The sequence below is a fragment of the Amblyraja radiata genome, chromosome 9 (genome assembly GCF_010909765.2).
Source record: "Amblyraja radiata isolate CabotCenter1 chromosome 9, sAmbRad1.1.pri, whole genome shotgun sequence".
Taxonomy (NCBI): domain Eukaryota; kingdom Metazoa; phylum Chordata; class Chondrichthyes; order Rajiformes; family Rajidae; genus Amblyraja; species Amblyraja radiata.
Genome location: NC_045964.1, coordinates 44,378,323 through 44,508,139, shown reverse-complemented (window position 1 = coordinate 44,508,139; position 129,817 = coordinate 44,378,323). Strand labels below are relative to the sequence as shown.

The window sequence follows — 129,817 nt, the reverse complement described above, 5'->3', positions numbered from 1 at the left end:
TGACCTGAGGCACCGGGCAGGAGCATATAGGTGGAGCAGCTCAGAGAGGTAAGGCGGGGCGAGCCCATTCAACGATTTAAAAACAAATAAAATAATTTTGAAATGAACTCGAAAGTGCACTGGGAGCCAGTGTAGGGAGGCCAAAATTGGCGTAATGTGCTCCCTCTTTCGAGTTCCAGTCAAAAGGCGAGCGGCAGCATTTTGAACAAGCTGGAGACGAGCCAATGAAGCTCGTGCGACTCCAGAGTAGAGTGCGTTACAGTAATCCAGCCTAGATGTAATAAAGGCATGGATTACTGTTTCAAAATGCTCCCGCTCGAGAATGGGCTTCACCTTTGCCAGCTTCCTTAGGTGAAAGAAGCTGGACTTAACCACCGCGCCTATTTGTTTGTCTAGTTTAAAATCACCGTCCATCCTAAAACCCAGGTTCAAGACAGTTGGCTTTACAGACAATGCCAGTGGACCCAAGTCAACAAAGGGAGGTTCACGGCAGCCATTGGGGCCAAACAAAATCACCTCTGTCTTCTCTTCATTAAGTCCCAGAAAGTTTAAGGCCATCCAGGACTTAATGTCCTCAAGACAAGACAGAAGTGATTTTAAAGAATAGTCTTCCTCTTTCCTGAGTGGCATATATAACTGGCTATCATCCGCATAAAAGTGAAAGGAGATGCCATGCCTTCTTAAAATTGAGCCCAGAGGAAGTAGGTATAAGGAGAAGAGCAGGGGCCCTAAAATTGAGCCCTGTGGAACCCCATATACCAAGGGAGTGGAGGAGGATTCAAAGCCAGCAAGGCTTACCCGCATGGTTCTGTCTGCCAGATAGGACCTGAACCATCCCAGGGCACTGCCACAAATGCCCACTTGGTGCTGTAGTCTGGAAATTAAAATTCCATGGTCCACTGTATCGAAGGCGGCAGATAGGTCCAGCAAGACAAGAACCACATAATTACCTGAGTCGTTTGCCAGGAGGATGTCGTTGAAGACCCTTAGCAGAGCCGACTCTGTGCTATGCATAGCCTTGAATCCAGACTGGAAAACCTCCCGAATATTGTGCTCATCCAGGAAGAGTTTCAGCTGCGCATAAACTACCTTCTCCATGATCTTGGAGATAAAAGGCAACTTGGAGATCGGCCTAAAATTGGACAGATCAGTTTGAAGGCAGGAACGGGGTACTGATTGTCGATGAACAGCCATGATCATATTGAATGGCGGTGCTGGCTCAAAGGGCCGAATGGCCTACTCCTCCATCCATCCATCTATCTATATTTTTTTGTTTTAGTTAGTGATTATTTTGTAAATTAATATCTGTAAAAACTAACCAAAGAATGAAAACATAGATTTTCATAGTTATCCTGAGCCTTTGTTCTTCTATTTGAGAACTTGTTATAATATGCATCTCTACATTGTTATTGATTGGGACATTTTGGGGTGCATAGTGGAGTGCATTGAATAGAGTTGCTGACTCACAGCATCAGCTTTAATCTCGGGTCTTTGACATTTCAACCCTGCGAAGAAGGTTATGACTGTCTGCCCTCCCTATGCCTCTTATAATTTGAACTTCTATCAAGTTTCATCTCGGCATCCAGTGTTCCAGAGAAAGCAATGCAAGTTTGTTCAACTTTCCCTTCGAGTTAAAGCCTGTAGACAGCAATCTAGTCAGACAGCAATTGGTAGGTTAGTGACAAGCCTTGATAAAGTGAATGTGGAGAGGATGTTTCATGTGAGAGAGTCTAAGACCAGACCTTATGATCTTATGTTAATAGGCCAACAAAATGAAATGAAAACTATTTGGTTATTGTCAGGATTTTGTAGTAATAGAGTGAAACCTTATTAAGGTGTTCTGTTCTACTTTCACGGGGCTTTCAAAAACCACTGGGTTTTAAATAAATTTGTAATGCTTTTTGGTATAAATTGCAGTGATTATCTGGTGATTATTTACTCAATAATTTAAAGTTGGGAGCTAAAATAATGGATTATATAAAATGAACAATTCAAGATTGTAGTGAAGGGCAGAGTTTGGTGGCACAAAACTCTTACAAATGCAGTAAATGTAGCCACATCATTTGTGCTCTTGTTGCGTTAAAAAATAAATAATCGTACAAAATTGAGAAATTTGTATCTAGTGGAGTTTTAGTTTTTATGGATCCATTTCTGTGGGAAATTTGTCCTTGAAGCATGAAGGTTTCATCAGTCCTGTTAACACATACTACATTTACCTTATTTTAAGAAAGTATTTTCATTGGGCATATACAGTAATCTATATATTTTTTTTAACTAATTGTACATGACTAATCCAGAAAAATGAACACTAGCCAATGTGAAATGCAAATTATTTATTTTACCACAGCTGTTTTAATGAAACTATTGAGATGTGCCAAATTAAAATGTAAAATGTTCTATATGTTCGATGCATAAACTGTGCCCAAAATTGTGGTGCTGAATCTTGTAAATCATTTTTTTAACAAAGCACATGCTACATTCTAATAGCCTAAAGAAATAAGTTAAAGGTGTATCCCAAACTCCTTAAGTTAAAGAATGCAGCAGTGATAGACATTTATATAACAATTAAATACAATTAAAGTGGTGCGCCAGTGATATTAAAAGACGCTGAGGCATGAGGCGTTTTTGCAGTATAAATATGCGCCATGGTTTCATTCACTCTTTAAAAATGTCCCATTGGCAAGCCAATATTTATTACTGCAGTCTGTTCACAAAGTTATTTTACAAATGTACTAACATCATTATATTAATATCAGCAGAGTCTTGGACTGTATTTGCAGAATTCCCAGTGACAAATCCCAGTTGAAGAAACAGTTGGAAATGTACGCACCGGTAATTGTTTTGGAGGGGAGACTTGTTCTCTACTTGATATTACTAAGACAGACTGCACTTGGGGGAATCATTGGTGCAATTATTTTTCTCACAGTAGCATTCACTGTAGCTTTGTGGAGGGTCATTGCCGAAAATGTACTCGTTTTATCTTGGTTGACTTTTCTCAGATGGAATATGCACAGGAAATTTGTGCCTTGAGTGCATAATGGCATTATCTCGCTAGTCTAGGGTTGGTTCTAACTTAAACATCCTAAGTCGAAAAGGTATAATTAATTAACAAAGTTTTTTCTCTCTAACTCCACAGGTTATTGATGCCAAAATTACTAAGCACCAACCTGTGGTAAATGGGCAGTAGGACAACAGTGCTTTGTAAGTAACAGCTTTGAAAATCACTGCCCTGTTCAGATATTCAAAAGATGTAGGAGTTTACTCTGCCATTTGAACATGGCCCTCAACTACATTCTCCTGGAGTTGAGGGCCAAGTCTGAAGAAGGGTTTCGGCCCGAAACGTCGCCTATTTCCTTCGCTCCATAGATGCTGCTGCACCCGCTGAGTTTCTCCAGCAATTTTGTGTACCTCCATTCTCCTGTCTACTCCCCATTATCCTTGACACTCTTACTAATCACAAACCTATCAATCTCCACCTTAAAAATATCAATTGACTTGCCTCCACAACCTTCTGTGGCCATGAATTTCACATGAAATTCACCACCCTCTGACTAGAGAAATTCTCAAAGGTATGTCCTTTTATTCTGAGGCTTTGGCCTCTGATCCTGGAATCTCACACTAGTGGAACCATCTTCTCCACATCCACTCATAGAAACATAGAAAATAGGTGCAGGAGTAGGCCATTCGGCCCTTCGAGCCTGCACCACCATTCAATATGATCATGGCTGATCATCCAACTCAGTATCCTGTACCTGCCTTCTCTCCATACCCCTTGATCCCTTTAGCCACAAGGGCCACATCTAACTCCCTCTTAAATATAGCCAATGAACTGGCCTCAACTACCTATCCAGGCCTTTCACTATTCAGTAAGTTTCAATGAGGTCCCCCCTCGTCCTTCTGAATTCGAGTGAGTACAGGCCTAGTGTCGTCAAACGCTCATCATATGTTAACCCATCATTTCTGGGATAATTCTCGTAAACCCCCTCTGGACCCTTTCAAATGCCAGCACATCCTTCCTCAGATATGGAGCCCAAAACTGCGCACAATACTCCAAATGCGGTCTGACCAGTTAAAGCTTTTAAAGCTTCAGCTTTCCATCACTGTTTTTATATTCTAGCCCTCTCAAAATAAATGCTAGCATTGCATTTGCCTTTAATACTCCAATTCGACCTGCAAATTAATTTTTTGAGAAACTTATCTCTATGCACCTCAGATTTCTAAATTCTCTCCCGGTTTAGTAAATAGTTTACACCTTTATTCCTACTATCAAAATGCATGACTCCACACTTTGTTATGCTGTATTCCATCTGCCACTTCTCAGCCCACTCTCCCAACCTGTCCTTCTGCAGAGTCCCTGCTTTCTCTACACTACCTGCCCTTCCACCTATCTCGGTATCATCTGCAAACTTGGCCACAAAGCCTTCAATTCCCTCATCCAAATCATTGAGATACAATGTGAAGAGTAGCGGCCCCCATCACTGACCACAGAACACCGCTAGTCATCGGTCGCCAACCAGAAAAAGCCCCATTTGTTGCCTCTTTTCTAATTTCAAAATATTTCCTGTAGCTGCTAAGTCATTTAAATACCAGATAGGTGGGATCTAAATGCTACAGGCAATAATAGTAGTACACCTCTTTTCCCACTTGATTCCCAAGGAAGAAGCGTTTTGGTACAAACTTCAGTGTCCGCATTTGCTTCACCTGAGCAGTAAAAGCAACAAACTGCAGGGATTAAACTTTGTACTGAGGTGAATCAAATAATTCTTAATCTCCTGGCGCCAACATTTTATTTACTTTGCAGAGATTGTATTTAATAGTAGTTACAAGTATTGCAAATTTTCCATTACTTTTTGAAATGCAGAAATCCAGTTTTGTTTTAATCTGAATATTTTTTATTCCATCTTTGGTGTGTCTGCTGCATTTTGTATAGACAGGCGAAATACAGTCCACATACCAAAGCATGCAGATACACGTTGAATTGAATGCTATACATACTTGTCAGTGCAGAAAAATGGACCAGCGCCTAAATGAAAAATTAACCCAAGCAGCATTCTTGTAACAACATTACATAATCAAGGCTGTGACCAAAATTATTTGGATAGAATATTGCTAAAAGCATAAAGTGCTGGAGGAACTCAGCAGATTGGGCAGCATCTGGGGAAGGAATGGACAATCAGCTTTTCGGGTCATGCCCGATCTTCAGACTGAAGAAAGGTTCCAACCCAAAACGTTGCCTGTCCATTCCTTTTGCAGATGCTGCCTGACCTGCAGAGTTCCTCCAACACTTTGTGGGGGAGTAAGATTCCAGAATCTGCAGTTTCTTGTGTCTGGACAGGTGACATTTAGGTGTGGTCCCCTCTTCACAATGATGGGGATTGTGCTGAGCACTAATTGGCTGCTCTCTTTTTTTCACAATGGGGACTCTATCCTGAAGCATTTAATTGGCTGTGAAATATTTAGAATGTTTTGAAATAGGGTGAGGGACTATGAAAATGTAAGTATATTTTTTGTTTCTTGGGAACAAACCAATGTACATTCTAATTGGGTGTTAGAAACATAGAAACATAGAAAATAGGTGCAGGAGTAGGCCATTCGGCCCTTCGAGTCTGCACCGCCATTCAATATGATCATGGCTGATCATCCAACTCAGTATCCTGTACCTGCCTTCTCTCCATACCCCCTGATCCCTTTAGCCATAAGGGCCACATCTAACTCCCTCTTAAATATAGCCAATGAACTGGCCTCAACTACCTTCTGCGGGAGAGAATTCCAGAGATTCACCACTCTCTGTGTGAAAAAAGTTTTCCTCATCTCGGTCCTAAAAGATTTCCCCTTTATCCTTAAACTGTGACCCCTTGTTCTGGACTTCCCCAACATCGGGAACAATCTTCCTGCATCTAGCCTGTCCAACCCCTTAAGAATTTTGTAAGTTTCTATAAGATCCCCCCTCAATCTTCTAAATTCTAGCGAGTACAAACCGAGTCTATCCAGTCTTTCTTCATATGAAAGCCCTGACATCCCAGGAATCAGTCTGGTGAACCTTCTCTGTACTCCCTCTATGGCAAGAATGTCTTTCCTCAGATTAGGAGACCAAAACTGTACGCAATACTCCAGGTGTGGTCTCACCAAGACCCTGTACAACTGCAGTAGAACCTCCCTGCTCCTATACTCAAATCCTTTTGCTATGAATGCTAACATACCATTTGCCTTCTTCACTGCCTGTTGCACCTGCATGCCTACTTTTAATGACTGGTGTACCATGACACCCAGGTCTCGTTGCATCTCCCCCTTTCCTAATCGGCCACCATTCAGATAATAATCTACTTTCCTGTTTTTGCCACCAAAGTGGATAACCTCACATTTATCCACATTATACTGCATCTGCCATGCATTTGCCCACACACCCAGCCTATCCAAGTCACCTTGCAGCCTCCTAGCATCCTCCTCACAGCTAACACTGCCCCCCAGCTTCGTGTCATCCGCAAACTTGGAGATGTTGCATTCAATTCCCTCGTCCAAATCATTAATATATATCGTAAATAGCTGGGGTCCCAGAACTGAGCCTTGCGGTACCCCACTAGTCACTGCCTGCCATTGTGAAAAGGACCCGTTTACTCCTACTCTTTTGCTTATCTGGAAGGAAAAAGTCACCATGGAGAAATGCCACAGCAGTGAGATCCCAAAGAACAAAGTGTAGACAGGCCGAACGTAGGTGGCGAAAAACCAAACTACAGGTCCACTGCGACATCTACAAAGACAACCTCCGTATCTATAATCAGGAATTGAAAGGGGCAAGGCAGTCCTTTTTCTCAGAGGTTATCAACAAAAATAATAATTCCCACACCCTGTTTGCCATTGTCGATAGACTGACAAACCCATCATCATCAGTCCCTCCTGAGCTCCTGTCCAGCAAGTCGTGCAATGACTTTGCAGATTTCTTCACCGATAAAATTCTGAAGATAAGACAAACAATGTCTAGCTCCACCTCAGGGAACATGGCTTTGTCACCTATGCCTCCAGATTCACTAATGAATCTACAACATTTTAAACTTTTAGATTGTGCATCTCTGACTGAAACTGTTCAACAGCTAAAGTCCACTACCTGCTGTCTTGATCTGCTGCCCACAAGCTTCTTTAAAAATATTTTTAACAGTGTTGCACCAGAAGTACTGAACATAGTAAACACTTCCCTTCAATCGGGGCATTTTCATCCCTTAAAAACAGCAGTGATCAAGCCCCTATTGAAGAAGCCTAATTTGGATGCCTCAGCTATGAGCAACTACAGGCCCATATCTAATTTAGCATTTTTGGCAAAGATTATTGAAAGGGTAGTTTACCAACAAATTTACTGCTTTATGACCCAAAACAATATTTTTAATGTTTTCCAGTCGGGATTTCGGCCACATCACAGCACCGAGACTGCACTCACTAAGGTCCTAAACGACATACATCTAAACAGTGATGCATCAAAAGCTTCAGTTTTGGTACTGCTGGATCTCAGTGCTGCTTTTGATACGGTGGACCACAACATACTGCTTGACAGACTGGAGAAGTGGGTGGGACTCTCTGGTTCTGTGCTGGACTGGTTCAAATCTTACTTAAAAGATCGGGATTATTTTGTTTCCCTTGGTAATTTTGAATCAGAACGTACAAAACTCACATGCGGGGTTCCTCAGGGCTCCATTCTTGGACCCATTTTGTTCAACATTTATATGCTCCCCCTAGCTCAGATCATAGAGCATTTTAACATATCCTACCACACTTATGCCGATGACACACAACTATATATCGCAGTGTCACCACATGACCATAGTCCCCTACACTCACTAAGCCAGTGTGTCAAACATATCAATGAGTGGATGAACCAGAACTTCCTCCAGCTCAATGCAAATAAGACAGAAATTATTGTCTTTGGTCCCAAAAAATCAAGGCTAGAGGTGAGTGCTCAACTCGACTCAATTGCACTGAAAACCACAGACAAAGCCAGAAACCTTGGTGTAGTTATGGACTCGGATTTGAATTTTAACAGCCATATAAAGACCATTACCAGATCTGCCTATTGCCATCTAAAAATATTGCAAGAATCAAGGGATTACTGTCCAAAGACGACACTGAAAAACTTGTTCATGCATATATTTTTAGTAGGTTAGATTATTGTAATGGCATCTTTACAGGTCTCAATAAAAAATCAATTAAACAACGGCAGCTTATCCAAAATGCCGCTGCCAGAGTCTTGACCAACACCAAGAAAATGGACCACATTACACCTGTCCTTAAATCTTTGCACTGGCTCCCTGTGTGTAAGAGGATAGATTTTAAAATTCTGTTACTGACCTACAAGGCACTGAATGGTCTTGGTCCAAAATACATCTCTGACCTACTTGTTGTATATGAGGCGCCTAGACTCCTCAGGTCTTCAGGGACAGGTTTACTCTGTGTTCCCAGGGTCAGAACTAAAAAGGCTGAAGCAGCATTCGGTTTTTATGCTCCACACCTGTGGAACAAGCTCCCTGAACACCTGAGGTGTGCACAAACTGTAAGCGCATTTAAATCAGGCCTAAAAACACTGTTGTTTACTATAGCTTTTCCATAACCCGACATGCAGGTAATCTTAACCGTCTAATTTTAACCCTTTTATGTGCTTTTTAAAATCGTTTTATTGTTTCATTGACGTTGTTTTATTATTCATACATTTGTCGTATTGCTTATTTTGCAATTTTTAATTATTGACTATTTTATTTTTTCTTTCCTGTAAAGCACCTTGAATTGCAGTTTGCACGAATGGTGCTATACAAATAAATTTGCCTTGCCTTGCCTTGCCTTGCCTTCCTGTCTGCCAGCCAGTTCTCTATCCACATCAATACTGAACCCCCAATACCGTGTGCTTTAAGTTTGTATACTAATCTCTTATGTGGGACCTTGTTGAAAGCCTTCTGAAAGTCCAGATATAACACATCCACTGGTTCTCCCTTATCCACTCTACTAGTTACATCCTCGAAAAATTCTATAAGATTCGTCAGACATGATTTACCCTTCATAAATCCATGCTGACTTTGTCCAATGATTTCACCACTTTCCAAATGTGCTGCTATCCCATCTTTAATAACTGATTCTAGCAGTTTCCCCACTACCGACGTTAGACTAACTGGTCTGTAATTCCCCGTTTTCTCTCTCCCTCCCTTTTTAAAAAGTGGTGTTACATTAGCTACCCTCCAATCCTCAGGAACTACTCCAGAATCTAAAGAGCTTTGAAAAATTATCACTAATGCATCCACTATTTCTGGGGCTACTTCCTTAAGTACTCTGGGATGCAGCCTATCTGGCCCTGGGGATTTATCGGCCTTTAATCCATTCAATTTACCTAACACCACTTCCTGGCTAACCTGGATTTCTCTCAGTTCCTCCATCTCATTTGACCCCCGGTCCCCTGCTATTTCCGGCAGATTTTTTATGTCTTCCTTAGTGAAGACAGAACCAAAGTAGTTATACAATTGGTCTGCCATGTCCTTGTTCCCCATGATCAATTCACCCGTTTCTGACTGCAAGGGACCTACATTTGTTTTAACTAATCTTTTTCTCTTCACATATCTATAAAAGCTTTTGCAGTCAGTTTTTATGTTCCCTGCCAGTTTTCTTTCATAATCTATTTTCCCTTTCCTAATTAAACCCTTTGTCCTCCTCTGCTGGTCTCTGAATTTCTCCCAGTCCTCTGGTAGGCTGCTTTTTCTGGTTAATTTGTACGCTTCATCTTTTGTTTTGATACTATCCCTGATTTCCCTTGTTTTCCACGGATGCACTACCTTCCCTGATTTATTTTTTTGCCAAAGTGGGATGAACAATTGTTGTAGTTCATCCATGCAGTCTTTAAATGCCTTCCATTGCATATCCACCGTCAACCCATTAAGAATCAATCGCCAGTCTATCTTGGCCAATTCACGTCTCATACCCTCAAAGTTACCTTTCTTTAAGTTCAGGACCTTTGTTTCTGAATTAACGATGTCACTCTCCATCCTAATGAAGAACTCAACCATATTATGGTCACTCTTGCCCAAGGGGCCACGCACAACAAGACTGCTAACTAACCCTTCCTCATTACTCAATACCCAGTCTAGAATAGCCTGCTCTCTCGTTGGTTCCTCTACATGTTGGTTTAGAAAACTATCCCGCATACATTCCAAGAAATCCTCTTCCTCAGCACCCTTGCCAATTTGATTCACCCAATCTATATGTAGATTGAAGTCACCCATTATAACTGTTTTACCTTTGCTGCACGCATTTCTAATTTCCTGTTTGATGCCATCCCCAACTCCACTACTACTGTTAGGTGGCCTGTACACAACTCCCACTAGCGTTTTCTGCCCCTTAGTGTTTCGCAGCTCTACCCATATCGATTCCACATCCTCAAAGCTAATGTCCTTCCTTTCTATTGCGTTAATCTGCTCTCTAACCAGCAACGCTACCCCACCTCCTTTCCCTTTCTGTCTATCCCTCCTGAATATTGAATATCCCTGGATGTTCAGCTCCCAGCCTTGGTCACCCTGGAGCCATGTCTCCGTGATCCCAACTATATCATAGTCATTAATAGCTATCTGCACATTCAACTCATCCACCTTATTACGAATGCACCTTGCATTGAGACACAAAGCCTTCAGGCTTGTTTTTACAACACTCTTACCCCTTATACTATTATGCTGAAAAGTGGCTCTTTTTGATTTTTGCCCTGGATTTGCCGGCCTGCCACTTTTACTTTTCACCTTGCTACCTATTGCTTCTACCCTCATTTTACACCCCTCTGTCTCTACGCTCACACATTTAAGAAACCCTTTCCCTTTAACTCCATTTCCACTATCCCATTCGACACCCCACCCCCCTTATTCAGTTTAAAACCACCCGTGTAGCAGTGGCAAACCTGCCTGCCAGAATGCTGGTCCCACACCTGTTAAGATGCAATCCGTCCCTTTTGTACAGTTCCCCCTTACCCCAAAACAGATCCCAGTGATCTAAGAATCTAAATCCCTGCCCCGTGCACCAGTTCCTCAGCCACACGTTCAGGTCCCGTATCTCCCTGTTCCTGCTCTCGCCAGCACGAGGAACTGGAAGCAAACCAGAGATAACAACCCTGGAGGTCCTGCTTTTCAACATTTTTCTGAGCTCTCTAAAGTCACGCTGCAGAATATTCATCCCCTTCTTTCCGACATCGTTTGTGCCGACATGCACTACCACTTCCGGATGTTCACCTTCGCCCTTGAGGATTTTCTGCACTCTGTCCGTGACATCCTGGATCCTGGCACCAGGAAAGCAGCACACCATCCTCGTATCCCGTCTGTTGCCGCAGAAACCCCTGTCTGTACCTCTCACAATGGAGTCTCCCACTACAATGGCGTTGCCTGCCTTAGGCCTTTTTGGTTTTGGCTCAACAGCCCTATTTGCATCGCAAGCCAGTCCGCCGCTCAGTGTAAACACGTCTTCTGTCCCGACAGCTTCTAAGTGGGTGAACCTGTTCACAACAGGTACAATACCCGGGGACGTTGGCATTCCATGCTTCCCTCCCTTTCTCACTGTCTCCCACCTTCTCTCTTCCAGTACCTTAGGTGTAACAATTTTACTGTAGGACTTGTCGAGGAACGACTCCGTTTCTCGGACGAACCGGAGGTCATCCACTTGTTTCTCCAGTTCCCCAACACGGTCCTTCAGGAGCTCTACCTGGATGCACTTCTCGCATTTGTAGCAGCCAGACGCACCAGCGGTGTCCTTGACCTCCCACATACTGCAAGCATCGCACTGAATCAGCTTGCCTGACATCTCCTTTCGTCTCTACCTCTCAAACGTATTGCGTGGTCTCCTCTTCTCAGCCTCCTTGCCGAAGACTCTCGAGCCAAAGACTCACACTTTTCTCACAGGGCACTTCCCTCACAAGGCCACTCCCTCACTCGTGTTGTTCCATTGTTTATCTTAAATTGAGCTAAAACAATTTATAAAAGGCAATCTATTACAAATTCTTGCTATTGAGGGAGTGTAGTGTAGGTTTACAAGGTTAATTCCCGGGATGGCGGAACTGTTATATGCTGAGAGAATGGAGCTGCTGGGCTTGTACACTGGAGTAGAAGGATGAGAGGATATCTCATTGAAACATATAAGATTGTTAAGGGCTTGGAGGCAGGAAACATGTTCCCGATGTTGGGGGAGACCAGAACCAGGGGCCACTGTTTAAGAATAAGGAGTAAGCCATTTAGAACGGAGACGAGGAAACACTTTTTCTCACAGAGAGTGGTGAGTCTGTGGAATTCGCTGCCTCAGAGGGCGGTGGAGACAGGTTCTCTGGATGCTTTCAAGAGAGAGCTAGATAGGGCTCTTAAAAATAGCGGAGTCAGGGGATATGGGGAGAAAGCTGGCTCGAAGGACCGAATTTTTCAACCAAGTATTTCAACTTGGTCTTTTTCTCGATAACATCTTCTGTCTTTGTACTCATTCACCGCACCCCTGTACTTTATCACTGAAATTATTAAATTACATTTTGGATGGCCTACTCCTGCACCCATTGTCTATTGTCTACTGTCTATTACAATCATTGATTCTTGAACTAGGACTGCCAGTTATCAAGTTTTTCCACCAAAGTGGATAACCTCACCGTTTTCCCTCTAAGGTTCCATCTGCTATGTCCTTGCCCATTCACAGCTTGTTAATAATCCTTGAAGTCACTTTGCATCCTCCTTTCAGACCACATTTCAACCCAGCTGTGTATTATCAGTAAACTTCAATATTTAACCTTGACCCCCTCATCAAAATCATAGATTGTGAACAGCTGGAGCCCCGATGCCAATTCCTGTGACAACCCAAATGTCACACCTTTATATCCCAAAGATGACCCTTTCTATCTACTTCATTTTCTGTCTGTTAACCAATCTTCATTCCAAGCCATTAACCTTGGAACCTGCACCCACAAAGCTTGATTGAAGATCTCCTCAAAGCCAAATTCACACCACATCCATTGGTTCTCCCTTATCTATCCTACTCGACACAAACTCCAAAGATTCCAACAGGCATGTCAAACATGATTTCTATTTCACAAATCCATAAAGGCACAAATTGTTTAATTTTTCTGCCATTTCCTTATTCCCCAATGTAATTTCTGTTTTCTAGATTTGATAGGGATAATTAGCAAATGTGTTGCTTCATTTTAATCTCTGAAGATGCTCTTGTAATTTGGTTTTATGTTTTGCGTAAGGCATCTGCATATTTTGCTTTACTTTTTCTGAGCAAGGGAGTACCACAGTATTAATGAATTTTGAAATTTTTGCACAAACACTTTTTATGGCCTTTTCCTTTGATTCAATACCGTCTTTATTTTGATCTTAACGTGAAGGGATATATATTAAAATATATTTTGTATTGATTGTTTAAATATTGGCCCTGGTATGATTACTGCCATACTTTTTAATGTAGTTCACCAATCAACCACAGGATGTTTTTAATGTTCCATGAGAATATGACATTCGGCAAAATAAAAGTGGTAAATTTATTATTATCTTTCGGAAAAACCTGTATCTTTTCATTATATTTCAACTTGGTCTTTTTCTCGATAACATCTTCTGTCTTTGTACTCATTCACCGCACCCCTGTACTTTATCACTGAAATTATTAAATTACATTTTGGATGGTCAATTTAAAAATAGCATTGTGTACTCTGGCTTTTAAATTGGTCATACTTTGTACTCAGATACTGTATACTCATTTATATTTTGGGTTATAACTGGAAATATCTAACGAAGTACCTCTTTACTATCTCTAACCTTAATTGTTAAATTTTGGAGCTGAAGCTTTAAGTAGAAAGTATGCAGAAAAGATTTATGATAATATTGCCAAGACAAGAGGGACCAAATTATAAGGAGAGGTTGGGTAGCCCAAGACTTTATCTTTTGCAGCATAAGTGACAGAGTGGAGATTTTACAAAGGTCTATAAAGTCATGGGGCATAGATAAAATGAATGCACCCAGTCTTTCCCCGGATAGGGGAATCAAGAACTAGCAGGCATAAGTTTAACAAGAGAGGGGAAGGACCCAGCAGTTTCCCTTGCCGTGTTCACTGGTCCTAGAAGTATCAGTGGGCTTGATGAACTCTGGTTCTGCTTCTCCAGACTCGCCCACACACAAAGACCCAGCAGACCACAAGACCTGGCGGATCCCGGCCTAGAAGGGGGAGCCCGTTGAGCTGCCACTGCTCGTCTCCTGAAGACCGAAGGCTGGGAGGATGGATCCAGCGACGATGACAGACATGACGGGAGAGGAGTCGGGCCGGCTGGAGAGGGAACTGGGATCTGGCCTACCGCGTCCTCGAGGTCAGCTGTGGGAGGCGCCCCTGGGGCATAAAGGTGGATGAGCTCAGGAACATCGGTATCTGGTCAACCAAGGAAGGCGATGGTTGGAGGCCTACAGCAGCCTGGTGCTTGTCTAAATTGGGCACTGCTCTTAACATCTGGAGCGTGGACTGGACTTGGAACATTGTGCCAAAGCATGGTGCCTCTTGCATGCGGGATCTGTAAACTATTTCTGTACACTTGTTAATCGGGGGTGGTATGGCACTACTGCACTGGAATGTTTGTAAGAAAATAATTTCACTGTTTGTTTGCACTTCGTACATGTGACAATAAAGCACCATTGAACCATCCAATAGGAACCTGAGAGGCAACTTTCTCCACCAGAGGATGGTGGAAAAATGGAATGAGCTGCCAGAGGAAGTAGTTGGCAGATTGAAAAAAAAAAACATTTAAAAGATATTTTGACAGGGGGCACGGATACGAAAGATTTAGAGAGATATGGAGCCTGCTTTGATGGGCAACATGGTCGGCATGGATAAGCTGGGCAAAAAAGCATGTTTTCATGCTGTTTGACTATGAGCCTAATGGTTTCATCATAATGTCAGTGGACATCTGTATAGGAAAATAAGTTAGACACAAAAAGCTGGAGTAACTCAGCGGGACAGGCAGCATCTCTGGAGATACGGAATGGGTGATGTTTCGGGTCAAAACCCTTCCTCAGACTAGGAAAATCTGATTACAGGAGGAGGGAGTAAGTGAGAATTTTAAATGGAGACACAAACTGCAGATGCTGGAATCTTGAGCAAAACACAGTGCTGGAGGAACTCAGTGGGTCAGGCAGCCTCTGTGGAAGGAATGGACATATGATGCCGAGCCCCTCCAGCACTTTGTGTTGTGCTCAATAATTTTTAATGGTTTAGGTGTACGTTTATTATTGTCTCGTGTAGTGAGGAACTGTGAAAAGGTTTGTTTTGTATGCTATCCAGTTGTCGTCGTCGTCTTCTTCTTGCGTATGGCGTGCACAGCCTAAAGTTGTAGGTCAACTTCTTCTATTTGATCTATTTGTTTGTGCACGTCAGGTTGATTGGATTAGTCTAAACAGGGTGGACCACGTGAAGGTTGCAATCTCGCACCCCCTATCCAGTCAAATTGGATAATATTATGCATAAATACAATCAAGCCCAACACGGGTAAAATAGGTGGAGCGAAGAGAAAGTTAGGGTGCAGAATGTAGTTCTCGGCCTTGGAGCGTAACAGTTCCAGAGAGAAAGTCCAATGTCTGCAATGAGGTGAGTTATAGAATCAAATCTGTACCATAGCTTATGCAGGACCGTTCTGAAGCCTGATAACAGAGTGGAAGAACAATGTTCCTTATTGTTTTTTTAAATAATACTTCAAATTTTACAAATAAACTTAATTAAGAATACAAAATATGCTAAACATAAACTCTTCAGACATTCTTGGTGTCGATACATCCAATAGTGTGATCCTCAGTAGTGCTTGTATCTCTCTTTACACAAACCGCTCTTGCCTCTCAGTGTGAAATTCCTTGCCAGTTTGAGTGGTGTCCCACCAGACTTTGCTCCACAATGAACGTCTTGAAGAGAGGTGAACTGGAAAGAAGGCAAAAGGAAATGCAGATGCTGGTTTACACAAAAAAGTGCTGGAGTAACTCAGCTGGAGGATAATGACATTTTGGGTCGGGACCTTTCTTTAGACTGATTGTAGTAGGCAGGAGAAAGCTGGAAGAGAGGTGGGAGCAAGATAATGCTGGTCAAGCAGGGCCGGATTTACGTTTAAGCTAGACAAGCTTAAGCTTGGGGCCTCGAGATCTAGGGGGGCCTACTCACCTCGCTGCCTCACCGACCATCTGCCCACCGGGACCGCCTACTCTTTGCCCGCTGACCCTCGCCACTCCACTGCCCTCCAGCAGCCCGCAGCCGTTGCCTTACCTGCAGTCTGAACTCAGCACCGGGCCTGAAGCTTCCACGCTGTAGATTCCCACTCCCCTGGGTTTGACTGGACTGGGTCCTAGTGGTAGGCGCTCCCAACCCTGGTAATCTCAGTGGCTGTTCCACTGGGTCTTCCCCATTCCCCTCAACCATGTGACCCCAGCTCTTCCCCACCCACACTACAGTCTTCATACCCCCTGACCACCCACCACCCCTCCACCAGACGTCGCCTTGGCCTCAGTCCACTCACCTGCCTTCCTCTGGCCCCAACCCCCATCCCTGCCGTGTGTTCACCATCTCCACCCCCCCCCCCCCCGACCTCCCCCTCTCAGATACCAAACGGTCGGTCCTCACCTTTGTCCCCCTCCGTCCCCACCTCAATGAGTTCCGCGCACACCGCGATTTGGAGCTCTTCCGTCGCCTCCGCCTCACACCGTTCTTCCATGGGAAGGAGTCATCGCCCCCATTGATGATCTCTTTTCCTGTCTTCAACGGACCCCCTCCTCTTGCACCCCCCTCATGGCCATTGGTACAATTAAATTTGGGTGTCACCATCTGACATCGGTACGGGAGAACATTCTCAGCGGCTTGGACTTCCGAATTGACCACTTCCTACCGGAGACCGCGGCTCCTGAAGTCCACAGGCTGAGCTGGGTGGAGATTCACGCTGGCAGCCCTCGGCAAAGGGTTCCCAGGACTCCGCGATATTAAAATCAGCGCGGCCCAAGGCTGGGAGCTCCGCAGACCACAGCTCCATGATGTTGAAGCAGCAGGCCCAACACTCCAGAGCTTCAAACGGCGATCCACGTCAGGCATCGCCCGTTCCGCGATGAATCCAATATGTATTTTAAAACCAACTGTTTAATGACAACATACTATAGGATCTAAAAGTGTCACACTGTCACTGTCGGTTAGTCATGGTCCTCTAGTCGTGGGGGTGGGGGCCTCACAAGTGAAATAACTTAGGGCCTCTCTTCATCTAAATCCGGCCCTGCTGTCAAGTGTAAGTGATACAGGTGAGAGTTTAAAAAAAATTAACAAATGGGTGGACAAAGGTCAGAGATGGGAAGAGTTTTTTTTAAACGAGGATGGTACGTGCTAGGAAACTCCTACTGGGAGTGGTGGTGGAAGAAGATACTGTAGTGGTATTTAAGAGACTTTTGGATAGGTACATAAGTATGGTGGGATATCATTATGCAGGCAGATAAGAGTTTGTCTTGGCATCATGTTTGGCACAGACATTGTGGAATGAAAGACCTGTTCCTGTGCTGTACTATTCAAGACAAAAGGTTGTGAGATAAGGAAAGAGGACAAAATGTGGACGAGGGAATATAGTTGGAAGGGGACAGCCGAAAGGGACATTGTTGTTTGGTTATTTAAAATTGGAGAACTCAGTGTTCGTATCGTTGGGGTGTTTGCTACCAGAGCGGAATATGAGGCGTTGTTCCTCCAATTTGCGAAAACAGAAAAGAAGGGTTGGAGGTGGGGACCATGCGGGAGTGGTGTGCATTCCCCTTTAAGGAGTGGGGATGAACTGCGGCGGGATTGGCTGCAGCCCGGGACGGGCCGCTTTGGCAATAAAGTGAACGTCAGCGAGGCGACCGCAACCGCGCGCCGACACTGAGCCGGAGACAGGCGGAGAAACGGTGACAGCAGCCGGGCCCGGAGCCGCACCGTCCCCTCAGCCGACAGGGGAGAGGTAAGCCCAGGCCCAGGCCGCAAGCCCAATCAATCCGCGGGGCCGTTTGAGGAACCGATCGCCCATCCTCACCCGCGAGGGAAGTGGCCATGATTGAGCGCGGGGGTAGCAGGAGGCCGCGGCCTGGCCTGCGCTCTCCCTCGCTCCTGTGGGAGAGGCCGCTTGGTCTGAGGGGCAGCGAGGGGGAAGGGGGACTTTCCCCGAGGATCGGATGCCTGAGAGGCCGGGACAATGTCAGCCTTGATGAGACGATGGTGTTTCCAGAGCGTGACCTCCTGCGCCCCATCCACCACTCTGGGGTTTCCTGCACTCTCAGCAGTGTTGCCCTGCAGTGTGGGACAGTTGTCACCTGTCTTGTCTATCTCTGCTTTCCCTTTCTCGCCCAATTATGCTCAGGCATGCAGTAGACTGTTTTCTGGCGTAGCTCTGATCTGCATTCTCGCAATATCAGAGCACAAACTTCAGTTATCTTAGTCTACAACGCCCATTAATTGTTGGCGAATATTATATTGACTTGAGCACATCAACTGAAAACCGGATTGCATTGCCGTGATTTCTCATGAATACACCTTTTGGCTGGAAGGTGGGCGGGTCAATTAGGCTATTTTTTTCCATACCAGACACGCCCTTGAATTAAAACGTTGCGAGTGCTCGAATTTTATGGATGGTTCCTTTCCCAATTAATAGCATGACGTCGTACAAAATAATATTTGGGAAATGTTAAACCAAAGAACATTCCTACTCAATTATGTTTTTCGTTTTATGAGTTACCAATAAAAAAATAATGGTGACCTTCATTTGATAGTGATTGTTTAAATCCTTTATGAGAAGTTTTGCCAATGGTATTAGTAAGAAGTATTGATTAGAATAACTTGTATACAATGCAGTTTTAGTGCATGTAATGTATGTATTTATTATTTTGACGAATATGTTTCTCCAATTGTGTTCTACATTAGTGTTACCTCCAAACTCAATTCCATGACTGAAATAGGGATTAATAAAGACAGCTGCTCAGTCTCCTTAATCCGTTGAAATATGTCTAGTTAGAACCAAAGATCTTATAGCGGAGCATATAGAAGATCTTTGGTTAGAACAAGGTGACCTTCTTGCAGTTTAATTTGCTGTAGTTATAATTCTTGCAGGAAATTGCATCCCCTAAAATGGCTTGATCTATTGATCACCTCATCTTCCATAGTCTTTTAGACATTTAGTAATTACACAAATTTATATGGAAAAAAATCCATGATAGATGTCAACATAACACTTTAAAAATGTATTAAAAATTGTTCAGGACATAAATGAGAATTGAATTGTGTGTGCAATCCTTAGCCCATTTATCTCCCATTTTGAAATCTAACAGCTCTGCAGATTACACATGTCATCCCGAAGAGTGTGTAAACTAGAGAAACCCTAAAAGTGTTAAATTCCACAATTGTGATTAATTCTAGGCTAAAAATACTTCTGTTGCCAGTAGCTTTGGTGATGTTGACGTAAGAGGAGGTTAAGTGCCAATTCATGTTTGTGGAAGAAAAGCAAAATGTGCTTATGGAAATATCATATTCATTAATGTTGTTACAGCAACACTTTCCCTTTCAAAATGGAACATGCTTAAGCTTGCCTGTCACTGCAGAGCAGTACTCAGCTATCAACTGATATTGTTATTATTGCTGATCTAACAATTAAGAGGCCTAGTGTAATAATGCAACACATTAAGAGTTGAAACTCCACAATGCGGCTTGAATAATTTGAAGTCAGTTGAAGAAACTTGGAAGGAAAGAGATGGTATCTTTAATAAAAAGGAAGGGAAAACTGAGTTTCTGAGACCAGAGATACAGTTGACCATGTTGAATTGTGAACTGTTGCATCAAACATTCAATTGTATCAAAAGTTTACAATCATCTTCAGTTTGATCACCTTGATTTCTCAGTTTTTTTTGTATTTATATAAAGAACCTTTTAATTTTTCAGTCAAAAATTTAACGTGTGGTAGTGCACTGTTATTGGACTAGTAATTGTCTATCCAGAGTCTTGAGTTTAAAGTAGGAAATAGAAGCAGGAGTAGGATATTCAACACCTCATCAATACTTTTGAGGTTTTAGATGCTCTTGATTCTAGAAATTCCAGCATGGGGAAATATCACCTCCACATCTATGTATGAGTCTATGATCTTCTGTGATTTGATTCTGTATAAATGGAGTGAAGGGTATCTACTCTTGGAACCAAATCCTGTTGCCCAGGAAATGCCAATTTAGCATTTACCTACCAAATTAATTGTATCTACACATTAATGTTGATTCATCTTGGAATTGACGGGTCCCTTTGAACACCAGCACCTGTCAATCCCTTGCCATTTAAAAACAGTTTTGCCGTTTCATTTTTTTGCTCCCAAACTGGATAGCCTTGTGTTCCCAGATTATATTTAATCGTCCATTTAGTTAGTCTATATTCCAAGAATCGTTTCTATTCACTTTACAGGCAATACAACCATTTATTTCTTCCACATCTGTTTTCTGCACCTTTAACCAATCCTCAATGTGTGTAGTTTATTACTCCCAATGTCCTGTGTGCTGATATTGTGCCGCTATTAAAGACCTCTGATAATCTAAACACATCATACGAGTTGTTTTCTTCTCTTTTCTTGATGCAGTCTTAGAAAAAAATCAATAGATGAATGAAAGATGATCTTCCTTCCATAAGTCCATGTTGACTCTGCCAAATCCTGATTTAAAAAAAATGTCCTATTACCATTTCCTCCTTAACAGCATTTACCTTTATGCTGTAATCATGCTAACTGATCTGTATACTCTATTTTCTCTTTCCCTCTTAAATGTTGGAGTTATATTTATCATCTTCCAATCTGTAGGAACCATTTTCGAATCTATGGAAGAATGTAGGAACAAAGTACTGCAGGTTAATACACAAAAGGACACAAAATGCTGGAGTAACTTAGGGCATCAGCACTGGAGAATGTGGATAAGTGACAATTCGGGTCAAGACCCAAAACAGCACCTAGCCCTGTTCACCAAGAATGTTGCCTACCCACTGAGTTATTCCAGCACTTTGTGTCCTTTCGAATGTATAGAATCTTGGAAAATAACAACCAGTGCATCTACAAAACTCACAGCTATTTCCTTTGAACCCCAAGATGCTGATCATCAGGTCCTGGCAACTTATTGGCCTATTTTTCCTTCTACTTCAAGTTTTTATTTATTATTGCTAGTTTTTTAAAGCTTTTTCTAGACAACTAGACCAAGTGGGACCCGTTGGGTCCTGTCCCCTCAACGCGCGGCCTGCGGCGTCACACACACACACACACACACACACACACACACCCTTGATATTATATTAATATTCATTCGCTCCTTTTACCCCATCTCTACCCTATCCACTTACGCATAGCCCCAACTCGCAGGCGCGTCTGGAGAGGGAGGGGGGTAGAGAGAGAGAGGTGCAGAGTGAGGGAGGGGAAGAGACTGAGAGATAGGGGCAGAGGGGGTGGAGATGGGGGGAGAGAGAGGGGGGGGGGGCAGAGAGGGGACAGAGAGGAGGAGGAGGGGGGTGAGAGGAAGAGGGGGGTGAGAGGAAGAGGGGAGAGAGGCCGGGGGGAGGGGGGGAGAGAGAGGCTGGGGGGAGGCGGTGGGGGTCGGGGGAGGAGAAGGGGGGGGGGAGAGAGGCCCGGTGAGGGGGGGGATGGGGGAAAGGCCGGGGGGAGGGGGAGAGAGGCCGGGGTGAGTGGGAGAGAGGCCGGGGTGAGTGGGAGAGAGGGCAGAGGCACAGAGAGATGGCGCGCGGCGTCACAGGGCAGGGCTGGTTCCCGAACGCAATACTCACTCCAGCTCCAGGATCTGATCCAGCCCAGGTTTAATCTGTAGCAGCCACCTCCCCACCATGCGTCAACCCGAGGACCCTGAGCGAGGGGGGCGCGGCCGGCGACCAAAGGACTGCGAGTTCGGCGGCTTCAATGCAGGGCCCGACTTGCTCGTTCTTTCTGTGTCTTTTGAATAGCGGTGGGGGTGGGGGTGGGGGTAACGTCACTCACAGCACGAGGAAGACGGCAGCAAGCAGACCCATTGTGACGTCATCAGCGAAAGGCAGTCATTTTTCATTCAAAGTTTTGTCCGATTTTTGAACATTTTCAGTAATGTCGAGAAATAAAGCATGATATTTTCAGTTAAGGCGATTTCGGACTCCATGGGAAAAATCTCTACCGGAATATGTAAAAAATTTACCGTTAGCATGTCGTTTTTTCGAGAAGATGTGATTATACACAAACAAATAAACACACAAACAAATACACACACATCCAAGATCAGACTTTTAAGTATATAGATAGGTGCAGGAGTAGGCCTCGTTCCTGCCTTCTCCCCATAATCCCCTGACTCCACTGTCTTTAAGAGCCCTATCTAGCTCTCATTTGAAAGTATCCAGAGAACCGGCCTCCACCGCCATCTGAGGCAGAGAATTCCACAGACTCACAACTCTCTGTGTGAAAAAGTGTTTCCTCATCTCCGTTCCAAATGGCTTACCCCTTATTCTTAAACTGTGGCCCCTGGTTCTGGACCCCCAACATCGGGAACATGTTTCTTGCCTCTAGTGTGCCCAAACCCTTAATAATCATATGTTTCAATAAGAAAACCTTTCATGCTTCTAAATTCCAGAGTATACAAGCCCAGCCGCTCCATTCTCTCAGCATATGACAGTCCCGCCATCCCTGGAATTAACCTTGTGAACCTACGCTGCACTCCCTCAATAGCAAGAATGTCCTTCCTCAAATTAGGGGACCAAAACTGCACACAATACTCCAGGTGTGGTCTCACTAGGGCTCTGTACAACTGCAGAAGGAGCTCTTTGCCCCTATACTCAACTCCTCTTGTTATGAAGGCCAACATGCCATTCGCTTTCTTCACTGCCTGCTGTACCTGCATGCTTACTTTCATTGACTGATGAACAAGGGCCCCCAGATCCTGTTGTACTTCCCCTTTTCCCAACTTGACACCATTTAGATAGTAATCTGCCGTCCTGATTTTGCAACCAAAGTGGATAACCTCACATTTATCCATATTAAACTGCATCTGCCCACTCACCCAGCCTGTCCAAGTTACCCTGCATTCTCATAAGCATCCTCCTCACAGTTCATTCTGCCACCCAGCTTTGTGTCATCTGCAAATTTGCTAATGTTACTTTGAATCCCTTCATCTAAATCATTGATGTATATTGTAAATAGCTGCGGTACCGAGCCTTGCGGTACCCCACTAGTCACTGCCTGCCATTCTGAAAGGGACCTATTAATCCCTACTCTTTGTTTCCTGTCTGCCAACCAATTTTCTATCCATGTCAGCACTCTACCCCCAATACCTTGTGCCCTAATTTTGCCCACTAATCTCCCATGTGGGACCTTATCAAATGCTTTCTGAAAGTCCAGGTACACTATATCCACTGGCTCTCCCTTGTCCATTTTCCTAGTTGCATCCTCAAAAAATTCTAGAAGATTAGTCAGGCATGATTTCCCCTTCGTAAATCCATGCTGACTCGGACCGATCCTGTTATTATTTTACTATGACCTGCAGTTTTGCACAACTTCCATAAGGTAAATTGGATGATAGGGAGAACAACTCCAGGACTGATTGGAGTCTGTAGACTGGGCATTGTTCAAGGACTCGGCAACGGACCTGAATGAGTAAGCCACAGTGGTTACAGGCTTCATGTAGGTCTTGGTGAGACCACACCTGGAGTATTGCGTACAGTTTTGGTCTCCAAATCTGAGGAAGGACATTATTGCCATAGAGGGAGTGCAGAGAAGGTTCACCAGACTGATTCCTGGGATGTCAGGACTGTCTTATGAAGAAAGACTGGATAGACTTGGTTTATACTCTCTAGAATTTAGGAGATTGAGAGGGGATCTTATAGAAACTTACAAAATTCTTAAGGGGTTGGACAGCTAGATGCAGGAAGATTGCTCCCGATGTTGGGGAAGTCCAGGACAAGGGGTCACAGCTTAAGGATAAGGGGGAAATCCTTTAAAACCGAGATGAGAAGAACTTTTTTCATACAGAGAGTGGTGAATCTCTGGAACTCCCTGCCACAGAGGGTAGTCGAGGCCAGTTCATTGGCTATATTTAAGAGGGAGTTAGATGTGGCCCTTGTGGCTAAGGGGATCAGAGGGTATGGAGAGAAGGCAGGTACGGGATACTGAGTTGGATGATCAGCCATGATTATATTGAATGGCGGTGCAGGCTCGAAGGGCCGAATGGCCTACTCCTGCACCTAATTTCTATGTTTCTATGTTTCATAAGGAAATGTGTGAAGGACTGTGTTCCAACAAAAACCTTCCGAGTGTTTCCTAACCAGAAGCCTTGGATGAACCATGAGATCCACATTCTTCTAAAGACCAGATCCCGGGCATTCAGGTCTGGCGATGCAGAGGTCTATATGAAGTCCAGATATGACCTTGGTAAGGCCATCAAAAAGGCCAAAAGGGACTTCCGCTCTAAGCTGGAGGATCAGACGGATGTTCGGCAACTGGCAGGGCTTGAATGCCATCACGTCCTACAATGCAAAATTAGGAGGCAGCTCAAACGACATTGAAGCATCGCTGGCTGTGTACCACGTGTATATGGAGTGTGTGAGGCTGAAGCCACTGTTCCAATACCTAAAGGGGCTGCTCCTTGCCTTCTGGCTGCATTTTTCACCCACCAGCCTCATCCTTGGACACCCTGTGTGTAGGGGAGAGGGTAGGGCTGAAGATGTCCTGGTAGGGTTGCTCCTGAGCCTGGCCAAGCTGGCTATCCGCGAGTCACGGCGCCAGGCGGAAGAGGGCTCTGCCCGAACCAGCTGCCTGCCCCTTTTCCGGGGTTACGTCCGTGCCCGGATAGTACTAGAAAGGGACTACGCGCTGGCCACGGGCATCCTGAGGGATTTCCGGGACCGCTGGGCACCGAGGGGGTTGAATGTATGCTGGACAAGGATTGTAATATAGTTGTTTAGCAGTTTACTTAGTATATTTGTTTGTCTTGTATTATGGTGGTGGGTTCTGTTTTGTTTTATTGTGTTGTAAATACTATTTTAATATTTGAATAAATATTTTTGATTAAAAATAAGAAGCTGGTTACCAAGCTCACGGAACTGGGTCTCTGCACATCCCTCTGCAATTGGATCCTCGACTTCCTCATCCACAGACCACAGTCTGTTCGAATTGGCGGAAACACTTCATCCACAGTAACAATTACTCAAGGCTGTGTGCTCAGCCCCCTGATTTACTCCTTCTATATCCATGACTGCATAGCCGGACATAGTGCGAACTCCATCACCAAGTTCGTCGACGACACCACTGTTGTTGGACGTATCAAAGATGGGGACGAGTCAGAGTATGGAAGTGAGATCGACCGACGTACCAAATGGTGCCAGCACAACAACCTGGCTCTTAACATCAGTAAGACCAAGGAACTGATTGTGGACTTTGGAAGGGGAAGGATGAGGACCCACAATCCTGTTCACATCAATGGGACGATGGTGGAGAGTCAAAAACTTCAAATTCCTGGGCGTGCATATTTCTGAAGATCTTTCCTTGACCCAGCACCCCGATGCAATTATAAAGAAGGCACATCAGCGACTCTGCTTCCTGAGAAGATTACGGAGATTCAACATGTCGAAGAGGATTCTCCTAAATTTCTACAGGTGCACGGTAGAGAGCATTCTGACTGGTTGCATCGTGGCCTGGTTTGGCAACTTGGTTTTTTTCTTGGTTCTTGGTTTCTTGGTCCTCCAAAATATTCCAAATGGAATTTAAACTGGAGGTGGTGAAGGGAGGGCTTAAGCCAGAAAGGGTTATTGGGAAGAAAGAGCAACTTTAAATTTAGTTGCATCTGGTTGGGTAACTATAGTTGGGTGGAGATTATTCCATGCTTTAATTGTGCGGGGGAAGAACAAATTGCTGTACACATCTGTCTTTGTAGCTGGGATCACAAACTGGATCGAATGCCCTTGTCTGCTCCTAATTGGTTTGGGTTTGGTGTAGGTCTTGTAGTCTATGTCGAGCTGACCATTTAACATTTTGTAAAAACAGGTCAAATGATGAGCTTCACGTCTGTCTTGGAGAGGGTTCCACCCCAGAGAATTCAGAAGTTTGGTGACACTCGCTTCTCTCTCATAGGTGTTAGTAACAAATCGAGCTGCCTGTCTTTGGACACGTTCGATGGAAGAAATGTTTTTATTTGTGTATGGGTCCCATGCTGCAACTGCGTAGTCCAAATGAGGTCTAACGAGGGTGAAGGATAGCTTCCCCTTGACAAAAGTTGAACAATGATGAAAGATGTGCCTCAGAAAGTTTAGGACACCTGTTGCTTTCACCATTGCATGATGAGTCTGACCATTCCAACGCAGATCATTCTGCAATTTGATGCCAAGATACTTGGTTTGTTTGGATTCTTCAAGGGTGATACCAAGTATATTGTAAGATGTTTTGCCTGGATTCCTCTTTCTGGTGACATGCATAGTTTCACATTTGGAAGGGTTGAACTGCATGCCCCATTGTTGTGACCACTCGACCATAGTATCGAGATCCTTTTGGAGAGCATCTTCATCATCAGCTGACTTAATTGGACGGTACAGCAAACAATCATCAGCGAAAAGTCTGGTCATACTTGCGACTTTTTCATGGATGTCATTTATGTGAAGCAAAAATAGGTGTGGGCCAAGTACTGTGCCCTGTGGTGTACCACTCAACACTGGATGCCAATTGGAGCTCTTTCCGTTCACACACACACGCTGAAGACGTTTTGTCAAGAAACTGGAGATCCATCGTTTCGTGTTGGAACGAATACCATAGAAGTCAAGCTTCCGAAGCAGTCTCTGGTGTGGGATGACATCAAATGCTTTAGAAAAGTCCAGCACAACTAAATCCGTGATGACGTTACTATCAATGTGCTTGGCCAGGTAATTTGTCGTCAGGATAAGCTGAGACTCGCATGATCTATGCCTCCTAAATGCATGTTGGTTGTCAGCAGGATTGTTATGTTTGCTTGCGTGTCGCATCAGAACGTACAGGAGCGAAAAAGACTACAAAAAGTTGTGACCACTGACCAGTCCATCACCGGCTTTGACCTCCCCACCTTCGAAGGGATCTATCGTAGTCGCTGCCTCAAAAAGTCAGCCAAAATCATCAAAGACCCACACCATCCTGGCCACACACTCATTTCACCATTGCCATCAGGAAGAAGGTACAGGAGCCTAAAAACTGTAACGTCCAGTTTCAGGAACAGCTTCTTCCCTTCAGCAATCAGGCTATTAAACACAACAACGAATAAGCTCTGAGCTCTGAACTGCAAAAGACATTATTATTGCACTATATTTGTTACTTATTGAACCATTCCTTTTTTTTTCTCTTCCCCCGTTATGTATTATGTTTGCATATTCACATATTTTGTTGAGCTGTAGCAAGTAAGAATTTCATTTTCCCATCTGGCACATATGACAATAAAATACTCTTGACGAGGTTCTCTCAGTCTTTCATGAAAATGGATGCAAGATATGTTTAATTTTGATGGCTGTTCCTTATTCCCCATTATAACTTCAATGTCACCCTGTACTGGACACAGTGGACTTTGGTCATTTATTTCTTTGGTGTCTGTAGAAAGTCATGGTCTGTTTCTGTTTTCTCGTTAGCCTGCTGTTGTATTTTACTTTCCCTTTCCTTATTAGTGCAATGGTCCTCTTTTAGCTAAATTCTGACAATTCTTTGATCTTTGGGCTTGCTCTAATTGTGTTGACGTCATTGTAAGCCCTTTCCTTGGTTCTAATACTATTGTTAGGCAGGAACTGCAGATACTGTTTTAAACCAAAGATAGACACAAAATGCTGGAGTAACTCAGCAGGACAGGCAGCATCTTTGGAGAGAAGGAATGGGTGATGTTTCGGGGCGATAACACTTCTTCAGGCTGGAAGTCACGGGAAGGGGAAACGAGAGATAGAGATGGTGATGCAGAGAGATATAGAACAAATGAATGAAAGATAGGCAAAAATGTAACGATGATAAAGGAAACAGGCCATTGTTAGCTGTTTACCAGGTGGGAACGAAAAGCTTCTGTGACTTGGGTGGGGGGGGGGGGGGGGGGGGGGGGGGGAGGAGGAGGATGAAGAGAGACGCTATGCTGGGGTTACTTGAAGTTGGAGAAATCAATAGTCATAAGTTGTAAGGCTGCCCAAGCAAAATATGAGATACTGCTCTTCCAATTTGTGTTTAACCTCACTCTGACAATGGAGGAGGCCAAGGTCAGTGTGGGAATGGGAAGGGGAATTAAAGTTTTCAACAACCGGGAGATCAGATAGGTCCAGGTGGACTAAGCGAAGGTGTTCAGCAAAACGATCGCCCAGTCTACGTTTGTATGTGACGGCTGATGGGGTGAAAGATGAAGAGCAGGGAACAGTAACCATGCCAGTTAAACTGATTCCTTCTGCTTCCACGTGATTTCCTGCCTGCACATGAGTGTCTAAATTCCTGTTAACCATTGCTATTGTATTTGCTTTGATCAGTGAAGAGTTTCTCCTTGATTTGCATTCACCTCCACTTTACTGACATTCCAGAATTGCCATGTGGTGTCTTAGTGTTAAAGGCAATCATTCTCATCTTGCCTCCTTGAATTTGATCCATGCTTCCAGATGATTGAGTAATGAGTTAAATGATCCTGATAGAACCCTGCAGATCATCAGTGTGCTGGTTAAAGAGGTCCACAATATCTGTGCCAAACATGATACCAAATTAAACTAAACTTTGCCTGCATGAGATCCATATTCCTCCATTCCCTGCATATCCATGTGCCTATCCAAAAGCCTCTAACACCACTATCATATCTGCCTTCACCATCACCCCTGACAGCGAGTTCCAGGCATGCACCACAGTGTATTAAAAATAAGCTTGACCAGCCACTCCTTTAAACTCCACTCGGCAGCTTGAGAGCCCATTGTGATTGGTGCACTGTGTGGCATTGTGACATCATCAGTGGAAAGTCCAGGAAAAAGGCTGTGAGAACTGTTTTTTGCTGTTTTTTAAAACTTGAATAGTCAATAACTTGTGAAATATAGGATGAAATCTTAAGTGAACCTGATTACTGCGTGGAGGGGGAAAATATGAGTCCGAATATGTAAAAATTCAAGCACTAGCGTGAGGCGTTTTGATGAAGGTGGAAAAACACACACACACACACACACACACACACACACACACACACACACACACACACACACACACACACACACACACACACACACACACACAAGATGAGACTTTTATAGGTATATGTATGTAGATGTAGTGGCATTCATTTCGGGGATTCCAACAGGAATGATAGTTTTAGGTCTGGTGGAAGGCCAAGCTGGGGTTCATTTGGTCAGATTCACTGTACCCATATATGGGTGTGTTTATTGAACATTAGCCTAGTAATGAGTTTATGAGTAAGATACGTGTCTAATGAAGAGTGAAATAATTTTTGTGGTTAGAAATGCTCAGTCATACCTTGCTCTAAAGCAAGACGATGGACAATTAAAGCCTGAATTAACAGTTTGCCTCTTCTGCTATTCTGACCACGTGCCATGATTTTAATTTTTCGGGGCCTCCCAATGTCTGCTAGTTTATGGCCTCTCCAAATCTGTTGGTACGTCACTCGTGCTGTAAATTGACTACTTGTCATTTTTTAAATAGTGTAAAGTAGAAATGTGTTGAGAATAATTAATAAATTGAGTTTTCTCCTGTTCTTTTTCTCCCTCTACCCACAGTTTGTTTTGTCAAAATAAAATGCGTGGAAATGAAATAGTCATATATTGAGACTGACTCATTTGGACCATCTCCTGGTGCTGCTATTGATTTCTCATTTCTAGTCATTCTCACTTCCTTCTGTTTATACCCATTTTGCTCATACCCCATCAAATAAAGAATGAAAATAAACTGTGTAAAGAAACTTTTTGCATCTAATGCCTTGAACAGTGAAATCAAAATTGTGGCGTTTTGCCATCTCAAATTATTTGTAATATGAATTCTAATTTGTATAATCCAAATCAAGGTGTCATTTTAAATCCGTTTAGAACAGATCCAAGAATTATTTAAAATCCCAAATCGCTTTGTGTTTCATCTCACAGAGTACTCAAAACCATGAAAAAGTTTAAGTGCAAAAGCCTTCATACCAGGTGAACTGAGTGTAATGGGTGAAGCAATTTTAGTATTGTTTTTCAGATTTCCTCCAACACTGTTTTGTTTGGTTTCAGAATACCATGCAACGTGTGGAAACAAACAAAAAACGCTGGGGGATCCCCAATTGATCAGGCAGCATCTATGGAGAGAAACGGTACAATGGCATTTGGGTCCCAACCCAAAATGTTATCTGTCCATTTCGCTCTACAGATGCTGCCGACCATTAAGTTCATCCAGCTTTGTTTTCCTTAAGCTTCTGCATCAACAGTCTTTTACGTATCTTGTAGTCCTTTGTAGTGCATGAGACAAGTTGCTAAAAAATTCTGTCCCCAATTACTTGAGTTAGCATGCCTCTAGTTTGGAAAGACCAACCACCCTGGAAGAGAGATTTTCATAACCTTTTCTGGAAGCTGTCATAAAACATGGTAACTAGTATGAGAGGTGTAGATAGGGTAGACAGTCAAAACATTTTTCCCAGTGTAGAAATGTCAAAGACCAAAGGGCATAGCTTTGAGGTGAGAGGGGCTAAGTTTTAAAGAAATATAAGTGGCAAGTGGTTGCCTGGAACACAATGTCAGGGGTGGTGGTGGTGGTGGTAGAGACAGAGACAGATACAGAAATGGCATTTAAGAGGCTTTTAGATAGGAACATGGATATGCAGGGAATTGGGGGATATGGAGGGATCCCTCCAGATCCCTGAATATGGCAGACGAGATGAGGTTATCTTAGCATTATGTTTGGCACGGACAAAGTGGGCCGAAGGGCCTGTTCCAGTGCTGTACTGTTCTTTTTTCCAGCAACTATTTCACCTGTGGCTGCAGATCTCTAAAGCAAGACATTTTGATACCGAACTTATTAGTTGTACTTCAGATATAATGAACAAAGCAGCCCTACCCTGGTCGATCATTAAACAATATCAGCAGTTCTTGTCTTTGCGTCTTTAATGGACTATCACTTTTCTCTAGCCTATTATCTTGAAATTATAATTCTATTGTTTGTATTAATTTTGTGGTATAAACACATAGTGGCTCATGTTTGCATAATCTTTGTATATCGTCACTGTTGAAAGCATCTGTATAAGCAGGAATAGGATATGTTCAATGGGTAGCCATTGACATTTGACAGTTGTGAATTCACACTTTCTATTTGAGATCAACTTTCATTGTTTAATCTGCACATTGGAGAAAAAAAGTTAGTGTAATTCACTCTAATCAATCTCTCATTTCAATGAGTGGATTTAGAAAAAAAAGAGGCATTGACTTAAAACATTTTAAAAGCTCTGATTACTGTATTCAAAAAATAGATTTGTTGAAGTAAATAGCCAGGTTAATTCTATTTTTAAAACTTTTTCTTTTAAAGTTTTAGTTGACTGGTCACTTGTCAAGCTTATTGCAGAGAGGATTGTTTGCCTATTGCACAATCATTTCTATTAAAGCAGTGTTTGGATTTGTATAATTCTTTCAAGGTCACAGCTGTCTAAACCAATTGAGAAATCAAAGTAAAGCACACTAATCAGTTAATTAGTTTCATTTGAATAATGATGCACCTGTTGCAAAGAAACATAGGACTTCCATAATCTTTCTAGATGTTTGAAACTGTTAGTTCTTATTTTGTCCTCTGTGTTAGAAAATAAAACAGAACAGCATAGGAACAGGCCATTCAGCCCACAATGTCTGTGTTGAATTGATACCAAGGTTAACAAATCTCTGCCTGCACGTGATCTATGTCCCTCCATTCCCTGTTTATCCACGTGCCTACACAAAAGCCTCTTAAATAGCACTATTGTATCTCCACCACCACCCCCAGGCACACACCACATCTGTGTGGAAAAGAAAACTTGCCCCACATACCTTGTTTAAACATTGCCCCAGCTCACCTTAAAGCAATACCCTCTTATCCTGGACATTTCCATGTGGGGGGGGGAGGGAGGTGTGATGAATTCTGACTGTCTATCCTGTCTATGCCTCTCATAATTTTATATACTTCTATCAGGTCTCGCCTCAACTTCCAGCACTCCAGATAAAACAATCTGTCCAACTTCTTCTTGTAGCTAATCCGGGCAGTATTCTGGAAAAGTTTCTGGTAAGTTTTTGTACGGGAATTCTTAAAATTTGTTGCATGTAATATTTAGTGCTGAGATGGTAAGGTTGTTAACTAAGCTTTTAATCACCATGCCACCGTATAAAGGCTACCTCAATCTGATCTTTCCTTGACAGATTGGGAGGAAAATAATGGCTGCTACCTTTGGATTTGAATATTCCAATAGATTTACAACCAGCATTTGTTTTTAAATCATCTGAAACTCGACTTAGCATTAAGTTCCATTCATCTAACTCACTCCTCTCATACATATTGGATTCTAGGTAGATAAACATTTGATTTTTTTCATTTTTAATTTCCAAATCTTTTCACATGCTCTCCCCTTTATCTCTTCTGGCCCACAATGCTCCAAATTAACTGTAGTTCTCTAATTCTGGTGCCCATTTAATCTCCCAAACATTGGTGGTGAGCCTTGAGGGATCAAGGTCCTGAGCTCTAGAATTCCTTCCCTAAACCATGTTTTCTATCCAGCTATTTAGGCACTGTTATATAAATAAAACTTCCCTTTGATCAAATGTTTGGTTACCTATTTTAGTATCTCCAGGAATGACAGATGCTTACAGCCCAAACTCTGTTTATAATCAAACATGTATTCTGTTTTTTGCTCATGTAAATTTAAAGCATAGCATTCTGTAAAAATTGTCAGTCATCTTTATAGCTTTTCTCTTTTGGATTACACTTTGTATTGCTTAGTTCAGTTAAACATCTGTACAACTGCCATGAAATCAAAAGCAAATATTTCCAATTTAAGTACCTCTCTTAATCAGGAACGGTCATAACTTCTGGCTGTTTGAAATTCTTGAAGATTGATTTATCAATTACATTTGGAAAAGTGCATCTATAAATTATTGAACAGTCTTTCTCTGGGGAGTTGTACTTACATTTTATTGAAATAGATAACCCAACCTGGGGTCTTGAGAAAGGTTGTCTTACTGAAGCATCATCGGTGCGTCCCTCTCAACAAATGCTTCCTAACCCACTGAATATTTCCAGCATTTTCTGTTTTATTACAGTTCTCAAATATTGACCTCACTGCAGCATAACCGCATGGTGCAATTATGTGGAGGACCTCAGCAATGTTGCGAGTCAGAAGTTGTATGTCAAATTGTTTCGGAGCTCTATAAATCCAGAAATAACAGATTTTTTTTTTCTCTTTTATTGACATTTCTTTTTTCCTTTGTTTCAGATATTGCAATAGACATAGCAATCAGACATGGAATTTTATGAGTCTCAGTATCTCCTCCTTATTATCCCAGCTGTGGTCATTGCCATAATATTTCTATTCTTCTGGCTGTTTATGAAGGAAACTTCATACGACGAAATACTTGCTAAACAAAAACGTGATGCAAAACCTGTTTCAGCAAAAATTGACAAGAAGAAAAATGAAAAGAAAAAGAATAAGAAGAAAGACAACGCAAATGGTAACATGCACGAATCTGATTCGGAGAGTGCAATACGAGACTCTGAATTGGTGGAGGCGTTGATACCTGATGAAGAGACGCCTGTTGATATTACGCCACCTCTTGCTGAAATTCCACCTGGACTCAAAGAAAGAAAGAAGAAAGATAAGAAATCATCAAGACCCATATCTGAGGATCCTTTGGGGAGGGATTTTGAAGGATCAAAACATGTTGCAAAGAAAAATGAACCTCTCACAGTTACTAAACAACCTACTCCTCCAGAAGCTTCAAGTTTTAAGAAAAAATCTGGACAGAAAAAGCATAAGAATGAAGCGGGTAAGTTGTTGTTATTGTCTCCCGCCACACTTTTGCAATCTTATCTTATATCCTTACAACCAATCACTTATCTATTGTAAGCTTCACTAAATTGAGAAATGTGATTAGGATGATTCAACAAATAATTTGCATTTTGTGTTGCCACCACATATGAATGAATCTCTTTGCTATTTTAGTCAAGTCAAGTCACATTTATTTATATAGCACATTTAAAAAAACAATTCTCGTTGGCCAAAGTGCTTTACATTTGCTATAAGAATAGTATAAACAAACAAACTGCTTACATATATACATATAGCCCTCGCTCAGTAGAGGTCAGGAAAGGCTTGGGAGTATAGATAAGATTTTAGTCTTGACTTAAAGGAGTCGATGGAGGGGGCAGTTCTGATGGGAAGGGGAATGCTGTTCCACAGTCTAGGAGCTGCAACCGCAAAGGCGCCGTCGCCCCCAAGCTTATGCCTAGACCGCGGGATATTCAGCAGTCCCAAGTCGGCCGATCTGAGGGACCTGGAGGTGGAGTGGTGGGTGAGAAGACTTTTAATGTAGGAGGGGGAAAGCCCATTGAGGGCTTTGTAGACATAGAGGAGGGTCTTGAAATGTATACGGAACCGCACAGGGATAATCTATAATATTATTTGCCTCGGTACTCCTGTTTCATCCCATCAAAGTAATAAAAAGCATAGTATGACATGATAGATTCGATGTTAAATTATTCAATGTTTCCATCTGCTGTTGTTATTGATTAATAACCAGGTTATGGTACTTAAAAAATAATTTGGATTTTGAATTTGAATAAATTTTTTATTAGCCAAGTATGTATGTATACATACAAGGAATTTGCCTTGGTGCTTTACTCGCAAATATTAAAACACGATATACAGTAGACAATTAAAAATAAAATATCATTTAAACATATGAAAATATAATGCCAGAGCAAAAAGAGCCTACAGTGGGAAGGGGAAACTCTCCTAAAGTCTACAATCAATTCCTCTGTATTAAGAGCATTGAGCTCCAGGTAGTTGCGATGACATCAGGACGCCAGTGGTGTCACTTCCTGTTTGTAGACAAATTCCTCCTCATCCGGGATCAGTCCAATCAGGGTTGTGTTGTTCGAAAACTTGAGAAGCTTGACAGAGGAGTCTGTGGAGGTGCAGTCGTTAGTGTAGAGTGAGTAAAGGTGAGGGGAGAGAACGCAGCCTTGCGGTGCTCCTATGCTGAAGGTCAGTGGGTCCGAGATGTACTTTCCCAGCCTCACATGCTGCTTCCTGTCTGTCAGGAAGTCGGTGATCCACTGACAGAGGGGTTCAGGCACAGTCAGCTGGGAGAGTTTGGAGTGTTGTAGCTCTGGCACAATGGTGTTGAATGCAGAGCTAAAATCAACAAACCAAATCCTTGCAAAGATCCCCTGGCGGTCTAGGTGCTGGAGGATGAAGTGCAGGCCTGGGTTGACTACGTCATCCACTGATCTATTGGCCCGGTATGCAAACTGCAGGGGGTCCAGCAGAGGGTTTGTGATACTTTTCAGGTGGGCCAGCACAAGTCTTTCAAGGGTTTTCATTATAACCGAGGCAAGTGCGACAGGCCTGTAGTCACTAAGACCAGTAATCCTTGGCTTTTTGGGTACAGAAACTATAGTGGAGACTTTGGAGCAGGCAGGGACAGTGCAGGTTTGCAGGGACTGATTGAAAATGTCTGTGTAGACTGGTCCCACTTGTTCGGCACAGAGCTTGAGAGTAGAGGGGGAAACATTGTCCTGTCCTGGAGATTTCTGGCTATTCTGTCTCCTAAGTAGCTTTTCCACCTCCTCACTTTCTATTGTTAGTGGTGGAGAAGTGGCCAGACTGATGTTGGGCAGGAGTGGAGGAGGGCCCATTCTTTGCAAACTGGAGTCAGGCTGTGTGAAGTGGTGATTGGGGAGCAGTGGGTGGGGGTGGGGGTGGGGGAAGGGGTACCTGGGTTATGTTTCTGTCTTTCAAACCTGCAGTAGAACTCATTCAGGTTGTTGGTCAGCTGATGATTGTCCACCGAGTGGGGGATTTCCCCCTTGTAGTTGATGATTTCTTGCAAGCCCTTGCACACTGAAGATGAGTCATTAGCTGAGAACTTGCTCCTCAACTTCTGTGAGTACGTCTGTGAGTACCTTTCCTTGGCAGCTCTGATTCCTCTTCTCAGCTTGTACTTGGGCTGCCTGTGGAGGTCTGCATGCCCGCTCCTGTAGGCGTAATCTTTAGACTGGCACAGCTGTTTGATTTCTGCTGTAATCAGAAACAACAAGCCTTCTACCAAGGCTTGTTGTTGCTGAACAAATAATTCACAACAATAAATTAACTATTTGGCTCTTGTGTAGAAATTGGTTTGACATTTAAAGCAGAGCAATATGAATATGCCTGGACCTCTATATCATTTATGGTGATTACGTGTGTATGAAGTGTGGAAAAGTTACCCTCCTTGAATAGATTGCAGTTCAATACTACATTCAGGAGGAAGGAAATATTCTGGATCTGATCTTTTCTAGTGGCAAAGGTGGTAATGGATGATGGATAATAACAGGCAAGCTCAGAGGAAAGAACAAATGAGAGTAGCAAGTGAAATGCAAGGCACTGCAGATGCTGGAAACGACAAAGTACTGGAGGATTCAGTGGGTTGGGCAGTAACGGTAGAGGGAATGGAGAGACGATGTTTAGACCGTCTTCAGGCTGATTGTAGAAAGCTGCAAAAAGGAGGCGGGTGGGGGGTGTGGGGAGGGGGAAACAAAGACTGGCAAGTGATAGATGGATACGTGAAGAGAGTTGAATTGGTTGTTGAGTTGAGTAACCGACAAAGACGAAAGGTGTCATATAAGGAGAGGAGCAAAATGGGATTAGGGGAGGGAGGGGGAGTCAAAGAAGGGAAATGAGAGACTCTGTGATAGAAGATAACTTACGAAGATACGAAGGAGTGGAAAGGAGCAGGGTGATGGGAGGGTGGGAGAAATAGTTGCACACTGGGGGGATGAATGTTGTTTTGCATGCTATCCAGATAGATCGGGAGTACAACGCGTGGTGCAGGAATAAAAATAAACAGGAGGCAGAATACAGTGTTATAGCTACAGTGAAAGTGCACGTTAAAAAAAAGTGCAAGGTCTGCAACGAGGTAGTTCTCTATTTTGCATCAGTAGAAATTGGTAAGTGTCATTGGAAAAATGCAGAATTTCCATGGTCTTCTGAGGAAGTAAAGACATTGGTGTGCTTTCTTGCATGTATTGTCGATGTGATTGGGTCAGGTCAAATTGCTGGTGATATTTATATCTAGGATCTTGAAGCTTTTGACTAATTTTGTGCAGTAAACCGCAGGATATGTGCAGTTGATTTGCAATGTTTTTGGCAGTTTTACTGGAACAATAATTATATTTAATTGAGGACCAGGTATGTAAATTTGATTTGCATTCCATTGAGTTTAGGTGGAAGATTGAGTGTTCATCTAAAGGGCCTGTCCCACTTTCCCGAGTTTTCCCCTTGATTCAAACTATGAGAATGTCCGTAGCGAGTTCGTGGATGTTTCGTGGTGGCTCGTTATGCTAACCGTAGGTACTCGGGGCATCGGGTAAGTCGGGACGTTTTTTCATCCCGATGAAAAATGTCATGAGTAATAAAATAGTCAGGATGACTCGTACAGTGGGACAGGCCCTTAACTGAGCATTTGTAAATGAGATAGAGGGTTGGATTTTCAAGAACATATAAAAAAAACAAAATCACTCAAGTGAGATTTGACCATCTTCCATTTCTGTGGGACTGAATGCAACCATTCAAATAACCAATTTTCTTTCCACAATGATTATTCTTAAGGGAGTGCAGCGTATTCCTTCAAATTCCCCAAGTGTTCAGAATGTTTTTCTGCAAGCTATAATAGATTTAGTAATGAATAATCAGTCAGATTTAGTTTGTAATCTAATTGTGTGTGACAATTTATCTAATAACAGTCCTAACATTTAAGTTCAATGCTGTGCTTGAATGTAAGAAACTGCAGCTACTATGATTCCATATTTGGATAAGGTTGACCTCAAAATTATGCTGAATGGTATCCAAAGGAATTGTGGTACAGACTACTTTAAATGCACAGATGCTAGAGCTGCATTTGTCAAAAAAAAAAAATACAACTGCAGATGACTTGCATATAGTTATCTAGAAAAAATGTCTAGGAACATTGCAAACCTCTGGAAATGGATGTTGACTGTAAATGAAAATAAGAACTAACGCATAAGTTGAATCATTAATGTATCATTTACAATAGAGGAAAAAGATTACATACTTTATATCTGAAGGAAATTAGCATTATTAAACTTAAGGTGGTGACTCAAAGTTAACAGTAAACGAGAAAAACATGCCTTTGGAAGTACAGACATCCAAGTAGTTTCAATCCCATTGTTTTTAAAGAAATATATATAAATATGATAAATCAGAATATGTTCCAGTGATCTGCATTTGGAAGCTTCCTACGCATTATACATTCCATTCCTTTCAGGAAAATAAGGGAGGGAACTGAAGAATTATACACCAAGAAGCTTAACTTGCATCTTGAAGATAATGGTCTGTAATTAAGCACCAAGGCATAATACCTTAAATTTTCCACTGGTATCCGACCAGCTAATTTTAGTTTTGTTGCATTTAAAATCTTGCATCATCTCTCTTAAAACTTTTTATAATGTGTAGTGATGTTCTTGACCTAGTTATTTTGTCATGAATTCTTCTCAGCAATCTCTCGAGGTTTAATCTTAAACATGGTTCATTGATGGATCCAATCATATAATCTCAACCAGACGCATCCATCTGTTGAAAGTGGAGATATTTTCATGTGGGAGAGCTGCTCCCTGGCGTCTCCCTTTAAATCCAAAAAAGCAGACCACAAAATGTAGTCCAAGGTTTCTCTTTGAAGCAGGCACCTTGGTTTACACTGGCTGTTGTGGTCGTGGGAAATATGGATAGGTATTGCTAAAAACCTAGGTTCCTAATTAAATATGGATAATAAAGACTTGTAATTGTGGCGACGCAGCATGATGGAGTGTTGATCGTGCCTTTCATTCAGTGTCCGTAAAGCATCCAGCTGAGTAAAAGCCTTTATAAAAATTAAAAATAAACCCTTGATGAGGATTGATTGAATTAACTGAATTGCTAGCTTAGCAAAATGACTGTTACAAGACTCTTTTTCTTTATATTTAGCCACTAGTGTCTCTGAGCAATTTGATAGCTACCACATTTCCCCAGAGAGATTGGAAACTGCTACTCAGTTTGCAGAGCCAAGAGAGGATGCATCCTTGTTATGGAGACAGGACAGTAAGTTTATTTTAGAACCAGGATGCTGCATTAAGATCAAAAAAGTGTATTTTGGATATACTGATTTAGCAGTACTTTTCTTTTAAAATAAATGACTGATGAAAAGTAGTATAATATTTCTGTTTGTGTAATGTTAGTTGGGCCTAAATGTGCTTCTTAAAATTGTAATGAACTCGGTATTTTATTGTTGCACTGCTGGTATAGAAAGTTGCTTCTCTCTGTACAGTCAGTGATGTGATGATAATTATTGTGAGTCACCATTTAGTCGGACTGACAAACTCAGCGGGTTCAGAAGAAGGGTTTCGGCCCGAGACGTTGCCTATTTCCTTCGCTCCATAGATACTGCCGCACCTGCTGAGTTTCTCCAGCACTTTTGTCTACCTTCGATTTTCCAGCATCTGCAGTTCCTTCTTGAACATTTAGTAGGACTGGATGTTTATAGGTCATCATGCATTCTAGGGTTTCCATTCCTGATAGCCTTTTCAAAATGCCAGTTGGTGCATTTTTAATAGAAGATAATTTTACATGAAAATCAGCTTTTTCGGTTAATGCAATACTTTTAATCTCTCTGATTTCATGTATATTTGAAGATTCATTATAATTCTCTTGATATACTTCACATTGAATTGTGATGTATCTGACGCTGTTCCTCTCTGGAATGCTGGTTTCAGAGCAAGATGAATGTATTTAGTGTTCAATTCCATGTTAACTGATTAGTTAATATAGTTTGTGTTTGCTTTTTAAAAGTGATTGATCGCATGATTGATGCATTTTGAATGGTTATTGTTAAAAGGTCCCTGGAATCAAAACCATATTTGAAACTTCATATGTTTCCCATATGGATATTACGTTATCAGCGTTAGTGAGATAAATTTGGTACTTGGTGCCTTACCTCTGTCAGGGATAAGTATAGGGACTTGGTAATTATCACTCGGTATAGTGTTGCAAGATAATTATGGATGGAAAAGTAATTTGCTCCATAAGTCCGATTATTTGCTTACCCCAACACCCCTCCTGAATAGCAATAAAAACAGAAAATGGTTGAAAACATAATGAAGGTAGGTAGGATCTCTGGAAATAGAAATGTTGTTAATGTTTTAGAATAAAGACTCTTCATCAGAACTGAAAACAAATGCCTTTGTTTCTCATTCTTTTGATGCTGTCTAGTCTTCAGCATTTTGTTTTCTATTCCTGATTTCCACTGTCTGCTTTTTTTTTTTTGGATCCTCCTGAATAGCAGCCAGTTTTATTTTAGTTTGTCCTTTTATTTCCTCCCATCAGTATTTCTATTCCATGTATTTGTAGCTTTGACCCACCAGTAGCAGTTTCCTCCAGCTAAATGGAGGAAATAGGGGTTGCACAACTGGTAGAGCTGCTGTCTTAGAGTGCCAGAGATCCTGATTTGATCCTGACCGTGAGTGCTTTCTGTGTGGAATTTGCAGATTCTCCCTGTAACCATGTGGGTTTCCTCCCACATGTCAAAGACATGTGCACCTGTAGTTTAATTGGTCTCTAAATTGCTCCTTGTGTGAAAGGAGTGGTTACAAAAGTGTCAAAAAGGCCAAAAGGGACTTCTGCTCCAAACTGGAGGACGAGACAGATGTTCGGCAGCTGTGGCAGGGTCTGAATGCAATCACCTCCTACAAGGCAAAACCAGGAGGCAGCTCGAATGCCGGTGTAACATCATTCCCTGACGAGCTCAATGCGTTTTACGCACGCTTTGACAGGGAGAATACTGATGTGCCTTCCCGATCCCCCATTCGCTGTGATGGCATTTCAGTCTCAGTCACAGAGGCCGATGTCAGGAAATCCTTCAGAGGGGTGAACCCCCGAAAAGCACCTGGACCTGATGGTATACCCGGCCGTGTTCTAAAAACCTGTGCGGACCAACTGGCGGGAGTTTTTACGGACATTTTCAACCTCTCACTTCTGAGGTCTGAGGTCCCCACCTGCTTTAAAAGGACATCAATTATACCGGTGCCCAAGAAGAGTAAGGTGACGTGCCTCAATGACTATCGACCAGTGGCACTAACGCCGGTGGTGATGAAGTGCTTTGAGAGGTTGATCATGGAGCAAATCAACTCCTACATCGACAAAAACCTGGACCCACTGCAGTTCGCATACCGCCACAACAGATCAACGGTGGATGCGATCTCGCTGGCCCTCCACTCCGCACTGGACCACTTGGACAACAAAAACTCATATGTCAGGCTGTTATTCATTGATTACAGCTCGGCATTTAACACAATCATCCCCTCCAAACTGGTTACCAAACTCGCAGAACTGGGTCTCTGCGCATCCCTCTGCAACTGGATCCTCGACTTCCTCGTCCACAGACCACAGTCTGTTCGTATTGGTGGAAATGTGTCAGCCTCAATAACAATCAGCACGGGAGCACCTCAAGGCTGCGTGCTCAGCCCCCTGCTGTACTCACTCTATACCCATGACTGCGTAGCGAACCACAGTGCGAACTCCATCATCAAGTTCGCTGATGACACCACTATTGTGGGGCGTATCACTGATGGGGATGAGTCAGAGTACAGAAGAGAGATCGAGCAACTGTCCATATGGTGCCAGCGCAATAACCTGGCCCTGAACACCAGCAAAACCAAGGAACTGATTGTGGACTTTGGAAGGAGTAGGAGGGGGACCCACAGCCCCATTTATATCAACGGGTCGATGGTTGAAAGGGTCAAGAACTTCAAATTCCTGGGGGTGCACATCTCTGAAGATCTTTCCTGGTCCGAGAACACGAACGCAATTATCAAAAAAGCTCATCAGCGCCTCTACTTCCTGAGAAGATTACGGAGAGTCGGATTGTCAAGGAAGACTCTCTCTAACTTCTACAGGTGCACAGTCGAGAGCATACTGACCGGTTGCATCGTGGCTTGGTTCGGAAATTTGAGCGCCCTGGAGAGGAAAAGATTACAAAAAGTAGTAAACACTGCCCAGTCCATCATCGGCTCTGACCTTCCTTCCATCGAGGGGATTTATCGCAGTCGCTGCCTCAAAAAGGCTGGCAGTATCATCAAAGACCCACACCATCCTGGCCACACACTGATCTCCCTGCTACCTTCAGGTAGAAGGTACAGGAGCCTGAAGACTGCAACAACCAGGTTCAGGAATAGCTACTTCCCCTCAGCCATCAGGTTATTAAACCTGGCTCGGACAAAACTCTGATTATTAGCAACCACTTTCTGTTATTTGCACTACCAGTTTATTTATTCATGTGTGTATATATTTATATCATGGTATATGGACACATTTATCTGTTTTGTAGTAAATGCCTACTATTTTCTGTGTGCTTAAGCAAAGCAAGAATTTCATTGTCCTATACAGGGACACATGACAATAAACTCACTTGAACTTGAACTTGAACTTGATAACATGGACCAGTGTGTATGTTAGTCGGCATGGACTCAGTGGGCAAAAGGACCTGTTTCCATGCTGTATCTCTAAACTCTTTGAACTAAAATGCTAGGGAGACCAACGCCATTTTCTTCAGTCGCTGCCGTACACTAAGCAACCAGTTTGTTCATTTTCCAACCATGTACGAGTCTGAGTTGGACCTTTTTGGTTAAGTACTTGACTGCTGAGCTTGCTTTCATTGATAAAATTTACACCTGCCTCTACAAATGCCCAGCTCCACCCTGTCTTGGCTCAGATGCTGAAACGCGCATCCTACTTGAATAGTACATCATGTTTTTCAGTTATCTATCGTTTTTCCTCTTCGGGTATGTATGATGCTCCTGTTTTGGACTTTTTGCGACCCAGGTTTTAATCACTACCTTTAGCTTCCAGAGTATAAATTTTAGAATTCCCTCTGTAAACACTTTAGCATCATCTTCTTCTTCATCTTTTGTGATAAAGCTGATCGTGTTTCCTTATTACTCGTTCCTCCAACACTTTGTTTTGCTCCAGATTCCAATATCTGCAGTTCCTTCTATATTTTTGATACTTTCTCAGGTTGATATGATTATTTGTTATGTTCCTGTGGCATAACGCTCTGCCTCCAACATCTCGCTCTGAAGTTGGAGTTTCTAAAAGGACAGAGTAGTTGGAGGCAGAAGTTTATAGACAAAATCCCAGAATTTAGGCTCTTTATCATAGTTAGTCCTGATTTCCATTTATTGTTGCTTTGGCATAATGGTGGACATGATTAGTGTTGAGGTGCTCGCAGTTGTGTGCAGTGAAGGTTCATTACTGCTTTTCCAGTTTGATCTGTTGCTTCATTGACAAGACAAGGCAGATATCTTTTTGTTTCTGCAGGCGAGTTAATTTGGCACAAGTCAGTATTCTGGTCCTAAAGTTCTTGCTTTACACACTGGTACTTCCTCCTTGAGTCATGGTGATCCATTAAATCACAGAAGTGAAAATTCAATTATAATGACCAGTAATATATTTTAGATCAAGTATGAATATTTTCGGTTTTGATAAAGTCTGCATTAAACATAAAATCTGATAGAATAGACCGTTATTACTTATTTTACAATGCTTAGGGTTATAACTGAGAAATATAATTGAATAAAACATTGAGGTCAACTTGCTACTGTTTTTTCTAACTTTTCCATTGTTTTGAAATGCAACGCAAAACAGTACAGCACAGGATCTGGCCCTTCAGCCTGATGTGTGTGTCGAACTTGATGCCAAATTAAACTGCCACAATATGCTCCATATCCCTCTATTCCCTGTATATTCATGTGCCTTTCTAAAAACCCTGTAAATGGCACTGTTGTATGTGCTTCCACCACTGGCAGTGTGCTCCAGGCACCTATTATTTTTTGCCTCCCTTTCTATCATATCTGAAGCATCAAAACCCTGCAAGTTTGAGCTGCCAGTCCTGTCCTCTTGTAACCAAGTCTCCAATGGCCACATATCATAGTTCCATTCACTGATCCAGGCTCTAAGCTCATATGCTTTACCCATACTGCTTGCATTGAAAAAACACACATCAGCTCATCAGTCTGACCATGTTCATTAACCTGTCCCTGCTTATCCATCCTTTGAGATTTATTTGTTAAAAACTCGCTATTGGTCCCTCCACTTGCTGGCCTGTTGTTCTATTTTCCACACCGCTGCCACTCTAGTTTAAAACCTCCCAAATAGCATTTGTGAACCTCTTTGTGAAGATAATTTTTCCCCTCCAATTCAGATGCAACCTGTTCCTCTTGTACCAGCCCCACCAGCCCTAGGAGAAAGTCCAATGATTCATATGAAGCCCTCCCTGTGCACCAGTTCTTTAGCCATGTATTGAACTGCACTACCTTTCTATTCCTTGCTTCTCTAGCATATAGCACGCATGGTAGTTTGATATTTAGAATTTGCATCTAGTTATAATGTATTTGTTGGGACGTCCAGCACCAGATTGAACAATTATTTGTGCAATGCTTGTTCTGTTTTATATTAAATATTTTCTTTCAATGGAAAATTTGCAGATGATCCGGGTCAGGATATGCGCAGTACTTACATAAAGGAGCACTCTGACACTGTTCAAACAATTGGCAAAAAGCAAGAGCCAGTACATCTCCCGATAGAGACTAAACCAAATGAAAGTGGGCTTGCAAAAAGAAAAAATGTGTTGAAGAAGCAAAGAATAGAGGCTGGTTGGTATTTTTTTCTGTTTTTAAAAACACAGATTATGCAATTTCTGGGAAGTGTATTTTAACTGCAAATGTTCTTTGACAGTTTCGGCTTCGGCTGATAATCTTCCGATGAAGTCCGCTATCTACATTCCTTTGGATAATGCTCAGGCTTGTGGTCATGCTGAAAAGAAGGAAGCTGTGGCTGATGACAAAAGCCATGTGATCAGTAGTGGTATGCAGAAAAACATTTCCAAGAAACAGAGGAATGAATGTGATAAAGGTAATTTGTTGTTTATGCTTATTTGGAGACATTCAGTACTTTTTGTATGAAGTGTTTTTGATAGATGAATGCTCTAAAGTTTAGAACTGTACCTATTGGATTGTGTTAGCATTAAGATAATTGCTTATTATCTGGAGAAACCTGGCAGGTCAGACAGCATCTGTGGAGGAAATGGACAGGAGATGTTTCAGTCTGAAGAATAGTCCCAACCTGAAACATCTCCTGTCCATTCCTTCCACAGATGCTGCCTGATCCACTGAGTTCCTCCAGCACCTTCTGTCATTCAAGATTCAAGCATCTTCAGTTCCTTGTGTCTTCTCTTTGCTTGTTATCTGCTGATGGAACCAGTTATAAACTTATTAACGGTGATATTGTATGTTTAATAATTGAGTAATGTAATTAGCCCTGATATATTCCTTCCATGTGTCCTGTGTTCAGCATGTGTCCTGTTATCTTAGTGAGAATTAAAGGCTGTTTAGCTGTTATGTGCAAGTATGTTGGGCAGGCTAGAGTTTTATTACTTGTAGCATAAGAAGCTGAATGCATTGGTGATTTTATAGAGATGTGTAAAATCATGAGGGGCACGGACAGGCTGAATGCACAGTTTTTTTTCCCAAGGTTGGGGAATCAAGAACTGGAGGGCTTGGGATGAAGGAGAAAGAATTAATAGGAGCAACTTTTCCACACGGTGGTATGTATAACGAGCTGCCAAAGGAAGTAGTTGAGGCAGGCGCAATAACAACACTTGAGCAACTAAATGGATAGGAAAGGTTCAGAGAGATGTGGGTAAAACACAGGCAAATGGGACTAGCTTAGATGAGCATCTTGGACATATGGACAAATTAAGCTGAAGGGCCTGTTTCCCTGCTGTACGACTACGTACTTTGGATGGAGGCCTTAAGGCTACAAGTCGCATTTCCATTTTTATAATACCCAGCTTCAGCAGATGGAGTGTTTGTCTCCTGTATGCATGTAATATCATTAATATTTAGACAATAGACAGTAGGTTCAGGGATAGGCCATTTGGCCCTTCAAGCCAGCACCGCCATTCAATGTGATCATGGCTGATCATCCCCAATCAGTACCCAGTTCCTGCCTTCTCCCCATATCTCCTAACTCCGCTATCTTCAAGAGCAAGCAAGAAGACAGATTAGGCTTTATTTAGCAGCAAAGCTCTGGAATTACACAACATCTGGGTGTTTGCACAATCTGATTTAAATGGAAAATTATTAGTTTCCCCATGAGTGGGCCAGGTGTTGACTGGATGTAATGTGAACACTGATCCATTGCTGATCATGGTTCTGCCTGGACCCATCTAATATTGTTCATCGTTATATAAGACACAAAGTCTCACCAAACATGCTACTGAAGGCAATGAACTCTGACTGTTCACTTCATTCAGCAAGGCCTTTGGTAAAGTTCCGCATGGTAGGCTCCCCTGGAAGGTTAGATCGCCTGGGATCCAGGGGGAACTAGTTGAGTGGATAGAGAATTGGCTTCATGTAAGGAAGCGTAGGGTTATTGGAAGGTTGTTTGTTGGGCTAGAGACCTTTGACTCGTGGTGTGCCTCGGATTGTGTTTGTAGTTTATACCAACGATTTAGATGAGAATGTACAAGACATAACTCGTAAATTTCCAGATGACACTAAAGCGGTGGGATTAATGATAATGAAGATAATTATCCAATATGACAACAGGCTCTTGATCAGCTGCGCAAGTTGGTGGAGGAATGGCGGTGGAGTTTAATGCAGATAAGTGCAAGATGTCGCATTTAGGGAAGTCAATCCAGAGCATAACCTTTACAATGAATGTTAGGGCCCTGGAGAGTGTTGAGAACAGAAAGATCTCGGAGTACAGGTATATAATTCACTGAAAGTGGCATCTCAGGTAGATAGGATGGTCAAGAAGCCTTTTGGTACATTGGCCTTCATCGGTTAGAATATTGAGTATAGAAGTTGGGATGTTATGCAACAGTTGTACAACATGTTGGTGAGGCGGCATTTGGAGCATTGTGTTCAGTTTTAGTCATTCTGCTTTAGGAAAAATATTAAGCTAGAAAGAGTGCAGAGATGATTTGAAGGAATGCTAGGACTTAAAGCCCTGAGCTGTATGAAGAGGTTGAGTAGACTAGGACTTTATTTCTTGGAGCGCAGGAGGCTAGGGTAAATGCGCAGTCTTTTACCCATGGAGGGGAATCAAGAACCAGAAGACAAAACTTTAAGGTGAGAGGGGAAACATTTAATAGGATCCTGAGGGACAACTTTTTCTACACGGGTGTGGTGGGTATATGGAATGAGCTGGAAGAGGAGGTAGTTGAGGCAGGACAAGGTCATAATTGATAGGAGTAGAATTAGACTATTTGTCCCATCAAGTCTATTCCATCATTCAATCATGGCTGATCTATCTCTCCCTCCTAACCCCTATAACAACATTGAAAAAAAAAACACATTTGGACAGGTACATGATAGAAAGGTTTAGAGGAATATGAGGCAAATGCAGGCAGGTGGGACTCATCTCGATGGGGCATTTTAGTTGACATGGACGAGTTGGACCGAAGAGTCTGTTTCTGTGCTGTATGACTGCCTCTATAACTCATCCAAGCTTATGGATAATTTGCATTGATTATTGTCCTTTGTGCTGCTGTGATGTTGGATAGATAATCTTTGGTGAAAGAAATTGACATTAAGGTCACCAGATTCCTTGTTGTTGATCCCACCTATTGAACTGTCAATGAGCTTGACGGATGGGTCTGGACAAGGCAGGGTCTGTAGCTCCTGGTACAACTTGCTGTGTACCCGCCAGTGAATTACTTGCACAAAGTGCGTTGAGATGCAACTTGTATAATTAGTTTACTGTGAAATATTCCCTGACACATTTATTAATTTAACAAGTGGATTTTTCTGCATCAGTGGAGGAATCTAGTTGTGAAGAATGATTTTTTTTACTCTTCCGTGCTCAGTCCTAAAGTTGTTAATCTGGCTCTGGCTGTTGGCTTGCGGGTGAAAGCTGATCATGCTGACAATGAGTTGGCATTCTGTTGAGAAGTGCAGGACAGCTGTGCACTGCAGTGTGGGCGTACAGAATGTGCTGGAGATCTCTTAATTTCTGTTCCTGAATCTTGAAGTTGTTCTTGATTGCTCCGAGCTGAGGGGCAGTGCTCATTTCTCAGCTTTATGCCTGCTGCTGAAAGTCCATCAAATGTGACCACATTCTTTAACATGTGGCTACCAATTCACTGAAAAGGCAAATCTTTCACCTTCAATTTGTGTAAGCATTTAATTGTATGTTAAGTGAATTATTGCTAAATTATTTTCTGTTCATGTTTTTTTTTTCAACTGTTTCTAAAATTCTCCGATCATCTGGGTGTTTAGGAACCGAGCACAGTACCATAAATAATTATGTCTTGTGTTTTATAAACGGCAGCACGGTTGCTACAACTGCTGCCTCACAGTGCCAGAGACCCAGGTTCAATCCTGATCCGTGGGTGCTGTTTGTGTGGAGTTTGGACTCCTGTGGCCATGTGTGTTTACTCCAGGTGCTCTGATTTCCTCCCACATCCCAAAGACAAGTATTGGCCTCTGTAAATTGCCCGTAGGGAGTGGATATGAAGGAGGGACAACGTAGAGCTGGTGTAATGGTTCAGCGATGTTCGGCATAGGTTGGGTCGACAAACCTGTTTCCATGTTGTATATTTCAAAATCAATGTCAAAATATGTCAAAATGCACTAACAAGAGATGCATAATTATGTCATATCTCAAACTACTTTGTGGGGAAGGCCCATGGTATCTGGAGCCCAGGTCTTCTTGACTTGTAATCCATTCTGTTTCACCGAACTGTTGCAGCACTAAGCATGACAAAATCAATGTAACGATATTATCTTACTCTCATGCTTTCCAAATTTTGGTACTCTTGCGCATAATCTGTAGATTCTGATTCTTAGCTGTTTTGTGGAAGTATGTTGTTAAAGTTATATTACTTCCCCTGTATTTAATGAACTGAAAGTTAAATTTGATATTTTGCCTAGTGACCATTCACAAATGGTGTTGCTGAAATGAGTTTCCTGGTTATTTTTTGGCCTGGGTTACTTGTATATTTGGCTGTGTTGCAGATGTTAGGTACTAAGTTTATTGCCATGCTCAAAGATAAAATAAACATAATGCTGTTTGCTTACACAATTTTTGGGGGGTTCAGTGGTACATATTCAAACTTTCTATTTCACCCCAAAATATCACTTTTTAGCTCATTAGTAAAATGTTCATGAAAGGTTAGTAAATGGAAAAATTGTTTTTTCCCCCCAAAGCTGATCAGATACTCATCTGACTTTTTGGAAGTTAACAGTTAAATGATGCTTCAGTATATTTGGCTGTAATCCACAAATTCCAGAGGTAATTCCGGTTTCCTCTTGCATCCCTATTATTACATCTGTGCAGACAAGTTTGTCTCGTTTTGCACGTACATCAGTTTGTAAGGAAGTTAATGACAAAATGTGCTGCCAATTTAACCCGTCTGTTTACACTTCTACCGTTTTACCAGCAGACAGCAGGTGTACTTGTACAGTTATTATTGAAAATCCATGCCTGTCTGATTATATGCTCTTTCTGTCCCATTGATTGCACTTGTATTTTAATTGTTCCAAGGACAATTACAGACTGCCCTTTAGAATTTCAGCTGATTTCTGCTTCTAATGGGAATTGTGCATGCTGAATAACAGTGGTTTACATTTTGCTTGGGATTTTTTAAAATCTTGTTTTTACTAAATGCAATCACCTTGCAGGAATGTCCTGGATCAAAGACAAAAAATGTAATTAACTTACCACTCAGTAAAAACATGCTGGATGACATTCCAACGCTGTGACTGTTGTATGAATAAATAATTAATAGCTGTTTATTATAATGTTGTTCAGTAGAATGTATATTACAGTTTTAATTTCATGTGATCTCCCAGAAGAATACAATTTAATGTTTGCAGAGAAGGAAGTTAATCTGCTGAATAAATTTTTAATTGCGTGGTTCTGATTATATTACTTTCTTTCCAGAAAATGCAGATATAAAATTCAAAGATTTTCTCTCTTCTTTGAAAAATATGACATTCACTGAGGAGGAGGCAATCTATGTTGCAGAGATTCTGAAAGATAAGGCTATGCTAATTCAAGATATCTGGCAGAAAGTAAGTTGATTTTTTTAGTATAATAATTATGAAGTAAATAATCTTGCCAAACTTAATTCATCTACCAACAGAACTCAATCGAGTGTTTAAACCATACATAAAAACATTTTTTTTGTATTTTTTTGTATTTTGCTTGTATGTTTTTTTACACGTCAGGTGGATGCTGCTTTTTATTTAATAAGTGTCCAGGAAGATGGTTTACAGATCTACATGAGTGATCCCACAAATAAAGGTTTTTTTCTAAAGTGAAAGATTACAGAAATAAACTTCTGTAACCTTTCACTTAATAAAAAGCCTTTATTCTTGGGATGAGTTATGCTGCTGGTCTTCACCTTCTTTCAAGTGCATCTGTGGTGCATGATTTCCAATGCTGAACACAGTATGAAATTTATTACAGATCCTCCTTTACTTCTGTAAACCTGCATTCTACAATTCTGATTGCAGGAAATCCTTAAGGATTGTGTACCAAATTCTTGTCAGTATTAAGCTCTGTCCTAAAAGTATACTTCTGTCTATAAGTTATAGTTCACTTCTCCAGTCATTGGTTCACAATGAGTTTAAATAGCAGGGATTATCTTCATTCTTTGGATTGTATGTTCAAAAATTATTCCACAACTCATTTTGATTTAAATGACTTTGCTAATATTTAACAATGAAAATATTTGTAAGTACAATGAATAGTTGCAAAAGTGGCTTCCTTGAAGATTTAAAGACTTCATTTATTTTGAACGTTTTTATGTCATTTGTTCAGTCATGATTTTATTGTAAAAGCATTTATTTCATTGTGAAAGAATGAAGCACTCATCTAATATTATTCATGCTCTCCTCTAGCCTGGAGTTAAATGTGACCCAGTCCCCGGTTTACAACAGCAATTACAAGATAAAGAAAAGTTACTTAGAGCTATTCAAGATGAAGTTACGCTTGCAAATGACAAGTGCAAACAGTTAAACCAGGTAATACCTATTTTCATAAAATATCATTGCACTATGATTTATAAATGGTATTGCGACGGGCAAATTTGTTTTGATTAGATTAGTATTGTGAGACAAATGAAACTTTACGCTACTCGTAATTTACTTAACTTTATTTAAGCTTTAAGCAACTTATTTCTTTAATACATAAACTCAGAAACGTCTGGCAAACATGGCTGATTCCGCAGGCCTTTCCCGCCCGTAATCTCAGTACATGCGCACACTCTGGAAAAGCCCCCGCACATGCACACTCTCTAGAAGAGCCCCGCACATGCGCCCACTTCATTCTCCCCTCATATTTATAAGTTCAGACGGTCAGGAGGTTTAATATACGTCTTGATGACCGTCGCAGCACTGGAGCTTCAGGAGATAATGGTGTTTCAATAGCTGGTGGTACATATATTGCTTGGTCATCAACTTCACTCATATTGTTATTTAGATTTACAATTTTAGAATTTCTTATAGAAGTGTCCATAGGATGGGAGTGTTGGAAGTTCTCGATTAATGTTATCAAGAAGTGACGGAGCTGATGGAGAAGACGGACATGGTGCAAGGTCACGAAGTGAGACAGTTGACTGACGTCCATCCTGATACTTGATAGTTGCTTAAGAAGGGTTGACATCAGTCAGTTCAACTTCATCAACAAAAGGCTCATTCTTATTTGATCTGACATAACGACAAAGCAACACAGGCCCAGGGCTAGTCAACCATGATGGCAAAGAAGTACCACTAGAAGAACGCTGTTTGAAGTTAAAGAATCGCTCATGTGGAGTAGTATTGGTAGCAGTTGACAGTAGAGATCTGACGGAGTGTAATGCATCTGGTAGAACACAATCCCACTGCTGATCTGGTCTTCATTTGACTTTAAAGCCAGTTTCACTGCTTTCCAAATGATTCCGTTATATCTCTCAACCTGACCAGTTCCAATAGGATGATATGGTGTTGTTTTACTTGTTGCAATTCCTCTATTAGAAAGGTAGTCTTTTAAATCTTTTCACATGAATGACGTGCCCCTATCAGAATGTACGTAACTTGGAAATCCACAGAATGAAAACAGTTGATCTATTTTTGGGATAGTATTTGAGCAGTGAGTTTGTAAGAACTACTGTGCAAGATTTTGAATTCCAATAATTATAACTTGTGCTCTTGCTGCTTTTCACCAGCATTTTGAGGAAATACAGTGATATAATTGACAGTACCAGGACAGATTTTTCTTTTAACTGTGATTTTGGTAATCTAGGATTTGGTGGCAGAAAAACAGAAAGCTAATGTGGTTGAGTCCAAACTAAGGGAGCAACGCAGTGCACTTGAAAAGGAACTGGGAGCTCTGCAAAATAAGCTGCAGGTCAGCTACCAAGATCATGTGAATGAAACACAGATGCAGGTAAGTTAAAATTATCTAATTATTCTCATTTAGAATCTCTAACAAATTGGTCTTGCAAATAAAGTGAATCTGAGTTTCTTACAAAAACTAAATATTTGGTTTAGATTTATTATTGTCACATGTACTGAGGTAGAGTGAAAAGTTTTGCTATCCAGACAGATCATATACCATTCAGATACAATTAGATCAAATTCAAGTGCAATAGATAGACTAAAGGGGAAGATACAGAGTGCAGAATATAGTTCTCAGAATTGCAGTGTAGCAGTTCCTTACACAAAGTCCAATGTCCTCAACAGGGTGGAGGTAAATCGAACTGTACCCTAACATATGAAAGGACCATTCAGAAACCTGATAAGAGGGGAAAAAGCGGTTCCCGAGGCTAGCGATGTGCCCTTTCAAGCTTCTGCACCTTCTGCCAGACGGGGGAATTGAGAAGAAGGGATGATTGGGGTGTAACAAGTCTTTGATTATGTTGACTTATTTTCCGAGGCAGTGTGGTGTGATGGAGTCGATGCCACAGAATGTAGTTGAGGCCAGTTCATTGGCTATATTTAAGAGGGAGTTAGATGTGGCCCTTGTGGCTAAAGGGATCAGGGGGTATGGAGAGAAGGCAGGTACAGGATACTGAGTTGGATGATCAGCCATGATCATATTGAATGGTGGTGCAGGCTTGAAGGGCCAAATGGCCTACTCCTGCACCTATTTTCTATGTTTAGACCATGTTCTTCAATTTTGGTGGCTAATCTTATTGTGCAATCTCAACATGACCCTATCTGTAAATTTGCAATGATTCATTATTTCTACAATTGTCACTGAAAAAATGTTTCATTCAGTTTCGCCAGCTTCAAGAACAAACAGATGCATTGAAACAGGAAAATAGAATCCTGAGGGATGCTGTAAGCAAAGCACCCAGTCAGCTGGAGAGCAAGTGAGTATCCTGAATCTTGGAACTTGTATGGTAAATACAAATTATTAGTTAAATACTATGTTGTTGTTTATCTCCCTAATAGCAACAGTGCCAAAGTGATTCAAACCCATGATTGTAATAGACCCTGGGCCACAATATCCAGAACAGCCTTTCTTCCAGAAGATTTATGTGGAAACAGTGTGGCTTCTGTCCATCTGTGGCGTTGTGTAGGGGGAGGTGGGAGGAAAACAAATGCCAGGAATAAAAGTGATAACTGTTCTCTGCATTCATTGACCTAACCAAGGTGCTTGATTCCTTAAATTGTCATGCTCTGTCGATCAATACTCCAATGCCTTGGGTATCTGTTGAAGTTTGTCATTGTGCTAAAATTCTACACAGTGATATAGTAGCCATTGTTCTTAAATATAAGGACCCAACAGGCTTGTATGCATGCTTCTACCTTGTTCACTGTCCACCCCATCCTGAAGCCCGAACATCCACCTCGCTCTGCACAGGCATTGCAAGTAACACTAGATCTCTGCTAAGGGGGCTTGACCATGGCATGCAAGGGCAATGCAGAGTGAGCCACAGTTATCCTTTGTGATGCGTTCTGGCTTACGACTGAGATCGAAAAGTCTCCCATCTATGGATGCCGATGCTTAAATTTGTCCTCGTACCAATATATTGACATTGGTAACATGGAGGAGTATGCTGTTGATTGCTGTAAGTGGCTCTGTCTTGTCCAACAAGGCACATATTTTGAGGCCCATTGACCTGTTGCTGAGGTGGAATGATGGGATAAGGGAACAGCCTGGGACTTCAATGCAATTACATTATGCAGCACCATACCACTACAAATAGTAGACATTATATGCTTAGAATCCTCTTTCGTATGAAGATGCATCAGACCTAATGGATATTATCATCCAGATCAACAGATCATTCATCATAAAATATTGCTCGTTTCTTCTTTAAAATGTCATTCCAACTAGCTAAAAATGCAATTTGGGTTTGTACAGTGCTGCATAAATTTATTTCTAAATGTTATATGCAGGCAATCTACAGAACTAAACAAATTGCGCCAAGACTATGCTAGATTAATGAATGAATTTACAGAGAAAACAAATCGCCTTCAGCAGGAAGAGCTGCAGAAAAAAAACTTGGAAGTTTCCTATGAGCAGACAGTTCAACAACTCAAGGTATAATAGTCCAACATATTAATAGGAAAATTGAATAAGAATTTGTTAGGGTGGACTTGCTAAAATATTCCCTGGTGCTTTGTACTTTCAACATTGTGTATTTGGGTAACATACGTCTGTAAACTGCAACAAAAACATGTTTTAACGCTCATGTTTATCTTGTTCTGACCCTAATGATATTAATTGAATTCTGCCTGTTTTTTTAATTATCTGTAAACATTCTAAATTCATATCTTTTGATCTCATCTGATGAATGTTTCTTACTTTTTTTTAGTTCAGTTAAATCAATTTTGTCCTTTGCATTTTTGAGTTTTATGTTAAATCCCATGTGGCAAGATGACCAGATGCTATAGTTAATAAAGGTTCCAGTTTGCCTCAACATTTTTATAGGAATCTTCTTCAGTAGCACCCTTAAATTGGCTCTTGTGTTAGATGTATAAATCTTATTTGTCTTAATGGTATCATCCCATGTTGAGTATCTCATTAAATCTCTGCTTAATCTGAATGTATAAAGCTTGGATCTCTCTACAGAAGTGTCTTCAAAGGACACCATGAATTAAATACTCTTTGAAAGAGCTGTCACATTTTCCTACCCTTTCCATGTCCATTTTTAAATGTTCTTACCTTTTTTATGGTGCTGGTTACAAATTTTAGTGATCCTCTATTCTACCTAATAATTTATTAAAGATACTGATTTATTTCCTTCCATACATGGCCCAATTAAATGTACTTCCCTGTACACTGAAAAGAATAAAGCTATTTTGCGCCCCAAATGACATATCGCCTAATGCTCATTCTTGTTTTATGGAATGAGATGAATATCATGAGATATATGTCACAATAGGTCCACAGAAGATGCGATCTCACTGGCTCTCCACTCCACACTGGACAATAAAAACACTTACGTCAGGCTGTTGTTTATAGACTACAGCTCGGTGTTCCATACCATCATCCCCTCCAAGCTGGTTACGAAACTCACGGAACTGGGTCTCTGCGCATCCCTCTGCAATTAGATCCTCGACTTCCTCATCCACAGACCACAGTCTGTTCGAATTGGCCAAAACACTTCATCCTTAGTGATAATTAGTACGGGAGAACCTCAAAGCTGCATGCTCAGCCCCCTGCTCTATTCACTCTATACTCATGACTGTGTAGCCGGACATAGTGCGAACTCCATTTTCAAGTTCGCTGACGACACCACCGTTGTGGGACGAATTACAGATAGTGATGAGTCAGAGTATAGAAGTGAGATCGACCGACTGATCATATGGTGCCAGCACAACAACCTGGCTCTCAATATCAGCAAAACCAAAGTTGGACTTTGGAAGAGGAAGGTTGAGGACCCACAATCCTGTTTACATCAGTGGGACGATGGTGGCAAAAACTTCAAATTCCTGGGCGTGCATATTTCCGGCGATCTTTCCTGGACACAGCACACTGATGCAATCATAAAGAAATCACATCAGCGCCTCTACTTCCTGAGAAGATTACTGAGATTCAGTATGTCAAAGAGGATTCTCTTGAACTTCTACAGGTGCACAGTAGAGAGCATACTGACTGGTTGCATCGTGGTCTGGTTCGGCCACTTGAACGTGCAGGAGCGGAAAAGACTGCTCAAAGTTGTAAATTCTGCTCAGGCCATCACCGGCTCTGACCTCCCCACTATCAAAAGGATCTATCGTAGTCGCTTCCTCAAAGACAGCCAACATCACCAAAGACCCACACCATCCTGGCTTCACACTTATCTCGCCACTACCATCGGGAAGAAGGCACAGGAGCCTGAGAACTGTAATGTTCAGGAACAACTTCTTCCATGCAGCCATCAGGCTATTAAACGCTACAACCTCATAAACTATGAACTACAATAGATTATTATTATCATTATTATTATTGCACTGTTATTGTTCTTTTTTCTGATTTTCTTTGTTATATCATTATGATTAAATATTCTGTTGTGCTGCAGCAAGTAAGAATTTTATTGTTCTATCTGGGACATATGACAATAAAACATATGGTGACATAATAGTGACAATAAAACACTATTGACTCTTGACTTGAGAAATATATATAAACTAAAGGGCCTGTCCCACTTACATGTCCTTGGCATGCTAATTACGCGACGGTCCCGCGAAGGTAGCGTGCGACGTCACCCGCACAGCCGTCTGGAGCGGGTGACGTCATTTGAAGATGGACACAAAATGCTGGAGTAACTCAGCGGGACTGGCAGCATCTCTGGAGAGAAGGAATGGATGACGTTTCGTGTCGAGACTCTTCTTCAGTCTGAAAGAAGGGTCTTGACACGAAACGTCACCCATTGCTTCTCTCCAGAGATGCTGCTGGTCCCGGTGAGTTACTCCAGCATTTTGTGTCTATCTTCAATTTTCTTGGCCCGCTCCGGGAGTAGTTGTGGGGGCGGATCTGAACCACTACGGCCATGAGCCCCAGGCCGAACTCGGTGATCGTTTGCCTGCTTTAGCTGCTGTTGGAGTTGAGACGTTGCGTCGCGCCAGGGTCTTGGGCCTGTCCCACTTTGGCCGTCAGTTACGCGACAGGCCGTTGGCGCGCAAAGGTTTCGTTCGCTACAAATATTCGGAGCCCTGCGCGATGTCGCGCACAACTACATACCCCTCCACGCTTCTCGGTGGGACCGGCCCCGCGCGGCCCGATGCCCGTGCTCCTCAATGCGACGACGCGGTCGCGTAATTTGCGTGCCAAGGACACGTAAGTTGGACAGGCCCTTAACAGTTTAGCTTTGAATTGGGATGTGTAATTTGAACTGGACATTTTTCAATTATTTATGGACTATAATATTTTTTTGTGCCAGGAAACTGAACATTTGCATTTATTGTGCACAACCTTAAACAGGCTTTTAGATTATATATTCTGTTTGCATCTGAAAATAAGCTGTATTAATTCATATTGTTTTTCTCAAAGACCAAGCTGCAGGAAGAAGAAAGAAGGAAGGAAGAAGTACAAAAATATCTCAGGAACATAACTGCAGAGCATGAGAAAAGACTAACAGAAATTCAGAATGCAAAACAAGGTATTTGTTTGCTGCGACAGATCGGCCCGAAACGTTGCCTATTCCCGTTGCTCCATAGATGCTGCCGCACCCGCTGGGTTTCTCCAGCATTTTTGGCTACCTTCGATTTTCCAGCATCTGCAGTTCCTTCTTGAACGATCTATATTAATCCTTTGACTATTGGAAGCTGCTATCTCTTTCAAGTTTTATTGTGCCCTGTGCTGGTTGTCTGGAACCAAGTAATAATGCTATAAAATATCTATTCACATGAATGTCTCAATAAACATTAATTCCGAAGTGGACTTGAATACCATTTGATGTCTAATATCTGGCAATTGTTGGGATGTGAGTCCATAAACTGCTGACATCTCTACACATGGTCTGTCAGCAATCACAAGCCTTTGTGTTATTTGGTACATAGTTCCTGGACTGTGGACTATTCTGTTCCATAGAAACATAGAAAATAGGTGCAGGAGTAGGCCATTCGGCCCTTTGAGCCAGCACCGCCATTCAATATGATCATGGCTGATCATCCAAAATCAGTTCCCCGTTCTAGATTTTCCTCCATATACCTTGATTCCCTTAGCCCTAAGAGCTAAATCTAACTCTTGAAACGATGGAAATATAAAAAGAAGCAATTGGCAGACACGTGAAATAAAATGAGAGAATAGTGGAAACTGGGCAGGGCAAGAGACACCTGTGGAATGAGAAATGTTGTTAACATTTCAGAACTGAATTTTGGACTTGGACTTTTTTTGAGGGGGTTAAGTGCAGGAATTCCATCTCAATTCATTGCTTCGAAATCGGTAAACATTTTTTATTGTGCAGCTGATCCCCTTGGTGTTTCAAGAGATTGTTTGGGTATTGGGAAACTCGTGTTTATTGTCAATGTCGTTTTGTATCTCCGACCACTGCTATAACTTTGAATTGTTTATGTCATTGGAGCAAAAGGAATGCATTTGTCAACTGGTATACTTAAGTTGAAAAGCATATGTTTAGCTGCAGAGAAATTAAACTGGGGATCCAGTGAAATGGTATGATAATGTTGTAAACCCGAATAGACTGTTTAAGATAGGGCTCTTGCACAAGTCTTTTAATTTATTAATTATACTTGCTTTTGTATCTTTATTGTAGATTTACAAAATAAATTTAGGGTTGTTGAAAATGAAATTGGCAACAAAAGCGAAGAGGTGCAGAGTTTGCACAGTAAGCTCACTGATACCATGCTATCCAAACAACAGCTAGAACAAAAGATGGTGCAGCTGGTAAACGCAGAACAAAAGCGAGCTAATGCAGATGATGCTCTGAAGATTCAACTGCAGGTATGACAAAACTATATATTTTCTCCTTGTTTTATTTTTTTTAAATGTTCCCCTAGTCTGCTTCTTTGTCTGAAACACTCTCGACCAAAAAGTATATAAAGTAGAACAAATGTAACTTTTTCTTACCATTTTCTCAGCTGATTGGTTCTTACCTGGTCATCTTTAGCCCAAAATATTTTTTTAAATGTCAAGTCGATGTAATGGTGACATTTTTTAAAAGAAAAACTGTATTTAAAAAAACAAAAAAAAAAACCAAGTCATTAATGTAATAGTGAAAACACTTGTTTGGACCTGAGGTGGTGAAACATCGAACATAAATAAATAGTGCATAGATCAGTGCAGGAACGGGCTCCTCAGCCCACAATGCCTGTGAAGAACACGATGCCAGGTTAATCACTAATCGCCTCTGCCTACCATGATCTGTATTCTTAGCCGCGCTCCCCCTTCCCCAAACGTTCCCTGCATATCCATGGGTCCATCTGAAAAACTTTTTAAATTCCACGATCCTACCTGCTTCCACCACCATCCTTAGCAGTGCATTCTAGGCATATTGATATGGAATAATTTTGTTTAAAGTGATGTGCTAGTCTTTGAAAAGGAGAACTGGAAGAGCAAGAAGGTCAGAAGGTTGTTTTGGTCAGGAATAGTCTGCTATGAGGAAGTAACACTTTCCAATCTATTACCTCACCCTCCAACACATATACATAAATGTACAATGCCAGCAACTTTTATCCCTAGGTTTCATTCCATAATTCCATAATCCCTAGGTTTCATTTCCCCTCCCGTTTCCTCTTGTGCTGTGTACTGTTACAAGCTCAGTATTCTGTCACTGTGCTAATATACAGCTAATTCTTTAACGTACAGGTCCGAGACACCGGCCCGCAAAGTCAGCCGGATATCGGGCTGAATATACCGGCTCCTGCCGGACCAGAGCTCTGGAGTCCTGGCCGCAGGTGGCAGATTCGTTTTGCCAATTGGCACCGCAGTCCTGATGAGGACCGGATCGACTGACTCACGCAGCCAATATGCCACATTTTCAGGGGGACTCCCGGGGTAGGGGGCTTGCTGGAAATCGGTGGTTGACCTGTATAATGTCACTGTGGTTAACGTTTTACTTTGGGGAAAATTGAGAGAAAAATGAAGAGCACTCTGTCAATGAGAATGTATAGTAAAGGTTTGTCTTTCGATTTACATAGAATATTCATTTGGAAGAACTTTGAACCATGTGGATCATTTATCAAATTTTTTGTAGTTGATTCAGGAATCAAAGTTGTCTTAAGTGTATTCTCCATTTAAATAGCATTATTGCCATAAATTCCTAACATTGAACAGTCTATTTCCATTAAGAAAAATGCAATCATCTTCCCCCTGACTATATTTAACAAATATATTTGATCTTGATTTTCTGTTTATTACTTATACTCTGAGGAAAGAACACTTGGATCAGAATTTTTTGGATGCAACTAAAACGTAGGAGGAGCCCTGTATCTTAATGAAAACAATAAAAGTGAAGAAATATATTTGTTATTGGAAGAGACAGCATAATTTTCACATTTGGGCAAGGGCATCTAAATGACTGAATTGTTTTCATAATTGATTTTTTTTCTTTTTTTGTAATATATTCCTTTGTTTTCTGTATGCTTAAATTAAAAGGATCTGTTGGAACAGAAACAAATCATGAATGCGCAGATCCAAAATCTTCATGCTCAACTGGCAACTCAGGTATAAATTGTTTGAAAAGGCATAAATCTCAATTTGTCAATATCAAAAAGTGAATAATTCTAACTTTGAATTAAATAATTTGTAGAGAACGAGTAACTATTTTATTGCCCGGTAGCAAAGTTACTCTTTAATTTACTGAGCTATCCAATTTCAGCATTTACTCAGTATGCCTGGGGCATAAAAAATCTAGGTCTACTTTGTGGAACCATACACCACAGGAAGCTGCTATTTGCCCAGTGGTCTTGATCAAAGATCATAGAGCGGAGCAAGATGGTCCACTCCTGCAAAATCCAATGGACTAACGTGTAGTATGGAACGGGGCGGGACATCCGACCTGACTTCCGTGGAATGTGTAATCAGCAAAGATCATAGAGCAGAATCGGGTCGGGTTGGTTTCGTTATTTGAAAATAGAAATGAGGAAAACTATCTCAAGGGAATGATTTGGTATGGTAATTGAAACGTTTCTGAAATACTAACTTAGAATGGAATCGGAGCATATGACCATTGTCTTTTTTGAGGAGGACGGGTGAGAGTTTTGGCTTACAGCCTAGGATGGAATTAATTTTAGCAAATGTTTGCATGCTGTCAGAGCAATATTTCAATGGCCTGCATTAGCTGCAATTCGAACATTAAAAATGGCATGAAGGAGAGGGCGATGCTTAGGAAGGAACTCCAGATGCTGGTTTAAACTGAAGATAGACACAGAATGCTGCAGAGATAGACACAGAATGCTGCAGTAACTCAGCGGGACAGGCAGCATCTCTGGAGAGAAGGAATGGGTGATGTTTCGGGTCGAGACCCTTCTTCAGGCTGAAAGTCCCATTCCCGTGATTTTCAGTCTGAAGAAGGGTCTCGACCCGAAACGTCACCCATTCAAGAAACTGCATCAAGAAACATCGGGTTATAATTTGATTTTAGACTCCCAATACGATCCATTAGGAACCGCGACAGTTCTGCGTGCGGCATGCATGTGGGCAAATGAAATGCATCAGTCTTTAGCGATTCAGAACTGTGTTCTGCATTGCAACGATTTCATACATATTGAGATAGGAGCTGAAGCTAGCGTCTGCAGTTTTAGAGCACGGCACAATTATAGGTAATCGAAAGAAAAATAATTAACTTTATCTAACACCTGGGTGAGAAGGGTCTCGACCCGAAACGTCACCCATTCATTCTCTCCAGAGATGCTGCCTGGCCCAAACCGCTGAGTTACTCCAGCTTTTTGTGTCTCTTCAGTGTAAACCAAAGATCATACAGTGGAGCAAGATAGTCCACTCCAAAGATCATAGAGCGGACGCCATGACCAAAGATCATAGATTGGAGCGGAGACGGAAGCTGGTTACAGAAATGGCACTGAGGATTACCCATGACCTACTACGGTTTTTTTCGACAAGTGGACTATCTTGCTCAGCTCTATGATCTTTAGTCTTGATTTCAAGACTGGCTGCAAAATGGCTACGTGTGCATGTTGGAGGAGTACAATAATTCGATTGCCTTTTTGTGGATAGGAGGCAGTTTTTTTTAAACTACCTAATATTAATATGTGACAATAATATACCAGTATGAAAAGCTTGATTAGAATAGTTTGCCATAGTTTATTGATAACTCTTGTGTCCTTTAGGCCATAGTAAAGGCTGTGGGTAAGCATGGACATTTATGCACTCCATTTTCCTGTGTATTTTTTCTTATCCTGTGGAGAATTTAAAGTTTCTAATATGCTTGAAGAATGAAGGTTTCTAAATTAAGTATCTTTCTTCATTTTGTCTGTTTTTCTCCGTAGGCTTCTGCAGCTAGTGTCGTTGAAGAGTTGCAGAAGAAGTAAGTCAAGGTTTATTAATGCTGATGAGTGTTGTCAATCTTGTACCTGTTGAGAGAAAATACCGGCTCTACAATTATAACTGAGCCTGCTACTGATTGCAGGCTAGTTCATTGGACACCAAATGTGCAGGGTCGATAAACTCTGGAATTGCATCCACATCTGGGTACATTACAAATCTCTCTATTAATGTGGCTGAGGCACAATTGACCTCTTATCCACATCAAAATGTAATTTATGATCATATGTGCAAACTGCAGAATTTTTAAAATGTGGGATCTGTTCCAGTACACTTTGCTTAATACAGCTCCCACATTATAATTTATCCCCCTCGCCCCCCCTCCACCCCCCACCCCCCAAATCACCATTTGATTTTCACAAGAACAACTTGTCAATTATGAATCAAGATGGTCAGCAAATTAATAAAATCTATCATTTTCAAATTGAAGAGTCAGGACAATTACTAGAAATTCTATTTTTTATTAATTACCATCTTTTTTTCCAAAGTAAAAGAGTAATGTGCAATGCCCACCATAATGTTTGGGACAAAGACTCATCATTTATTTATTTGCTTCTGTACTCCACAATTTGAGATTAGTAATAGAAAAAATCACATGTGGCTAATGTGCACATTGCCAGATTTTAATAAAGGCCATTTTTATACATTTTGGTTTCACCATGTAGAAATTACAGCAGTGTTTATACATAGTCCCACCATTTCAGGGCACCATAATGTTTGGGACACACAATGTCATGTAAATGAAAGTAATCATGTTTAGTATTTTGTTGCATATCCTTTGCATGCAATGACTGCTTGAAGTTTGCGATTCATGGACATCACCAGTTGCTGGGTGTCTTCTCTGGTGATGCTCTGCCAGGCCTGTATTGCAGCTATCTTTAGCTTATGCTTGTTTTGGGGGGCTAGTCCCTTTCAGTTTTCTCTTTAGCATTTAAAGGCATGCTCAATTGGGTTAACATCGGGTGATTGACTTGGCCACTCAAGAATTGACCATTTTTAAGCTTTGGAAAAACTCCAAAGGAGTTTTAGCAGTATGTTTTAGCAGTATGTTTGGGATCATTGTCTTGCTGTAGAATGAACCGCCGGCCAATGTTTTGAGGCACTTGTTTGAACTTGAGCAGATAGGATGGGTCTATACACTTCAGAATTTATTATGCTACCATCAGCAGTTGTATCATCAATGAAGATAAGTGAGCCAGTACACTCAGCAGCCATACATGCCCAGGCCATAACACCCCCACCACTATGTTTCACAGATGAAGTTGTATGCTTTGGATCTTGGGCAATTCCTTCTCTCCTTTATACTTTGCTCTTGCCATCACTCTGATATAAGTTAATCTTCGTCTCATATGTCCACAAGACCTTTTTCCAGAACTGTGGTTGCTCTTTTAAGTACTTTTTGGCAAACTGTAACTTGGCCATCCTATTTTTGCGCCAAACCAGTGGTTTGCATCTTGCAGTGTAGCCTCTGTATTTCTGTTCATGAAGTCTTCTGTGGACAGTGGTCATTGACAAATCCACACCTGACTCCTGAAGAGTGTTTCTGATCTGTCGGACAGGTGTTTGCGGATTTTTCTTTATTTATAGAGAGAATTCTTCTGTCATCAGCTGTGGTGGTCTTTCTTGGCCTGCCAGTCCCTTTGCGATTAGTAAGCTCACTTTCCTCTTAATGATGTTCCATACAGTTGATTTTGGTAAGCCTCAGGTTTGGCTGATGTCTCTAACAGTTTTATTCTTGTTGCTCTGTCTCATAATGGCTTCTTTAACTTTCATTGGCACAACTTTGGTCCTCATGTTGATAATAATAATAATAATAATAATAATAATAATAAACTTTATTTATAAAGCGCTTTAAACAACCGCAGTTGCCACAAAGTGCTGTACATGAGAACTCATGGACAAAAAGTTATTACAAACCATTAAAAAACGTAAAACGAAGGACTAAAAACAGTAAAAATTAAAAGACATTAAAAGCACTAAGAACAGGAGCAATGTCTCAGCCAGTGTCGAAAGCCAGAGAATAAAAATGAGTTTTTAGGGAGGATTTGAAGATGGACAGTGAGGGGGCCTGTCTGATGTGCAACGGCAAGGTGTTCCAAAGTGCCGGAGCAGCAACAGAAATGGCTCTATCCCCTCTGAGCTTCCGGTTAGACCGTGGTACCTCAAGGAGCAGCTGATCAGCTGACCTGAGGCACCGGGCAGGCGCATATAGGTGGAGCAGCTCAGAGAGGTAAGGCGGGGCGAGCCTATTCAACTATTTGAAAACAAATAAAAGAATTTTAAAATGAACTCGAAAGTGCACTGGGAGCCAGTGAAGGGAGGCCAAAATTGGCGTAATGTGCTCCCTCTTTCGAGTTCCGGTCAAAAGGCGAGCGGCAGCATTTTGAACCAGCTGGAGACGAGCCAATGAAGCTCGTGCGACTCCAGAGTAGAGCGTTACAGTAATCCAGCCTAGATGTAATAAAGGCATGGATTACTGTTTCAAAATGCTGCCGCTCGAGGATGGGCTTCACCTTTGCCAGCTTCCTGAGGTGAAAGAAGCTGGACTTAACCACCGCGCCTATTTGTTTATCTAGTTTAAAATCACCGTCCATCCTAAAACCCAGGTTTAAAACTGTTGGCTTTACGGACAATGCCAGTGGACCCAAGTCAACAAAGGGAGGTTCACGGCAGCCATTGGGGCCAAACAAAATCACCTCTGTCTTTTTTTCATTAAGTCCCAGTAAGTTTAAGGCCATCCAGGACTTAATGTCCTCAAGACAAGACAGAAGTGATTTTAGAGAATAGTCGTCTTCTTTCCTGAGTGGCATATATAACTGGCTATCATCTGCGTAAAAGTGAAAGGAGATGCCATGCCTTCTTAAAATTGATCCCAGAGGAAGTAGGTATAGAGAGAAGAGCAGGGGCCCTAAAATTGAGCCCTGTGGAACCCCATATGCCAAGGGAGTGGAGGAGGATTCAAAGCCAGCAAGGCTTACACGCATGGTTCTGTCTGCCAGATAGGACCTGAACCATCCCAGGGCACTGCCACAAATGCCCACTTGGTGCTGTAATCGGGAAATTAAAATTCCATGGTCCACTGTATCGAAGGCGGCAGATAGGTTGATAAACAGCAATAAAAGTTTCCAAAGGTGATGGAAAGACTGGAGGAGGACTATTTGCTGACATCTCTCTTACACCTGGATTAAGGAGGCAATTATACACACCTGAGCAATTACAAACACCTGTGAAGCCATATGTCCCAAACATTATGGTGCCCTGAAATGGGGGGGGGGGGGAGAAGGGACGGGACGGACCGACTATGTATAAACACAGCTGTAATTTCTACATTGTGAAACCAAAATGTATAAAAATACCCTTGAATAAAATCTGACAATGTGCACTTTAACCACATGTGATTTTTTTCTATTACAAATCTCAAATTGTGGAGTACAGAGGCAAAGAAATAATGATGGGTCTTTGTCCCAAACATTATGGAGGGCAGTGTAAGTCCCTTTTGGCCTTTCAAAACCAAAGTGATTTCTAATTTGCTCCAAGATGGAGGCTTCACATTTTGGGTTCTTGTTCAGAGATTTCCTTTTAAAAAAAAAAAAAATAAATAAAAAATTGCTGTTGTAAACTTTGCACATCCAACAAGACGGAGAGGGTTGTTCGGTCTTGCAGCATCAAACTAAAATGGGCGTGGGAACAGAAAATTCATCAATCTCTGAATAAGTTTGGTCACTTAATTTAAGTGAGACGATCAAGGAAACTTGGAGCTACAGATCTGACTAATGCAATTTCTTTCAATTTAAAGGGTGTTAGAAAAAGAGAGACAGATGAAGTTAATGGAAGAATCCTTACATCTTCGTGCAACGAGACAAGATCAGGATATAAAAGTAAAAAAACTATTTTTTAAACTAGACTAGATTTCCTAGTATTTAATTCCTAATTGTTGGAATTTTTTGCAAACCTATTTCATTGGCGTTGCCAAAAATGAAACTATTTATGTAATCATGACATTTTGCATTCAAAGTATTAAAACTTAATATTGCATTTTTACATTCCTTTGTTTTAAAAAAAGATAATGTAAAAAGATAGATTACTGAGTTTTTCGTAATTTTTAAAAAAACCTTTTGCTTTTCACTTGGCATCACAAACTTTCAATTAATCACCTTGGTCATCAGCAAAGTTGGCATGGAGAATTCTTATTATTTTTAAACTGTCATCATTTTAAACATATCAGCAATTATCAATAACACAAGTGTCATGTTTGTGAAAAATAAGTTGGGATTCTAATATTCGGTATTATCTGAACACAAACTTAAAATAATCATGTGCGGATCAGCCAGGGGACAGTGTTCAATCTTGTCTCAAGAGTCAAGAGAGTTTATTATCATGTGTCCCAGATAGGACAATGACATTCTTGCTTGCTGCAGCACAATAGGCTGTTACAGTTCAGAGTCTGCGATAGATTCCTTCGATGGTGGGGAGGTCAGAGCCGATGATGGACTGGGCAACTTTCTGCATCCTTTTCCGCTCCTGATCGCTCAAGTTGCCGAACCAAGCCACGATGCAACCAGTCAGAATGCTCTCTACTGTGCACCTGTAGAAGTTCGAGTGAGTCCTCTTTGACATACCGACTCTCCGTAGTCTTCTCAGGAAGTTGAGGCGCTGATGTGCTTTCTTTATAATTGCATCAGTGTGCTGGGACCAGGAAAGATCTTCGGAAATGTGCACGCCCAGGAATTAGAAGTTCTTGACCCCTTCCACCATTGTCCTGTTGATATACACGGGATTGTGCGTCCCTATCCTACTCCTTCCAAAGTCCACAATCAGTTCCTTGGTTTTGCTGGTGTTGAGAGCCAGGTTTTTGTGCTGGCACCATTTGATCAATCGGTCGATCTCACTTCTATACTCTGACTCGTCAGTGATTCGTCCCAAAACAGTGGTGTCGTCGCTGAACTTGATGATGGAGTTCGCACTATGTCCGGCTACACTGTCATAAGTATAGAGTGAGTAAAGCAGAGGGCTGAGCACGCAGCCTTGTGGTACTCCCATGCTGATTGTAATCGAGGACGACACATTTCCACCATTACGGACAGATTGTGGTCAGTGGGTGAGGAAGTCGAGGATCCAATTGCAGAGCAATGCGCAGAGACCCAGATCTAAGAGCTTGGTAACCAGCTTGGAGGGGATGATTGTATTAAATTCCGAGTTGTAGTCAATGAATAACAGCCTGACATATGAGTTTTTGTTGTCCAAGTGGTCCAGAGCGGAGTGGAGAGCCAGTGAGATCGCATCCATCTGTTATAGCAGTAAGCGAACTGCAGTGGGTCGAGGTTCTTGTCGAGGTAGTTGATATGTGCCATAATCAACCTCTCAAAGCACTTCATCACCACAGATGTTAGTGCCACTGGTCAATAGTCATTGAGGCACGTCACCTTGCTCTTCTTGGGCACCGGTATTATTGGTGCCCTTTTAAAGCAGGTTTGGTCTTTTTGATGGCCTTACCAAGGTCGTATCTGGACTTATTGTAGACCTCTGTATCTCCAGACCTGAATGCCCGGGATCTGGACTTCAGAAGAGTACAGATCTCATGGTTCATCCAAGGCTTCTGGTTAGGAAACACTCGGAAGGTTTTTGTTGGGATGCACACATTTCTTTATGAAGTCTGTAACAACTGTGGCATATTCGTTCAGGTCCCTGAACATTGCCCAGTCTACAGACTCCAAACAGTCCTGAAGTTGTTCCTCTGCCCCCCACCCCCACCCCCCGACCAGCTCTGTACAGTCCTCACCTCTGGGGGTGCGCTCTTCATTTGCTGCCTTTAGGCAGGAAGAAGCAGCACCGCAGTATGGTCAGATTTACCAAAGTGAGGGCGAGGGATAGAGCGATAGACGTCTTTGATGGTCGTGTAGTAGTGGTCGAGGGTGTTTGATCCTCTGGTGTTGCAGGAGACATGATGGTAGAAGTTAGGGAGCGATTTCTTAAGTTTGACTTTGTTGAAGTCCCCGGCTATGGTGGTAAATGCCTCGGGGTAAGCCGTCTGGTGTTTGTTGATCACGGCATGCAGCTCCCCCAATGCTAATTTTTATATCTTACAACAATTTATCTCAATTCCGTTTGGAAGGCTGCTGAATTCTTAGTCCATCAATGTAAAATTGTAGATTTAATTGTTTTTGTTTCTCTGGGTTCTTTATTTTTCAGTCTGCGATTTAGTGTTTAGATTCGGATAGGTTTATTTTCGTATACACGAGATTCCAATAAAATTCCTTGTCCGCATGAAACTCGTAAACAGTATATTATTATGATAAGTACTACAATAAATACAACCACTAGTGCAAAACAGCAGAAACCATTATTGAATGCATTAAACACCGTAAACTTCGAACTGTGAACTGTTTTGGTTGTATTAGAGACTTCAGGCTTTTTTGATCTTGCACTATATCAAGTTCAAGTGAGTTTATTGTCATGTGTCCCTGTATAGGACAATGAAATTCTTGCTTTGCTTAAGCACACAGAAAATTGTAGGCATTTACTACAAAACAGATAAATGTGTCCATATACCATGATATAAATATATACGCACATGAATAAATAAACTGATAAAGTGCAAATAGCAGAAAGTGGTTATTAATAATCAGAGTTTTGTCTGAGCCAGGTTTAATAGCCTGATGGCTGTGGGGAAGTAGCTATTCCTGAACCTGGTGATTGTAGTCTTCAGGCTCCTGTACCTTCTGCCTGAAGGTAGCAGGGAGATGAGTGTGCGGCCAGGATGGTGTGGGTCTTTGATGATACTGCCAGCCTTTTTGAGGCAGCGACTGCGATAAATCCCCTCGATGGAAGGAAGGTCAGAGCCGATGATGGACTGGGCAGTGTTTACTACTTTTTGTAGTCTTTTCCTCTCCAGGGCGCTCAAATTGCCGAACCAAGCCACGATGCAACCGGTCAGCATGCTCTCTACTGTGCACCTGTAGAAGTTAGAGAGAGTCTTCCTTGACAAACCGACTCTCCGTAATCTTCTCAGGAAGTAGAGGCGCTGATGAGCTTTTTTGATAATTGCGTTAGTGTTCTCGGACCAGGAAAGAGATGTGCACGCCCAGGAATTTGAAGTTCTTGACCCTTTCAACCATCGACCCGTTGATATAAATGGGGCTGTGGATCCCCCTCCTACTCCTTCCAAAGTCCACAATCAGTTCCTTGGTTTTGCTGGTGTTGAGGGCCAGGTTATTGCGCTGACACCATATGGACAGTTGCTCGATCTCTCTTCTGTACTCTGACTCATCCCCATCAGTGATACGTCCCACAACAGTGGTGTCATCAGCGAACTTGATGATGGAGTTTGCACTGTGGTTGGCTACGCAGTCATGGGTAGCCAACCACATCTTCCAATCCAAGCATATATTGGAGGTTTTTAATTTATTGATCCTTTGTTGTTTGATTATTATGTGGATTAATGAGTACTGTGTTTGCAAACCTGTTGTGCTGCTGCAGGTAAGAATTTCATTGTACTGTTTTGGTATATCTGACAATTAAACACTCTTGACTCTTGAAACGTGCAATGGCTATAGAGCAATCGAGCAGAATGGTGCAACAATATCACCAACATTGACCTGGTCTCAACTGAAAGAACAAATAGTCGTATTTTGCCCATATTAAATGATTTATAAATGAAAAATATAACTATTTCTATTTTATATGTAGAGTTTGCAGAAAGATAAGAAGACTTTAACAGCTGAAGTACAAAAGTTGCAAGTTCAGACATCCAATCAGGTAGGTTACTTTATGGTTTAACTACTTATAGTTTAGAATACTTCCCCTCTACCATTGTTGACAGTGACTGCATCTAAACTCGCACCTCTGTTCTCCCAAACTTTTCTGGATATGCACCCATTTTTCCCACAATCCCAATCCCCTTTCCCTCCATCACATGTGCCCCCATCGCCATCCACCCATACCTCTTCCTCTTGGCTTCCCATTTACACCTCTTATCTCTGTATCTCACAGCTTTTTGTCTTTTCATCTCTGGCCTTTTGTCCAACCATCTGCCAATCCAAGCATCCTCTCACCTATATTCACCTAGCACATACCTGGCTTTGTCCTGCCGACCTCTTCCAGCCTTTTCTCCCCAACTATAATCAGTCTGAGAAGGGTCTCAACCCGAAATCGCATATTCATGTTCTCCAACGATGCTGCCTGACCCACTGAGTTACTCCAGCATTTTGTGTTTCCTGGAAAGAGTTCCTCTGGTCCTTGCATTCTACCTTATCAGTATCTGTATACAATGTATTCCTTCGGCTTTATTGTGTCAGTTCAACAGAGTCCTTCATTCCCTGATTTTTCAACAACTTATCTACTTCCATTTTAATGATTAATGACCCAACCTCCACAGTGTAGACAAATCACTATCCTCTCTGAGAAGCTATTACTCTGCACCTCTAATTTCAATGACCAGTGCCTTGTCTTTAGAAACTCTCCCACTACTGAAAACATATCCTCATCACTCCCCCTTAATATCTTGCATCTTTTAAAAAGATCACTGCTTATTCTTCTGAACAAAGAATACCAGTTCAACCTGTTTAGCTTCTCCTGGGAGGACAGTCCTCTTACCCTAGGAATTAAGCTTGGTGAATCTCGTGGACTGCCTCCAATACTACTATATCTTTTTGTGGGTTAGGTATCCAATATCACCTGAATGCACTTCTACTTACCAAACTGTGAGGAAAGCGGTAATAGCTTTGGAGAAGGTGTAGATGAGATTCGCCTGGATGTTTCCTGGGTTGAAGCAGTTCAGCTGTGAGGTTAGACTGGAGGGGCAAGGGAGTGGAGGAGGTTAAAGGGCCTGTCCCACTTGGGCGACATTTTAGGTGACAGCCTGAAAAGAGGTTGTCGCGTCGTGGTCGGGTCGTGATGCGTGGTGACGCATGTAGTGACGCGCGGTGTCTCCCAGCCGCCACAGGATTTTGGAACGTTCAAAATCCTCGCGCGACATCTGCGTGTCTTATCATGTCGTGCACCCTTTCGCACGATGACGAACTGGTGACGCGTGGTGACGCACGGTCATTGCCTATGCTAATTTATTGTGCGTCACTATGCGACAACGATGCGTCATGATTTATAGGGGAGCTGGGTAATCAAATTACGTCACGTGCCCCAGATGACACAACCTGTTGTATCTTGCCGTATAGTGTCACGGGTGGACATATATTGACGGCGCTTGACGGCTGTGATGTCACAGGCGCTATTATATGCTGTCACATGCCGTCCTATGATGATGCGTGTCCTGTCCTATGGTGACGCGGAATGTCGTACCTTGAAGCGGCTGTGTCGTACTACTTGACGGTTTTTAGGGGACATCGGGCGTCAGTCACTGACGCCCGTCGTCGCTCATAAAATCGCAAAGTGGGACAGGCCCTTAAGAGGAGACATGATTGATGTGTATACGACTGGGAGGCATAAATAGTTTGGACTGCAGGAAACTTTCTCCCTTATCAGATGTAGATTCAATTCAATTCAATTCAATTCAATTTATTGTCATTTGGACCCCTTGAGGTCCAAACGAAATGCTGTTTCTGCAGCCATACATTACAAACAAATAGACCCAAGACACAACATATTTTACATAAACATCCATCACATCGCTGTGATGGAAGGCCAAAAAAACTTTTCTCTCCACTGCACTCTCCCCCCAGATGTCAGAGTCAAAGTCAAAGCCCCCGGCGGGCGATGGCGATTGTCCCGTGGTCATTTGAGCCACGCCGGGTGATGCAAGGTCGCACACCGGGTCTTGGTGTTAGAGCCCCCGGCGTGCGCTCGCAAACTCCCGCGGCCATTCCAAGCCGCGCGGGGCGGTGATGTAAAGCCCCGCTCCAGGAGCTCTTCAACCCCGCAACTCGGGCGGGAGAAGTCGCCGTTGCGGGAGCCCTGAAAAGCGGTCTCCCTCCAGGGACCCGCGGGCTCCTGGTGCCGTCCGCCAAACCCGCAGTTGCAGCCACCGAATCTCCGGGGGTCGGGCCGCAGCAGCGTCCACCACAGCTCCACCTGCTCTGGACTCGGCCAGCTCCGTGACGGTGAGGTGAGTGTCGGCACTGGAGCCCCCGGTCTTCCTGTTGGAGGCCGCTCCTCGTTGCAGCCCCAACGACAACGGAGACCCGACAAAGAAAAGGTCGGGTCTCCCGTGCAGGGAGAGATTTAAAAGTTACCCCCAACCCCCCCCACACCACCCCCACCCCCCCACAAACATACCCCAACAAAAATAACAAAAACTACATTAAAACATAGACATAAAATAATAAAAACGCAGACGGACTGCAGAGGCCGCTGCAGACGAGAGTCGCGCCGCCTAGATAAAACTAGAGAAAATAAATTCAGGGTAAGAGATTTAGAGGGGATCGAAGGAAGACATTTTCACCCAGAGAATAGTGATTACCAGGTCTGCAATGCCTTAATCAGTGATGGAAGCAGAGTTATTGACAGCATTTAGGAAGTTTTTAGAAAAGCACTTGAATTACCTCGGTATAGAGAAGACTCTGAGCAAGTGCTATAAAATGGAATTAACATGGATGGATGCTCACTGGTCGGCATGGATGTGAAAGGCTAAATGGCATCTTTATGGCTGTCCAATTTGTAACACAATTTTTCCATTACTAAACTCCAGCCTTTTTGCAATAAAGAATAATGTGCCAAATGCGATCTTAACTACTTGCGGCATCTGCCTACTAACAATTTCTGATTTATGCATTGGAACACTGCATTGGGATAGCACAGCTGGTAGAGCTGCTCCCTCACAACACCAGGGGCCCGGGTTTGATCCTGACCTCGAGTGCTTGAGTGGATGGAAAAGTGGGGTAACATAGATCTAACGTGAATGGGTGATCGCTGGTCACTGTGGACTTGTTGGGCCGAAGGGCTTGTTGCCATGCTGTATCTCTAAACTAAACTAATCACTTGGATTTATCTGTACTTGTAATCTTATTCCACTTAATCTACCTTTTGATTTCTCTTATAAAAGTGCATGATGTTGAACTTCCCCATATCAAGCTTAATTTATAAAGGTAGAGCCACAAGAGACTGCGGATACAATGAGTCCATGTTAAGGGTTTCAACCTGAAATGTCGACTTCCCATTTCCCTCCACAAATGCTGCCTGACCTGCCATGTTTTGCCCCATTTTCCAAACTTTATGTCCAATTGTGCAATCTATCTGTAGCCTGATGCAGTGTCACTAACCTCGCGATCCCTTACAGAGTCACAACCTCTCAGTTGCCTCTTCCCACCATTCATTGACCCAACAGAACTATCGAGTGAATTACAAGGGAATTGCATCAGGTGAAGGAGCATTTCATTTTTATATTTCTTTCAATCTTGTGCACTGCATTCAGTGTTACTCTACTCTGCATTGGAGAGACCACAGGCAGGTTGGATGTCTGCTTTGTGGAGCACAGGGATTCAGTTTACAGGGTTGGCTTTGAGCTTCCAGCTGCCTCCCATGTTAATTCTCTGTCCACCCTGACAAATAAGTTTTTTTCTGAATGTACCGCTCCTAAAGACTATCTCAAATCTGGTTTAAAGGAGGAAAATTAATTTGAGGATATTTTTCATAATTGTTCTTTATAAGAATCTGCTTCTTACTCTTTTCAGATGTTTAGATGTTTACCTTTCTTTTGTATCTAGTCTTCAGTTTTTTGCAAGATGGATCAGATGCAAATAGGGTGAGTTACCTTTTATCATACTATTTAATCCAGTGCTATTTCAGTTACAATTTTTTTTTTTAAAGCACCAAGTACTTGTGCTATAACTCCAGGATAAACGCTTAGCTAAGAAAACCAAGCCAAAAACCAAAGTGTTATCCAACTAAATACCCAGCTACAGACCACGGAACGGAAAAGACTATGAATAGGATTGGCACATCAATGAAGGACAGCGGGCTCAGTGGTAGAGGGAAAGAAGCTCCAGGTCTGTTCTTGTGGTTGGCAGAAAGTAACAACAGCAAAGTGCCTCAGAATACATCAGGGAAAGAAGAAGTGCTTGTTAGAGGGTGTGCAGGGAAATCGCACTGTGCAGTACGTCTTGAGAAGTCAGTCACGCAAAGTCCAGCGACGGGTAAAAAACCACAGTTTGCAGGATATCATTACCCCTGTTACTGATGAGGAGGGAACAGGCGCTGTAGAGGGGGATGTAGGGATCTTCTGCCCCTGCTCTTGCAGACTCTAGGGTTATCTTTCTTTTATTTGTCGTAACTCTTTAGGGGTGCAGCGAGACTGTTTACAAACTACGCCACTGCTGCAATGAGGTGCTAACCCATAACCGATATTTGCGTGTGTTTGATTTTTTTTGTTTTATGAAAAATCAGTCTTCAGGAACGAGATGAGAAAATAAAAACAGTTGAAGAGCTTCTGGAATCCGGACTTATTCAGATGGCAAATAAAGGGGAAGAAATTGAGGTATGTCAAATACTAACCTTTGCAAACTCCTCCATCATAGAATATTTTGTTCAAGCCACCTTCAGCTAGCAATTCAAGCTTTTCTTTGGGATTTTTTTGAAAACGACTTTAAAAAAAAAAATGATGTCAATGTGTGATGTTATGGACAATATTTCTTTTATAATCCTGTTCCTTTCAGCAAGCTGGTAGTGGAAGGAAAGGTGGGAGAGAAATGGGGGGAGTTGTGGTTTGGGTTGGTAGTTACCTAAAATTGGAGAATTCAATGTTCATAGCGTTGGGTTGAATGGTGATCCATTGAGCATAGGTCCTCGCTATGTTCTGAAGTAAATATGAGTTCTCATGGTAAAGGAGTATGAGCAGTACTGATTTGACCAACATTTAACATCTCTTTAACATGAAAAACAATATCTTATAATGTACCACTGCCTACGATGGCATATTGAATGCATTCGTGGTCACCACACTTTCGGGAGGATATGATTGCGTTGGAGTTGGTATCAAGAAGCCTCGTCAAGGTGTTGCCTGGATTGGACCATGACATTTCTAATAAATGACTCCATGGGCTAGATTTGTTTTGCCTGGAATCGATGAGGTTGAGGGATGACCTGATTGGGCTATAGAAGATTATTAGAGGTTAGAGTTTAAAAAAATGTTCTTCCTTGACGAGGGTGTCGAAGACAAGAGGGTCAAGGTAGGAGGTTTAGAGGGTGTCTAAGGGTGTGTTTTGACATAATGCTTGAGTTGGGAATGTCCTGCCTGAGGAACTGGGAAGGCAGATTATCTTGTGAAGTTAAGAAGCATTCAGACAAGCATTTGAAGCTCCGACACCAAAGGCTACAGTCTTAATGAGGATGAATGGGATAACTGTAGGTAAGTGGAACAGGCAGCATAGACTGCAGGGTCCATTTCTGTGCTGTCACACTCTTGATTCCATGAACTTGTGTCTCTGGATTCCTGGCCCAATAACATAACCGCTAACATACATAAAAGCAGACACTTCTGTTGCTGAAACCTTGTGAGCTAAATGGGCAATTCCTAAGAATGCCTATTTATACAAATTTTAATTAGTAATGGGATAACTTATGAACCAAAAATATTTCTGAATGTGCATTCTAAGCTTTACGCATAAATTGATTAACGTCTTCTATTTCATTTTAAAGAACATGAAGAAGGAAAATAAAAGCTTAAGACAAAAGATTCAAGAACTTGAAGTGCAAAAGGCTGAACAGGTGAATTGTAGCTGATTACTTTCGTAACGATTTTAAACCAGGATTTGTGGCTTTGAATATTTACATTAGGTCAAGTAATCTAGCTGCACCTTTGCATTCACCTATAAGAAAAAATAATAAATCCAAGCTACTAATATGATCTTTGTACACTCATCTCCCATTCCCGAAACAACCATACCCCTTTTCCTCCCTCTTTCCCCTTCCACCCACACCCTCCCTCCAGATTTGTGTTTCACACTTCCTCTCCTTAGCTGACACTCTTTTGTTTCCTTTTCACCTCTAGCCTTTATCACTTACTCAACCCATCTGCCAATCACCCCCCCACCTCTCACCAGTATCCACCTATCACTTACCATGCTATGTCTTGCCCCCACTTTTTTCTAGGTCCTCCAGCACTTTGTGTTTTGCACAGAATTTTAATTGCTGTTTAAAAAGATTACACTGTAATTGAATCCATTTGTCACTTATATTTATAATTGACCTGTAAGATTTGATTCAAATTTCTCCATATTTAAGTTTGACATTGAGGTAATATGTCCCAAAAGTGTATTGACACACTGAATGAGTGGACAACAGCATAGAAGAGTGGAAAAATGGGAAGGTTACCCATTTCTGCAGAAATGCTGGGGTTTCTTTTTAAATGGCTGAAAGTTTCAAAAAGGTATACTTGTTATAGAGAGAGTACAGCAAAAATGCAAATCATTAGTCTAATTCCTGGATGGTAGGATTGCCATATGAGAAGAAATTAAGGAGACAAGATCTCTTCTTTCGAGAATGAAAGATGAACTCTTTGAAACGTATAGTATTCTTCCAGGGTAGATGAGAAGAAAATATTATGAATTATTTTTAAGTTTAATCTGCATATTCAAAACTGAAGAAATTAGACATACTTAAAAAAAATATTTATTGGTTAACTGTTTATTTTCCCATTATCTTGTTTCATGAGAGAATCATTGCAAAGAAATTGAGAGAGATGGTTTGTGTTAAATTAACAATTAAGGTGATTATTAAAAATGAGGAGATGTACATGGTGGGATCAGGTGATAGTGAAGGAATTGAAATACAGATCTAACTAAAGCAGTCTAGCTTGTTCAGTTTTTAATAGATAATCAAATTAATTAAGAAATATGGTTGTTTAATGATGGCACAAGGAATAGCAGATGCTCGTTTACAAAATAAAAAAACACACACTTCTGGTGTAACTCAACGGTCAGGCAGCATCCCTGGAAAACACAGATAGGTGACATTTCGGGTAGGTGACCCTTCTTCGGACTGCTAAAGGATTCTGAACCGAAAACGTCGCCTATCTATGTTCTCTAAGTTCAAGTTCAAGTGAGTTTATTGTCATGTGTCCCAGATAGGACAATTAAATTCTTCCTATGCTTAGCACACAGAACATAGTAGGCATTTACTACAAAACAGATCAGTGTGTCCATATACCACAATATAAATATATACACACATAACCAAATAAACTGATAAAGTGCAAATAGCAGATAATGGGCCACCTATAATCAGAGTTTTGTCCGAGGCAGGTTTAATAGCCTGATGGCTGTGGGGAAGTACCTATTCCTGAACCTGGTTGTTGCAGTCTTCAGGCTCCTGTACCTTCTGCCTGAAGGTAGCAGGGAGATGAGTGTGAGGCCAGGATGGTGTGGGTCTCTGATGATACTGCCAGCCTTTTTGAGGCAGCGACTGCGATAAATCCCCTCGATTGAAGGAAGGTCAGAGCCGATGATGGACTGGGCAGTGTTTACTACTTTTGGTAGTCTTTTCCTCTCCAGGGCGCTCAAGTTGCCGAACCAAGCCACAATGCAACCGGTCAGCATGCTCTCTACTTCCACCAACATGTCTCCTGCTGCACCAGAGGACCAAACACCATCGACCACTGCTCGACCACTGCTACACCACCATCAAGAATGCCTATCGTTCTATCCCTCGCCCTCCCTTCGATAAATCCGACCATACAGGCAGCAATTGAAAAGCGCACCCGCAGAAGTGAGGACAGTGCAGAGCTGGTCGGGGGGGGGGGGCAGAGGAACAACTCCAGGACTGTTTGGAGTCTGTAGACTGGGCAATGTTCAAGGACTCGGCAACGGACTTGAACGAATACGCCACAGTCGTTACAGACTTTTCTGTGTGGAGGACTGCATCCCTACAAAAACCTTCCGAGTGTTTCCCAATCAGAAACCTTGGATGAACTTTGAGATCCGCACTCTTCTGAAGTCCAGACACCGGGCATTCACGTCCGATGATACAGTGGCCTACAAGAAGTCCAGATACGACCTTGGTAAGGCCATCAAAAAGGCCAAAAGGGACTTCTGTTCCAAACTGGAGGATGAGACAGATGTTCGGCAGCTGTGGTGGGGCCTGAATGCAATCACCTCCTATAAGGCGAAACCAGGAGGCAGCTCGAATGTCGGCGAAACATCACTCCCTGACGAGCTCAATGCGTTTTACGCACGCTTTGATAGGGAGAATACTGATGTGCCTTCCCGAGCCCCCATTCGCTGTGATGGTATTTCAGTCTCAGTTACAGAGGCCGAGGTCGGGAAATCCTTCAGAGGGGTGTACCCTCGAAAAGTGCCTGGACCTGATGGTATACCCGGTCGTGTTCTAAAAACCTGTGCGGTCCAACTGGCTGGAGTTTTTACGGACATTTTCAACCTCTCACTTCTGAGGTCTGAGGTCCCCACCTGCTTTAAAAGAGCATCAATTATACCAGTGCCCAAGAAGAGTAAGGTGATGTGCCTCAATGACTATCGACCAGTGGCACTAATGCCGGTGGTGATGAAGTGCTTTGAGAGGTTGATCATGGAGCAAATCAACTCCTACCTCGACAAAAACCTGGACCCACTGCAGTTCGCTTACCGCCACAACAGATCAACGGTGGATGCGATCTCGCTGGCCCTCCACTCCGCTCTGGACCACTTGGACAACAAAAACTCATATGTCAGGCTGTTATTCATCAATTACAGCTCGGCATTTAACACAATCATCCCCTCCAAGCTGGTTACCAAACTCGCAGAACCGGGTCTCTGCGCATCCCTCTACAATTGGATCCTCGACTTCCTCATTCACAGACCACAGTCTGTTCGTATTGGTGGAAATGTGTCAACCTCGATAACAATCAGCACGGGAGCACCTCTAGGCTGCGTGCTCGGCCCCCTGCTGTACTCACTCTATACTCATGACTGCGTAACCGGTCACAGTGCGAACTCCATCATCAAGTTCGCTGACGACACCACTGTTGTGGGACGTATCACTGATGGGGATGAGTCAGAGTTCAGAAGAGAGATTGAGCAACTGTCCATATGGTGCCAGCATAATAACCTGGCCCTCAACACCAGCAAAACCAAGGAACTGATTGTGGACTTCGGAAGGAGTAGGATGGGGACCCACAGTCCCGTTTATATCAACGGGTCGATGGTTGAAAGGGTCAAGAGCTTCAAATTCCTGGGCGTGCACATCTGAAGATCTTTCCTGGTCCGAGAACACTAATGCAATTATCAAGAAAGCTCATCAGCGCTTCTACTTCCTGAGAAGATTACGGAGAGTCGGTTTGTCTCGAACTTCTACAGGTGCACAGTAGAGAGCATGCCTTCTACAGGTGCACTCCAGAGATGCTGCCTTACCGCTGAGTTACTCCAGCACTTTGTGTGCTTATTTAGTGATGGCATATGATTATGAATTTTTTTGGGGATCTCAATAATTTTTCCTCCTCCTTTGAATTGCATGTTCAAAAAAACCCCTTGTAATTATGTCTGCTGGCCTGGCAGTTTCCTAGCAGTATCAGTTACCCATTCTATCATAACATGAAATAATGCATTGTGTTTCTTATTTTAGATGTCTTCTGTGTCCAGAATAGCAGAACTTCAGAAAATGTAAGTAGTAGGTTTTGGAGCAACAGTAATTGTATTCAAATTTATTTTGCAAATGCTTCATAAGAAGAGGAGTTGAGTATAGGAGCAAAGAGGTCCTTTTGCAATTCTACAGAGCCCTAGTGAGACCACACTGTAATAAGGCACGTCATACGCATGTAAATGAACAACAAATTTATCAACGTCTACTCACAGTATACTTCAGCATGGTGTTACAGCAAGCTTAGCAACTGCTCAGACTAATTACATGAGCTGACTTCTGATAATATAAACTGCATAGTAGGCAGAGCTCTACTAACAAGCACTACAATTGGTTAGTAAGAAGTAACCAATCTACACGCACCTGGAGTATTGTGTGCAGTTTTGGTCTCCAAATTTGAGGAAGGACATTCCTGCTATTGAGGGAGTGCAGAGTAGGTTCACAAGGTTAATTCTCGAGATGGCGGGACAGTCATATGCTGAGAGAATGGAGCGGCTGGGCTTGTATACTCTGGAATTTAGGATGAAAGAGGATCTTATTGAAACATATAAGATTATTAAGAGTTTGGACACGCTAGAGGCAGGAAACATGTTCCAGATGTTGGGGGAGTCCAGAACCAGGGGCCACAATTTAAGAATAAGGGGTAAGCCATTTAGAACGGAGATGAGGAAACACTTTTTCACACAGAGAGTTGTGAGTCTGTGGAATTCTCTGCCTCAGAGGGCAGTGGAGGCCAGCTCACTGGATACTTTCAAGAGAGAGCTAGATAGGGCTCTTAAAGATTGCGGAGTCAGGGGATATGGGGAGAAGGCAGGAATGATCACATAGAATGGTGGTGCTGGCTCGAAAGGCCGAATGGCCTACTCCTGCATCTATTGTCTATCATCTATTGTCTATAATGACTGTTTATTTGTCTATAGCATTCATGAGAAGAATGAAGCAGTGGATTCCATCGAAGGTCTTTTGGAGTCTCAGATTTTTAAAATAGAAAGTAATGAGCAAACAATTCAGGTATTTTGGTTCTAAATTTTTCTTTGAAATTTTTGTTTGTGATGGTCATTGTGCATTTTCATAATTTCTGCATATATTTGCAATTCGGAATACTTGATTTTGAAGTTTCACCTCTCTTTGCAAAACTTTTTTGTCCCTCTAAAGGCTTTGCGGAAGGAAAATGGAATGCTCAAAGGTGAAGTACAAAGTGCTCAACAGGTAATGAAATGCCTCCATGGTTTGAGTTTCTATAGGTACCCAAGAAAGAATTTATGATTTCTCTGAATCTTGTATAATTGGTCTCGCCTTATGGAATCGATGAGGTTGAGGGATGACCTGATTGGGCTATAGAAGATTATTGGAGGTTAGAGTTTAAAAAAAAATTCTTCCTAGATGAGGGTGTCGAAGACAAGAGGGTCAAGGTAGGAGGTTTAGAGGATGTCTAAGGGTGTGTTTTGACATAATGCTTGATTTGGGAATGTCCTGCCTGAGGAAGTGGGAAGGCAGATTATCTTATGAAGTTAGGAAGCATTCGGACATGCATTTGAAGCTCCGACACCAAAGGCTACAGTCTTAATGAGGATTAATGGGATTACTGTAGGTAAGTGCAACAGGCAGCATAGACTGCAGGGTCCATTTCTGTGCTGTCACACTCTGATTCCATGAACTTGTGCCTCTGGATTCCTGGCCCAATAACAACCACTAACATACATAAAAGCAGACACTTCTGTTGCTGAAACCTTGTGAGCTAAATGGGCAATTCCTAAGAATGCCTATTTATACAAATTTTAATTAGTAATGGGATAACTTATTGAACCAAAAATATTTCTGAATGTGCATTCTAAGCTTTACGCATAAATTGATTAACGTCTTCTATTTCATTTTAAAGAACATGAAGAAGGAAAATAAAAGCTTAAGACAAAAGATTCAAGAACTTGAAGTGCAAAATGCTGAACAGGTGAATTGTAGCTGATTACTTTCTTGCCGATTTCAAACTAGGCTTTGTGGTTTTGAATATTAACATTAGGTCAAGTAATCTAGTTGCACATTTCCATTCACCAAAAAGAGGAATTAATAAATCCAAGCTACTAATTATGATCTTTGTACACTCATCTCCCATTCCCGAAACAACCATACCCCTTTTCCTCCCTCTTTCACCTTCCACCCACACCCTCCCTCCAGTTTTGTGTTTCACACTTCCTCTCCTTAGCTGACACTCTTTTGTTTCCTTTTCACCTCTAGCCTTTATCACTTACTCAACCCATCTGCCAATCACCTCTCACCAGTATCCACCTATCACTTACCATGTTGTGTCTTGCCCCCACTTTTTTCTAGGTCCTCCAGCACTTTGTGTTTTGCACAGAATTTTAATTGCTGTTTAAAAAGATTACACTGTAATTGAATCCATTTGTCAAATTTTCCCATATTTAAGTGTGACATTGAGGTAATATGTCTCAAAAGTGTATCGACACACGGAATGAGTGGACAACAGCATAGAAGAGTGGAAACATGGGAAGGTTACCAATTTCTGCAGAAATGCTGGGGTTTCTTTTTAAATGGCTGAAAGATTCAAAAAGGTATACTTGTTATAGAGAGAGTACAGCAAAAATGCAAATCATTAGTCTAATTCCTGGATGGTAGGATTGCCATATGAGAAGAATTTAAGGAGACAAGATCTCTTTTTTGGAGTTTAGAAGAATGGAAGAGAAACTCTGAAACATATAGTATTCTTCCAGGCTGTGCCAGGGTAGATGTGGAGAAGAAAATATTGTGAATTATTTTTAGGTTTAATCTGCATATTCAAAACTGAAGAAATTAGACATACTTAAAAAAAAGATTTATTGGTTAACTGTTTATTTTCCCATTATGTTGTTCATGAGAGAATCATTGCAAAGAAATTGAGAGAGATGGTTTGTGTTAAATTAAGAATTAAGGTGATTATTAAAAATGAGGGATGTACATGGCGAGATCAGGTGATAGTGAAGGAATTGAAATACCGATCTAACTAAAGCAGTCTAGCTTGTTCAGTTTTTAATAGATAATAAAATTAAATAAGAAATATGGTTGTTTAATGATGGCACAAGGAATAGCAGATGCTGGTTTACAAAATAAAAAAACCACACAATTCTGGTGTAACTCAACGGTCAGGCAGCATCCCTGGAAAACACGGATAGGTGACATTTTGGGTTGTGACCCTTCTTCGAACTGCTAAAGGATTCTGAACCTGAAATGTTGCCTATCTATGTTCTCCAGAGATGCTGCCTTACCGCTGAGTTACTCCAGCACTTTGTGGGCTTATTTAGTGATGGCATATGATTATGAATTTTTTGGGGATGTCAATAATTTTTTCCCCCTCCTTTGAATTGCATGTTAAAAAAAAAACCTTATAATTATGTCTGCTGGCCTGGCAGTTTCCTAGTGGTATCAGTTATCCATTCTATCATAACATGAAATAATGCATTGTGTTTTTTATTTTAGATGTCATCTGTGTCCAAAATAGCAGAACTTCAGAAAATGTAAGTACTAGGTTTTGGAGCAACAGTAATTGTATTCAAATTTATTTTGCAAATGCTTCATAAGAAGAGGAGTTGAGTATAGGAGCAAAGAGGTCCTTTTGCAATTCTACAGTGCCCTAGTGAGACCACACTGTAATAAGGCACGTCATACGCACGTCAGTGTACAACCAATTCATTAACGTCTAATCGCAGTATACTTCAGCATGGTGTTACAGCAAGCTTAGCAACTGCTCAGACTAATTACATGAGCTAACTTCTGATAATATAAACTGCATAGTAGGCGGAGCTCTACTAACAAGTAATTGGTTAGTAAGAAGTAACCAATCCACATCTTTCCTTGTAGAAACAAAATAAAGCACAACTAAATGCGAGCCAATAACCAAAACACATTGATACGTGGTACTAAATAATACAGTCGCCGAAACGCTAATAACGCATGCGGGGAAGTATAGATGATTACACAAAATCTCCATATCGAAGGGGTGGCCTACAGACCCGTTCGGCGAGCGTGCGGTATAAATCCACGTCTCCTCCTTTCATCGGGAAAGTGACCGGGGACCCGCAGAGTGGATGCGGCGAAGCCGGTGAGCAAGGCGCTGAGCGCTGTGGAGAGGCCGCAGGGGACACAGTGGTTGTACAGCAACTGGGCACGAGGGAGTAGTCGGCCCGACAGTGGGAGGGTACATCAAGCGTGTGGCCTCTGGATATGGAGTCGCAGGACGTGGTTCCTTCACAGGAAGGAGATGTTGACGGTTGCGTCTGTAAAGGCCTCCGTCCGCGCTTACCAGGTAAGAGCGCGGTTCTTTGGCAGGGCTGTGAATGTGACCCATACGGCCATGGTCCTTGTTGGTTTGAAGGCGAATGACCTGTCCACTGGAGAGGGGTTTAAGTGGTTTGCTGGACTTGTCAAAAGATCGGTTTTGCGCATCACGCTTCAGCTGGAGTTGTTTCTGGACAACAGGAGGTGAACGGACCTGTGGCTGCAACAGCTGCTGGGGTATGGGCAGGGCAGCATGGGTTTGGCGAGACGTCAGTCGTTAGGCTGGAGAACCTAGAATGGGATCGCGGGCAATGTTCCTTAGGTTGAGCATCTCGTCACAGATGTCAGATTTGGCAATTTGTGAACGCTCCAATAATTGTTTTGCGCTCCGGACAGCCAGATTGGCGAGTCCGTTGGACTGTGGAGATTCAGGGCTGCTGGTGATATGTCGAAAGTCCCATCGTTGAGCGAAGTTTCTGAGGTGCTGGCTGGTGAACTGACTGCTGTTGGAGGCATGGGTTCGAATCCCACTCCTGACGCCATATAATAAGGCACATCATATGCACGTCAGGGTACAACAAATTTATTAACGTCTACTCACAGTATACTTCAGCATGGTGTTACAGCAAGCTTAGCAACTACTCAGACTAATTACATAAACTGACTTCTGATAATATAAACTGCATAGTAGGCGGAGCTCTACTAACAAGCACTACAATTGGTTAGTAAGAAGTAATGATAATCTACACACACCTGGAGTATTGTGTGCAGTTTTGGTCTCCAAATTTGAGGAAGGACATTCTTGCTATTGTGGGAGTGCAGCGTAGGTTCACAAGGTTAATTCTCGAGATGGCGGGACTGTCATATGCTGAGAGAACGGAGCGGCTGGGCTTGTATACTCTGGAATTTAGGATGAAAGAGGATCTTATTGAAACATATAAGGTTATTAAGAGTTTGGACACGCTAGAGGCAGGAAACATGTTCCAGATGTTGGGGGAGTCCAGAACCAGGGGCCACAGTTTAAGAATAAGGAGTAAGCCATTTAGAATGGAGATGAGGAAACACTTTTTCACACAGAGAGTTGTGAGTCTGTGGAATTCTCTGCCTCAGAGGGCAGTGGAGGCCAGTTCTCTGGATACTTTCAAGAGAGAGCTAGATAGGGCTCTTAAAGATAGCGGAGTCAGGGGATATGGGGAGAAGGCAGGAACGAGGTACTGATTGTGGATGATCAGCCATGATCTCATTGAATGGCGGTGCTGGCTCGAAGGGCCGAATGGCCTACTCCTGCACCTATTGTCTATCATCTATTGTCTATAATGACTGTTTATTTGCCTATAGCATTCATGAGAAGAATGAAGTAGTGGATTCCATCGAAGGACTTTTGGAGTCTCAGATTTTTAAAATAGAAAGTAATGAGCAAACAATTCAGGTATTTGGGCTCTAAATTTTTGTTTGAAATTTTTGTTTGTGATGCTATTGTGCATTTTCATAATTTCTACATATATTTGCAATTCGGAATACTTGATTTTGAAGTTTCACCTCTCTTTGCAAAACTTTTTTGTCCCTCTTCAGACTTTGCGGAAAGAAAATGGAATGCTCAAAAGTGAAGTACAAAGTGCTCAACAGGTAATGAAATGCCTCCATGGTTTGAGTTTCTATAGGCACCCAAGAAATAATTCATGATTTCTCTGAATCTTGTATAATTGGTCTCGCCTTGTGTATTAGTGTAACAAAAAATTTGAACTTAAGTGTTTGAAGTGTTTGCCTTAAATATAAAGTATCGGCAGTTAAATACTATCCTACACTATGGTTTTGAAAGATGTAAAGTTTCACTTAAAGTTCTTCAATTGCTGACAAAATTGTAATTCTGAATTCTGGTAAACTTTATTTCTTGTAGGTTTCTACGTCATCAAAAATGGATGATCTTGAGAAAATGTAAGTATTTTTTCAGAATGTTGTAGTCTTTTAGCTAATAACAGCTTCTCTGACGATTTTTTTTCTGCTCTAAGAATTGGAGTGCAAGAACAAGAACTTAGTAATTTGAAGGCTGCATTGGCAGAAGAGGCTGCAAACAAAATGGCTGGAATTCAGGTAAACTAAATACTTATGGCAAAAAAACTTTTTACAGATGAAAGTGGAAAAAGGAGGAAGCAAAATATTTTTTTCTAGTTGACTTTTGTTTACCCTTGTTTCTCTGTTCTTGCTGGAGGTTGGAGTGAGTGGCTTGGCATTTTGCCTCACCAATGTCTCATTCAGCTGGCATGTAGTCATGAGACTGACTCGATGTGACGTGTGAAAAATGTGACAATGTGAATCTGTGTCATGCCTATGAAAAGGCTCACCTTATGTCACAGTTGCATGAAATGTTGGTGAGGCCACATTTGGAGCATTGTGTTTTGTTTACAAAGCCACCCTGCTTTGGGAAGGAGGTCATTCAGTTGGAAAGAGCGCAGAGAAGATTTACGAGGATGTTGCCAGGATTCGAGGGGCTGTGCTATGTGGAGAGATTGAGAAAGTTAGGACTTTATTCCTTGAAGTGCAGGAGGCTCTTTTGCAAAGATTGATCTTTTAGAAATGTATAACATCATGAGGGGAATTGATTGGTTGTATGCAGACTGGGGGAATCCAGAGAACATAGGTTTAAGGTGAGAGGGGATTAATAGAAATCTGAGGGACAACTATTTTGACACTGGGGGAGGTGAGTATACGGAATGAGCTGCAAGAGGAGGTAGTTGAGGCACGTACAATAATAAGATTTAAAAGACACTTGGACAGGCACATGGATAGGAAACGTAGAGGAACCAAATGCAGGTAAACGGGACTATCTTAAATGGGGCATCTTGGATGTTATGGACGGGTTGGGCGAAGGCTCGTCATCTATGCGGTGGGACTCTATATCCTTTGCGGCTTTACCACATTTGGCTTTAAAAACAAATGCTTGCCTTCAATTGGACAAGTTGTCTAGATGCCTTACACGTATTAGGTTTTTTTAGCTGGCACCCTTTAAGTTCATAAGTCATAGGAGCAGAATTAGGCCGTTCAACTCATCAGGTCTACTCCACCATTCAATTGTGGCTGGTCTATCTTTCTATCGCAATCTTGTTCTCCTTCCTTCTGCCCATAACCTTTGACACCCTTATTAATCAAGAACTTGTCCATCTCCGCTTTAGAATTACTCAAAGACTTGGCCTGCACAGCTGTCTTTGGCAATTAATTCCACAGATTCACCACCCTCAGGCTAAAGAAACCACTCTTCATCTCCTTTCTAAAAGGTACGCCCTTTTATTTTCAGGCTGTGCCCTCTGCTCCTTGACTTTGCCAATAGTGGAAACATCCTTTCCACATCCATTCTATCCATGCCTTTCATTATCATATGATCATAAGTGATAGGAGCAGAATTGGGCTATTCAGCCATTCAATCATGGCTCATCTATCTCTCCCTCCTAACCCCATTCTCCTGCGTTCTCCCCCTAACCTCTGACACCTGTACTAATCAAGAATCTATCTATCTCTACCTTAATAATATCCACTGATGCCCTCCACAGTCTTCCGTAGCAAAGAATTCCACAAATCTCCACTCTCTGACCAGATAAATTCCTCCTCATCTCCTTCCTAAAAGAACATCCTTTAATTCTGAGGCTATGACCTCTAGTCCTAGACTCTCCCACTAGTGGAAACATCCTCTCCACATCCATTCTATCCAAGCCTTTCACCATTCTGTACGTTTCAAGAGGTCCCCCCTCATTCTTCTAAACTCCAGCGAGTACAGGCCCAGTACCGTCAAATGCTCATATGTTAACCTACTCATTCCTGAGATCATTCTTGTAAACCTCCTCTGGACCTTCTCCAGAGCCAGCACATCATTCCTCAGATGTGGTGCCCAAAATTGCACACAAATATTCCAAATGCAGCCTGACCAGCGCCTTATAGAGCCTCAGCATTACATCCCTGTTTTTGTATAGATTATTATTCATTATTTGGAACGTTTCAATGAGATATCCCTCATCCTTCTAAACTCCAGTGAGTACAGGACCAGAGTAATCAAATGTTCATCATATGTGAACCTAATCGTGCCCAGTATTCTCGTAAACCTCCTCTGCACCCTATCCAACACCAGTATACCCCTCCTCAAATATGGGGGCCACAACAACGAGCAATACTCCAAACGTCATCTGACCAAAGCCCTATTAAGGCTCAGCATTACATCCCAGCTTTCATATGCACTTTTGTTAAGTATTCTAAATGCCTTGAAAAAAAATGTCACTTTAGGTTTTTTAATGTTTATTTTATTAGAAGCAATTGTGCAAGAATAAAGGAATCGGCATAACAATTATACAATTTTCGCACAACTTCATTTTTAACATTTTATAAACTGATAAGTGAATCGGGGGGAAAAAAAGTAAAAAGGAAAGAATGAAGAGAAAGAAGAAAAATACAAAAAAGAGAGATGAAAAGACCCCTAAACTGCCAAAAAATTGAGAGACAAAAAAAAGAGAAAAGGAAAAAAAACGGAGATATGCCCCACTATCCTTCCTTTTCTTGCCCCCCCCCCTCCTCCCCCCCCCCCCCCCCCCCCCCCCCCCCCCCCCCCGGCTCACCCATCCCAAGCATCGATTTTAAATTTGTGTTCGACCATTCTGTTGTTGAAGAAATTGTGAAAGGAGACCATGTTTTGGAGAATTGGTCTGATTTATCAGAAAAAACAAGCCTTATTTTTTCGAAATGTAGTGTCTCGGGGAGATATATCTGTATTGATTGAAATAAATATAGGAGTTGCGGAAGGAAGATCATCTTTATGGCATTTACTCTACCTATAAGGTAGATAGGAAGTGTTTTCCAAAATTGAATGTAGGCATATAGTTTCGTAATTAATGGTGGAAAGTTGGTTTTAAATAGAGAGAAGTGTTTTCTAGTCACGTTAATTCCGAGATATCTAAACTTTTCGGTAACAAATCTGAAAGGAAATTTTTGGAGTTGAGAAGGGTCTTGAGCTTTTATTGGCATAATTTCACTTTTATTCCAATTTATTCTATAACCTGAAAAAGCACCAAATTGTTATATAATGTTTAGTACATTTGGGATACTAACTTGGGAATTAGTAATGCATAAAAGTACATCATCTGCATATAGCAAAATCTTATTGGTGGTATATTTAGTATTATATCCGTGAATGCCCGAATGTGACCTAATACTCTCAGCAAGAGTTTGATGGCTAAAGCAAATAACATTGGTGAAAGGGCACATCCTTGTCTGTTATCCCTGGATAAGTGAAATTTAGGTGAAAGCATTTGATTTGTCAGTATTCTGGCTGTCAATTCTTTGATTAGTGTATAACAGCTTCAACCATGAAATGAAGTTTTCTCCTAATTGGAATTTTTCCAACACTGTATAAAGATAAGCCCATTCCACTTGGTCGAAAGCTTTTTCTGCATCTAGAGAAATAATTGTTAGATTCTCGTTTGTCGTTCTATGCGAGTATATTATATTAGACGGACGTCTCAAATTATAAAACGAGTGTCGATTAGGTATAAACCCAGTTTGGTCTGGATGTATTAGTTTACTAATAACCAAGCTTAATCTGCAAGCCAAAGTCTTAGTTCTGATCTGTATTTAAAAGGGCCATTGCCCTATATGATTCAGGCTTCTCAAAGTTTTTATCTTTTTATGGAATCAATGTAATAGTTGATTCGGCAAGAGTTTGTGGTAAAGTCTGTTCTTTAAATGTTTGAATATAAAGGGCTTGTAATCGTGAGGAAATTAAATTATTAAATTTTTGATAAAATTCATTATAAAACCCATCCTTAAAATTCTTACATTTCCCGGCGTTTTTCAATTTTTCAATGATTTAATAGTCTCTACAATGTCTTTTGTTGTTATCTCTTCCCCTAATTCTTCCCGTTCATCCTCATTAAGGGATAGGAGATTGCAATTCTCAAGAAAGCTTTTCATCTTTGCTGGATCGGCTGTTGTTTTTGATGAATATAGTGTTTGATAGAATTTTAAGAATCTTTCATTATTATCTTTAGGCAGTGTAAGCATCTCTCCTTTTTCTGATCTAATTTTTTGAAGAGTATGACCCTTCTCTAATTTACGGAGCTGACGTGCCAGTAGTTTATGTGGTTTGTCACCAAATTCAAAATTTATTTGCTTTGTATAGTGAAATACCCTAATAATTTTTGCAGAAAGGATCTGGTTTAATTTAAATTTTAATGGGGCTATCTTATTATGTTTTGCAATAGTTGGGTCAATCGCATTTTCTGAGTCCAGCTGTTTAATCTGTTTTTCTAATTCCAATTGTTCAGTCTTATTTTTCTTTTGAAAAGCTTGGTATGCAATAATACAGCCTCTGATATAGGCCTTGAATGTTTCCCACAAATACTGCAGCAATACTAGGTGTGTCATTTGTCTCAAAGAATATTTTTATCTGTAGCTTCAAATAGTCACAACAACTTGCCTCAGTTAGTATTTGTGGGTTGAATCTCCAAAACGATTTTTTATTATACATTCCTTCCAATTTTAAGGAGAAAGTTAACGGACAATGGTCCGAAATGATATTATTGTGATATTTTGGGTTATAGGTGAAAGGGATAAGTTTTGCATCTACCAGGAAATAATCAATTCGTGTATACGTTTTGTGAACACCTGAATAAAAAGAGTATTCTCTTCCGGATGGATTGGCAGTCCTCCATACGTCGGTTATGTTTGTATTATTTATATACGTATTTAAAAGTTCACTTGATTTTGATTTTGAAGTACTTTTCCTTTGACGTGAAGATTTATCCAAGTACTGACCTAATACACAATTTAGGTCTCCTCCAATTATCAGATTCTGCTGGCAGGAGTCTGAGATTATATTAAATATTTTATTAAAAAATTGGGAATTAGGAGCATAAATATTCACCACAGTCAGTGGAGTTGAATATAGTTCCCCGGATATTATAATGTACCTGCCTTCCTTATCGGCTATAGTGGATTTGTGTTTGAATGGTATACCTTTGCGAATTAGGATTGCTGTTCCTCTTGCTTTGGAAGGAAAAAGTAGAATGATATAATTGGCCAATCCAGCTACCCTTCGGAGTAGGGAGTTGTGAGCTCCATTTTTAAGATGCGTCTCCTGTAGAAATATTATATCAGTAATAATAGATTTTAAATGGGCTAGTACTTTGCCCCTTTTAATTGGCTCGTTAACGCCCCTAACGTTCCAACTACAAAATGTAATTCCTCCAATTTTACTAGCAACATCATCTTGCATTTTAAAACTTACATGGTTTCCTTTGATTCAAATGATCCAACACATTATTTGAAATATTTCCTTTAATTGCTGGGTGGGTGAGCCCTGTCCCCTTTTCCCCTATCCTCCAGAGATATCTCCAAGTAAAATGTGCATTAATAAAAATAGTTAAGATATTTAGTAAAAAAAGTAGAAAGTGAAAAAGAAAAACAACGGAAATTGCAGCATATAGAAATGCTGCTGGTGAATATCACGCTAGAGGCAGGAAACATGTTCCCGATGTTGGGGGAGTCCAGAACCAGGGGCCACAGTTTAAAAATAAGGGGTAAGCTATTTAGAACGCAGACGAGGAAACACTTTTTGTCCCTCACCATCTTCCAGTCCCGCCTCAAGACCCATCTCTTCACCTCTGCCTATCCTTAGCCCCACGTCCCCCTCCCTTTTCATCTGTGCATTAATTGCCTCATATTGTGTTTTGAATTGAATTCTGTCTTTACTTTGTGTACTAGTCATGTCTCTATTATTTATTTCATTCCCCTTACATGTTTTTCCTCTACCTGCTAAATTTTTGTAAGGTGTCCTTGAGACTCTTGAAAGGCGCCCATAAATAAAATTTATTATTATTATTATTATCACAGAGAGTTGTGAGTCTGTGGAATTCTCTGCCTCAGAAGGCGGTGGAGGCCAGTTCTCTGGATACTTTCAAGAGAGAGCTAGATAGGGCTCTTAAAGATAGCGGAATCAGGGGATATGGGGAGAAGGCATTGATTGGGGATGATCAGCCATGATCACATTGAATGGCGGTGCTGGCTCGAAGGGCCGGATGGCCTACTCCTGCACCTATTGTCTATTATCTATTATAATTTTCAATTTTTCGGATGTACTTCTTCTTTTGTGTGGCGTGCACAGCCTAAAGTTGTTGGACAACTTGTTCTATTTGATCTTCCGTTTGTGCACGTCGAGTTGATTGCATTAGTCGAAACAGGGCGGACCACGTGAAGGTTGCAATCTTCCACCCCTTTTCTGATGTTGACATTTCACAATTCCAGTGCATAACAGCCTAACATGTATGAAACAATAATAGGCAGGTTTCTGTCCCCTTTCCTGAATTCATTTATTACTCATTGGCCATAATTAATTGGAGATTATTGGCAGTTAATCATTGTGGGATCTTCAAAGACAAAATCAATCTTATTACTCCATGATGCGTGCACACACACCACTCCTATATGCATGTTTCTGTAGGAGTCATGAAATCAGCTTTGAGAGAAAAAGTAGTAGTCTGGAGATTTAATCAAGTTGACTTGTCCTTTGGTTATTAATGCTGCTCAAGCTGTAGATTGAAAATATTTCATTTGGTTTTGAATTACAATAGCTCTTGATCTTTGACTTCTAACCTCGGACAGCGCAGTGGCACAGATGGTAGATCTGCTACCTCACAACACCACAGGATTCAATCCTGACCTCTGGTGCTGTCTGGATGGAGTTTGCATGGTCTCTCCCCGTGACCACATGGGTTTCCTCTGGGTCATCTGGTTCCATCCCACATCCCAAATACATATGGGCTTGTAGGTGTACTCTGTAAATTGCTCCTAATGTGTAGGGAGTGGATTAGAAAGTGGGATAACATGGAATGGGTAGTCGGCGTGGACTCGTTGGGCTGTTTTTTGAAACTAATCTAAAATTAAAACTTGTTCATTTTTTCCCTTGCTTAGGAGGAGTCTTTATCAGTGGCGACAGAACTCCAGAAGTCGTAAGTATTCTATTTGAAATGATTTGAAGGAAACATTTTGAATTTATGGTTGTTTTCTAACTTTTTTACCACTCCAGTCTTATTGAAAAGGACGAAAAGATTAAAAAAGTTGAAGATCAGTTGGAAAAGGAGTTGATTAAATTAGAAAACAATGGCCAAAAAATTCAGGTATTTTGATCTTTTCTTGATTTACACATGCTCTATAATTTCTCTTGTTTGTGTCCAGTACTGACCTTGTGCCATGAAATTACAGTAAACTGATTAACATGTATATGCTCATGGAGTTCATATCTTGCTATTTGTTTATTTTGCTGAAATATTTAGGATTTACAACAAGAAAATGATTTACTCCAGAGGCAGATCGAAAATGTCCAACTTCAAAAAGAAGAACAGGTAATTAATATCACAATGAGATTTTCTTCCTTGTGATTGCCATCTGGGCTGTTTGCCTGCTGTATGGCTCTGACTACCTCGAATCTTGTTAATTTCAGAATTGCTGCAATAGCATTTGAATTCATTAAGCTTAACATACCTCCTTAAAGCTAGTAATTATCAGTATCTTTATCAATTGACTTGAGTTTGCCAAGAATGCAGATAATTAAGTATTGAGTCACAGGTTGGACGAAGAACACAAGATCGGGGAGGTCATGATGCCACTTAATACAATACAATACAATACAATACAATACAATACAATACGATACAATTCAATTTAATGTCATTTGGACCCCTTGAGGTCCAAACGAAATGATGTTTCTGCAGCCATACATTACAAACAAATAGACCCAAGACACAACATAATTTACATAAACATCCATCACATTGCTGTGATGGAAGGCCAAAAAAACTTATGGCCTTTGTTTAGGCTATGAGTGTAGCGCACTATGCAGTTTTTATTGAGAAGGATACAATTGCGAGATTTCCATTGCCTGGGATGGAACGCTTTAGTTATGAGGAGAGAAGAGATGGGCCTATTTTTGTTTTCATTGGAAAAGAGGAGGCTGAGGGAGGAACCTGATGGAGGTATAATAATTGGGGGCATAGATGGATCAGATAATGAGAAATTTCTCCCCATAATGGAGACTTTTAAAAGCAAATGGTTTCGGGTGCAGAGCAAGAGATTGAAGGGGGTTTTTTGTCCCGACATATCCTTTGCAGCAACTTCTGGAAAGGATGAGGTGGAGAGATCTCGGAACATTTAAAGAGTATCTGGGTGAGCACTTGTATCATCATGACTAAAAAGGCCACAGATCAAGTGCTGGTAAATAGGATTAGCATAGATGTGTACTAAAAACCAGCATGAATGTGGGGAGCTGAAAGAGTCTTTTGTGGTGCAGTATCACTCTGGCTCTGGTGCATTTCTTGGTTTGTGATGTAAAACATATCTCATGCAGCTAATGGTTGATACAAGGAACTGCAGATGCTGGAATCTTAAGCATAAAGCAAAGTGTTGGAGTAATTCATTGGGTCAGGCAGCTTCTGAAGAAGGATCCAATCCAAAACATAGCCTATCTATGGTCTCCAGAGATGCTGCCCGTCGTGCTGAGTTACACCAGCAGTTTGTGTTTTTTTGCTTGTGCAATTAATGTTGTTTAACCATGATTTTAAAATAATTTGCCAAATATATTTTGATCCTCAAATATCACTCGTATTTATCACCAGGATATTGTAATTTTTAACAGTATTTATGGAATATTACAGAACAGTTTCAGAATTTTCTGTCAGAAAGATTGCGTTTAAATGTACTTGTATATTGCTTTTTTAGGATTCAATAAAAGTCAATCAGAATGAAGAATCACAAATTAGGTAAGTATGATTGATAATTGTTAAAAGTGGTAAATATAATCAACAGATTTTCTGACATTCATTTTACTTTCAGACTTGAAACAAAAGAACAAGAAATTAATAGCTTGAAGACGACATTGACAGATAGTAGAGAAGCAGTTGCTGGCTATATGATAAAATTGCAGGTAATTTTGTAAACACGATTCACTGCATCATTCAGTTTGATTCTGAAACTAAAGTAACTGCTTTAATTATTTTTGATAGGATCTTCAGCATCAAAATGCAGAACTGAAAATTCTGTTTCAGCAGTTGCAGGATAAAACTAGTGAACAGGTAAAATTAGTGAGGTTAATTAGTATCACAGTAGATGCCATTCCGATTGATTGCCGTGTCTTGCTTTAATAGTGCCATGCATTCCTCATATGCTTATTATGCCTTTTTAATATTTCATTTTTGATTCCTTGATACAGGACTCTGCGTTGCTCAAAAGTGAAGTACTATTGAATGTGTAAGTGAATAGTAAGGCACATTTTTAGTTTCACTGTTTCAGAATTGTTTATTTCTATAACAATAATGCGATCAAATAAAAATCCACTTTCGTCAGGTCATGCTAAGTTTAAAGCATTTATCTATCTGATAAGAAATTTAATTCTCCTAATTTAACAACTTCAATGAACTTTACTCGTGTTGTGCCATTGGAGTACATGGTCAGCTGCCACATTCCTTTCACTAATTGACATTTTATTAATGTTAACTTAATTAATAGAGAGACAGCATATTTTCATAATTTCCCTTTACTTCTAATACACTGATTTCAAAACAAAACACTACTCCTGGAATGAATGGAGTGTATATCTCTTCTGACTGAGAGTTTCAGTGATCTTAAATTAAACTTGTTTAGCTGAAGTGTAAATGGCAAAATATTACTTTGTAAAATTATTTGGCGTTTGGAGTATTGTGTGCAGCTCTGGTCACTCCCATTACAGGAAGGATGTGGAGGCTTTAGAAAGGGTGCAGAATGATGCTGGGATTGGGGGGAAATTTGCTGCAGGGAGTGGTTGGACAGACTTGGATTGTTTTCTCTGGAATGTTAGATGTTGAGGGGAGACCTGATATAAGTAATTAAAAATTATAAGAGGCATGCCTTGTGTAAACAGTCCGAACCTTTGTGCCATGGTGTAAATATCAAATACGAGAGGGCATAGGTTTAATGTGAGAGGGGAAAACTTTAAAGGATATATACGGAGCAAGTTTTTTTTACACAGTGTGGTGAGTGCCTGGGACACGCTGCCATGAGTGGTGATGGAAGCAGATACATTAGTGGCATTCAAGAGACTTTTGGATAAGCACATGGATGTGGGCCGAAAGGCTTGTACTGTACTTTTCTATGATCCACTATTTACTATCTGTTGACCTACCCAACTGTTAAATAATTGAAGTTTGTTTTGACTAACCATCCCTGGGTTATGAATACCCAACTTGTGGTGACACAGTGGTGCAGAGGTAGAGTTACTACCTTACAGTATCAGAGACCCGGCTTTGATCTGGACTCTGTACGGAGTTTGTACATTCTCCCCGTGGCCACATGCGTTTTCTCCAGATGCTCTGGTTTCCTCACACACTGGGATCTGTATCTCCAAAATTGAACCATTCTGTTATCTAGGGACTGTCTACATATACTACGGTATGGGAATTTACAACTAATCATGTGGATGATTTCTGTAGTTTAATTAGTCTTATGTGTAGGAAAGAACTGGAGATGCTGGTTTAAATCGAAGGTAGACACAAAATGCTGGAGTAATTCAGCGGGACAGGCAGCATCTCTTGATCCAAAACCCATTCCTTCTGTCCCGCTGAGTTACTCCAGCATTTTGTGTCCACCTTTAATTAGTCTTATATTTGTGCTGACTAGTTAAAGCCCATTTCCTGTAACATATTCTTCCAAATTAAATTAAAACGCTATTCCAACCTTACCTTCTCCGCATCCCTTAAATATCTTGTATAACACTATAACATTTCTGTTGTCTGTACATTTAAAAGCTCAGGTTTTAACTTGCTCTCTAGGCAGCTGATACTTGTGCCATAATTTTAATGTAATCTGCCCTTTGAGGATTTTTAAATTTACCTGGATCACCATGTTTTTATCAGTGATATTTGGAGTTCAAATTGACTGCCATCTCAACAATTACTGCACTTAAAAAGTGCCTTGGCACTAATAATGCTTTACAATTCATTGGGATATGAAAGGTCCTCCATCAAAGCAGCTCTTAGACTCGGATTAATTATCAGCATTAGTACGAAGCAGAAGACTTCAACAGTTGCTTTGTATAGTCAATAACCTGTAGTTGGTAAAAGGCAAAGTGTTCTGTGGGGAACATAAAGTGAAATTAGTTAAAAAGAAAGTCAATTGATTCTACTTTATTATTGTGCTTTCCACCTCAGTGCATCGAGGCTGCCCTAAAAGAAATTGAGGTTGAGATTCTCATTCAATTATTAAAAATGTTGTCGAAAGTAAAATTTATTATTGTCAACAATTTTTTAAGTTGCATTGTAAGCATTTGTAAAATTCACTGCTCACATCTTTGTTGTATTTTAAGGCTTTCAGAAAAAGACCAAGAAATTGATTCTTTACATCGGGAAATTGAGCCTCTAAAAGCAGCTGTTAATCAGCAACGGATGAAAAACAATGCAAGTATAATTTAATTCATGTTTTATTGCAACACATGATAGTCTAAATTCAGCGATTGAGGTTTACAACAGGAAACTTAAAAAAAAAAAATACCAGTATATTTGTGAACTCCAAGAATTCTGAATCCATGCATCCATTGGATTAATCTGGAATGTGCTAATAAATTTAGGCAATTGGAAGGCACTGGAGGAGGAAAAAGGTGGCCAACTTCCTGAACAAAAACATGTTTTGTGGGATGGGGCACCAGAGTTCTGAAATTTAAATTTTCCATACATTTGAGATTTAAATGTGATAGCATTTCTAATAAACAAATATGAAATAATGAACAGTTGAAAAGCGATGATATAATGGTAGGAAGTGGTTTCCATTCTAAGGTAATCAATGAAGCAAATGTCATAATGTTTTTTAATTTATCAGCAAAATAATGGAAGATATCGACAAATGGAAAGAAAATTGGTTTTCTCATTGCCATATGAAATCATTTGAGCCATTCCTGAGTGTCCATTAATATTTGTATGAACTTTACTGTTCATGAAATAAGTCTGTTTAACAATTCATTTTCCTCCAGTAAACCATTTAGCTGATTCCACAATAAGGCATTCTTCATCTAGTCCTCTGCAGTCTTTTGGTACTTACTCTTAATTTCTGTGGAAATTTCTACTTTTCTTGCAATTAAGTTGCAATACTAGAAATGTGTAGCTTAATCAGTGAAGAAGAAAGATGGGTGAAATGCTTTCATGTAACTGGCATTTGCAGTTTAACATTTTGTTTTCCAGTTCTGCGCTGCAGACCTTCATAGCTTTGTATCTAACTAACATAAAATTGTGAAAACTTGCTTTCTTCACTTTTTGCCAACAGCTCTTCCTTTCATCGTAGATGTTGCTTATCCCCAACTTACCCTTTCAGTCCCTTTGTCAACTGGAACAAAGTGCTTAATAAACATTTTAACTATTTGCACTTTAAATTCACAATTATTAATTCCCCTTTTTTATTAAGAAAATCTAATCATTTACAAAATTTCTTGGCTGAACTGAAATAGTTCTTTCTAAAAATAATTAGGAACTTCGAGAGAAAAACTGGAAAGCAATGGAAGCATTGACATCAACTGAAAAAATGTTGCAGGACAAAGTGAACAAGACAGCCAAGGTTGTAATAATGTGATTTTTTTTTTTAAACTGTAGATAATTTCTGCTGCAGTCTAAAAACAAATAACTTTAAATTTAAGGCACTAGCACCTAACCATTCTGCACTCTGCTTGTTGTGCTCCTTTAGATCTTGATTTAATATATGCATGTCTATTTTGTTGGTCTTGTTTCAAATTTTATAAATGAAAGATGGTCGTATGCTATTTTTTGCTTGCCAGTTTTGTTTGTCACCCTCTGGTCTTATTTTTCTTTTTCTTGATCCTGTCTCTTTCAACCCTAATCCCAATCCCCCGACTGCTAAACACAGCCAACCTCCAGATAAACGTCTTGATATTCCTCTGTAACTGCTACTTTTGAGGCGTGTGAAGGAACTTTTGTGCTTTTTCTCCCCTATTTTTTCACTGCAAGAATGCCTTGTCAAATTACCTCCCCCAGTGTATTGCTGAGAATAAAGGATCAAGTGGGCAAATTGCACCCTGCCCTTTAGGCCAAACAAATTGGTATACCATTGCTTGCTTGCTTGCTGGATCGCTACTTCATGGACATAGTTTGGCTATAACACTAAATGTATTTATTTATTTCTTGAAACAGGAGAGCAATCAGCAAGTAGTTGCCATACAGTCGCAATCAAGAGATGTTATGAAAAGACTCTTTCCCAAGGTGTTGGTGTCTTCTACCATGGTAACCATTTGTCATTTCTACTATTAGAAAGTTGTTGTTAAACAGTTGGGGATGATATTTGTTTAATGCACCTGTCTTTTAATCATAAGGACATTGTTAATTGGTAAGGAAATTATGCTTTATTTTCCCAAATTGTTTATATTTTCTTATTATCAGCTGTTAAGAACAATTTTATATAATTGAGACAAAATTATAATTGTTCTGAAGATATTTTTTCCATCTTGTTAAAAGTAGCTGCTCTTTTTATTTGTAGGATTATGCAGATTGGCTGCAGGAATTTGAGTGCGCAGCACGGCAGATATTATCTTCCCTGCTAGAAGAGCAAACACAGGTTTGCATGTTTGAAAGCCATATTCTGGCATTGTTTAATCTATTAGAGCAAAATGTATGCTCATTAATTTGTCTATATTACCTCATTACACACCATCTTGCTGTTCAAATTAAGTTTCTGGCCATTAATGGTGACTAAAACTGTTTGGATAAGATACCCTCTGGTGTGAGAGTTTGCTGCCAAACACAAGTCTGTAAGTGAAAATAAACAGAAAATAATAAATGAAGGAAAATAAATGTTCTTGGAATGTGAAATTACCTCAAAGTTTTTAAGATTTTTAAATTTCTCTTCCACTGCTGTTTTGTGGAACATAAGCAAATATCTTTGCGCTCATCAGTACTGAGATTAAATAAAAAGGAATAACATCTTGTGTGGTGATTACCTAAAACTACCTCTTGTAGATGTCGAGCATTTATGAGACTAATGAAGATTAGTTTCTGGGTTTTTTTCCTCCTCTTCTTTGAACTGTTAGCAGAAAGAAGCCAGTAAAAAGAAAGATTACCAAATGTAGATGGTACACAAAATAATCCCAACAATGATTAAACTGGATCTTCAATTCATTATCATTCCTTAAACTCAGCTGACAGGATGTTCAGTCTGCTTAATCCCACCCCGCTCCATAAGACAAATCACAATTTCCTTATACTCAAACAAGTTCATTCAACGTGCATGGTTTGCTCTTGACTGTCCTTATGGATTTGAGGATATATTCTGAAACTGGAGCACTGTGATGTTTTAATTTCATCACATTTTCAGTAGATAGAATTATTCTTAGTAGTTTAAATATGTTTTAGACAATAGGTGCAGGAGCAAGCCATTTGGCCCTTCGAGCCAGCACCGCCATTCACTGTGATCATGGCTGATCCACAATCAGTACCCTGTTCCTGCCTTCTCCCCATATCCCCTGACTCCGCTGTCTTTAAAAGCTCTATCTAACTCTCTCTTGAAAGCATCCAGAGAATTGGCCTCCACTGCCTTCTGAGGCAGAGAATTCCACAGACTCACAGCCTTCTGTGTGAAAATGTGTTTCCTCATTTCTGTTCTAAATGGCTTACCCCTTATTCTTAAACTGTGGCCACTGGTTCTGGACTCCCCCAACTTCTGGAACGTTTCCTGCCTCTAGCATATGTCCAAAACCTTAATAATATATTTCAATAAGATTCCCTCTCATCCTTCTAAATTCCGGAGTATACAAGCCCAGCCACTCCATTCTATCAACATATGACAACATATCCCAGGAATTAACCTCTTGAACCGACGCTGCACTCCCTCAATAGCAATTATGTCCTTCCTCAAATTTGGAGACCAAAACTGCACACAATACTCCAGGTGTGGTCTCACTAGGGCCCTATACAACTACAGAAGGACCTCTTTGCTCCTATACTCAACTCTTTGTGTTATGAAGGCCAACATGCCATTCGCTTTCTTCACTGCCTGCTGTGCCTGCATGCTTACTTTCAGTGACTGATGCGCAAGAGCCCCCAGATCTTGTTGTTCTTCCCCTTTTCCCAATAACACAATTCAGATAATAATCTGCCATTCAGATAATAAACTGAGCTCTATCATTTTGTCTTTCCCAAGGAGAGTAGACATCGGTGGTAATGCTAACATTTAATGTCCATCTTTCATTGCTCTGAATTGAATTAGTTAAGAGATGACCAAAAAGGACTGACAATAAATTAACTCTATTGTACTTGAATTAGATCCCCATTCTTTTTATTTGCACTAAACCCAATGTTGTTGAATCAGTGTTTCCAAATCACTTCTGAATGTAATTTGACCCTATGTCAAAAGTGTTATGTTTATCAGACATGGTGTTTATCATTGCACAGTTAGTAGAGCTGCTACCTCACAGCTCCAGGAAACCCAGGTTCAATCCTAATCTCCAGTATTATCAATGTCGAGTTTGCATGTTTTCCCTGTGCCTATATGGGTTTCCTCCCATATCCTAAAATGGCCACTCCAAATGTCCTCAAATGTGGTGATGAGTGTGGGGAGAGTTGGTGGGAACGTTGCAAGAATAACATGGGGTTTTAGGGTAGGATTAGTACTATTTTTAAAATAAAAACTAGGACCTTGATGGTTGGCACAAACTTAGTGCGCTGAAAGGTCTGTTTTCATGCTGTATCTCTCCAACTATGACAGGTTAGGGTTACAAACCAAGACCATTAAGTTGACAGACAAGAAAATGGGGAGGCAATGAAGAAAATCATGCATTGTATTCACATCTTGGATATTTTGGTCATGTGGACCATGCAGGTGAACAGACCACAATTATGTGCAGCAAGGGCATGAAAAACAGAACGGACTCGAAACAAGTATCAGTTGATTGGTTTTCTTTTCGAAGAAAAATGGGAATTCTAGAAGACTGCAAAATTGCTTGCCTGTTTGGTAACTGAGCTATAGCGGTCCTTGAATAATCAGTCTGGTGTGAGTGGCTCAGTTGTGGTAGAAATGCAGATCTGTGTTGGCATTTTATGTAATCTGCCCTACTTTAATGAATGTTGTTTCATTGATGTATATTTTGGACCATTTGACCCAAGGTTTACACCATCTGGAATGAATTAAAGGGGAAGTTAAAATGAACTGGACATATTTCAAAGGCGAGCAAAGAGAAAGTTTAGGTTAATGCTTACTAGGCGATTACAGATTGTTAATATCCATTCAGTAGAAAAGGGGGAAGCATTCCATTTCTTTATGATACCGTAACATAAAAGGTTGAAATAAGGATTGCAAAGAAAATTTATGCGTACAAATTAAATTAAATGATCTGCCTTTTTACACCGGTATTGAAAATGCTACACCTTTAATGAGGTTTGTTGCCTCTTTGGGCTTTCTGCAATCAGTAAAAACTGTTTACCCTCCTTTTGCTTTCCCCTCATTTTTCATCTGCATTTGTTGCCAACTTTTCATGACAGTTGTAGCAGGAGTATCGTGACAGTGACTTTCCTTCTTGATTCCTTTTATCACGCATGTAAATTCTCCATCTTTCCCTGTCGTCACATATCCATTCCATCTGCAAACAAAGGCGATCTTCCACTTGTGCAGCCGGCTATGTAATCCCATTTCTGTCTGCCTTTTGGTCCAATGGCATCACAGGTATATGGGATGGTGCAGAAGGCTTTCGGCATGCTGACTTTCATCAGTCGGAAATGAGTACAGAAGATAGTTACAGGTGTACTAGACGTTAGTGAGGCCACACTTGGAATATTGCGTTCCGTTTTGGTCATCATGCTAAAGGCAAGATGCTATTAAGCTGGAATGAGTGCAAAGAAAATTTATGAGGATATTGCCAGGATTTAAGGGCCTGGGCTGTAGTGAGAGATTGGGCAGCCTACGACTTTATTCTTTAGAATGTAGGATGCTGAGGAGTGATCTTACAGAGGTGCATAAAATCATGAGGGGAATAGATAGGGTGAATGTGCAGTCTTTCCCTGAAGTAGGGAAATCAAAACCAGAAAGCAGAAGTCTGAGGTGAGAGGGGAAAGATTTAAGAGGAACCTGAGGGGAACCTTTTCTACTCAAAAGGTGGTGGGTATATGGAATGAGCTTCCAGAGGAAGTAGTTGAGGCAGGTCAGTTAAAAGACATTTGGATAGGAAAGTTTTTGAGGGATGCGAGCCAAACACAGGAAAATTGGACTAATTTATAGGGGGCTTCTTGGTCAGTTCTTGGACGAGTTGAGCTGAAAGGCCTATTTCCATACTGTATGACACTAATGTCCAGACTTCACATTTCTGATGTTTTTCTTTTCATTTTATCTATTCACTCTAAATACTTATCGCCTCCATTTTTGTAACGCTTTTTAAAATGTGTGTTTTTGAATCTCTTTCTCTCTCTTCCTCCACCGTTTTGGCTTGGCATCTGATTTGGTGGATTTACTTTGGTGTGTAAGTATGCTTAAAGTGCAAGTTGTGTTATTTATTGGTCACCTTTTAAAATGTAGGTCCTGGAACAAAAAGAAAAGGAAGCTGAAGAGATGCAGGCAATGTTACAGTTGGAATGTGAAAAGTACAAGACAGTTCTTGCAGAAACAGTAAGTTTTACTGTTTGTTTCCACTGGAGTCTGGTGTTCAAACTGTTTATTCTTCTCAAAGAATTAAAGTATTTCAACAACATTTCCTGCAGGAAGGAATTTTGCAGAGGTTGCAAAGCAGTGTTGAAGAGGAGGAAGGCAAATGGAAGATGAAACTGGAAGAATCACAGAAGACATTAATGCAGGTATCCAACTTGAACAATAACTTGCACTGACTTCAGGAATACAAGTTTGCAAAGACCAATTCATTTTATTTGGCAATTGGCCTGCTTCTCTTTTGATTCGGTGTGCAATGTAATGTTAAGAGTAAGTCAGTATTTACACATCATGGATCAAGGAAAACACTGTGCCAAAGAATGCGAAACGCTGATATTCCCTCTTAATTTCCCCTCGCTTCACCAAAGAGTGGTCTTAATAATATTTTACTGGTATTTTTGATTTTGATATTAGAATCTCTTGCCAAGTAATGTTATTTCCCAAACTGAACATCAGATTTCTTTTACCAATATTCAAATATTCTACTTTGTCTTTTTATGGAAGTGGAGGCAAAAAGAAGGCTTAAGAGGAAACGTATCATCAGAAAAAGAAAATGCAAGCAAATCAAACCAATACCAGAGGCTCATTCAGTGATCAATGTAGCTTTACTTGCAGTTAGATTAATTTTCATCTAATCATATTGAAGATAATCGGGAAAGACTCCAGAATCTAGAAAATAAAACATAGTGCACAACACCATGTATATGCTCTGGTTAAAGCAGCAATTGAAGGGTCTTCCCTATGTGTTCTCCTTTTCCTGTTCCTGCATCACAGTATTTTGTATTACATCACTTGAAAATTTCATCTAGGTAGTAGTTAACATGATTAGGATGACATGGAACATGATAAATAGAGACACGTACATTAGACTCCTATTCATAGACTACAGCTCTGTTTTCAATAATACCATTATCCCATCCAAGCTCATCTCCAAACTCGTGGAACTTGGAGTCAGCACTTACCTCTGCAACTGGATCCTCGACTTCTTGACCTACAGACCACAGTCAGTGAGGATAGGTGACAAATCATCCTCTACAATAATCTTCAACACTGGTGCCCCGCAACTCAGCCCTTTTCTTTACTCCTTAAACACCCATGACTGTGCAGTCAAATACCAATCCAACTCAATTTCAAATTCGCAGATGACACCACCGTAGTGGGCTGGATATCAAATAATGATGAGGCTGAGTACAGGAAGGTGCCAAGACAACAACCTTTCCCTCAATGTCAGCAAGATAAAGCAGTTTGTAATCGACATGAGGAAGCAAAGTGGGTACACATACATTGATGACACCGAAGTAGAGATGGTTAAAAGCTTTAAGTTCTTAGCAGTAAATATCACTAGCAATTTGTCCTTATTGAAGCAATGAACAAGAAAGCACACCAACGCCTCTACTGCATGATGCAGCAAGAACATCTGGACAACCTACTTCTTGTTTTTCTTCCTTGGGGCCACCCATTTCAAATGGTATTAGCACGAACAAGGGATTTGATGGGGCATGGATGTGGTGGGCCAAAGGACCTGTTTTTGTGATCTTATCTCTTTTTTCCTCTGCCTGCATGTGCGTAAGCTGTAGATGACCACCATCTACTTAAACTTGTTATTGTCATAGTACTCAGCCTTTTGTTGCTACATTTTCAATACTAGAACTCTTTCTGTTGATGGTGGTATCTGCATTGTGGCTAAGGATGTAAGGAGATCCTGAAATAGGGTGTGCATTCAACCAAATTGACTTGCTACACAACATTTTGTCACCTAACATTTAGCATAAATAGAATTTAATTCAGTACAAATATCCATCTAAATCTGACAAAAATATGAAAATTGTATCTCAGCTACGCTAATAAGTTTTAATCTTCAGACACGTAATAAATCGGACAACTTTGCCTCAAATTTTTAATGTTTCATATATTATATTTCAGATGCAATCATCAGTCCACACATTGGAACAGGAATTGGAAACAGCGAAGCATGAAAACACAGAAACTGAAAGTGTAGGTGAATCGTTATTGTCCATTCAGGAACCTGAAGTAGCTTCATGTACTTTTGTAAATTGCAGACTTGCGTTTGTAAATCATTTTGAGAAATCACTCTAGGGACAGGCTGACAGTGTGGTTGCAAGAGGATTGGAGGAGAACGTTGGTAAGGTACTGATGTCAGAGGTAGAGGGAAGGGCATTGTTGAATCACAGCTTTGAGAGACAAATGTTATGTTGTATTTCAACAGATTAAAATCAAGAGTTGGTCATTACAAAGGATAAGGAAGGAATGGAAGTAGCATATTTGTAATAAATTCATTTGGATTGGGTTTGAGAATTTTTTTAGGAGTGTAGGCTTAGAGATGGGGAAGAACGTTAACTGGCTTAAGAGATGTTTCCAGAAAAAAGGAGAATGGCAAACTGATTTAGTGATGGCCACGTGTTTACTGCAATAGTTTACACCAGGCAGATTTTGGAATGTATAGCTTGACTGAGGTATTAAATTAAGTCCAAGATGTCACCATCCATGAGCCAACTTGGCATTGTTATGTAATTGCAATCATCCTCATAAAGTTGGAAGGCCTTGTGTGCTGATGCAATCTGCAGTGACACAGACGACTTAGATCTGTGGGTCCACAAGAATTCCAAAGGGTATTGTGAGTGGGATGGAAATTTATTGTTGAGGTTCACCCCCTTTTTGATTTAATGGATGGGGAGATAAGACAAACATGAGATTCAATCTCCAGAATTAGTTGTCCCCTATTCCAGCACAGTTACCACCCGACATGTGGAAAATTGTCCTAATCAAGTAGGAAAAATCCAATACAGTTTAATTATTGCCCAGTAATTAACCAGTCCTAGTTTCTACTCGGAGTCTGAGTTACTACTCTCATCAACAAAGTGATAAAACCTGTCATTGATAGTGCTGTTGAGTGATATTTTCTTGCCAATAACCTAATTACTGACGTTTGTCTAGGTTGAATTTCAGCAGGACTACTTGGCTTCAGGGCTCATCGCAGCCTCGGTCCAAATGTAGACCAGATAGCTGAATTTTGGAAGTGGGGGTGACTGCCTTTGGTATCGAGATAGCATTTTGCTGTGTGTAGCATCAAGCTACCCCAGTAAAACTAAAATCAACGAGTACCAGTGCTCCAGTCGTTGGAGTTGTACCTTACATAAACATGGATGGTGGTGGTTGTGAGAGGTCAATCATCTGAGTCCCAGGTCATCACTGTAGGCTTTCCAGGAAGCAGTCATTATCGGCACAACCTCCTCTTCATCTTCCTTCCATTGAAGAGATATGTTTGCTGATTTTGCAGTGTCCAATGTGATTACATGCTTCTTAACAAATAAAGTAGTCCAAGGCTGCATTCAGTAAGACCAAGACCACATTTGGCTGCATGAGTGTAATTTCATACTAATGACTTGTACTGTTCAGATAAGTAAGTGGCTCAAAAATCTGCTTTCATTTTACATATTATTTGTACCAAAAACAATATAATTCTTGCAGCTAAGAAAACAGAACAACCATATTGCATCTGAGTTGGAGAAGGTGGAACTGGAGAGGGCCACTTGTGTAACTGAAGTCAGAGAAGTGAGTCTTACTTTAAATTGGCTGCCTTGATGTCAATGATTTCCTCTACTCTATTGATGTTCACTTTTTTAGGATTGTTGAAACTGCAGAAAATTAACTAAACTGATGATGGCTTTGCACGTTTCAAACAGTGCATATTGAAAAATATATTCCATTACACAACAATCAAAAAGGCTTAAAACTGCAGTAGTATATTAACCTAATTTAAATATATATGCAGCCGTCCCATTAACAGATTAAATTGGGTTTTAAACTTAATTTCAGCTCAAAGTTCTATTGACTGAATTACAGAAAAGACTTGATGATTCTTGTGCTGAAGCAATAAAACAGAATGAAGAACTAAGTTTGGTAAGAAAATTGTAACTGTTCATACTTTTTTTAAAAGGCGTTAAGTCGATTTAATGGCAGTGGATAATTGTGCACGATGTGCCCTGTACCAACAGACAATGCTGGGAAAGGTCAACAGATAAGGCAGCACCTTTCCTCATGCTGCCGGACCTGTTGAGTTTTCAGGTATTTTATGGAACACAGACAGACCAGCACAGGGACAGGCCCTTTCGACCCACAGTGTGTTGAACATGATGAAAAAATAAACTGAATTTCATCTGTTTGCACGTGTATCACTCCATTCCCTCCATATCTATATCATATGACTATTAAAACTCTGATCTTGGATGTGGGTGTATTTGTGTGTGTTTTTTCATATGTGATTCACAACTCCTCGAAAACCCAACACCGTAACGGTGAAATTTTACATATTACGGTCGAGATTTACCTCGTGATTTAGAAAATACCCTCAGCTGAAAATTTGATTCATTATTTCCCGAGTTTTTTTTACCTAAATTGTTCACCAATCTGACATCTTTTTAAAATCTAATGTGCTGAAGCAAGCTGGATGACGCCACAATGCCTCCCCCACCTCCCCCTCTCCTCTCCTCCTCTCTACCCCTCCTCCTCTCCCCCTCTCTCCCCTCTACTCTCTCTCCCCTCCTCCCTCCCTCTCCCCTCCCCTCTACTCCCCCCTTTATTCTCCCTCTCCCCCTCCTCTCTCTCTCCCCTCCCCACTACCCCCCTCCTCCTCTCCCCCTCCTCATCTCCCCCCTCTTTCTCTCCCCCTCCTCTCCCCCTCCTCTCCCCCTCCCCCCCCCCTCTTTCTCTCCCCCCTCTTTCTCTCCCCCCTCTTTCTCTCCCCCCTCTTTCTCTCCCCCCTCTTTCTCTCCCCCCTCTTTCTCTCCCCCCTCTTTCTCTCCCCCCTCTTTCTCTCCCCCCTCTTTCTCTCCCCCCCTCTTTCTCTCCCCCCTCTTTCTCTCCCCCCTCTTTCTCTCCCCCTCCTCCCCCCTCTTCCCTCTTCTCCCCCTCTTCTCCCCCCTCTTCTCCCCCCTCTTCTCCCCCCTCCTCTCCCCCCCCTCCTCTCCCCCCCCTCCTCTCCCCCCCCTCCTCTCCCCCCCCTCCTCTCCCCCCCTCCTCTCCCCCCCCCTCCTCTCCCCCCCCCCTCCTCTCCCCCCCCTCCTCTCCCCCCCCCTCCTCTCCCCCCCCTCCTCTCCCCCCCCCCTCCTCTCCCCCCCCTCCTCTCCCCCCCCCTCCTCTCCCCCCCCCCCCTCTTCCCCCCCCCTCTTCCCTCCCCCCCCCCCCCTCTGCTCTCACCCCCTCTACTTTCTCTCCCCCCCCCCCCCCCCTCCTCTCTTCCCCCCCCCTCTGCCTCCCCCCTCTGCATGCAATCCAATAACAATTTAAACTAAACTAAATTGGTTAAAGTTTTGATCAGGAGGGATATGATAATTTTTATATTTCCTAATAAATTGAAATCCTTGTACAGGATTAATAATACTGAACTGAAAAGAAGTGTCTTTACATGCAGATTGAATAGTTCAGTCAGAAGAAGGGTTTTGACCTGAAACGTCACCCATTCCTTCTCTCCTGTATTTTGCATCTATCTTCAGTTCATTCTAAAATATAAATAGGATTTAAGAACTGCACAAACAGAATTTGATGATAATCAGATGAATTAGATTTTCATCTTTGCTAAATGAGGCAATGGGAATAATAGAAATGTGTTTGGTTAGGCTTTTGCTCAATACATCTGTGCCTTTGTTAAAGCTTAGCCTGTTAAAACTCTAGTTGATAAGTTATATACAGAACTTAAGACTCCTGTTACGATTATCTTGCTCCTTTCCTGCAGAAAGACCTGTTACGATTATCTTGCTCATTTGTGCTGATTTTGTTCATATCAGTTTCAGGAAAGAATGGATGGTATTCCAACTGTTTAGATTTTTAAGTTGATGGTGAAAATATCAGCCAAGGTTCCCAGTACTATTTGCTTTTTGGAAAGGTCATAAGTGGTAGGATTGGAATTAGGCCATTCGGCCCATCAAGTCTACTCCGCCATTTCAATCATGGCCGATGCATCTCTCCCTCCTAACCCCATTCTCCTGCCTTCCCCCCCATAACCCTTGACACCCGTACTAATCAATAATCTATTTATCTCTGTCTTTAAAGATATCCATTGACTTGGCCTCCACAACCTTCTGTGGCAAAGAATTCCACAGATTCACCACCAGAGTTATGTTTGAAGTGCATAAATGTATTAAAATGTGGATTAGTCCAAATTTAGTTGTGATTTTGCCCTGCAGTCTGAATAACCAACCGTTGAGTGGCCACTGTCATCCATTGTGATTGAAGGCGAGGTAACTAAAAGTTGCTTGGCACTAACAGAAACGTTCCTTGTGAGAGGAACAATGATTTTAGGAGAGGGGGGTGATAACTGGCGAATAGGACCAAATTAACTAAACATAATTCTATCTTGTTTTGACGTGTAGCTTAAAAGTCAGTTAAATGAAACATCAATAAGACTGAAGACTGAACAGAACGAGGCACAGAAAGTTGTATCAAACCTATATGAGGTAAGATTACAGTATGTGATACAATGAATACTTTACTAACTGTATGAAAGAAAGAACAACTACTATTAATTTGTTACTCAGCATGTTCGACCTTATCACAACATTATTTTCTGTTTTGTGTAGTATTTGCAGTATTGGTGTATATACGGTGTATATACGTGCATTCCATAACTTAAACGTATAATCTTTAGTGTCATTTAAGCATGAGAAAAGTAGAAAGCAGGCGCTAAAGTTCATATCTGGAGGAACAGATTTTAAATGCAGAGCCTATGTTAAACTTTTGTTGTCAACTCCTAATGGGCCTGAACCACTTAGGTGATTTTTCAGCGGACTGCCGGCGACTGTCAAGTTGCCGGAAGTCGCCTGAAAAACCGGCAACTGGAACGGCGACTGTCAGAGTGGAACGCACACACACACCCCACACCCCACACCCCCACACACCTTACTTCAGCAGCCCGTTGTGCAGGCAGGGGACAGGGCAAGCGGGGGGAGCGCTGTCTAAAACAATTCACACGGTGCAAGGCCAAGGTGATACAGACACACACCGCGATGAACAGGAAGGTTGGCGCTGTAATTAAGACGTCTAGCACAGTGTACGGCTCATTCGCTCGTGTGTCAGACGATGTAGCTCGTTGTTGTCTTCTGTCGTCGTCCAACATGTTGACAGAATTGTCGCCCGACGCGTCACAAGAGTGCATCGCGTCGTCGCTTCCAGGGATCGCCACGAGGAGGCTTCTGTCATGATCCCCAGTGTACTGTAGGTCCTTTAAAAGAGGGCGGGGGGGAGAAGGAGTGGAGACAACTTTTAATAAGCTAGAGATACACGGCTGTGAAACTCGACGAACATTTAACATTACTGGTCGGTTATCCTTGGCTCTGAAAACTACTGCTTACCTTTTTTTCCCCAATGAGCCAATGAAATTCACCGGTCAGCACCGGTGACAACCAACGAGAACCTCCGAGAACTTTCGACCTCCTGGCAACCCACTAGGACCTCCTGGCGACCCACCTACGGCACAAGAATTCTCGCTACTCTCCATGGCGGCTTCATTCTAGTCGGCGCTAATTTTTCAACATGTTGAAAAAAATCGCGGTGACCATAATGAGGCCGCGACTAGTTCCCAGAATGCGGGAACTCCTCACGACCATGAAGGCGACTCCCCGGCAGCCACCTGCGAACATGTGGCGACTGCATAGTCTCCTGCAGTCGCCTAAAAAGTCTAAGTGGGTCAGGCCCATAAGTATTTAAGTTATGATCTCCATTACAAACAGGATATTGAAACATTGAAAGAATTTCACTACACCTAAAGGTGTATGTGACCAAATAAATTTGAACTTTGAACTTTGAAGATGATGCATAAAAATGTATGTATAAGGATACCAATGGAACTGACATTATAACTATTAAGGCAAACCAACAGGATTAATGTTTTGTCAATCCAGGAAAGAGAAAATTGAATTTTAACTGAATAAAGGTTGTCCAACAATGATCAATATGGGAGAATAGTTGTTATTGGATAATATCCAGAGGGAGGACCATTGATCCAGTGATATGTTTCAATTCGACAGCGACAATAATGAAATCTGAAATGAAAATGTTAGAATCAGTGGGATTAACTGTGAAATTTTCTGATATAAGAAAAGTCTAGTTGTTTCTCCGATTTCCTTAAGAAATTGCTGTCTTAGACAATAGGTGCAGGAATAGGCCATTCGGCCCTTCGAGCAAGCACCGCCACTTAATGTGATCATGGCTGATCATCCCCGTTCCTGCCTTCTCCCCATATCCCCTGACTACGCTATCTTTAAGAGCCCTATCAAGCTCTCTCTTGAAAATATCCAGAGAATCGGCCTCCACCGCCCTCTGAGGCAGAGAATTCCACAGACTCACAACTCTCTAAGTGAAAAGGTGTTTCTTCATCTCCGTTCTAAATGCCTTACCCCTGGTTCTTAAACTGTGGCCCCTGGTTCTGGATTCCCCCAACATCGGGAACATGTTTCCTGCCTCTAGCGTGTTCAAACCCTTAATAATCTTATATGTTTCAATAAGATAACCTCTCATCCTTCTAAATTCCAGAGTATACAAGCCCAGCCGCTCCATTCTCTCAGCATATGACAGTCCCGCCATCCTGGGAATTAACCTTGTGAACCTACGCTGCACACCCTCAATAGCAAGTCTTGTTCTGGTCGGATAAAAAATATTTGATCCACCCTGTCTCCTCACTTTTGTCAAATTAGGGATGAACAGTAAATGCTGGAATCATCAACATATATATTTAAAAGTCAGTCAGTAAAGAATTCAGAAATATCCACCCTGAGGAAGATTAGGGAATAGAACTTGAATTGCTTCACTGTCAGAAGACCAATTGAAGATTGATGTGAGCACTTTTGTTTTCAGATCTCAATGTTGGGGTACAGCTACAAATTAAAACTGTGCCTGATGTATATGACAGAACCGGCTAAATCTGAATAACCCCATTTTCTAAAAGCCTAATGTAGTTTTTCTTGGATTTTCATACGTTATGTAATTTCGATATTTCTATTTTACAGGCTCAAGAATCTTTGAACATTATTCACGCAGAGGTCGCAAGAACTATAAAAGACGAGATTGTCGTAGAAAATAGTGATGTTCCAGAAGTAAAAGTGCGTATGAATCTTAATGAGTTATTGCCATTTGTTTGTGTTCCAATTAATGTCATAACTGAGTACAAGCAAAATTAGCTCTCCACCCCTGGTTTTTATGTTGACATGTAGCTCTGATCAGTTATTTTCAACAAATAGAGTGGGTCCTAGAGTATCGTCTGCCACTGAAATGCAGGTTCCCGGAAATCACTGACGGCTGCTAAAGACCCAGATTCCGATTCTGATCAGTTCATGGTCATACACATAAAGGTGCAATGCAATTTCTCGTTCACATGAAGCTCACTGAATGTATGGCTATACATACAGTGAATAAGAAGGAACTGCAGATGCTGGTTTAAACCAAAGATAGACACAAAATGCTGGAGTAACTCAGCGGAACAGGCAACATCTCTGAAGAGAAGGAATGGGTTACATTTCGGGTCAAGACCCTTCTTCAGACTGGTTAGGGATATGGGAAACGAGATATAAACGGTGGTTTGGGGAGATAAAGAACAATGAATGAAAGATATGCAAAAAAGTAACGACGATAAAGGAAACAGGCCTTGGTCTTACATGAAGGTAGACAAAAATGTTGGAGAAACTCAGCGGGTGAGGCAGCATCTATGGAGAGAAGGAATAGGTGACGTTTCGGGTCGAGACCCTTCTTCAGACTGTGTATTACATTATCTGACGTCTATTACAAACTTCCTGACTCCCACAACTATCTCGACTACACTTCTTCCCACCTTGTTTCCTGCAAAGACTCTATCCCCTACTCCCAATTCCTCCGTCTACGCCGCATCTGCGCCCAAGATGAGGTGCTCCATACGAGAACATCCAGGATATCCTCATTCTTTAACAAAGGGGGTTCCCGTTTCCCATAATAGATGAGGCCACTCGTGTCTCCTTCGTACCCCGCAGCTCCGCCCTGTGCTCCCCCTCCCCCAGTCGCAACGGAGACAGAGTCCCCCTAGTCCTTACCTTCCACTCCATCAGCCGTCACATACAACACATAATCCTCCAAAATTTCCGCCACCTCCAATGGGATTCCACCACTAGCCACATCTCCCCATCTCCACCCCTTTCCGCCTTCCGCAGAGACCGTTCCCTCTGCAACTCCCTGGTTAGCTCATTCCTTCCCACCCAAACTACCCCCTCCCCCGGTACCTACCCCTGCAACCGCAGAAGCTGCAACCTGTCACTATACCTCCTCCCTCGACTCTGTCCAGGGACCACAACAGTCCTTTCAGGTTAAGTTTCACTTGCACGTCCTCCAACCTCATCTACTGTATCCGTTGTTCAAGATGTGGACTCTTATACATCGGCAAGACCAAATGCAGACTGGGTGCTCGTTTCGTGTAACACCTTCGCTCAGCCCGACTGAACCAACCTGATCTCCCAGTAGCTGGACACTTTAATCCTCCTTCCCATTCCTCCACAGACCTCCATTCTCAGAGTGAGGCTAAATGCAAATTGGGGGAACAGCATCTCATATTTCACAAGGGCAGTTTATAGCCCAGTGCATGAATATTGATTTCTCTCAGGTAGCCCCGACATTCCCTTTCTCTCTATCCCTCCCCCACCCAAGTCACACTAGCTTCTCATTTTCAAGTTCACATTTATTGTCACAACCAATTAAGGTACAGTGAAATTTGTGTTACCATACAGCCATACTAAGTGAAAAGAACACAATACACACATAAAATAAAATTTAATATAAACATCCACCACAGTGGAATCAACATTCCTCACTGTGATGGAAGGCAATAAAGTTCAGTCATCTTCCTCCTTTGTTCACGCGTGTTCGATGACCAGGCCCTCTCGTCGGGATGATCAAAACTCCGACATCGAGACGGATTTGAACACTCCGAGCATGGAGTTCCCGAGTCGGCCGCTTCTTACCGGAGACAAAAGTCCACAGGCCCCGCGGTCGGAGCTCTTCTGGCAATCCTCAACAAAGGATCGCAGCTCCGCGGTGTTAAAGTCCGCGCTGCACCTGCGACTTGAAGCTCCAGGCCAGACTCCAGGAAAGGCCGCACAAATCCAGTTGTTAGGGGCAGAGCGGGGTGGGGGGGGGGGGGGGGGGGCAGAGATGAGACTGAGAAAGTCGCATCTCCGTCGAGGTAAGTGACTGAAAAAATGTTTCCCCCTATTTCCCCCCCTCTCCCCACATAAACTAACCAAGAAACATTGAAACACATTTAAAACATACTTAAAATAATAAAAACAGAGAAAGGACGTGACAGACTACTGGCGAGGCAGCCATTTTTAAATTTTTTTAAAAATTTAATTTAAAGATACAGCGTGGAAACAGGCTCTTCAGCCCACCGAGTCCACGCCGACCACCAATCACCCATACACTAGTTCTTTCCCACACATTAGCGGAGTAAGTCAAGAGTGTTTTATTCTCTCACGTCCCAGTTAGAACAATGAAATCCCTACTTGCAGCAGCACAACAGAATATGTAAACATATTACAGTTTACAATGGCCAGTTTCCTTTATAATCGTTACTTTTTTGCATATCTTTCATTAATTGTTCTTTATCTCTCCACATCACTGTTTATCTATCGTTTCCCTTATCCCTAACCAGTCTGAAGAAGGGTCTCGTCCCAAAACGTCACCGATTCCTTCTCACCAGAGATGCTGCCTGTTACTCCAGTTACTCCAGCTTTTTGTGTCTATCTTTGGCTACACACACAGAATTGACATATACAGCAATAAATACAACAATAAGTGCAAAACAGCAGAATTGAGCAAGATTGCAGTGCAATTAGTAGTACAAAATAAATTGAAGTGCAATAACAGAATAGCCCACTTTGGTAGAATTGGGAGTAATAAGCATCCCCAGCAACTCCGAGAAGGGGATGTGAAAAAAGTGATTTGTTCAGGAATTGGGTATGAATGGAGAAGAAACTTCTTAAATGTGGATAACCAGGTATTCAAGCTCCTGCGTTTTCTCAAAAGCTAGAAGAGAGAAGGGGAATGGCCAGGGTAGTAGAGATACTTGACAATACTCTCAGCCTTCCTGATGCAATGCACTGTGAAGATGTACTGGATGGAAGGAGGTGACGAGCCTGTGATGGACTGAGCTGAGTTCATCACTCTCTGCTGGTTCAGATGGTCAAGAGCAGAGCATTTGCCATACCAGGTTGAGAAGCATCCCATGGGAATACTTTCTCTAGCACACCCTTGTAAGTTTGAGAAATCCTTGTGAACATGCCAAATCTTCTCGGAATGTAAATATGCTGATGTGGCTTTTTTGATCCAGCATCTGTGTGAAAGGAACCAAGATATGTTGCTGATATAGATGCCAAGGAACTTGATGCTACCGACCATCTTGATAGCAGCTCCAAGGCAGGATTATGTTCACTCCCTCAATTCCTTTAGTCAACAACCAACTCTTTTGTCTTAGGTACACAAAAATGCTGGAGAAACTCAGCGGGTGCAGCAGCATCTATGGAGCGAAGGAAATAGGTAACGTTTCGGCCCGAAACGTTACCTATTTCCTTCGCTCCATAGATGCTGTTGCACCCGCTGAGTTTCTCCAGCATTTTTGTGTACCTTCGATTTTCCAGTATCTGCAGTTCCTTCTTGAACTCTTTTGTCTTGTTGACTATAGGAGCTAGGTTTTTATCCGATAACATGACACCAGGTTCTCTTATCTTTTTCATGTACGTCTTCTTATTGTTGCTGTCGATTTGGCCTCCAACAGTGGCCGTCGGCAAACTTCAAGATGGAGTTAACGCTGTACTTGGTCACAGACATTGATGTACGAGGAGTAGTGCAAGGGACTGAGTCCACAACTCTTGAGCTTTGCCAGTATTGAGGGTCAGGATGATGTTGATGTTTGGATACTGGTACCAGTTCTGGCTGTACTAAGGACATTTGTGGGTCTGGCTACGCATCAGACTAGCTCTGACTTGGTGGTTCATATTCGGGCCTAACGGGTGAGCCAGATACCAAATCATCAGTATTTCCCAACTATTGGATGGTGGATTATTGGAGTTTCATTGCATCTGGATTAGCTACGAATATCGTACCAAAAAGTAAACTTACTCTGAATTCATGATTGAATAAATATTCACTAGTTCTACTATTTTTCAGGAACAGTTAGATATCAAGAAGAAGATTTCAGAGGATCTCAATCAGAATATAATTCAACTTCAGCAGCTATTAGAAGCTTTAATGCATCAGTTCTCAAAAGGAAGGGAAAACTCTCAAAATGTTTTTTTCCAGCTTGAACAAAAGGTATAAAACACTGAATTCCTTCTGCAATCTGACTTTGATTTGTGGGTTCATACTTGATGGGTGCATGAGCTTTTTGACTACATTTTGATGTGGAAACTGAGTGAAGTAGTGAGGAAAATAAAGAGTCAAGGAATCATGCAAGTGCCTGGTCAGATTGCTTTTAAATGTTACTGTTCCTGACTCCACCACTTCCTCTGGCAGCTTATTCCAAACACTAACTATTTGTATGAAAAAATTACCCCACAGATCCCCTTTGCCCCTTGCCTATCTGTAAACATATGCCCTCTAGTTTTAGACAGCCCTAGCATGGGGAAACAGAATCAGGATGGAAATCTTCCTTGTCCTTGCCTCATCTATCTATCTATATCATATTCTTATTAAAACTCTGATCTTGTACGTGTGTATATGTGGTTGTCTTTACATCTTCGCAAAAACACTACGCAGTAACAATACCATTTTTACTTATTCCGATTGACATATTTCCCCTCGAGGCCGGGATCACCTTATCTGAACATTTCATGCGTTATTTCTTGACTTATTACTTTAAAAGTAAGTAAGAAGTTTAAAAACATCAAAAGACATTGAATTTTAAACGACCAGCTTTCACTGATGACGTCATAATTGCTAGGCTAGCAGTGATCAGCCGAACGGAAGATTTCATCCTATAATTGGCACGTTATTTGCGATTAAAGCATTAAAAATTCCAACTTTCACAAGATTTTTACATATTCTTTCACATTTTTCCTCTCTAGGCAGATAGCACCTTCACTGAACATTTTATGCTTTATTTCTCGACTTATTACTGATTAAAGTTTAAAAAAAATCAAAATACTTTGAATTTAAAAGACCAGTTTCAACTGATGACGTCACAATGGCTCTGCTAGCAGTGATCAGCTTTTCATCTCACAGGAGGGGGAGGGCGAATTGCTATTACAACACGCAGGGCAAGTGCAATTGGGGGCTACGGGGAGGGAAAGGGTGCGTTGGGGAGCAGACACAACGGGTCTGCACTTGGTCTGGTATATATTACTAAAACTCTTCATCTTGTTTGTTTGGATGTCTGTCTGTGAACAAGTGTGTAAGATCCTGAAATTACGCCAAAATGGTACATGATAGCGCTACAATTTTTGCACTACCTTACTACAATTGTCCTGTGGTGTGTTTTCAACAAGTTTCATTCAGATTGATGTTATATTTTACAAGTTATCACATTTTTAAGTTTACAAAACCCCACTTTGAGAAAGATTTTTTCCAATCTGCACTGGCAGTTACCAGCTCTGACGTCATAATAGGATTGTAGCCCTGCCTGCTACAATGTTGCTATCCCAGTACACTGAGGTCCTTTCGCAAGTGCTATTGCATTTTTTAAAAAGTTTATAATGAGGGAGGGTGAATAAGGGGAAATGAGCCGGCGTGCACAGTTGGGGGCTATGGCTGAGTGGTGGAATATTGCGTTGGGGAACGGGTGAGTGACAATAGATAATAGGTGCAGGAGTAGGTCATTTGGCCCTTCGAGCCAGCGCCGCCATCCAATGTGATCATGGCTGATCATCCCTAATCAGTACCCCGTTTCTGCCTTCTCCCCATATCCCCTGACTCCGCTATTTTTAAGAGCCCTATTTAGCTCTCTCTTGAAAGCATCCAGAGAACCTGCCTCCATCGCCCTCTGAGGCAGAGAATTCCACAGACTCACCACTCTCTGAGAAAAAGTGTTTCCTCATCTCCGTTCTAAATGGCTTACTCCTTATTCTTAAACTGTGGCCCCTGGTTCTGGACTCCCCCAACATCAGGAACATGTTTCCTGCCTCTAGTGTGTCCAAGCCCTTAACAATCTTATGTGTTTCATTGAGATATCCTCTCATCCTTTTAAACTCCAGAGTGTACAAGCCCAGTTGCTCCATTCTCTCAGCATATGAGTCCCGCCATCCCGGGAATTAACCTTGTAAACCTACGCTGTAAATATCCTTCCTCAAATTAGGGGACCAAAACTGCACACAATACTCCAGGTGTTGTCTCACTAGGGCTCACTTTTCTCTATCCCCAATTGTATTAAAATTTTGTAATTGAAGAATAGAAGAAACTTAATTTATTGAATAGAACAGATTGCGAAAGGCAATGTAGTGATTATGGGAACTTACTGTATGCAAATTGGATACCAGATTTTCTACATTTCAATGGATACTACTTCTGAAATACTTGCTTTATAATTAGCTTCATGACATTCTGAAAGAGTTGAAAGGTGCTGCAGAGATGCAAATCTTTTCTGTTCTGCCATTTATATCTTTAACCCTTCCCTTCTATTTTTTCATCAGTTACTATCCCTCAATAACATCACTCAGAAAAGGCTGCATTGTTCGCATTATACTGAGACACAGCCCATGACATCCACTGTCTTGATATCTCCCTAAGTTGTTTAACTGCTTTCCTGTATAGCTTCTGCTGAAATGTTCTTTTATTTAATCAAACTGATAAACTATTCTATTAGAATTGACTTGACACTTCCACATGTCTTGTTTTTTGCCTCAAACCAAAGGCTTCTTATCAAAGGCTTCAGAAATTTCATTTTGCATAGTTATAACTTGACCCCATTGTATCAAAATTTCACACTGATTTAGACTGTTCAGCGTTTAAAAAGGAAGCAGATTTAGCTATTTTGGTTCGCATGTGAAATTGACCTGCCTGTGAAATTATGGCATTTGTTGTTTATATGGTATATGCTCAAATACACGAGAGAACGCAGCAGATTAAGAGGGAAAGGAGGCCACTTTAGAGTTACAGCTTGCATGTCTGGCAATGGTTCATTGCTAACCCTCTCTAGTGTACTCTGTAATCTATGCTTGACCCAGGGAAATCTTGATCTAGTTACAAAATCCAATGGGGTTCATGTTATTCAAACTGAGCTCTGGGAATTAAGTGACACGTCTTTCCAATGAACTGAAGGGTTCACTCGTGGGGGTGGAGATACAAACTTTACCTTCTTTGGAATTTACACATTTTCATTGGAAATTTTAAATATGATTGTGTTCTTCACATGTACAGTGCTTTTCTGCCCTCCGAAGTAATGAAATAAGATGTTTATCATTCTACCTCAAGAAAGTAGAATTGAGTTTTGCGGTATCATGCACCCAGTAACTGTAAAAATTGTTTTCTGCATTTACTTTTTAGGCAATTGGAGCCCAGGAGGAAGGAGATTCTTTTTGAAGATGGTGCAATGGTTTGCACCACAATTTGCCAAATTAAAGCCTTATTTATGTTTTTTTCACCCTTTCTTAATGGTCAGACACTGAATAGGCCTTTACTTTTGTGTTTTTTTAAATATTGAATTAAACTACTGATTTGAGAATATTGTAGGCAGCTTGAGAGTTTTTAGTTTTATAATATGCAATATCCAATCTGTACATTCCTAAATGCAAATAAGTTGTCTACATTTTTTTTTTTGCTAAATGGCTACATTAATTACCATCAAATAATATAATTTGGGCTAAAGAGGGACTAAAATAAATCTAGCAGCACATTTGCTTTTTGGTTTAAACTAAGTAAGTTCAGGGTGAGCTACTTCTAATTTTCAGCCTCAACTGCACTCCAATATTTTGTCACTGGCTTATCAAAAAGTCTGAAGAATTTTATAAAATTGACACTCGATAAAAGGGATACTTGTTTCTCAACTCGGAGACTGAAACTTCATTCAGTAGCACTACTGTATTTTTTATGGTTTGGCCAGATAAAATGTTAATGTAAACAGCAGAATGCCAATTGTTTTTTATAGATGCTCCTCTTGAGGGTTGAATTGTAACATCTTGCAGTAAATATTGAATTGTCATTTATTGCTGACAAAATGGTACAAACTTTTTGTTTCTGTTAAGTGGGCTAAAAATACAACTGATCTGTGATGCATTGGCTACATACTCAAGCTGCGAGTTTAAAAATAAAAGAATGGTTTATAGAAAATAAACAGTTCAATCAACACTGGTTTGATATTCATCTGTTTTCTTCAAAGTAGAATTGAAATATAATGAAAACTGAAACATTTAAAGAGATGCCAATATTTTTTTTGGTATAATTCAAATGGAGTGTTTTTGTCATGTGCAAAACTAGAACAAAGAAATTCTTACTTGCTGCAGCTTTACCGATATATTAGATGCAACACAACAATAATAAATATACAGGTAGTTTTTCTCCAATGTGGAGGTTGTGCTTCTAAGAAACCATTAGATATGGAAAATCGCATTATAAAAACAATTGAGTCAAGGTGGAAGAGATTTGGGGGCTTGAGTTTTGGACTCGCAGTAACAAATATTTTTCCATACAGGATTTTCAAAACTAAAGATCTTTTTAATAGCTCTAAGTTTATTTCTGTTACTGCAAACTAAAAATACTAAAGGTACAATGTTTAACAGAGTATCACTGCATAAGTGTTAATAGAAGCAATCATTTGCATTTTAAATGGCCACCGCAGTGAAAGTAGCAGATGTATTCTTAAGAGATTATGATGTCTTCTCTGGAGGGAGGATACATGGAAACTTTATTTTCTCAAGATAGCTTTTTTTTCTTCTTACCAATTTCTGAAGTAACTTAAGTGATTCTCTAGAAGGCCCAAAGTGCTGGAGTAACTCATCAGGTCAGGCAGCGTTCTGGAGAACATGGATAGAAGACATTTCGGGTCAGGTCCCTTCTTCAGTGGTACTCTCGTTCCCAATCAAAGTTGTGCTATAACCAATTAGGCCTGCATAAAACAAATAGTGTTCCCTAATTCACTGATCGCATTATATCTGATTCGGGTTGTGGAAACATACATTATAGCAGAACTACCTGTATCATAAATTATCAGTTAACATAAGTATACTAGACCAAGATAGTGTAAAAATCAGTTAAACAACCAGAGTAGTGCAAAGTCTATTGGTTCAGCAAAGTTGAGGTAGTGTGCCATGGTTGGGTAGTGGTTCAAGAACCTGATAGTTGTTGGGAAGAAGCGTTATTGAACCTGGGGGTCATGGTTCACAGGCTGCTGAACCACCTTCCTGAAGATAGCAGCGAGAAGAATGTGGCCAGAGTGGCGTGGGCCTTTCAATATTAGCTGCCTTCATGAGGTAGCCACTTCAGATTCCTTCATTATTGAGCATTCAAATTTCTTAACCAGGCTGTGAGGAACCCAGTCAGTACGCCAGTGGAGGATTGATAGTATTCGACAACATGCCAAATCTTCTCAAACTTCTGAGGAGGTAGAGGCGTCGGTGAGCTTGCGATTACATCAATGTGCTGGGCCTAGGACAGATCTTCAGAGGAGTGCATGTTCAGGACAGTGAAGCAGTTAACTCTCTCTCCTGCCGACCTGTTGATGAAGACTGGTTCATGGTCCCTTGGTTTTCCCTTCCTGAGGTCAACAATCAGCTCCTTGGTCTTGCTGATGTTGGGAGTAAGATTATGATTGTGGCACCGTTTAATCAGATTATCGATCTCAGTCCAGTGACCTGACTCATCATTACCCGTTATTTGTCCAACAACAGTGGTATTGTCTGCAAATGTACGGAGGGCTTTATCTGGCTGCACCGCAATGTGTACAGATAGTAGAGCAGGGGATTGAGCCCACAGGCCTGGGGTGCCCCTGATGGTTAGCGAGGAGATGATGTGGTTGCCAATCTGTATTGATTGAGGTCTGCCGATCAGGAAGCAGAGGTTCAGTTGTGTAGGGAGAAGCAGAGACACAATCCCTGAGTTTAATGGGGAGTTTAGCGGGGTTGCTGGTGTTGAATGCCAAGCAAAAGTCAATGAGCAACTGTCTGACGCACGACCTGCGGTTCACGTGCTCCAGCACAGAGTGGTAAGTCAGTGAGATCACATCTCCTGGTGATCTGTTATGTCAGTAGCAAATTGAAGTGGGTCCAGGTCATCACTGAAGCATTAATTGATTTTCGTTTTAACCAACCTCTCAATTACTTCAACACAATGGACATCAGAGCCAGCAGCCAGGAATTGTTCATGTGTGTCACTGCTCCTCTTGGGCATTGGTCTTATGGATTGAATTGAATTTCCTTTATTGTCATTCAGACCTTTCGGTCTGAACGAAATTTCGTGCCTGCAGTTATACATACAATAATACAATAATAAACAACAGTAAACACAAATTAACATCCACCACAGTGAGTCCACCAAGCACCTCCTCACTGTGATGGAGGCAAAAATCTTAGGGCTGTAGTCTCATATAACATATAACATATAACAATTACAGCACGGAAACAGGCCATCTCGACCCCTCTAGTCCGTGCCGAACACATAATCTCCCCTAGTCCCATATACCTGCGCTCAGACCATAACCCTCCATTCCTTTCCCATCCATATAACTATCCAATTTATTTTTAAATGATAAAAACGAACCTGCCTCCACCACCTTCACTGGAAGCTCATTCCACACAGCTACCACTCTCTGAGTAAAGAAGTTCCCCCTCATGTTACCCCTAAACTTCAGTCCCTTAATTCTCAAGTCATGTCCCCTTGTTTGAATCTTCCCTACTCTCAGTGGGAAAAGCTTTTCCACGTCAACTCTGTCTATCCCTCTCATCATTTTAAAAACCTCTATCAAGTCCCCCCTTAACCTTCTGCGCTCCAAAGAATAAAGCCCTAACTTGTTCAACCTTTCTCTGTAACTTAGTTGCTGAAACCCAGGCAACATTCTAGTAAATCTCCTCTGTACTCTCTCTATTTTGTTGACATCCTTCCTATAATTAGGCGACCAAAATTGTACACCATACTCCAGAATTGGCCTCACCAATGCCTTGTACAATTTTAACATTACATCCCAACTTCTATACTCAATGCTCTGATTTATAAAGGCCAGCACACCAAAAGCTTTCTTTACCACCCTATCTACATGAGATTCCACTTTCATGGAACTGTGCACAGTTATTCCCAGATCCCTCTGTTCACCTACATTCTTCAATTCCCTACCATTTACCATGTACGTCCTATTTTGATTTGTCCTGCCAAGATGTAGCACCTCACACTTATCAGCATTAAACTCCATCTGCCATCTTTCAGCCCACTCTTCCAACTGGCATAAATCTCTCTGTAGACTTTGAAACTCTTCTTCATTACCCGCAACCCCACCTATCTTAGTATCATCTGCATACTTACTAATCCAATTTACCACACCATCGTCCAGATCATTGATGTACATGACAAACAACAGTGGACCCAACACAGATCCCTGTGGCACCCCACTCGTCACTGGCCTCCAACCTGACAAATAACCATCCACCATTACCCTCTGGCATCTCCCATTCAGCCACTGTTGAATCCATCTTGCTACTCCACCATTAATACCCAACCATTGAACCTTCTTAACCAACCTTCCATGAGGAACCTTGTCAAAGGCCTTACTGAAGTCCATATACACAACATCCACTGCTTTACCCTCATCAATTTCCCGAGTAACATCTTCAAAAATTCAAGAAGATTAGTTAAACATGACCTTCCAGGCACAAATCCATGTTGACTGTTCCTAATCAGACCCTGTTTATCCAGATGCTTATATATATTATCTCTAAGTATTCTTTCCATTAATTTGCCCACCACTGACGTCAAACTAATAGGTCTATAATTGCTAGGTTTACTCTTAGACCCCTTTTTAAACAATGGAACAACATGCGCAGTACGCCAATCCTCCGGCACTATTCCCGTTTCTAATGACATTTGAAATATTTCTGCCATAGCCCCTGCTATTACTAACTTCCCTCAATGTCCTAGGGAATATCCTGTCCGGACCTGGAGACTTATCCACTTTTATATTTCTCAAAAGTGTCAGTACTTCCTCTTCTTTGATCCTCATAGTTTCCATAGCTACTCTACTTGTTTCTCTTACCTCACATAATTCAATATCCTTCTCCTTGGTGAATACCGAAGAAAAGAAACTGTTCAATATCTCCCCCATCTCTTTTGGCTCTGCAGATAGTTGGCCACTCTGACTCTCTAATGGACCAATTTTATCCCTCGTTATCCTTTTGCTATTAATAGTCTCTTCCCTCCTTCTCCCTCTGCGCTGAGGCGATACCCCACCGGGCGATGGCAAAATCAGTCCCGCGTCTCACCGAGCTCCGCGAACGGGCCGGTTCAAACACCGCGGCCCGCGGTGGTCGGAGCTGCCGCCCTCCGGTCCAGCGGACGCAGCCGCTGACGACGTCCACTGGCCCGCGGCTGAACCCCGGACTCAGGTCACCGCCGCCAGAACGCCGCCTCAGCCACCGGAGCACCGTTCCAGTCCCGAGCCGGGTCGCCCTCACGTGAGTGCCGTTCCACGCTCGGGCTGGGCCGCCCCGACGGGAGCGCCGTTTCCCTCGGGCTGGGCCGCCCACACGGGAGCGTCTCAGCCCCTCGCCAGGCCGCCCTCACGGGAGCATCACAGCCCCTCACGGGAGCGCCGTTCCAGCCCCGAGCCGGACCGCCCTCACGGGAGCGAGCCCAGGGCGAGTCCTGACAGGCTGCCTCCGGAGCCTCGAGGTCGCCAGCTCCGCCATTAGGCCTCAGCGCAGACGGAGGCAGAGAAGGGGGATACGACAAAAAAGTTGCATTCCTCCGAAGGGAGAGACAGCAAGCCGTTTCAACCCCCCCACCCCCCACATAAACACTAAAAAACCAAAAACTTAACTAGCCAAAACGAAAAAAAACAACACAAAAAAGTAAAAACAAACGGACTGCAGGCGAGCCGCACCCTGCAGCCGTTCACCAGCGCAGCCACTTCCGGAATGGAAGGCTTCCTGTTCTGTGGTCTCAAAATGTAAGTTCTGAAACGCAGTATGTTTTATCAAGGAGAGAAGATGAGGAAAGTACCAATAATTTTGACTCATTATTGTATGTGTACAATAATTTTGTGTAATATTTTTAATGTAGCAAAGGTTTTGATTGACAGATGCCACATGGAAACAGGCCTTTGGCACCACTGACTTTATACTAACCATCGATCATCTGTTCACACTCGTTCTATGTTATACTATTTATACCACTTTTGCATCCACTCCCTGCACATTTTGTGATAATGTCCAGTGTCTTTTTTTCTGCCTTGAAATTCTTAAGAAAAATATGATCACAGTGGGTGAGCAATGAGGCTGTTAAATATTGTTTAAATCCCAGGAACTGCAGGCACTGGTTTACAAAAAAAATGCAATGTGCTGGAGTCATTTCAGCAGGTCAAGCAACATATCTGGAGAACGTTTTGGGTTGGGACACCTTCTTCAATACAAGGGTGCTGACTTGAAATGGTGCCAATCCATGGGCTCCACAGATGCTGCATTACTCCAGCACTTTGTGTCTTTTCCTGTAAAATATGTTACCAGGCTCACATTGTCTGAAATATGCTGCCAAACGTCACACCTGGAACATCGTCTGTCCATTCCCTTCACGGATGCTGCCTGACCCGCTGAGTTCCTCTAGCACTTTGTGTTTTGCTCAAGATTCCAGTGTCTGCAGTTCTTGTCTCACTATTCTTGTAATTTCTGCTTCAACAGAAGGTGGCGCTGCTGCTCCTCCAGACTCATGAAAGTTTGATCCAATTATTTATATTTTCTCTACACCCCATGTTTCCTGAGGATATGTTCAGTCGATTTTTTTCCCCCCTAGTTTTCTAATTTTATCACTTTCTCATCCATCCAATTGTTGTGCCCTTCTATATTGCATCTTAGTAGAGTATTTTACCGCTGAAAAGATGTCAAAGATTTGATGCATTCTCGTTAATATTTGTGGATCTAAGTGTCCATAGTTTCAGCCACGACCACTGCGGTCTGAAAAATCCAGATCTCGTCAGGTTTGCCTTGGCTGCTCCCAAATCTATTCAATTATTATTGAGATAAAGCTGGCTCCCAGTAACAATCGGGTTAGTGTGAATGAAATCAGCTCAAAGTCAAAACAGATTAGGAAATACCAGGTGCTTGTGGGACAATACATTCTGATTATGCTGTAACTTTTGTGGTATTACAGTAAATCATAGCTGGAGCCACGGCTATTTAGTGGTCAATGAGACTGAAAATTACAGTTGGGTTTTATTGGTGTGAAGTTAAATACTTAGAAGATGATTAATATAGGACAAAGATCGGTACAGCACAAGAACATGTCCTTCAGCTGACCCATTGTGCCAATCTAAACTAATCCCATCTACCTGCACATGGTCAACCTGTGCCTAGGGCCGCTCGGCCAGAAGGCTTCCCGATGGGCCACGCGGCTGTGGACTGGGAACGCGGCCGGAGTCCTTTATCGAGGCGGCACGTTCTCGATGCCTCCCGGATTGCCACGTAGAAGCCTGGATCGGGGCCCAGCCGGGGCCTCGAATGTAGAAGCCCGGGTTGGGCGAAGCAGCCGCTGGGGCCCGGGTCTGCACCACGGAGGCGTGAAGTGGGGTGGCGACAGCAGTGAAGCCTCATGACAATGGGGCCTCAGCGGTGGTGTAGCCTCGCGGCGCCAGCGATGCCTCGCGGATCCACCTGTGGTCGATGAGAGCGTGGAGGAACCGCCACGAGGGGGGAGGGAAAGAACAATGGAGGACCCGATGTGGGGGATCCACCGGGAGGGGAGGTGGGGGAGAACAATGGACAATTGGGGGAAGGTGGGGGGGCATACGCAAGAAGAAGAAGAAGTCTCTTGAACATCGCTCTAATATCTGCACGCTTCAGGCATCTACCACGGTGAGTAGGGAAAATAATGTTTCTCACACCTCCTTTACACTTTCACCTCTCACCTTTCCAGTCCTGGAAAAAAGACTCCCTTATCTATGCCACCTATCATTTTATATTCTATCAAGAGGTTTTTATGACATTGCCACCGATTTTCCTCTCCTTAGAGCTAACACCCTCTAATCCCGTCAAAATCCTGTAAATCTCTTCTGCACCCTCTCCAAAACCTCCCTCTTTCCAATTCTTTGGCAATCAGAACTGCACACAACATTCCAAATATGGTTTAAATCAAGTTTTATACAGTTGGAGCATTACTTCCTGGCTTTTTGACTCGATGCCCTAATATTTGAAAGCAAGCATACCATAAATCTTCATTATTACCCTCTCTGCTTGTAATACAATACAATACAATACAATACAATTCAATTTATTGTCATTTGGACCCCGTGAGGTCCAAACGAAATGCCGTTTCTGCAGCCATACATTACAACAAATAGACCCAAGACACAACATATTTTACATAAACATCCATCACATTGCTGTGATGGAAGGCCAAAAAAACTTCTCTCTCCACTGCACTCTCCCCCCCATGTCAGAGTCAAAGTCAAAGCCCCCGGCGGGCGATGGCGAATTGTCCCGTGGCCATTAAACCACGCCGGGTAATGCAAGTTCGCGCACCGGGTCTTGGTGTTAGAGCCCCCGGTGCGCGCTCGCAGCCCGCCGCCATTCCCAGCCGCGCGGGGCGGTGCTGTAAGGCCCCGCTCCAGGAGCTCTTCAACCCCGCAACTCGGGCGGGAGAAGTCGCCGTTGCGGAAGCCCCGAAAAGCGGTCACCCAGCAGGGACCCGCGGGCTCCCGGTGCCGTCCGCCAAACCCGCAGTTGCAGCCACCGAATCTCCGGGGGTCGGGTCGCAGCAGCGTCCACCACAGCTCCACCCGCTCTGGACTCGGCCAGCTCCGCGACGGTGAGGTGAGTTCGGCACTGGAGTCCCCGGTTTTCCTGTTGGAGGCCGCTCCTCGTTGCAGCCCCAACGACAACGGAGACCCGACAAAGAAAAGGTCGGGTCTCCCGTGCAGGGAGAGATTTAAAAGTTTCCCCCTCCCCCCCACACCACCCCCACCCCCCCACACACATACCCCAACAAAAATAACAAAAACTACATTAAAACATAGACATAAAATAATAAAAACGCAGACGGACTGCAGAGGCCGCTGCTGGCGAGAGCCGCGCTGCCTACCGGGATCAAACTCATAGTTGTGACTTTCAGAATGCTATGTGGGTTCACCCAAACATTTCTCTTATCTCGATGGTGTTAAAGCCATCCGACGTACATTTTCCCCTTATATTTGACCTCACAAAATGCAAAACCACACACCTATCAGGTTTAAAAGTGATCTGGATTTCTTTGACAAATTAAGATTGGATCAATATCCTGTGTCATTTGACCACCTTCCTCACGATCCTCAGCTCCACCATTTTTTAACGTTGGCAAACTTCCCAAACACGCCACCTACATTTATCCAAATCATTAACGTATGTCAGTGGAGGTCCCAGCATCAATCCTTGCACAACTGTTCTGGTCACAGTCCAACAATCAGAGAGACAACCCTAAAATGTTCACTATCCTAAAATGTCATTGTTTTTCCTGCACAAAGTAACAATATTAAGTATTCACCA

At 41.7% G+C, this 129,817-nt stretch overlaps 1 protein-coding gene across 13 annotated transcripts; it reads left to right on the top strand.

Annotated features, from left to right (window-relative positions):
- The first annotated feature begins 17,808 nt into the window (after nt 1-17,808).
- ktn1 (kinectin 1) lies at nt 17,809-121,454 on the top strand. Of its 13 annotated transcripts, XM_033027223.1 has the most exons (50): nt 17,827-17,965; nt 21,409-21,412; nt 32,135-32,224; nt 33,429-33,978; nt 39,174-39,287; nt 44,723-44,890; nt 44,973-45,149; nt 50,187-50,317; nt 51,149-51,271; nt 52,530-52,673; nt 53,507-53,601; nt 54,635-54,779; nt 57,714-57,822; nt 58,936-59,123; nt 60,777-60,845; nt 62,627-62,664; nt 66,478-66,559; nt 70,368-70,436; nt 74,336-74,373; nt 75,015-75,105; nt 76,266-76,334; nt 80,181-80,218; nt 81,116-81,206; nt 81,351-81,404; nt 82,075-82,143; nt 83,664-83,701; nt 85,800-85,890; nt 86,034-86,087; nt 86,359-86,396; nt 86,471-86,552; nt 93,408-93,445; nt 93,523-93,613; nt 93,770-93,838; nt 95,211-95,251; nt 95,325-95,415; nt 95,495-95,563; nt 95,701-95,738; nt 97,828-97,918; nt 98,979-99,065; nt 99,656-99,745; nt 99,999-100,076; nt 104,022-104,111; nt 104,204-104,296; nt 106,071-106,142; nt 107,637-107,720; nt 107,985-108,068; nt 110,537-110,620; nt 113,168-113,260; nt 117,345-117,488; nt 120,654-121,454. In XM_033027223.1, exons 4-50 carry the CDS (start codon nt 33,456-33,458, stop codon nt 120,687-120,689), a joined length of 4,491 nt encoding a protein of 1,496 aa, XP_032883114.1. In that variant the 5' UTR covers nt 17,827-17,965; nt 21,409-21,412; nt 32,135-32,224; nt 33,429-33,455; the 3' UTR covers nt 120,690-121,454. The 13 variants fall into 13 exon arrangements, with proteins under 13 accessions (XP_032883121.1, XP_032883113.1, XP_032883116.1 ...); XM_033027222.1 differs by lacking the exon at nt 21,409-21,412 and having other exon boundaries at nt 17,821-17,965; XM_033027224.1 differs by lacking the exon at nt 32,135-32,224.
- The last annotated feature ends 8,363 nt before the right edge of the window (nt 121,455-129,817 follow it).

Coding starts and splice junctions, on each gene's coding strand:
- ktn1 (XM_033027222.1), top strand. CDS start 33,456: ATGGAATTTTATGAGTCTCAGTATCTCCTCCTTATTATCCCAGCTGTG. Junction 75,106..76,265: donor ATAAAGGGGAAGAAATTGAG/GTATGTCAAATA, acceptor TTCATTTTAAAG/AACATGAAGAAGGAAAATAA. Junction 108,069..110,536: donor AGAATGAAGAACTAAGTTTG/GTAAGAAAATTG, acceptor TTTGACGTGTAG/CTTAAAAGTCAGTTAAATGA.